Source organism: Notamacropus eugenii, chromosome X (genome assembly GCF_028372415.1).
Source record: "Notamacropus eugenii isolate mMacEug1 chromosome X, mMacEug1.pri_v2, whole genome shotgun sequence".
NCBI classification, from domain to species: Eukaryota; Metazoa; Chordata; class Mammalia; order Diprotodontia; family Macropodidae; genus Notamacropus; species Notamacropus eugenii.
In genome coordinates this window covers 25,989,998-26,134,176 of record NC_092879.1, presented here as the reverse complement: position 1 = coordinate 26,134,176, position 144,179 = coordinate 25,989,998, and the positions used below count along the sequence as shown (strand labels likewise).

At 46.5% G+C, this 144,179-nt stretch overlaps 1 protein-coding gene across 2 annotated transcripts; it reads right to left on the bottom strand.

Annotated features, from left to right (window-relative positions):
* Positions 1-40,368: 40,368 nt before the first annotated feature.
* MSN (moesin) lies at positions 40,369-139,952 on the bottom strand. Of its 2 annotated transcripts, XM_072626104.1 has the most exons (14): positions 139,534-139,952; positions 116,999-117,103; positions 68,225-68,308; positions 55,381-55,476; positions 54,138-54,412; positions 53,886-53,969; positions 52,933-53,079; positions 52,309-52,405; positions 49,653-49,816; positions 46,961-47,091; positions 46,458-46,618; positions 44,725-44,817; positions 43,779-43,991; positions 40,369-42,388 (listed from the first exon to the last, which is right to left on the bottom strand). In XM_072626104.1, the coding sequence occupies exons 2-14, from the start codon at positions 117,008-117,010 to the stop codon at positions 42,224-42,226; spliced, it is 1,722 nt and encodes a 573-aa protein (XP_072482205.1). In that variant the 5' UTR covers positions 117,011-117,103; positions 139,534-139,952; the 3' UTR covers positions 40,369-42,223. The 2 variants fall into 2 exon arrangements, with proteins under 2 accessions (XP_072482205.1, XP_072482204.1); XM_072626103.1 differs by lacking the exon at positions 139,534-139,952 and having other exon boundaries at positions 116,999-117,239.
* Between the last annotated feature and the right edge of the window lie 4,227 nt (positions 139,953-144,179).

Sequence of the window (144,179 nt, the reverse complement as noted above, 5' to 3'; positions counted from 1 at the left end):
TTCTTAGAAAGTTCATTCTTAGATATGACTTCAATTCCTCCTGCTTGACACAAAAATCCCATCTTCCCTTTTCTTTCCTCAGTGGAGATCTCAAATAGCTAGTCACTTGCCTCCATTAAAAAATAACCTTCTCCGAACTATGAATTCTTAGATTCTAGGAGTTAAGGTGGGGAGATGCCATGACCCTAGACCTCTGTGTTCAAACCACAGGGGTGCTTGAAACAGTCATGGTAGGAATCTACTGAACCTCAGTTTCCTCCCCTGTGAAATGAGGGGCTTCTGAGGTCCTTCCCAGCTCTGGACCTTGATGGGGAGTTACTTCTTCCACCTGGATTTCAGTTTCCTAATTTCTAAAATGAAGCCTAGATAGTATCTGAGGTCCCTTCCAATTTTGGATCAAGGGTCTTGTGTATCCTTACAGAATTGTGGAGGAAAAGGTATCCTTATGGAGTTCTAAGCCTGAAGGTCCCTAAAACATCAGCATGGAAGTGGAGGAGACCTCCGAGACCAACTCTGAACTGAAGCTTGAATATTGCTGACAACAACCCTGACATGCGGCTAATCCATCTTGAAACTTTCCAGTGATGGGAAAGTCATTATTTCTTGAGACAAACTGTTCCACTGTTGGACAGTTCTGATTGTCAATAATTCTTCCTTCCACTGAGCCATATGTTAGTATGTGGCTTTCTACAACTTTCCACTCTCTGCTCCTAGCTCTGCCCTCTGGGACCAAGCAGAACAAGGCTAATCCTTTTCCACATGAAGGCTCTTCATAGGTTAGATGCCAGTGAGCAGATTTCCCCTGAGTCTTCTCCTGGCTAAGTATCCCCAGTTTCTTCACCCAATCCTCATTGGATATAATTTCCAGTCTTGTCCTCCAGATGTCCTAGCACACACAGTGTCTTTCTACCCTTAGGTACCATTGGTCTTCTATGAGAACCAATGCCAAACAACAATAATCTGTCAATGTCAGGGTAGGAAAATAATTGAGAGAGGTATTCTTTCTGTGGTGGTGAAGACTCCTCCTTCCAAAGAGATCTGTATTTTTAAAATACGACTTACCCTAAGGAATAAAGGTTAAATGGTAAAAGTCATTGGTGAACATTTATTAAGCACCCACTGTGGGCTAAGCACTGCATAAGGATATTGAGATAAAAAAATTAAGACAGCCCCTGTTTCCATGGAGCTTGTGGGGGAGAACTTGTTCACAGATAAATGAATACAAGATAGACACATACAAATTCACAATGATGGGGTGGCTGGTGCTAATACAATTGGGGAAAGGTTTTTCAAGAGAAGTATTACTTGCTCTGAGTCCTGAAGGCTGGAGCTGGGAATCCCAAGAAAAGGAAAGAGAGTATTCTAGGTATGACATATATATATATATATGTATGTATGTATGCATGTATGTATATGAAGGCACAGAGGTGAGAGTTGGAAAGTGGAGCATGGGGAACAAGAAGAAAGCTGATTGTCCTAGTACCTAGATGCCAGGGGAGCAGTGGCTCATCAGTCTGGAAAGACAGACAGGAGCCAGATGCAAAGGGCTTTAAATGCCAAACCAGGGAGCTCATATTTTAAATTGTTGTTGTTTTCATCTCTCATTTTTGAAGAGGACAAATTTCAAATTCGAGGTGATAGGAAACCTCTGATAATTCTTGAGTGGAGGATTGCCATGGTCAGATCTAGGCTTTAGAAATATCGATTTGGTGATTGTGTGGAGGCTAGATGAGGGAGGGGAGAGACAGGATGTAAGGAGACCTTATTAGGAGTGTATTCCAATAGTCCCAGTGAGAGAGGATAAAGGCCATCTGTCTTTCAGCCATGCATATTCCCCACCCCCTTTCATCATCTGCCCTGTACACAGTAACCAAATCCATAGTGCCATTGTTTCTAGAATAGGACAATCAGCTGCCCTAGAGGTCAACAGGGCAAGAGAGACAGGGATGGACATGAAAGTTGTTTACAGGGTAGAATCGACCAGACCTGGCAACTGATTGGATTGGTGGGAGGGGGGAATGAGTGAATGGGAAGACTTCATTCTGAGCCTTGAGTGATTGGAAGGATGGAAGTCGCGTGGAATATTTTATCCAAATGAATTTGGACATGCTCTGAACTGAGTTAATGCTATTGGATGAATATTTGTTTTCATTTCGTTTGATGATCTCATTGTTTAAGTCTCGGTTTATGTTCCCAAGTTCTTGGCACTAGGTTTAGGAACATATTCTAAAGTTACATCACAATGGCTGAGAAAGGACTTTAACAGAATCCAGGTATCACTAGTCTGACTCTCATTAAGGATCTGAGGTCACTGGTTTGTTTGTTCGATAAAACAATGACCAGAGTTAGCATGAGTGGTTTGAGTGGCATTGTCCATGAAGGAACTACAGGGTTCTCCTGACCTCATCTGAGCTGAAACCTTTGAATCCAGAGACAAATTTGAAAAATGAAAAATAAAATCTGAAAAATAACAGTATGATGAGTCTAGATTGTGAACCAGAGCAAAGCAGGAGACGTGTTGGTCTTTGAGGAACCAAGTGAGCTGTGGGAACACTCATTCCTTGAGATAATATCGAGGGAAGCAATGTCTTTACAGTCAGAATACCTGGGTTCAAATGCTGTCCCTGCCACTAGCTGAGTGACCTTTGGAAGCTGGATTTCAGTTTTCTCTTCTATAAAATGAGGTGATTGGATTAGCTGGTCTCTGAGGTCCCTTCCAAATCTCGAACTAGGATCATATGAACACATTAGCTGAGGCATGGAGGGAGATTAAGATTTGTATCGATTGAAGGAGTATCCACATGAATGAAATCCACAACACATTGAGTACTGAAGAAAAGGGACACTGAAACTTTCCCAGCATCCCTTATTAACCAACATGGGTGAACCATTGGTCCACTTTCCCATAAAGTATGGCCTTCCATGTTGTTGAGATTTAAAAGTGTAGTGGAAATCATGCTGGATTTGGAGACTGGAAACCCGGGTTCAAATCCTACCTCATAGCAAGAGGGGAGCTGAGCAGCCAACTAGTCCAACCCTCTCATCTGACAGAGAAGGAAACTGAGACCCATGGAGGTGGAGTGACTTGTCCAAGGTCACACATGGAATCATAAGATCCTAAACCAGAAAACACCCCAGAGGCTGTCTAGTCTAACCCCTACATTTTACAGATGATGAAACTAGGGCCAGATTTGTCCAGGGTCACATATACAATCCTAGGTCTAGAGCTGAAGGCTCCACAGGTGCCCTCTAGTCCAACCCCTTTATTTTACAGAGCAGGAAACTGAGGCCCAGAGAGGGCAAGGAACTTACCCAAGGTCACACTTAATACCATAGACCTAGAACTAACTCCCCATTTTAGGGATGAAACTAAGGCACATGTTTGAGTGTGAATTCCTTAAGGACAGGGACTCTCTTTTACCTGCCTTTGTATCCTCAGAGTTTAGTACAGTGCACATGGTAGGCATGAGTGAATGTTTGACACTGACTGACTGCTCTGAATCATTTCTTAATTGCTAGAAACAATGTCTTTTCTGGGTCCTCATCCTTCTTAACTATCCAGCTTTTGATGTTGTTGGCCACCTTCTGCTCCTAGATACTATTTTCTCTCTCGAATTCCATGACACTTCCCTCTTTTTCCCCTCCTTTCCCATTTAACTACTTCTCAGTCTTCTTTGTAAAACCTTTCTCTTCTTCCTGCCCAATAAGTGTGAGCATTACCAATCTACACTTCTCTGTCTCTGTCTGTCTTTCTGTCTGTCTTTTCTCTTCCTCCCTCCCCTCCTTCTTCCCCTCTCTCCCTTCCCCACCTGTCTCTGTCTCTCTCTGTCTCTCTCTCTGTCTCTCTCTGTCTCTGTCTCTGTCTCTCTCTGTCTCTCTGTCTCTGTCTCTCTGTCTCTCTGTCTCTGTCTCTGTCTCTCTCTGTCTCTCTCTCTGTCTCTCTCTCTGTCTCTCTCTCTGTCTCTCTCTCTCTCTCTCTCTCTCTCTCTCTCTCTCTCTCTCTCTCTCTCTCTCTCTCTCTCTCTCTCTCTGTCTCATCATCTCCTATGAGTTCAATGGTCATCTTTAGGCAGATGGTTCCCAGATCTAGAGACAGAACTCTAGTCTCTCCTAAGCTTTGTGAGCTCCGCATCACTGCGCACTTGCTGTGCACTCCCATTGGCATCTAAAATTCACCATGTCCAACACAGAACTTATATTTCCCCCCAAACACAGCCCTCCTCCAGACTGTACCATTTCTTCTTTAAAATGAATTTTATTCATGGTGTTGGGGAATGGCTAACTAAATTATTTACATGAATGTAATGGAATATTATTTTGCCTATGACTAACCACAATTCCAAAGGACATGTGATGAACCATGCTTTGTTGTTGTTCAATCATGTCTGACTCTTTGTGAGCCCATGGCCCACAGCACACCAGGCCCATCTATCCTCCACTATCTTTTGAAGTCTGTCTGAGCTCATGTTCATTGCTTCCAGGACATTCTCTGTCCATCTCATCCTCTGCCGTCCCTTTTCTTTTTGCCTTTGATCTTTCCCAGCATCAGGAACTTTTCCAGTGAGTCCCACCTTCTCCTTGTGTGACCAGAGCATTTAAGCTTCAGTTTCAGTATTTGATGTTCCAGTGAATAGCCTGAACTAATATCTTTAAGTATTGACCGATTTGATCTCCTTGCTGTCCAAGAGACTCTCAAAAGTCTTCTCCAGCACCACATTTCAAAAGTGTCAATTCGGCAGCACCCAGCTTTCCTTAGTCTGATTCCCAGAGCCATACGTTGAACTATGCTATCTACCTCCAGCTAGAAAACTGATGGACTCAAGTATGCAGACAGAAGGATATTTTGTTTTCTTTCCTTTTCATTCCTTCGGACATGACTAATGCAGGAATTTGTTTGGCTTGACTATATATATTTGGTTTTGTCTTTCTTGCCTTCTCAATGAGTGGATGGGTGGGAGGAGAGAGGGCATGAATTTGGAACAGAAAATTTAATTTGATTTAATTTTTAAAAGGAGAACCCAGGGCCATCTCTATGCTACAGTGAGCCACTTAAGCAGGAATTTGCAAAAATGTAGAGAATGCATGTAGCCACTAGATTTTTTTTAATGTTTAAAAAAGTATCTATTATCCATTATTATAAAATGTAGGTCTTTTGTGGGGAAAAAAGAATATTATTGTTCTGCAAGACAGTGAAGTCAAACTCAAGCAAAAACAGGGGCCACTAAACCATACATAAGGATCCTTGCAGGTGCACATTGAAGAAAACCACATTTTAACATTATCTATATTTTCTTTTTATATTTTCATTTATTTTGTTAAATACTTTCCAATTTCATTTTAATCTAGTTTGGACTTCACTTGGGAATGTGGTGGTCAGTACAGATCTATCCTGAAGAAATAACAAACATGATGAATATAGAGAAACGTATATATAAGTTTTATGAACTGATGCAAAGTGAAGCAAACAGAACAAAGAAAAAACATATACTATCACTGGCCAAGTCAAGTCACCAGGTCTTTATTAAGTCTGTACTATGTGCCAAGCACTGTGCTAAGAGTGAGGGATAAAAAGAAAGTCAAACACATGGTTCCTGTCTTCAAGGAGTTTACATTCTATGACAATGTAAAGGGAAAGAATTCAAAGATTTGAAACTGAAAGTTGCAAAGTGAGAAAGACCAGCCTTGATCCCAAGAAGAGATGTGAGAAGACTCCTCCCTCTGCTGTTTTGCAGAAGTGGAGTCCATGGGCATGAAACTCTGCCTATAACATCAGATTTGTTCAATATGTTGTTTTTGCTGAATTATTTTTTCCTCTTCCTTTTTTTAAAAAAAATATTACTATTTTAAAAATAATTTCTTATAAGGGGAAAATGTAGGTGATATAACAAGAGAAGTTATCAGTAAAAAAATCTGTTTTTTAATAAGATAAACTTTAAGGATAATAAAATAATAAATATATTTAATAATAAATCTATAAAAATAAACTTTTCATCAAAGCCATCCCCTAGTTCTCCTCTAGACTGGTCTCTTCTTTGTGACTAAGGAAAACAACGAAGCTAAACATCTAATACAGAGATTTTATCTAATAATGCATACAATGTTCTGTCCTGGTAGTCAGCCACTTCTCTGCCATTAAGAAAAATGTATGCTTTCTTATGTGTTCTCTTGAAATTTTACTGTTTTTTTTCAATACTCCATATTCACTTTCCTTTTGGTGTCTGTTATAGTCATATGTGTTCATAGTCACCCAGCCCATGTCTGTGCATGCCTATGGTTGTGGCTATCTTTATAAATTGTTCTCCTGGGTCTGCTCATTTCACTCTGTATCAGTTCATACAAGTATTTCCAGGTTTCTCTGAAACCATCCCCTTCATCATTTCTTACAGTGTAATATTAATTCATTATATTCAAATGTCATTCCCCAATTGATAGCACTCATTTTCTTTCCAGGGCTTTGCTACCACAAGGTACACTGATACAAATATTTCTGATATGTCTCTGGTTTAAGACTTGTTACAATTCCAGAAGTATACGATCAATACAGCTATTATTTTTAGCGATTACAACTCTCGATTGTATACAGTTCAATGGGGAAGTGGAAGTAGCAAAGATGAGTGAAAGTGAAAGCAGATGTGGTGGACAGGAAACCTACTAGGCAGAGGGAGGATTTGGGGCAGGACTAGAATATCAGTGTCCAAGGGGTCAGCTGGTCCAACCCGGGTGAAGCACTGCACGGGGGAAGGTGGGCAGGGTTTGTGGACCCAGATGAGAACTAGTGGAGACAGTGATGGGAAGCTTATAAATTCTTTTCCCTGTCATAGCTAGATAGACTAGGGGTAACAGCAAAGGAGCCCCAGGGGTGGAGTGGACTCAGGAGGGCCCACCATTCTCTAGGCTTCTTCATTCTTTTTCTTAAGGCATGATCCATTCTCACAGCTGCCATATGGTATTGCTAAGACACAGATCTGACCATGTCACCCCCTACTAAAAAATCTTCAATATCTTCCCATTGTCTGTAGGATAAAACTGAGCCTTTTGGGTTGACATTTAAAGCTCTTCATGCATTCTCCATGATAGTCCAATGGACCTTCTAACTGGTCCTCACCCAAAGCTTCTGCTTCTTGCTGAGGCTGCTCCCCACGCCTCACTTCTGCCCTGTAGAATCCTTTCAAACAGTAGAATCCTTTCAAACACAGCTGAGGGGGCCTTTCTTGATCCCTTCAGTTATCAGTAATACAGTTCTTCCTTCTACATAGCAACTTTCCCCATCTTGGTTTTGCTATATCTCGAGTCAGCATAAGAAATTAAATGGGAATTTGGGGGGAGTTTTGTGGAAGTTACAGACAGCAGGCGAAGGCCATTAGTTAACACAGAAAAAGTTTGGAAACTCAGAAATGCACAAAATATATGTATAGTATGATATAATATCAACATATTTTACCTTTTAATGCCATAATAATTTAGGCTTCTTCTCTGATACAAAGAGAGAACCAAAACATTTTAGGCAGATTTTTCCAGATTGAGGAGGTGCTCCACCCCTACCTCCCTCAATGTGGAAGGGATAGCTGCAATTACTTCTTTGGATTATTTTGCATTACTTTGGAATTAACCCTAACCCTAATTTCATACTTATGCACAGTTTTGTCTGCACTCTCCCCAGAAGAAGTCTACATCCTTAAGGGAAAGAGTTATTTTGCTTTTGTCTTTGTAGCCCTAGGACCAAGTATGATACCTTGCATACAGCAGATGTTTAATAAATGTTTGTTGAACTGAATCACACCCACCTCTGGTTTTCAAGTGATTGCCACAAAGAGCTGACCCCAACTCTCAGTCAGCCTTGACAACCCTTTGGCCTCCTCTCAGGATGAGTTATAAAAGAATTATGTTACAATTATAAAATATAATTATATATTGTATTATATTAAATTGTATTGTATTACGTTATATCATTCATTACATACATTTAATATATAATATAATATATTATTATATAATTATATCATATTATATGTTATAAAAGAAAGACCACTGACCTAGAACTTGAAAGACCTATGAATTTGTCCTGACCACCCCTATGCCACAGTGCCCCTGTTGGCACACTGCTGCCTCTCTCTGGGTTACAATTTTCCCATCTGTCATTTGAATTAGATGATCTCAAAGGTCCCTCCCAACTCTGACATTCTGGGTTCTAAGGTGCTCCCTAGCTGAGTGTTCTGAATGTAAAGGTACCTCCAAACTCTGATATTCTCTGCTTTAAGGTCCCTCCTGGAGGTAGCTGAATGGCATAATAGATAGAGTGATGGTCAGGAAGGTGTGAGTTCAAGTCCTGCCTCAGACCTGAGTGTCCCTGGCCAAATCTTAACCTCAGTTTTCTCAACTGTAAAATGGAGATGATAATGGCACCTACCTAACAGGGATGTTGTAAGGATCAAATGAAATTATATTTGTAAAGTGCTTGGAAAAATTTAGAAATGTCTTCTAAATGTTAGCTGTCTTATCTAGATGTGGAATTCTGTGCTCTGAGAGCCCTTCTTTGACATTCTGAGTCCAATGTTCTCTCCTGGCTCCCTCCTTCCCTGGGAGCTGACATCTCCAAGGATATATCACTCTCTGATTCTCCGTTGTCAGTCAGGAAGCCAGGGATACCGGTTCTTCCAGGAATTCTATCCAACCTCCCAGAAGCCACAATGGAAAAAAAGACAGCTCTGTCTCCACTGCAGGCTCCAAGGGGGTAGGGGGGAGTCAACAACTGGCAACTTCCCCAGCCACAAGGTGGGCTCTGAGTTCTTTCCAGATGAAGTCGGCCTTGGCACCTCTAGCCCCATTCCCATTGCTGACACAACTGAGGGTAAGGATTCTGTGACTGAGGCTGGTCAAAAAATTCATACGTGCACACATATCCAAGCACATGCATGACCACACACATGCATGGGCAGCAGAAATGGGTCAAAGTATGGTTAGAAAATTCCACAGCCCCCTCTCCATGACCCACCCATCTCCAAGTATTTGAAAATGGGGCTCCTGGTATTTTACTGTCCCTGGAGGCTGTGAGCCTTCACTGGAACATGCCAAATTTGACTTGTTCCAAGAATAAATCCCTCCAGACCACATGAGCAGGATTTCCTGGCATTAAAACTAAAGGACTTTATAAAAGAGGCATTGTAAGGCTTGGGACTCCTTAATGAGTGGGCAGAGAGTGGTCTGTTACAAGTCACACCCTCTCTAAGCAAGGTCTAGGGCTGGCAGGGGCCTCAGAAAACATTGAATCCAATTCCCTCATTATATAAATAATTCATAAAGGAAGAGATTGGCCCAAAGTCTCACCTAAGATCCTATATCAAGAGCTGGAAGAGACCTCAGAGGCCAGTTAGACCAACATTCTAGTTTTACAAAGGGGGAAATTGAGGCCCAGGAAAGGGAAGGGATTCACCCAAGGTCATACCTAAGATCCTATATCAAGATCTGGAAGAGTCCTCAGATACTTGCCCAAGGTTACACAGCTAGTAAGCTTCAAGGGTGGAAGCCAAGCCTAGGTCTTCCTCACTCAAAGTCCTCTGTCCAATCCCTTCTAGCTGGCTGCTTCTCAGTGAAAGGGAAGGGAAGGAAGAAGTAGGAGAGAGGACCTGAGAATAAAATAACATTGAATTAAAAAAACCTTAGCTTTAAGTCACATTTTCCAACATGACTATAGTCCTTTCACAAGCTCTTCTTGACATTGTCGGCTAAGGCACATTAAACCTGCTTTGTTTGTCTTCCCAGGTCCTTAGGACCTCTATGAGTGAGGTGAGGTGAGGTGAGGATAAGCCTGCCAGGTAGAAGAAGGGAAGGCAAGGGTCATTAGGGAGGAAATGTTGGAGGTGGTTTCTGGGGTTATGGGTCTGGAGGAGTGTGAGAAACTGGGTGGAGCTCCCTCATTCTCACCCCCATCCTTTCCAACAAGAAGTGAAGATGGGTATGTAGCTGGGGAAGCAGGGAGGAATAGGGTTAGAAGAACCACAAAATCTCAGAGGTGGAAGGAATCATAGAAAGCAACAAGGCCAACCTAGAGCTACCTCTCTAATACCTTCAATGTGTGATCATTTAGCCCCCAAAAATCATGGACTAGATTTGAAGGCAAAGGTCCTGGGTTCAAATCCAGGCTCTGTTTGCTTACTATTTGTGTGATCTTAGACAAGTCAATGTAACCTCCATGAGCCTCTGGAGTCCCCTTTTCTCTACGTCTATAGTTATGCTATAATCAGACAGGATAAATACCAGAAATGCAATGCTGATTTTACATAAAGAAAACTACAAACAGAATAAACATAGTTTAATAAACAGATCATATTAATATTTTAAAAAAATCAAAATCGCATAATGATCTCAATAGATGCAGAAAAAGCTTTGGACAAAATACAATGCTCACTTCTGTTAAAAAGCATTCAAAATCATAAAAATAAATGGACCTTTCCACAATATGGGAAGGAGTGTCTTTCTAAAACTAAGATCCAGTATTATGGAAATACAGTGATGGAGATGAAAGAGAAGTTTTTCTAATATCATCAAGGATAAAGTAAGAAGGTCCATTATTACAATTTCTATTCAATATTGTACTATAAATGTATGAAGGAATAAGCATAGGCAACAAGGAAACAAAATGATTGCTTTTTACAGATGACATGGTGTTTTACTTAGAAAACCCTAGAGAGTTAACTCAAATGGGCAGAATATAAAAACTTGAATCCAAGGTGAAAAATCTTACCAAAGAAACAAAATACAGGACAACTGTTTGAGAATGAAAGTACACAGAGGTAAAGGACAATATAGAAGAGGAAAAGAAAAAAGCAATAATAACATCAAAAGAAAACATAGTCTCTATACAAACAAAATATATCAATCTCCAAGACAGGATGCACAGAGATAATGAAAAAAAGAGGGGTATAATTAAATAACTGGATGAAATCAAGAAAAAAAAAGGAACTAATAGGCAAAATTCCAAAACTATGGAAAAGGGTAACAGAGAGGAAGAGAGCTAGTGGGAATATGATTATTTTAAAATAGACTAAACTAAAAAAAAAACTGAAGAGACACAGAGGAAGAGGGAGAAAAATCTTAATGTAAAAAGTAGCATTTGAGACAAATAGAGGAAAATATAAACTTAACTCTCATAACTTTAAATGTGAATGGATTAAATAAACCAATAAAATGGAAATAAGTGCTAGATTTTTTTTTAAATCCACAATCTGTTGCTTACCAAAAACAAAAACAGAGACAAAATAAAAATAATGGGCTAAAAAAAGTTTACTCTACATCACATGAATCAAAAAAAGCAGGAACTGCAATTATGTTCAAAATAGAGACAAACATTCAAAACATAAACGGGAAAAACAAGAAAATTGCATTATTTTGAAAGAAAACATAGACAGCAAAATCAATGTCAATATTAAGGTAGAAGAATGTACCTGCTCTAGCTCTCCCTCCATAACCCATAAAATACCTGTAAAAAATAATTCTAAACAAATTCTAGAGCAGCAAAAGCCACAAAACGACAGAGGGAAAGAGATTTCCAGCGCCAGACAGATTGGAAGGCTGACAGCAAAGGTCTATTGCACCAGGCTTGGAGCAGGGCATAGCCCAGCATGGGCCACATGACACAGACAGGAGTGGATCAGGCTTCAGGGTGAAGAATCATTGGCAGCAGCTACAGTACCCAGATTCCTCAACCCACAAACACCAAAGACAGCTTCAAAGGTCAGTGAGAAAGCTGTTTCACCCGAGTGAGAAGGGAATGTAGTCTGGCCTCAGCCCCAGGTGGTGGTGTCCATTTTTTTTTTGAGCCCTTCGGCTAAAGACCATGGGGAATCAAGTTGCTGATCTGGATCTTAGTTCTGACTGGCGGTCCTGGGGTAGGGAGGAGCACTGCCTGGTGGAACTGGTAGAGGCTCTGCAGAGGGAATTCTACTTGCAGATCCTGGGCAAAAAAGCTTGTGGTTGCTCCCAGACAAGAAGAGAAGGAAGCTTGTCTCCTTTGATTGTACCACTTTGGAGGAACTGAGAACTTACAGGTCCCTAGAGTATACCCTCCACTTGACAAAGTACTCAAAAGTCAATTAACTAGCTGGTAAAATGCCCAAAAAGGAGGGGAAAATAAGACTATAGAAGGTTATTTTCTTGGTGAACAGATATTTTCTTCCATCCTTTCAGATGAGGAAGAACAATGCATACCAACAGAGGAAAACATAAAAGTCAAGTTTTTTGCATCCAAAGCCTCCAAAATAAATACACAATGGTCTCAGGCCATAGAAGAGCTCAAAAAGGATTTTGAAAATCAAGTAAGAGAGGTGCAAGAAAAATTGGGAAGAGAAATGAGAGCAATGCAAGAAAATCATGAAAAGCAAGTCAACAGCTTGCCAAAGGAGACCCCAAAAAATGCTGAAGAAAATAACACCTTTAAAAATAGACTCACCCAAATGCAAAAGAGGTCCAAAAAGCCAATGAGGAGAAGAATGCTTTAAAAAGCAGAATTAGCCATATTGAAAAGGAGGTTCAAAAGCTCACTGAAGAAAATAGTTCTTTAAAAATAAGAATGGAGCAGATGGAAGCTAATGACTTTATGAGAAATCAAGAAATTACAAAACAAAAACAAAAGAATGAAAGAATAGAAGACAATGTGAAATATCTCATTGGAAAAATAACTGACCTGGAAAATAGATACAGGAAAGACAATTTAAAAACTATGGGACTACCTAAAAGCCATATCAAAAAAGGAGCCTAGACATCATCTTTCATGAAATTATCAAGGAAAACTGCCCTGATATTCTAAAACCAGATGGTAAAATAAATATTGAAAGAATTCACCCTTCACCTCCTGAAAGAGATCCAAAAAGAAAAACTCCTAGGAATATTGTAGCCAAATTCCAGAGTTCCAAGGTCAAGGAGAAAATATTGCAAGCAGCTAGAAAGAAGCAATTCGAGCAGTGTGGAAATGCAATCAGGATAACACAAGATCTAGCAGCTTCTACATTAAGGGATCACAGAGCTTGGAATGTGATATTCCAGAAGTCAAAGGAACTAGAATTAAAACCAAAAATCACCTACCCAGCAAAACTGAGTAGGATACTTCAGGAGAAAAAATGGTCATTCAATGAAATACATGACTTTCAAGCATTCTTGATGAAAAAGCCAGTGCTGAATAGAAAATCTGGCTTTCAAACACTAGAATCAAGAGAAACATGAAAAGGTAAACAGAAAAGTAAACATATATATATATACATATATATATGTATATATGGAGGGGGGGCACAAAGAATTGAATAGGAAGGGATGATATCTAAAAAAATAAAATTAAGGGATGAGAGGGAAATATATTGGGAGGAGAAAGGGAGAAATGGAATGGGACAAATTATCTCTCGTAAAAGAAGCAAGAAAAAGCTTTTTCAATTGTAGGGGAAAAGGTGGGAGGTGAGAGGGAAAAAGTGAAGCTTACTCTCTTCACATTTGGCTTAAGGAGGAAATAACATGCACACTCAATTTGGTATGAAAATCGATCTTACACTACAAGAAAGTAGGAGAGAAGGTCATAAGTGGGGTGGGGGACGATAGAAGTGAGGGTAAATGGGAGGAGGGGTAATTAGAAGTAACCGTTTTTGGGGAAGAACAAGGTCAAAAGAGAGTATAAAATAAATGGGGGGCAGAATAGGATGGAGAGAAATATAATTAGTCTTACATAATATGACTATTATAGAAGTCTTTTGCAAAACCACACATATATAGCCTATGTTGAATTGTGTGCCTTCTCAATGGAGATGAGTGGGGAGGGAGGAAGGGAGATAAATTGGAACTCAAAATTTTAGGAACGAATGTTGAGAATTGTTTTTGCATGCAAATGGGTAATAAGAAATACACATAATGGGGTATAGAAATCTATCTTACCCTACAAGAAAAGAGAGAAAATGGGGATAAGTGAAGGGAGGGGTGTGATAGAAGGGAGGGCAGATTAGGGGAAGGGGTAATCAGAAAGCACAGTGTTTTGGGGTGGGCAGAGGCGAGAAATGGGGAGAAAATTTGGAACACATTGTGGAAATGAATGGTGAAAACTAAAAATAAATAAACATAAAAAAGAAGAAAAAATAGAATGGAGCAGATGGAAGCTAATGACTTTATGAGAAACCAAGAAATTACAAATCAAAACCAGAAGAATGAAAAATAGAAGACAATGTGAAATATCTCATTGGAAAATCAACTGACCTGGAAAATAGATCAAGGAGAGACAATTTAAAAATTATGGGACTACCTGAAAGCCATGATCATGAATGCTGAAAACTAAAAATAACTAACAAAATAAATAAACATTAAAAAAGAAAGCCTCATGACAATTTAGAATACAAGCCCTTACCAGGTATCTTCCTGAAACTGAGGCCTAGTGAGCTGAATGACCGTTGTGTGATGAGCCAGAAGGGTCCAAAGAATAAAAGGGATTTAGGCCTTGAAAGGCCTTAGTTTCCAATTATTTCATGGGACTTTGAAGGAACCCAAAGCTTGGAGAGCTGGATAGAAAACTGTAACATCACTAAGAATCACCAGCGATAAAAAGTATCAGGTCATTCAATCACATTAGAGCCAGATGCCACGCTGTGACCGTTGGTGGAGGGAGCATTTAAACTAGAGGCACTTCAATGGACTCTGTGTGTAACTGAGGTCTAGAGATTCCCATGACATTGTACATGCACTCACAAGTGTCCAAGGACAAAAAGTGACAAGTCCTTCAGAGGCCTTAGCATCCAATGAATAAACAGGACTAGTTCTTCAAAGGCCATTGATTCCAAGCACTTCATGTGACTCCAAAGGAAATTGAGGCCTAGAGAGCTAGATAGATAAGTGTAACATTTCTCACAATCACCTGGGATGAAAAATATGAAGGTATTCAATGACTTTAGAGTCAGACCCCTGCTGTGAATGGAAGTAGTGAAATGATGCCAAGAGAGTTTTGGGGACCCTTAAATGATATCCCATGAGTACCTAGGTTTCCAATAAATGCACATCATTAGAGGCTCCTGCATGGACTCTGCCTGAAACTCAGACCTGGAAAGATGAATGAACCCTGAATGTGCACTCACAAATGTCCAAGGACAAAAAGTGACAAGTAATTAGAGACCATAGAGTCCAAAACCTTTTTTGTGATTCCAAAGGAAATTGACTCCCAGTAAACTGGAGAGCCCAGTGTAAGATCACTAATATGATCCCAGGATTACAAATATTAAGGATTTTAAAAGCTTGTGAGGAAGACCCCCTACTGTGAGACTAGGAGAAACAGAGCTCTGGGGAGGTTTGGGGACCTGTATATGATCATGCATAATTTATTAGAGCTACAGGTCAGAAGGTCTTCAGTCCATTTACACTACAAGCCCCTCCCAAGTATCTTCCTGAAACTGAGGCCTAGTGAGCCAAATGCCGATTGTCTGATCTGCCAGGAGTTCATTGAATAAAAGAGATTTGACCTTCAGAGGCCATAGTTTTCAAGTATTTGATGTGACCTTCAAGGAAAATGAGGCTGGGAGAGCAGGATAGACTAGTGTAAGATCACTAACAATCTGCAAGGAAAAAAACTATCAGAATATTTAATGACTTTTGAAACAGAAGCCCTACTGTGAAGGCCTAGGAAGCTTCAGGGACTTGTATATGATCAAGCACAATTTCCTAGATTTACATGTAAGCCTTAAGATCCTTAAGTGGGGGAGGCGGGGTGGGGGGGCACATCAGGACAAGATAGCTTCAGGGACCTGTAGGCAATCACCCAAAGGTTCAAAGTTCTAGAGCTACCATGGACTGAAGAGCATTTACACAAGAGGCACTTCCATGGACTCTGTCTGAAACTGAGGTCTTCAGATTTCCATGACATTGTATATACTCCTACAAGTGCTCAAAGCCAAAAAGTGACAAGTCCTTCAGAGACCTTAGATTCCAAACTCTTTCTGTGATTTGAAAGGAAACTGAACCCTTGAGTGCCAGATGACTAATGGGATCCCACAATTAAAAATATCAAGAATTTCAAGAGCTTGTAAGCCAGAAGACCTACCATGAGGCTAGGAGAAACAGAGGCCTACGGAGCTTCACTCCCCTGTATGTGATCAAGTACAATTTCCAAGACATACAGGTAAGAAGGCCTTAAGACCATTTAAACTACAAGGCCCTCCCAGGAATCATCCTGAAACTGAGGCCAATTGAGCCAAATGACCATTGTATGATCAGCCAGAAGGGTTGAAGGAAAAAAGAGACTAGTCCTTCAGAGGTCTTAGTTTCCAAGTACTTGATGTGACTTAAAAGGAAACTGAGGTGTGGAGAGCTGGATAAAGAGGTGTAAGATTGTTAACAATCTCCTCGGATGAAAAATTTGAAAGTGTTCAATGGCTTTAGAGGGAGACCCCCTGTTGCAATGTGGGGGGAAGGGTGGGGAATGAGGACATGGGAGCTTCAGAGGCCTTTAAGTGATCTCCCACATGTTCCAAGGCCTAGAGTTCACAAGGTCTAAAGAGCATTTTCACTAGAGGTCTCTCCATGTACTCTCTCTGAAACTGAAGCCTGGAGGGTTGAATGAACGTTGTATGTGCACTTACAAGTGTTCAAGGTCAAAATGTGACAAGTCCTTCAGAGATCTTAGAGTTCAAATTTCTGTGATTCCAAATGAAATTGAGTGCTAGAAAGCTGGATAGCCCAGTGGAAGATCACTAAGATGATCCAGGACTAAAAATATTAAGGATTTTAAGAGCTTTTGAGCCAACCCCCTTATGTGAGGCTAGGAGAAACAGAGGCCAAGGGAACTTCAGGGACCTGTATGTGATCAAGCACAATTTCCAAGACCTACAAGTAAGGAAGCCTTAAGATCTTTTAGACTACACACCCCTCCCAAGTATCTTCCTGAAACTGATGCCTAGTGAGCCAAATAACCATTATGATTAGCCTGAAGGGTCCAGGAAATAAAAGAATCGATTCTCGATTCTTTCAGAGGCCTTAGTTTCCAAGCACTTGATATGACTTTAAAGGAAACGGAGACTTGCAGATCTGGATAGACAAGTGTAAGATCACTACCAAGCTCCAAGGATAAAAAATGTAAGGGGATTCAATGGCTTTAGGACCAGACCTCCTACTGTAACCATTGGTGGGTGTACGAGGAGGAAATGAGGACAAGGGGCCTGTAGGGGATGATGCATAGGTTCAAAGGCCTAGAGCTAACATGGCCTCAAGAACATTGACACTAGAGGTACTTCCATGGACTCTGTCTGAAACTGAGATGAAGAGATTTCCATGATAAGTGTATGTGCCTCACAAGAGTCCAAGGACAAAAAGTCACAAGTCATTCAGAAGCCTTAGAGTCCAAACCTTTTCTGTGAGTCCAAAGGAAACTGAGTTCTATAAATGTGGAATAGGCCACTAATAAAACCCCAGGATTAAAAATATCAAGGATTTCAAGATCATATGAGCCAGACCCCCTACTGTAAAGGTAACAGAGGTCTAGGGGGCTTTAGGCACAATTTCCAAAACCTACAGGTAAGGTGGCCTTAAGACCATTTAGACTACAAGCTAAGCCCAGGTGTCTTCCTGAAACTGAGGCCCAGTGGGCAGAATGTCTACTGCATGATCAGCCAGCAGGGCCCAAAGAATAAATAGGACTAGTCCTTCAGAGGCCTTGGACTCAAAAGGAAATTAATATCCAGTGAGCTGGTTGGACAAGTGTAAGATTGCTGACAAGCTCCTAGGATGAAAAGTATGAAGGTATTCAATGGCTTTAGAGTGATACCCCCTACTGTGATGGCAGGCGGGGGTGGGGGGCAGGCGGTGGAAATGGGGACAAGAGAGCTTCAGATGCTTGTAGGTGATCTCCCACAGGGTCCAAGGATTGTAGGAAATAGGGTTTTATGTGCATTTTCACTAGAGGTCCCTCTAGGGACTTTTCCTGAACCTAAGCACTGAAGAGTCTAATGAACATTGTATGTGCACTCACAAGTGTGCAAGGACCAAAAGATAAATCCTTCAGAGGTCTTAGAGTCCAAATGGTTTGTGTGATTTGAAAGAAAAACGGAGTCCTACAATCCTGGAGAGCCCAATGTTAGATCACTAAGGAGATCCTAGAATTAAAAATGTCAAGGTGAGCCAAACACCCTGTGTGACTGTAGGAGAAACCAATGCTTAGAGAGCTTCAGAGGCCTGTATGCGATCACCTTCAGGTTCCAAAGCCTAGAGGTAACAAGGCCTTAATTGCATTGACACTAGAGAGCCCTCATTGGATTCTGCCTGAATCTGGAGCCTGGAAGGTACCATTGATTGATCACCAACAAGGGTACAGGGACTAAAAACGAGGCCTTAGAGGCCAAGAACTTCATGTGACTGTGAAGGAAACTGAGTGCTCAAGAGATAGATTGACCAGCGTAAGATCCCTAAGAAGATCCTAGGAATAAAAATTTCAAGACCTTCAGAGACATTAAAGACAGAACTCCTACTGTGAAGCTAGGAGTCACAGAGGCCCAGGAAGCTTCAGGGATGTATATGTGATCATGCAAAATTTCCTACACATACAGGTAAGAAGGCCTTAAGACCATTTAGACTAAAAGCCCCTCCCTGGTATCTTCCTGAAACTGAGGCCTAGTGAGCCGAATTATTATTTTATGATCAGCCAGAAGGGTCTAAGGAATAAAATAGATAAGTCCTTCAGAGGCCTTGGTATCCAAGTACTTTATGTCACTTTAAAGGAAACTGAGACTTGGAGAGCTGGATAGACAAGTGTAAGACTGCAGACAAACTCCAAGGATAAAAAATATCGAGGCCATCAAAAGCTGTACGGCCATATCCCCTACTGTGAGGATGGGAAAACTAGAGGCCTATGGAGTTTTAGATATGTATATGTCATCACTGATAATTTCCTAAACCTACAGGTAAGAAGGCCTTAAGACCATTTAAACTACAAGTTCATCTCAGGTTTTTTTCCTGAAACTGAGGCCTAGTGAGCCAAATGACAGTTTTTTTGATCTGCCAAAATGGTCCATTTAATAAAAGAGACTAGTACTTCAGAGGCCTTTGTTTCCAAGTACTACATATGACTTTAAAGGAAACTGAGGCTTGGAAAGCTAGATAGACAAGTGTAAGATCACTAACAATCTCCAAGGACAAAAAATATCAGATCATTCAATGGCTTCAGAGCCAGACTGTCTACAGTGACCGTTGTTGGGAGAAGGAGGGGGAAATCAGGACAATGGAGCTTCAGGGGTCTGGTCTGTTGGCAATCACCCACTGGTTCGAAGGCCTAGAGCTAAAAGCATTGACACTAGAGGATGCTCATTGGCCTCTGCCTGAAGCTAGGCCTAGAAGACCTTGAGCACTATTGATTGACCACCCACAAGGTTCCAGGGACTAAAAATGACAAATCTTTGGAGGCCTTAGAGGCCAAGAACTTCATGTGACTGTGAAGGAAACTGAACCCTCAAGAGGTGTATTGACCGGTATAAGATACCTGAGATATTCTTAGGTTTAAAAATTTCAAGACCTTCAAAGGCTTTAAAGACAGACTACCAACTATGAAGGTAGGAGACACAGAGGCCAAGTGAGCTGTCTGACCATTGTCTGATCAGCCAGAAGGACTCCAATGAATAAAAGAGATTAGTCCTTCAGAGGACTTAGTTTCCAAGTATTTCACGTTATTTTTAAAAAACTGGGGCTTGGAGAACTGGATAGACAACTGTAATATTACTAAAAATCACTAAGGATAAAAAATATCAGGTCATTCAATTGCTTTAGAGAAAGACCCCTTATTGTGACATTTGGTGGGGTGAGGAGTGGAAAATCAGGACAAGGGAGCTCCAGGGGCCTATAGGCTATTATCCACAGATTCAAAGTCCTAGAGCTAACAAGGCCTTAAGAGCATCAACACCAGAGGCACTTCCATGGACTCTCTCTGAAACTGAGATGAGGAGATTCCCATGCCATTACATGTGCACCCACAAGTGTCCAAAGACAAAAAGTGACAAGTCCTTCGGAGGCCTTAGTTTCCAAGTACTTCATGTGACTCCAAAGGAAACTGAGACCTAGAGAGCTGTATAGATAAGTGTAAGATTGCTAACAATCTCTTAGGATGAAAATATGAAGATATTCAATGGCATTAGAGTAAAAGCCCCTGCTGTGATGTAAGGGGGAAAATGAGGACAAGGGAGTTTCTCTGACTTGTAGGTGAGTTCCCACAGGTTCCATAGCTAACAGGATCTTGTGTGCATGTTCACTAGGGCCATGGACTCTTCTAGAAACTGAGGCCTGCAGAGTCAAATGAACATTGTATGTGCACTTACAAGTGTCCAAGGTCAAAAGGTGACAAGTCCATCAGAGGCCTTAGATTTCAAAACCTTTCTGTGAATTCAAAGGAAATTGAGTCTGAGAAACCTGGAGAGGTCAGTGTAAGATCACTATTAACATTCGAGGGCTAAAAATATCAAGGATTTCAAGAGCTTGTGAGTCAGACCCCCTGCTGTGAACCTTGGAGAAAAAGAGACTTGGGGATCTTCACGCCCCTGTATGTGATTAAGCACAATTTCCTAGAGCTACAGGTAAGAAAGACTTAAGACCATTTAGACTACAAGGCCGTGCTATGTATCTTCCTGAAACTTAGGTCCAGTGAGTCAAGTGATCAATGTATGATCAGCTGGAAGGGACCAAGGAACAAACGGGACTAGTCTTTCAGAGGCCTTAGTTTTCATATACTGCATAGAACTTTAAAGGAAACTAAGACTTGGAGAGCTGGATACAGAAGTATAACATCATTAACACACTCCAAGGATAAAAATATCAAATTGAATGGCTTTAGAGTCAGACCTCTTACTGTGACCATTGGTGGGGGAAGGGGGGGAAATGAGGACAAGGGAGCTTCAAGGGGCTGTAGGTAGTCACACACAGCTTCAACAGCCTAGAGAGAACATGACCTAAAGATCCTTGACACTAGAGGCACTTCTAAGGTTTCTGTCTGAGAATGAGGCCTACAGATTCCCATGACATCACCCACAAGTATCCAAGGACAAAATCTGACAAGTTCTTCAGAGGTCTTAGACTATAAAACCTTTCTGTGATTTCAAAGGAAACTGAGTCCTGGAAATCTTCAGAGTCCAGGGTAAGAACACTAATAATATCCAAGGACTGAAAATGTCAAGGATTTCAAGAGCTTATAAACCAGATACCCTGTGTGACTGTTGGAGAAACAGAGACCTAGGGAGCTTCAGGGTTCTACATGTGATCACTTTCAGTTTCCAAGGCCAAGAGTTAACAAAGCCTTAAGAGCATTGACACTAGAGGGCTCTTGTTGGACTCTGCCTAGAGGGCTGTGAGCAACATGGACTGATCACAAAAAAGGATCCAGGGACTAAAAATGACAAGTCTTTAGAGGCCTTAGAGACAAAGCACTTCATGTGATGGTGAAGGAAACTGAGAGCTCGAGAGCTGGATTGACCAGTGTAAGATCCCTATGAATGTCCCAGGATTAATAGTGTCAAGGCCTTCAAAGGCGTTAAAGCCAGAACCCCTACTGTGAACACAGGACACAAAGAGCCCTAGGGAGCTTCAGGCAAATGCATGTGATTACCACAGTTTCCTAGACCTACAGGTAGGAAAGCCTTAAGACCATTTAGACTACAAGCCCCTCCCAGTATCTTCCTGAAACTGAGGCCAAAGTGAGGCAAATGACCATTGTATGATCAGCTACAAGGGTCCAAGGAATAAACAGGACTAGTCCTTCAGAGATCTTCAATTCCAAGCACTTCATGTAACTCAATAGGTAACTGAGGCTTAGAGAGCTGGATACAAAAGCAGAAGATTGTTAACAAGCTCCTTGGATGAAAAATACAAAGGAATTCAATGGCATTAGAGTGAGACTGACTGCTGTGGCTTGAGGGGGAAAATGAGTACAGGGGAACTTCAGGGGCTTTTAGGTACTCTCCCACAGGTTACAAGGCCTAGAACTAAGAGGGCCTTAAGAGAATTTTCACTAGATGCCACAAGAGTCCAAGGAGGAAACAAGACAGGAGTTTCAGAGGCCTTGGATTTCAAACCCTTTATGTGACTCTAAAGGAAACTGAGTCCAAGAAAGGTGGATAGACCAGTGCTAGATCATTAACAAGATCCAGGGAATAAAAATATCAATGCTTTCAAAGGCCCCTGCTGTGACCACAGGAGAAACTGAGGCCAAGGGAGTCTAGCCCTGGCAAGGCCTTCAGAGGTTTTAGGGTCTAAGTATTACTGGGGACTCTATGACAAACTATGGCCTAGGAAACTGAAAGAACTTATATGAGATCACCCACAGGATCCTAGGCTGAGTCCCTCCAACACCTTCAGACCTTTTCAGAGTACTCCTGTGACTGTAGGATAAAGTGAGGGCAAGGGATCTACAGGGACCTGTATGTGATCACCCACCAGTTCCTAGACCTATAGATAACAAGTCCTTAAGTGCAGGCAGACTCAAGGATCCTCCATACACTCTGCTGGAACCTCAGACCTTGACAACTGAAGGGACCATTGTGTGAGAACCTACAAGGGTCTAATGACTAAAAGTGGCAAGTCTTTGAAAGCCCTTATAACACAAGTGCCTTATGTGACTCTAAAGGAAACAGAGTCCTAGAAATCTGCATAGACCAGTATAAGCTCACTAACAAGAACCAAGGAACAGGAGCCAAGGTGGCAGACTAGAAAGACACACTTATGCAGGGTCCTCCCCACAGCCCATAAAATACCTGTAGAGAGGGACTCTCAACAAATTTTGGAGCAGCAGAAGTGGAGAACAACAGAGTGGAGGAGATTTGCAGCCCACAGTAACCTGAAAGGCCCACAGAAACGTTGGTTGCGCTGGACACGGAGCCGAGCGTGGAGTCCAGCCTGGCGAGCGGCGTGGTGGTGCAATGAGACTCTGGGAGGAGGACACCTCAGGGGCGGAATCTCCAGTCGCAGTAGTGGGTCCTCAGATCCCTCGGCCCACAGGCACCAAAGGTCAGAGATGGGGTTTAATCAGCAGGCTAGGAAGGGAGAAGGGTTTTCCCATAGCTCCAGCAGCAGGCAGCGACCACAGAGCCTGCACAGCAGCCAGTATGGGAAGCTCCATTGTTAGAGCGTAAAAACCCTTGGGGGCATTGAAGAGCTGAGTCTTACCTCAGCCCTAGGTGGAGGACCTGGGTGAGCGGGTCTTTGTCTCACACTGAATGGCAGCCCTGCCCATCCAGCTTATCTGAAAACCAGCCCCCAGTGCTGACTTAGCGGAACTGGAAGCCAAGTGGCTGTAGAGAGGCATCTGCTAAGATTCTGGGCACAAAAATCCCTCTCTGCATCCAGACCAGTACACGCTTGATTGTGCTACCTTGGAGGAACTGAGATCTCACAGATTCCCAGAGTATACCCTACTCTTGACAAAGGACCCAAAAGTCAAGTAACTTGTTGGGAAAATGCCCAAAAAAGGGGAAAAAAAGTAAGAACATAGAAGGTTACTTTCTTGGTGAACAGATATCTCCTCCCATCCTTTCAGATGAGGAAGAACAATGCTTACCATCAGGGAAAGACAATCAGGATAATACAAGATCTAGCAGCCTCTACATTAAGGGATTGAAGGGTGTGGAATATGATATTCCAGAAGTCAAAGGAACTAGGACTAAAACCAAGAATCACCTACCCAGCAAAACTGAGTAGGATACTTCAGGGGAAAAAATGGTCTTTCAATGAAATAAAGGACTTTCAAGCATTCTTGATGAAAAGACCAGAGCTGAAAAGAAAATTTGACCTTCAAACACAAGAATGAAGAGAAGCATGAAAAGGTAAACAGCAAAGAGAAGTCATAAGGGACTTACTAAAGTTGAACTGTTTACATTCCTACATGGAAAGACAATATTTATAACTCTTGAAACTTTTCAGTATCTGGGTAGTTGATGGGATTACACACACACACACACACACACACACACACACACACACAGAGCACAGAGTGAGATGAATAGGATGGGATCACATCTTAAAAAAATAAAATCAAGCAGTGAGAGAGAAATATATTGGGAGAAGAAAGGGAGAAATGGAATGGGGCAAATTATCTCTCATAAAAGAGGCAAGTAAAAGACTTTTCAGTGGAGGGGAAAAGAGGGGAGGTGAGAGAAAAATATGAAGCTTACTCTCATCACATTCGACTAAAGGAAGGAATAAAATGCACAATCATTTTGGTATGAAAACCTATCTTACAATACAGGAAAGTGGGGGAGAAGGGGATAGGAGGGGTGGGGGGGATGATGGAGGGGAGGGCAGTGGGAGGAGGGAGCAATTTGAGGTCAATGCTCTTGGGGAGGGACAGGATCCAAAGAGAGAACAGAAGCAATGGGGGGCAGGATAGGATGGAGGGAAATATAGTTAGTCTTACACAACATGACTATGGAAGTCATTTGCAAAACTACAGAGATATGGCCTATATTGAATTGCTTGTTTCCCAAAAGGAATGGGTAGGGAGGGAGGGATGAAGAGAACTTGGATGTCAAAGTTTTAGGAACAACTGTCGAGTATTGTTCTTATTACTAGGAAATAAGAAATACAGGTAATGGGGTACAGAAAGTTATCTGGCCCTGCAGGACAAAAGAGAAGATGGGAACAAGGGAAGGGAGGGATGTTAGAAGAGATGGCAGATTGGTGATAGGGACAATTAGAATCCTCAGCGTTTTGGGGAGGGGGGAGGAGAGAAATGGAGAGAAAATTTGGAACCCAAAATTTTGTGAAAATGAATGTTAAAAGTTAAATAAATAAATTTAAAAAAAAAAAGAACCAAGGAACAGAACTGTCAAGGCTTCCAAAGGCTTTTGAGGCAGATTCCCTGTGTGACTCTTGGAGACACAGAAGCCTAGGGAGTTTCAGGCACCTGTATGCCACCATCTACAGTTTGATAGGCCTATACAGCTAATGGGACCTTAACAGCAATTACACTAGAGGGCTCCGATTGGACTCTCCCTGAATCTGGGGCCTAGAGAGCTGTAGGGACCCTTGATTGATGAACCACAAGGGTAAAAGGACTTAAAATGACAAGTCTAACAGAGGCTTAAAATCTAAGCACTTCATGTGACTCTAAAGGAAACTGAGCGCTGGAAAGTTTGATGGATCAGTGCAAATTCACCCAGAAGGTCCTAGGATTACAAATGTCAAGGCCTTCAAAAGCTTTAAAGCCTGAACCCCTGTGGTGAATGTAGCAGAAACAGAGGCCTAGGGAGCTGAATGGACCTTTATGAGATCAGCCAATACCTTCAGAATTACACCTGGCAAATCCTTCAGAGATTTTAGAGTCTAAGTATTTCTGGGGACTCTATGGCAAACTGAGGCCAAGGGACTTGAAAGGACTGATGTGACGTCACCCACAGGATCCAAGGCAAAGTTCTACCAAGGACTTCAGACTCTTTCAGAGGGCAATCTTTTGCTGTAACTGTAGGGGAAAGTGAGGACAAGGGATCTACAGGGACCTGTATGTGATCACACTCATGTTCCTAGGTCTAGAGCTCCGAACCTTAAGAGCATTTACACTAGAGGCCCCTCCCTGGACTCTGCCTGAATCTGAGGCCTAGAGAGTAGAATGACCATTTTATGTTCACCCATAATGGTCCAAGGAGGAAAAGTGACAAGAGTTTCAGAGGCCTTAGAGTCCAAGCCTTTCATGTGACTGTAAAGGAAGCTGAGTCTTAGAGAACTAGATGTGTAAGATCACTCCCAAGCTCCTAGAACAAAAAACATCAAAGTATTCAATGGCTTTAAAGCTAGACCTTCTTCTGTGAATGTAGATAGAGGTGGGGGGAACATGACGACAAGGGAGTTTGAGGGATCTGAACGTGATCACCTCCAGCTTGCTAGGCCTAGAGCAAGAAGGACCTTAAGCACATTTGCTCTAGAGTCCCCTCCATGAACTCTGCCTGAAACTGTGGCCTAGGAAGCTGAATGACCACTGAGAATTAGTTAGATAATAAAAAAGCTAGGAGACAGACAGTGGCCTTGAGAAAGTCACAAAATTTTTGAATAACAGGACCAAATCAAAAACTAGCTTAAACTAGTCAAGGAAAATGTCCTAGAATTACCTGGTGAACACTTTTCTTTACTGTGCTTGCTTCATAAACTTCATACTTATATATAAACCGACACAACGCTCTTAAAATTATTCCTCCACTTTCTGATCATGGGCCCAACACTGAAGCATGTTTTCTAGAGGGGAATCATACCAAGGGTGATTATGTAGTGGGCATGTAGAGAAGGTAGTGACCTAATGAAGTATGTACCAATCTGTCTCCTGATGGAAGGATCTATCCTGAATTAACAATATAAAGCCAATTTGCTTCTGTATTGAATACTCCTTCCTCCTGAAAAGGTGGTTGGAGTTTGATTTTTCCCAAAGGTGTTCAATTCCTCTGAACTGTGCTGTAATAAATTTTCCTTGATATCTATCAGTGTCAAGCATGATTCTAAGAAAATTATTACCAATGAAGTGGTGGAACTGTGAAAGGCATTGCTTATCTGGGGTTGGTTAAGGGTCTCAACAATTCTGAATTTTGAAAATTTGCCATAGGCAGCCAAGGCCAGGGAGGGATCCTGTACCACGATGCCCCTCCCCCTCCTTTCCTGGGATGGGAATTACCCACTTGACCAGGTCTTAGATCATAAAGCCCCATTGTGACCCAGCTGGGTTGGCTGCTCTATAAAAGAGGCAGCGGCTGTGGGTACAGCAGCATTTTACCTTAACACTCCATGCTGTTAGGACAGTCAAGACCTCTTCTGTCTGAAAACATGGGGCATCCACAAAAACAACCCTTGAGACACCAAGGAAAAGCAACTACCTCCACATGCTCTAAAAGATCTAAGAAGTGTAGAAATACTCACCATCCTATTCGACTTCTAAGCCCGAGGGGAGGCTCCATCAGTTAAACCAACGCATCTACAAAGGAAGCAAGAAGACCTCCAGAAAAGGCACCCACAGGATGTGTAAAGGTAAAAGTCAATGAAGACAGAACCAACACCCAGAAGCATCAATTCGTTCCAACATTTCTTCCTTTTTGAGATTTCATTCTGAGCCAAAGGTGAGACCCCAGAATTGAAAGTCAAGCCTTGCCCAGAGGGATAAAAACTCACGGCCAAGAGAACATCTTCGGTCCTCCCTCAGGTCTTCTACAACAGTGCCAAGCTCCATGAACACCAAGACTGAGCGCGGTCTCTCCCAAGATTTCGGTGGCATAATGATCCATAATGTCCACACCATAAAGTTGTGGAAGAGAGAACCGTCTGGCTCAAAGAGATTATACTCTGTATTTTACACGTTAAAATGCAATTGCAGCTCATACTCTCTGAAGAACACAAGACCATCCTACATCTGAGGAGCCAAACAGGCCTGAGGGAGGAAAGAAGGTGCACTGGAAGGTCACCAAAGACCCAGGTGGTTGCTGATGTTGCTATATATCAATCATGAATAAAAAAAATGGTCTTAATCCAGTTATTCTCTTTGACTTGGAGTGTCCTGGGCAGCAAGTAGCAGGGACGGGGGAGAAGAGGACAAGGGGAGGGGGAGAGAGGTACAGAGAGCTGGGGGGATGGGGTGGAGAACATGTTTCTCAAATCCTTCTACCATCTTGGTTCCCCTTTCATTAAGTTGAGAAGAATATCTTGGGCCAGCTTGGAGCAAGGACATACCTGGGTGTGCTTGAGGAGGGCAGAAAGGGGCCAAGGAGAGGTTGGCTTTGTCCTGAGGTAGTAAGCTCCCTGTCACTGGAGGACACCTGGGCAGGGATGGTATAGAAGGGATTCCATTGGGTCTCCTGAGGAATCTTTAACCTTTTTGGTGACCCACATCCCTTTAACTTGGTCTTGGGAAGCAAGTAGACCCCTTCTGAGAATCATGTTTTTAAACCAATAAAAAAAATGCATAGAATTACAAGGGAAAATAATTATATTGAAATACAATGATCCAAATCAAACAATCCCAAGTTTCCAGATTCCAGCTTAAGAGCCCTTCGCAGCAGGCCTGGATGGTCTCAAGACTTCCAATGCCCAAATTCCAGAACTGTGGTAACATAACCAGCTTAGTGCCAAGTACAGAGCAGAATGAAGAAAGGGCCTCTGAATGCTGGCCAGGTGCTCTGCTGCTGTCCCCCCTCTGCAGCTCTAAAGCCCCAGACATGAAAGGTGCCCCCTCCCAAAAATCATAAGGAAGGCAGACTCTCTCACCTCCAGGCTCTCCCCAAATGACACAGGGAGGGCAGACTCTCATTCCCAGGCTTTCCTCTCCTCAGTCACGTCACAGAAACACCCTGTTTTCCTAGGTACTGTTTCCAAGTCAGAGGAACCAGGTGGCCACCTGTGCCAACTCTCCTGCTTTACAGATAAGTAAACTGAGGAGTCACACAAACCTTCTGGGCTCGAAGGCCTCCGAATTGCTCCTCACTTTTTGTCCCCGGATGCTGGCGGGTGCGCGTGCCCCGTTCATGCGCCCCTCCCAGGCCTGGCTCTCAGCAGAGCCCACGCGGGGGCCCGCGATGAGGGACGGACGTTGTAGGCCCTCTCGGCTGGAAGCCTGGGGACCCCTGTCATATCGCCTAAGGGCCCCCCCAAAGGTCTCTCGGCCTGCCTTTACCCACCTCCGTTCCCAGCAGGGGGTCTCCCTCTCGAGCCTCCAGCCTCGAGTTACCTGCCTGTTGGTCATCCCGGGAGATTCCACCCCGCCCCTCTCCTGTCGCAGCAGGGTGTCTGCCTCTAAAGCCCCTGGAATACCTTCCCTTGTCTCCTACCAGGAGCCTGCTAGCCACTTACCCTGGCCTGTCCGCCCGTCTCCTCGTCTCCTCCCCCCTTTCCTTCGCATTCACGGGAAGCGCTTGCCTTCAAAGACCTGGGATGGACCAGTCCCGTGGATCCCGCGGACCCTCGTGGCCGATGCCACCATCGATCGTCCTTCCCTGCACGGGGCCTCGGTGGCTTGAGCAGCACCGGGGAGGGGCTTCTGTTCTGAATGGCCTGAAGACCTTCTCACCTGGAGCTGGAGGCAGTTGAGCGTGTGGGCATACAGGTCCCCGAACCTCCCCGGCCCCCTGTGCCTCCTAGCCTCACAGCAGGGGGTCCGGCTCCCAAGCCCTGCAACTCCCTAATCCTTTGGATGCTGCACCCCATTAGGTCTCCCACACTGGGCTCTCCCACTTTCCAGGGCTCAGTTGCCTTCAGAATGCCAGACAGGCTGTGGACCCGAAGGCCTCGGAAGCGTTTGTCACTTTTCGGCCCGGGACGCTGGGGGGTGCCCGGGCAACGTCCCGGGAATCCCTGGGGCTCCCTTTCAGACGGAGCCCGTTGAAGTCCCCTTAGTGCCAATGCTCTTCAGGCCGCGGGAGCTACACGCCTCTCAAGGTGGGAGTGCCCACCTCGGGCCCCTGACGCGGCCTGGTCCTGATTTCCCGGCCCCTCCCCCAACCAACTGCCACTCAAGGGGGTTGGACTCTAAGGCCATTGAATGCCTGGACTTTTTCTGTCCTCAGAGTGGGGGGCGTGATCTGACCCTTCCCTTTGCAGCTCCGCGCACCTCGCTTTCCTTTCACTTGACCTCAAGTCCGTGGAAACGAAGGCCTCAGAAGGTGGAATCTCTTTCACGCCTGGCACCCCTTCTGCCTTCTCCAATCTTGCCACGTGGTCAAGGGTCTGCTCAGAGACCAGTGTGATAGACCTTTCTTTTCAGCCTTCCAGGCTGTCTTGGGCTGGAAATCTCTTTCACTCTGTTGTCTTGTGGCATCTGCTCCTCTAGAATTTGTTTAGAGTTATTTTTACAGATATTTTATGGGGTATGGGCATAGAGCTAGAGCAGCTCCATCCTTCTACTTTGCCATCTATGTCCAATTTTTTGTGAGCCCATTTCGGATGTTCTTGGTAAAGACATTGGAGTGGTTTGCCATTTCTTTTTCCAGCTCATTTTACAGGTGAAGAAACTGAGGCAAACAGGGTTGCGTGACTAGCCCAGGGTCACACAGCCAGTCAGTGTCTGAGGCCACATCTGAAGTCAGGAAGCTGAGTCTACCTGACTCTGCCCAGCACACTATCCACTGCAGCACTACCTAGCGGCCCATAGTAGTCACAGTAGTAACTTGTAGTCAAGAGATGGGCATAGGTCTTCATCTCCCCCTATAGAACATAAGCTCTTTGAGGGCAAGGACTGTTCCATTTATGTGTCCATGTCCCCAGTACCAAGCACAGTCCCTGGTTCATAAATTGGTTAATTGACTGAGGTTTGTGACCATCTGTCAAGTCACCTCAACTCTCTGGGCCTCAGTTTCTTCTTTTATAAAATGAGTCTATTCCAATCCCTTAATTTAAAGAGAAGAAAACTGAGGCTCAGGAAAGTGAAGTGATTTGTCCCAGGTCTCGTGGACATCTTAGAGTTCATCTCATCCATACCTCTCATTTTATAAATGAGAAAGCTGGGGCCTATGGAAGTGAAATAACCTGTCCAAGGTGACACATAGGGTCCTAGATCGAAAGGATTTCAGACAGGATTTCAGAAGCCAGCTAATTGAATTTCCTCATTTTATAGAAGGGGAAACTGAGAGAGAGGGAGGGGAAGCAACTTGCTGGGTTCCTCAAGTGACTTATTGCCAATGTGGCCTAAAGGATTTAGAGACAAAAGACCTGGGTTCAAATCCTCCCTCAGACACTGCCTATCTGGACCTCAGTTTCCTTCTCTGTAAAATGAAGAGGTTGGATTCTGAGGTCCCTTCCAGCTGTAGTGCTATGAACCTTGGGCAAGTCACTCCCCCTCCTTGGGCCTCAGTGTCCTCCTCAGTAAAATAGGTCTTCTAGAATCCTCTGCCACATTCATCCCAAGTTCATTCTGATCTCTAGGTCACTGCTTATGTTAATTTTCCTACTCTGGATGCCTTTCCCTTTTCTGAGTGGGGTCTCTAGGAAGCCTTCCCTCCCTGCTCCCATCCCAGAGTAATATTCTCTCCTCATCTGGCTTCCACTAAGCCCCCTTAGATGCAGGCATTTGGTCATCCCATGAGTGCCAAATGAAGGCTACAGGGCTTCCCGTGGCTCTGTCAGGGGAAGAAAGTGGGCTAGAAAGTCTTTGAGCCCAGTCCTGTGAAGGACACTGACATCTAAAAGCAGCCCAGTGTGGAGCATGTGATTGTTGGCCACCAGGTAGGGGTGTGTGTGTGGAGGGGTTGGGGATTTATCAACCATCGAAACTCTCGAAGATCGTTCACTAAGGTGCAGAGGAGATAGAGTGGCCCATCCCAGCCAATGCAGATAGACTTAGCTCCTCAAACTTTTATTAAAGGGATTTGCTCTGTAAAACTTGGACTTAGTCAAGGGACCACACCCAAGGACAAGGCTGCAGTTTCCCCACCCCTGATCTAGATGTTGTTCCACTAGGGCAGAGGGTAGTGGGCCCATTGCCAATCTGGATCTGTATGTTGTTGTTCAGTTGTTTCAGTTGTGTCTGACTCTTTGTGACTCCATCTGGGGTTTTCTTGGTGGAGATTCTAGAGTGGCTTGCCATTTCCTTCTCCAGCTCATTTTACAGATGAGGAAACTGAGGCAGACAATGTGAAATGACTTGCCCTGGATCAGATAGCTAGTCAGTGTGTGAGGCTGGATTTGAACTCAGGAAGAAGAGTCTTCCTGCCTCCAGGACTGGCATTCCATCCTCTGTGGTGCATAGCTGCTCCCTGGGTCTATGTATTAGGCTTCTAATTATGTGAATGCTGATTGAATGCTGGTAGGACCAGATCTGGAGAAGTTAAGGTTATATACAGATATGGGATGACTAAGGAATGTACAAAGGGCCACATGGAAATATTCTCCCCACCTCGGGTCTCTCTCTCTCATTGACTGGTCCTTCCCAGAAGTTCCATGTTAAGGAGGACACTCAAGTCAGCCATGACTTCTTTCCTTTCCAGGCTACACTCCTGACTCTCCAGGCTTTCTCTTTCATATTGCTGGGTCCCTTCCTTTCTTCCATTATCATGTAAGCTCTCTGATATCAGGGACTGTCTTTCTTGTTGCCCGGCATATAATAAGCTCTTAATAAATGTTTGTTGACCTGTGGTCTAGTGAAGCACTATGGTTCTGCTGATAACATCTCCTCATTTTACATGGGGTAACTGAGCCCTAAGAGAAGAAGTGTTTTGTTAGCTCTTGACACATGTGGGCCCTACCTTCACTGGGGTAAATTTCAACCCCTTGTAGAACACTACCCCAAGATATCGTGGTCAGTATCCACTCAGATTCCTAGCTCAGAATTAGGGTTAAGACCTCATAGAGAACATGGTAGTCCAAAGTAAATAAATAAATAAATGAATAAATGAATGAATGAATAAATAAATAAATAAATGAATGAATGAATAAATAAATAAATAAAAGAATAAGTAAGTAAGTAAATAAATGAATGAATGAATGAATGAATAAATAAACAAATGAATGAATGAATAAATAAATAAATGAATAAATAAATAAATGAATGAATAAATGAATGAATGAATAAATAAATAAATAAATGGATGGATGAATGAATAAATAAATAAAAGAATAAGTAAGTAAGTAAATGAATGAATGAATGAATGAATTAATAAATAAATAAATGAATGAATGAATGAATGAATAAATAAATATATAAATGAATGAATAAATGAATGAATGAATGAATAAATAAATGAATGAATGAATGAATGAATAAATAAAAGAATAAGTAAGTAAATAAATAAATAAATAAATGAATGAATGAATGAATAAATGAATGAATGAATGAATAAATGAATGAGTAAGTAAATAAATAAATGAATGAATGAATGAATTAGTGAATGAATAAAGAAATAAATGAATGAATGAATGAATAAATGAATAAATAAATAAATGAATGAATGAATGAATAAATAAATAAATGAATGAGTGAATGAATGAATAAATAAATAAATAAATAAAAGAATAAGTAAGTAAGTAAGTAAATGAATGAATGAATAAATAAATAAATGATGAATGAATGAATGAATAAATAAATAAAAGAATGAGTAAGTAAATAAATAAATGAATGAATGAATGAATGAATGAATAAATGAATAAATAAATGAATAAATGAATGAATGAATAAATAAATAAATAAATAAATAAAAGAATAAGTAAGTAAATAAATAAATAAATGAATGAATGAATGAATGAATAAGTGAATAAATGAATAAATAGATGAATAAATAGATAAATAAATAGATAAATGAATGAATGAATGAATGAATGAATGAATAAATAAATAAATAAATAAATGAACAATATAGTAGAATAAATAAGAAAGGGCCCCCAGACACATAGGGGTATAACTCTCACTATGAGTGAGGAAGGGACACACATGGGATATATGTAAAAGTGCACGCAGGAAAGGAAAACATGTGGCCAGGGCATGTGTGTGCCTGGGGCAAGTCCTGCTTCCACTGAGGTCTTCCCAGAGTGTCATCAAGCAAGCCGATTTCTTCCCCTAAAGTGAAATCATGTAGCCTATCACCCTCTACAGGCTCCATGAGTTGCTCTCTTCTGCCATCTGCTGGACCACTGTCACCATGCAGCCTCTCCCATGCAGACCGAGGATTTGGCTCTGGCCCCCTATGGTTTATACACCTAACCAGGCAGTTTGCTAAAGCCAACAGCACAGCATAACATAGCAAAAGCATAACAGCCTTAACTGTCTAAGGGTGCCTTTTGAACTATTTTGTCTCCTTCTGCCATCTGGAGTCCTCCCCCCCCATTCCATTTTACTCCTATCATATTTCTGGCACCCTTCAAGATGTTGGGGGATTCCACTTAGAAAAACCACAACGGATCTGGCCGGAGTGAGGCTGAGAAGATTCCCTCCAGACCTCATATGATGCCCCAGATTGCCATGCATATTAACGTAGGAGCAAACCCACAAAGGGCTAGGGGAAGTTAATGGATCTGGTGACCCGTTTTCTACCAGCAATTAACATCACTCAGATCCCTACATGTGCACACCATAGCTACATCATCCTTCAATACTGTCTCCCAAAATCTTTGGCTTCTGGGGACTCTAAGAAGGTAGCTGGATGGATAGAGCACTGGGTCTTGAGTCAGAAAGTGAGTTCAAATCTAGCCTCAGTTGCTTCTTAGCTGTGTGATCCTGGGCAAGTCCCTTCACCCTTCTCTGCCTCAGTTTCTTCATCTGTAAAATGGAGATCATAATAATACCTCTCGCTCAGGGTTGCTGTGAGGATCCAATGAGATAATATTTATAAAGCACATACTAGTTACTTAATGAGTATCTCTAAGTGGATGGGAAGAATGGAGAGAAAGAAGGGTACATACACCAGCCACCATGGGTGTCTGTGCCACCAGTGGGGGGAATTCAGAGGGCTTATGAGGTTAAGAATGAGATGCAAGAACCTTGAGAGATATTTATATCATTCATAGAATCACATTAAAAGTCATCAATCTCATCCAACCCCCTTATTTTAAAAAGGGAAAAAAAAAAGAAAAGCCAAGGAGATTGCAACTTAGAAGGCAATGTGGGCTAATGGTTTAAGAGCTAGATTTAAAGTCAGAAAAACCTGAGCTTAACTCCTGCTTCTGACTCTTCCTAGCTGTGTGACCCTGGACAACTCACTGAATGTCTCCATGCCTTATTTTTCTTATCTGTTCAATGAGGAGATGGCTTCAAAGATTCATTTTAGCTCTAGACTTAGGAATCGGGACTTGCCCAAGGTCACACAGCTAGGAAGTATGTGAGGTCAGATTTGAACTCTGATCTTCTTGAGTCCGGGCCCAGCGTTCTATGTGCTTTGCAACCTAACCTGCTTCTAGATCTAAGATCCTATGTCTGACTCAGTTTCCTCCTCTCTAAAATGAGGGCTTGAATTCAATGTCCTCTGCTTCCAGCTCTGTCCTCAGCTAGTGGGAGAAGGTGTCTGAGTGATATGAGCTGAGGAGGAGAGGAGGGATCTTCCAGCCAACAGTCTCTCTTTTTTTCAGTGAGATACAAGTCAAGGTTCTTTGCTGAGCAGAGGATGCACAGGAGGAGGAGGAAATGGATACCTCCCTGGAGGTTTTGAGGGGGATGATAGAAAAGTCTGGAAAATCCACTGTGGTAAGTGGGATAATGAGTCATTTGGGAGACTTGAAAGGATTGCCTTGCTGCAGTGGTGGGGTGGGGAAGAGGGCCATTGGAGAATATAGAACAGGAACTTGTGCCAGAACCAGTCAGCATGTTTTTGTGATTTTCTCCAGATGTGATCAATGAGCCAATACGGTGAAAAGGAGTAAAGATGGGGGGAATAATCCAAGGTTGATGCTTGGCAACAGGATAAGGGGGCAAGAGACTCCAGTATAGAGTCAAAGTGATTCACCAAGGGGTCAAGATTGGGGAGGGAGGAGAATGTAAACGATGCAGGAGTTATGGGGGAAAGAGGGTGGGGGGGGTTGGAGGTCATGGCATTGACAAAGAACAGGGTTAGGGGCTGCAAGGTGGAGGGAGGGGTAGAATGACAGCAGATTATGATCAGAGAAGAGAACTTCAGAGTTCTTAAATATGGAAGCAGAGAACTTGTGGGTGATGGCAAAATCAGGGGTATGACCATCTCCATGTATGTAGCTGAGGTAGAGTGGAGGAAGAGGTCATGGGAAATAGAAGGTTGGAGTGTTTGAGGGGGAGCAGAACGTTTGCTAAAGACCCCTACTATGACAGTAAGAAGTGAGAAGGAAAGGCCTCAAGCCAGGCACTGAACTTTTGGAGGGATGGAGAGAGAAGAGTTTCCCAGAGGTCTCTGGGCAACAGCTGCCAGAATTTTGATTGGATGAGAGATACAGACTGAGTGAATCTCAGAGCAGGCGAGATTACTGAGTGATGGACATGGAGGGAGAGGCCCAGCTCCCCTGCCTGGCCAGGGGAACGAGTGAGACCGCAGCCAGTGCTGAAAGAGGAGGCCGGGAGCCTGGGCCTGCAGGAGGGAGGGAGCCCGGGCTCAGCGACAGCCATAAGATGGAAGGAGTTGGGGGGGGGGGGGGAGATTTAAGATGAAGGCAAATTTGTTACTTATTGAGCAGATACCCCAAAGAGCTATTGAGGAGAGATTTGGGGAGATGGATTAAAGTAGCCCTCTTTGCCATGGGGAACAAACACTCAGGAGTTTAATGCGGATAATAGTTCTATTTTATATTTCTATTTAATGCTGACAGTATTTATATTTTTGATTTCTATTTAATGCTGAAAATATTTATAGTTATAGCGGGTCAGGGAGGAAGTCACAAATTTCTATGTGACAAAAACCCAGAACTGTAGAGCTAGAAGAGACTTCAGGTTGTATCTAGTACAAGCCCCCACTCTGCTTGTATATATCCAGTGATGAGGAACTCATTATCTAGCAAAGTCCCCCAGCCAATGTTGCTATTCAGTTGTTTCAGTCACGTCTAACTCTCCATGACCCCATTTGGGATTTTCTTGGCACAGATACTGGGGTGGTTTACCATTTCCTTGTCCAATTCGTTTTGCAGGTGAGGAAATTGAGGCAAACAGGGTTAAACGACTTGCCCAGGGTCATATAACTATTAAGTGTCTAAGGCTGGATTTGAACTCCAGGTCCACCACTCTATCCACTGCAACGCCACCTAGTGGCTCAGAGTCCATTTTCGGACAGCTGTAATTATGGGTTTTTTTCTCTACACTAAGCCTTTATCTGCCTCTGTACCTTCTATCCAGTGCTCCTGGTTCTTCTTTTCCAGGGCCAAATAGGACAAGTCTAATACCTCTTCCATGTGACAATCTTTCAAGTATCTGAAGGCTGCCATCTAAATCCCTCGAGTCATCTTTTCTCTAGGCTAAATACTCCCAGTCCCTCCACCCAACCCTCCTACAGCACGAACTTCAAGGCCCTTCCTTCACCCTTATGGTTGCCCTCATCTGGAACAAGATGTGGCTAAGATTCTCATGAGGAAAGCTTAGGTTTTTTGGCTTTTGGAGGAGTAGTGCTAGCTTCCAATTGCTGAAAAGTTGCTATGCTGTAATGGATACAACACTGGCCTTGGAGACAGGAGCTTTGGCTTGGAGACCTCTAAGAACTCCCCATGGTTATAGGTCTGAAGCCAGGCACAACAGAGAATCAGGGCAATTATCAAGGCATTGTTTAAATATCTGGAACTTTGAATGAGGAACATTAGAACCCAAACTAGATCCCATGTCCATGATAGGCACAGTTCAGATTGGAAATTCAGATGAAAGGAAAATAGAATCATAGATTTAGGGACATCAGAGGCTAGCTAGTCCAACCCCCTCATTTTACAAAGGAGGCTCAGGGAGGGGAAGGGACTTATCCAAGGTCACACAGCTAAGAAGCATCCACAGTAGGATTTTAATGCAGATCTCCAGGCATTTGGCTTATCCTGTTCCCAGTGACTATAATGCCCATAATGACTGTAAAATCTCCTTTCCCATCTTTTAAACCCTTCTGACTTCAAGATGAATGTCATCTCCACTACATCATACTACTGATTAAAGAGTAGAATTGCTCCTGAACTCAGGACACAGACTCAGATGTTTTGCTTCCAGGGTCTGGAAAACACTAACACCTGGATGGGCCCTGAGAATCCTGCCAGCTACCTTGCTAAGGAATTTTTCTGTTTAAGCACCAATCTAGACTGCCCACCAGGGGGCAGAAGAGGCCCACTTTTTCAGAGCCCACTTAGGCTGGGCAGAGATACCCACTTCTACGGGTTTAGCTGACACCTCCCAAGTTCTTCATCTGGGCTTGGAGTGGTTTGGTCCATCTCCTGGCTGGGGGTACTTTGAGGATGGGGTCAGCAGCTCCACTTGACCCAGTCCCCTTAGAGTTTACTTGAGTCCTAGGAGGGAAACTGAGGCCCAGAAAAGACTTATGCAAGATCACAGGGGAATAGAGGCAAAGGCAGGGTTCGAGACCAGCCTTCTTGAACTCTTAATTCAAGACCTTTTGTCTCTCCACCCATTGTGCTGGAGCAGATTCTTGGACAGGGGGTAATCACTATCTGGCTGTGTTGTGAGCAGGACCCAAATCCTGATTCCAAACTAGCTGCCTCTCACTGGTAATTGTGACTTCTTGATCCGTTCATTTGATGGGTACCTTGGGCACCCTGAGGAAAGGGACCAGGTCAGAACTTAGGGCCTCACCCAAGACAGGAGGGGCAGGGGAGGAGAGTGATGGAGAAGAAAAGCCCTGTTCCAAATTACAAGGGACACCAGTAAGATAAAGACGGAGAAAGATGGAATCTTTGGTAACTCATAGACGGTAACCAGAGAGGACTGTGGGAGTTGAGACACAGGAGGCCTCCCAAGCCACAGTTGTCCAGGGAGCAAGATCGATGGGGAATAGACCCAGGGAGAAGTCTGAGCTGGTCCAGGGAAACCCTTTAGGATTACCCAGGAAATCCCCAAGCCTTCTGCCACTCAGGTTGGTGCTCGTGAGGCAACCCACGATGGATGTTCCTACATGTGCCTGCTGCACACACAGCCGAATGACTATCTCCTGGAAAGTCTTCACCTTTCTCACCTCCCAGCATTTGGCTCACCCCACTCTCAATGCCAGTAATGCCCTCCCCTCTCCTTCCCCACCCTTCAAAGCCCAAACTTGGATGTCATTTGCTGCCAAATGCTCTTCCGCAGTCAGGGACCTTTCTCTGGGATTTCATTTAATTAGTTGTGAAAACGTCTGATGAGACCATCAATCTCCCGTACAGTAGCAGGGGACGATAAGGAGAGAATCCTCATCATTAACAGGAGCTAGCAATTAGATATGCCATTAAGGGTCCCAAGGTGCTTTGCAGATACTCATTTATTACTTACATGGTCAGACCAGGTCAGCATCTTGGTTTTTCTGAACCATTTTTCTGTCTTTAATTCTGGGGCTGAGAGACATGTATCCAGAAAAGGCCAATAATGCAAATGCAAGTCAAGATTTATAGAGGGTCAGTACATGCTAGACTAGAGGTGGGGAAGCTGCAGCCCCAAGCCATGTGTGGCCCCCAACTGCAGCCCACTTGGATTCAAAGGGTCACACTTGAGGACTTAGAGGGCTGCATATGGCCTTGAGGCCTCAGCTTTCCCACTCCTGTGCTAGACTCAAATTCCACCACAGCCAAGTCCCTGGGCAACTCTCAACAGCTTTTAAAATAACACCGACTTTTGGGGACACCCTGTATAATTTTTAGAGAAGGGGCCAAGCTGCATTAGAAGGAGTTTCCTTACCTTGGAGTTCCCTATACATCTAATTAAAGGACCAGGACAAGACCAGTCCCTATCTCTATCCTTTTCAATGGTACTAAGATTGGCCCTGAAAGTTGAGAAAATGTAGGATCCTCCATTCCTTGCAAAGGTAGTGGACTACTGGTATAGAACATGGCATATCTGGTGGGACCCAGCTGATGTGTTGGTTTTTCTGAACTATTCCCATCCTTTCCTTTTTCGTTTGTTATAAGGAAAAAGGAAGCACATCTAGAAATGAAGGCAATGATTTATAGGAGCACTTTTTATAGTGGCAAAAAATTGGAAACTGAGATAGGGCCCAACTGGGCTATGGTTGAATAAGTTATGGCATATGATGGTGGTGGACTACAACTACACTGTAAAAAATGAGGAAAATGGTTTCTGAGAAACCTAGGAAGACTTGTATGAACTGATGCAGAGGAAAGGAAGCAGAGCCATGAGAACAACTGAGACAATACCATGAAGACAAGTGACTGAAAGACTTAGCAACTCTGAACACTACAGTGAAACTAGTCACAATTCCAGAGGCTACCCAACTCTAGCTAGAGAGGGGGCAAAGGGTGCAGAATGAAGGGGGGGGGGGGGGGGGGGGGGTTGGGCTGGGGACATGGTTAATGGGAGAATTGGGTTTTTTTGACCATAAATGCCTGTAACAGGTTTTTATTTTCTTGCTTTCTCAATGGGAGAGGGAAGGAGAGGTGAGAGGGAAAGAATTAAGAATTGAAAGTAAAATGAATTGCACAAGAAAATTTGAAAAGAAAGCGACAAACAAAAAAGCTGGTAATACTTTTTTTAAAAAAAAATAAAGTACTCTGGCACAAAAGTATTGTTCAGTCATATCCCTAATGCCAATACTATCCATGGGGTTTTCTTGGCAAGAATACTGGAGTGGTTTCCCATTTCCTTCTCCAGAGAAAAACAGATGTTAAGTGACTTGCCCAAGGTCACCTAGCTAGTGAGTGAGGCCAGATTTGAACTCATCACAAAATTAACATAAGTGACATTCCAACCCCCACCCTTACCCCTGCTACCCCCTCCAAGCTTTTGGGCCAGTCAGGGCCCTTCCACACACAGTAGGCACCGTATGTTCCATGAGTAACTGAAACCAAGCCAAAGGGTGGGGGTAGTTTCAATTTTATTGGCACTGAAATTTAACATGTTGTGACTTTAGAATAAACCCCTCCAGACAAATAACAAAAAAAAAAATACACATAAGACGCATGTACAAAGTCTAGCCTTCTGCCCCAGCCTCCCATAACTACTGCCCCCAAATCTTGCTTTCAGGGACACAACATCAAGTTAACTGCTTGAGGCCTGGAACAGTGAAAGGGCTGTTACATTTTACAGCACAAAACATGAGACTTGAGAAGGAAGGCAGATGGCAGCTGTGGGCCACCCCGCCCCATCCCCATCGCACTGCCCACTGGGGAAGGGAAGAGGGAGAAGCCAGGCCTGTTGAACCCAGAGAAACCAGACAGAAACAGAAAAAAAAAAGCTGCAGAACAAATAATAACAAAACAATCTAGCGTGACCTAATGTGATGATGTCATCACTGATACAGAAAGCGTTTTACATTAATTTCCTGCAAAATATCTTCTTTACAATACAGTATACACTTTCAAGGTGTGGGAAGGATGGGAGGCTGAAATGCAGCCCTGCTCCGAGACGAGAACGAGATTCTACTTATGCATAAGAGGAAGGAGGGAATCCCCGTTTTATTAGATGGTAGGCAGGGGAAGGGTACATCATACAGGCATCATATTTGGAGGGTCCTGGTGCCCCCCAGCCAGTCTGGCAAGGACGGCTCAGCAGCGTGCTGGGCAGGGTGGGGTGGGTGTAGGAGGGGAGGGGCCAGGACATTGAAAAGTGACCCAGAGACAGCCTCCCCCCTAACACCACCCCAGAAGGGGGTGGTGGAAGAGAGGGGGCTGTTTGTAGGGAGATCACTGGTGGCAGGCACAGTCCTATCCCCTCCACACACATCATGGAGGTGTGTCTTAGGAGACTGGAGTATCTCTGGCATGAAGTGAATGGTAACATTCAATTAACCCCCTCCCAGACACACCATGGGCACTATCTCCCCCATAGAGGGAAGGAGGGACTGGTTGCTGGGAGCCCCTTGTCTACTCAGGCTTTGAGGATATGGTGGATGCCACAGACCCAGGAGAGAGCTGGGTGGGACAGGGAGCTGTGGGTTACTACCCTGGGTTTTCTGTTGTTCAAACTTGTTAGGGAAGGAGGGGAGGAGGGGCTGGCCCATGTAGGGGAGAAGAAGGGACAGCCCCCAAGGCACAGGTGGCCAATCAGAAGGCTTCCTCAACAGCCCCCATAAGGCACCCAAACAGCTCCTATAAGGCACTGTTTTGCTTGGGGGTGCTGGGCAGCCAAGACTTAAAATGTTTTTTGGTGTCTTGCTTGGATCTTCCTCCCTCTCTCGTCGCCAAACAAAACTAAGTGGGCCAGGGTCTGGGAAGGGAAATCGGGAATGGCCTGATTTCTCTCCCTGCCCAGGCCACTTTTCCCTCTCCTGGTGGCCTGAAAGGTTCCAGGTAGAGCAGGCTTGGGGAAGGTCTCTCTCTGGTCTCTGGAGTGAGCTTTCTATTATCTTCCCCTAATCCTCCTCCTGCTGCCCTGCACTGTGAACCACAGGAACTTGGAGAAGACCCACATGTGCCTAGACACCATGCCCTGTGGCTGGGGCTCTCTGGGAGGAAGGGGAAAGGGGCAAACCCAGCAGTGAACCATGGGGGACAAGGGTAGGAACAAAACCTCTGGAAAAGGTGAATCAGGGCCTGGACTAAGCTGGCAGCTGAGGGCAAGGGAGAGGAAAGGAAAAGGTTCTAATTTCTCTCCCTCCCCCTCTCCTGTGGAGGGAGTAGGGTGCTCTGAGGTCCCTGGAGGACCCAGTTCAGAAAGGGCAAAGGCAGGGGAGAGGTCAGAGATGGCTGGAAGGGGGGAACAGGGACAGGAGGATTACATGGACTCAAATTCATCAATTCGCTGCTTGGTATTGCCCTGGCGGATCTGACGCAGGGTCTTATACTTGTCACGCCCCAGACGCATGTTCTCTGCATGAATCATGTCGTTGGCTGTCTTCTTAGTCTCATCTCGGGCGTTGGCCAGCTCTGAGGTCAGGGCCTAGGTTTGGGGGGAGGGTGGGAAGGAGAGCAGAAGAGAAGCTGAAAAGGGCATTCCGAGTACACTGACATGAGAGAGCCCGTCTGAGCCCTGGTAATGATGATGATGGTCACTCACATGTACACAGCATGTATTGACTGACAAAGAACTTTCCCTCATGACAATCCCTGAACAGGTGACAGCACAACTATTAACCTGTACATTTCCCAGAGAGGAAACTGAGGCTCAGAAAAGTGGTGACTTGCCTAGGTCACTCAGATAGTAAGTGTCGAAGCCGGAACTCGAATCCAGGTCACTTAAAAGATGGGGCGCTGCTGCTCACCTCCAGGAGAGGACAGAAAGAACGGCCTCAGAGCCACAGGAGGGCTTTGGATTCGACCGAACTTCCTGATAGAAGGGGAGGGGATGGGACACTTCTCTCTCCTGGTCCTCCCCACCCCTGTTACCCACTGCCATCATCTCTATGCCTTTACCCATAGTTCATCACCCAGCATGCATCCTCCATTTCTGTCTTTGGGAATCAAATCTATCCTGCCTTCCCAGAAGCCATGATTCTTGCCCTGCCTCCAATTTCCCAGAGCCCTTTGCCCAGACGTCTGTTCTGCCCCTTGGCAAGGGTGCTACCCGTGTAATGTCGCACATTTAGCTAGCTAGGTTAGCACCTTCTCCCCCTACTAGAACAGACCTTGGCTCAATCTATGCTTGGCCTCCTCCAACACCCAGCATGATGTTCTCTAACGGCAACACTCACTAAAGCTTGCTGGAAATAACCTCCCTTTTCCTTGGAATAGTTCTTAAGGTGAACAAACTTCCCCTTCTCACCCCTCCCCCTGCCCAATTACATCCTTAGCTCTGTATGCCCAAGCACAGGGCCCTGGATGCAGCAGGAGCTTAAGAATTCTTTGGGTTCAAGTTCTCCAAACTCCATTCAAAGAAAGGAAATGGCAAGCAGGCTGCATACAGGAGATCTCAGGGCTCCTCTGGCCAAGGATTACAGATCTACAGTTGGAAGGGACCTTAGAGGTCACCAAGTCCAATCCCACCTCCCCCATTTTACAGATGAGGAAACTGAGGTCCAGAGAATTAAAATGACTTGGCCAGGGTCACATGGCTAAGAAGTGTCTGAGGAGGGATTCGAACCCAGATCTCTCTACCTCCAAGTTCAGCACTCTCTCTACTATATCACACTCACTACCAACTTGGTGACCCCCATCGCTTGCTTCTCCTGACCTCCCCACTTTCTACCCATGGACTTTCCCATCTTCTGCCCACATGCCTGACTCTTAGTCAGCTGGGTGCCCTGCACCCAGAGGGCATGCAGGTTGGCACTGTCGGGCAGGGAGGGTGAGCTCACTGAGCCCGTGGCCGCCCCCCTCTCTCCCCCAGCTACCTTCAGGTGTTTCTGGACCCGCTCATTCTTCTCGGCCTCAGTGGTCCGCTCTTCCTCACTGCGGTCCTTGGTGGAAGCCTCAGCCCGTAGCTCAGCACTGGCTTCAGCTGCATTCTCATCCTGCTCATCATCTTGCTCATTCTCATGAGGGGTGCTCATGGCATTCTTCAGCTCAGCCCGGGTCTTCTCCAGGTCCTCCTGGACCATCTGGGCCTGTATGGTAAGGTATGCCAATGTGAGCCAGGGAAAGGACCAGGAGGAAGACTGGACCTGGGATTTTGACTGCCAGGTGAACCAGAACTGGTTGGCACCTTCTCCACCCACAGTACTGGGATTTGCCCAGGGTCACACAACCAATAGGTGTCAGAGGCAAGATCTGAACCTCGGACTTGCTGGCTCCAAGGTAGCCTCTCTATCCACTACAGAATAGGTGTTAACTCCAGGCCAGCAAAACTCCCAAGCAAAATATTATTGGGAAATGTTTAACAAAAGATAGCAATACAACACAACATAGATAATGTTCATTTGTAGTTTTCTAAGTTGATATGTGGCCAGCAGGGATCTGACCACTGCATTAGAACCCAAAGGAAGACCACCAGGCAGAAGACCACAATGGAAATCACTTCCATTTATCTGAGGCCTTAGAGCTTTTTTGAGGGAGGGAGGGGCCTTCCAGTAATATCCCTCTTTTAAGAAGATATCACATGCCTAGCTCAGGGGCATGTGGCTAGGAAGGGGGTCAGAGCCAGGATATGTCCCTGCCATGGCCCCCACCCCCATTAGAGCTATGGAGAATGCCCCAAAGACAGCAAAGGAGGCAAGCCCCCAAAGTGAGTCTGTACCCTGGCCCATTTTATGGGGATTGGGTCTCCCCTGCCTGCCCATGCCAGTTGCTGCCCAGGGTACTATGGTCAAAGATTCCCCCACCCAGTGGCTCTGGCCTCACCTTCTGCTGCCACTCCACGGCCTCACTCTCCTTCTTCTGTCGGGCCATCTCCAACTGGCTGATCCGCGCTGTCAGCTCTGCCATCTCGGAGGCCTGTAGAAGGAGGCAGTCAGGGCCTGCTATGAGCATGAGGGCTCTGGCCTTCCCACACACTCCCAGCACAAAGATCTGGGGTTATCCTGCCTCAGCTTCCCCAGGACAGGTGCTGGACTCCTGTTCTTCCTTGTCTTTCCCAGAATCAATCATGTTTATTAAGCACCTACTATGTGCCAGGCACTGGATTAAACACTGGAAGATACCCAAGGAGAACAAGGATAGCCAAGCCACTTGAAAGGCTAGCCTCCCAGCTCAGTCTCCTCTTTGCCCCGATGTTTGCGTCTAACCTATACTCTTAGGTCTGCTCCCCTAGAGGCCAAGCTCAGGGGGACTGCAGAGGTATCTAGTCCAAGCTCCACTGCCCTCACAAGGTCTCTCTGCCACACCACAGTCCTGGCAAGTTGACCCTCTGGTCACAGAATCTCTGAGTCTCCTTCTTTGAATGGGGCCCAAAAGCGGGCAGTGCTTTTTGGCAGCTACATCACCCTGCTGACTTACTCAGCCCAAGTCTTCCACACAAACTGTGGTCTAAGCTTTCAGACTTTTGTGTCCTTGAGGCTAGGAGAGCCTTATATAGGCCTGGGCACTCCAGGGGGGGCTCCACGGGGATCTGGCCTTCGATGATCAAGCAAAAACCTCTTCCTTCTACCCTACAGACCCTGGATGTGGAGCAAGAAGCTACCTTACAGTCTACCCAAGCCAGGCCCCTCACCAAGCTTGGGCATGTTAAATAACTTGCAGAGGATCACACAGGCCTTAAACAGTAGAGATGAGATTCTGGCCAGATCTTCTGACTACAAAGGCAATGAGAGCTAGCTGCTAGGCTATGCTGTGGGTACCTCTAGTGGGAAGGGAAATGAGGAGTACCTGCCAGAGGAGCACCCATGGAAGCACCCTGGGCCACTCATCTAGGGAGCTCATTACTACTGTCTCATATACCTGCTGTGCCCTGCCCTGCCCCCTCAGATCTCCACCTCGAGATGATGGAGTCAGGCCCCACCACAGCTGCTGCCCACCTATGGCTGGGAGGTGCTGCAATCTGGCCCAGCTGGGGTGGAAAAGAGACTCCTACTCACACCCCACCTAACCCACAGGGATAAAGTCTTGCCCTTTGCTGTGGGGTATACCATCCCACAAGTGGGCACACACACACATACACGCTCATCCACACACACCCTTGTACACATATTTTTACAGAGACATACACACACACACACACACACACACCCCTTCACACACATACACTCATACACACACTCACGCATAGATGCTCTCATACACATACACACACAGAGACATACCCACACACACCCCCTCACATACATGGGGATCCACACATGCACAAACACACACACATGCTCACACACATATACTTATAGACCCCCCCCACCTATGGACACATACTCATTCACATATATGCTCACACACAAGCTCACATACATATGCTCACACACTCATACATGCATACATGTACTCACACATACAAGCTTACACACATACATGTACTCACACATACAAGCTTACACACAGACACCCACACATACTTATACTCATATACCTGCTCACACACATGCACACAGACATCCACATTCCCACTCACACAAAGCCTCATGAGCATACTGCTCCTGGGTCTTTACCAGCTGCTCCTGGGTCTTCTTTTGGTCCCGAGAGGCCCGGAGCAGGGCCTCTTTAGCCTCCTCAGCCTCCTGCCGCTCCTTGGCCAGCTTTTCAGCCTCATCCTGGGCCCGCTTCCGCTCCTCTTCCAGCTCCAGAGCTTTCCGAGTCTGCTCTTCCAGTTCTGGATGAAAGAAGGTAGAGGATGAGGTGAAGGCCATCCCTTTCCCACCCCCCGCCACCCCCACCATGCCTGCACCCGTTTCTGGAGCCCCAAATTCTCCAATCATACCGGATCAGCCAGTCTCTTCTCCAGGACCTCCTCCTTGATGGCAGTGGCGCGGAGCTCACTACCTGAGGAGGTAGCCCATTCTCCTTGCTGGGAGTTTTCTCAGCCTTTCCATACCACCACCCACTCTCTCCCCTTCAAGCCCTTGCCCATCACAGTGGGATAATGGACAAGGGGTCATGAGTCCCATGCCCACTGCCTCCGGGGCTCTCCTCATCTCAGAGGCCTCTTAGGTACCTAGCTGAGCCTTCTTCGTCTGTTCCTCAATCTGTCTCAGTTTCTCCATTAGCTCCTCCTTCTCCCTCTCGATCTTTTCCTTCTCCTTCTCAGCCAGCTCACGCTTCTTCTTTTCATTCTCCAGGAGGGCCCTGGAAGGGCAGAAGAGCAAAATGGGAAAGAGCAACATTTAGGCCGGCCAAGAGATTGCTGCAATTCCAGTTTACCCTGGGCCTCCACCCAGGGGGCTCCCAGCTGGGGAGTCCTTTCAATTTAGTTCAACAAACACCTATTAAACAGCAACTGTGCTTAGCTGGGGAGGGAGGGTCAAGGGGGAAGAGCCAAAGTTCACAAGGAATATCTTCTCCCAAATAAGTATATGGCAAGTATAGGGCAAATGCAGACAAAACACTTTCAGCTGGAACCACAGGCTCCTAGATTGAGGGCTGGAAAGAACCTCAGAGACCAGCTAGCCCCACTCCTTCATTTGACAGAAGAGGAAACTGAGGCCCAGGGAGGGGAAGTGACTTGTCCAAGGTCTCAACAGGCTCTTAAATCTAGGACTGGAAAGAACCTCAGAGGCCATCTAGTCTGACTGCCTCATTTTAGAGTTTGGTAAACTGAGACCCATATAAGTAAAATGATTCTCCCCATGGACATAAAGGTGATAGCAGAGGTAGGATCTGAACACAGAGCCTGTGAGTCCAGAAACTGAGCTCAGGGAAGCCTCCCCAGATCTGCTACCTAAGGTGAGCCCCAAAGGAGGGATTCGAACAGGCAGAGATGAGGCACAAGGGGCCATCCAGTCCTCCCCTGGCCAGCCTCCCATTCAATCTTGGAGCATAACTCAGGCTAAGGGTACTCAGCACCCCAGGCTCTTTGGTGAAACACACGCAGTGGAGCAGATGTCATGATGTGACCCTGGAGAAGTCATTTCTCCCTGGTTCTTGCTTTTCCCTTGTTCAATTCAATGAAGGACCTACTATGTGTTAGGCACTGGGGTTACAAAGAGAAGAATGAAAGTGCTCCTGATTGCAAAAAGATGTCTCTGGCAACATTAGGGAAGGCAGTCTCAGCTGAGTGGTGGCATTGGAAGCCAGATTCTAGGGCAGGGGTGGGGAACCTGCAACCTTAAGGCCACCTGTGGCACTCTAGGTCCTCAAGTGTGACCTTTGACTGAATCTCAACTTCAGAGAATAAATTCCCTCTAGGTCCTCAAGAGTGGCCCTCTGACTGAATCCCAACTTCAAAGAACAAACCCTCTTCATAAAAGGATTTGTTCTGTCAAACTTGGACTCAATAAAAAGGCCACACTTGAGGACCTAGAAGGCCACATGTGGCCTCAAGGCTGCAGGTTATCCACCCCTGTCTAGGAGGTCAAAAAAGGAGGAGGGGTGGGCTGTGGCCAATAGCCCCCAACAGCTTCTTTTAGGACGATGGCTTGATGATGGTGGGGTCAAGGGAAGGTTTAAGGATGAGGGGAACCTGGTGAGGCTTGCTGGCAGCAGAGAAGGGGCCAGTGTGGACAAAGAGAAGCTAAAGATTAGAAAAGAAGGGAGGATTCTCAAGGGATCGTTCCCACAGCAGGGCCTCAGAACATTGGACATCGGCCAGGCACTGAGGGGTGAGGGACTATGGGAGTGGAATGTTGTATACACTGCTGGGCAAACTGTCAGGGGACGGTGTCTGTCAGCTGGTTTGGTTTAACTCATCTCCTTTGAGGGCCTGGGAAATGGGCTAATGATGAGCAATCTATGTTCCTCAAATAGAGTTCAAAGCCTGCCTCTGCTATTTCCTGTGTATCTGGGCTTGGAGCTAGGAAGACCTTGGCTTGCCAGCTTCTCGATAACCATTCGTTAAGCACCTACTATGTGCTGGGAACTAGGTGGAACTGGAAGCCTCCCAAAGACTGACATTCCTCTAGCACTTTAAGGTCTGTTAAGCTCTTTGCCACCATTACCTTATTATCCCTCACAACCACCTGGGGAGATAGGTACCATTATTATCCCCATTGTATAGTTGGGGAAAACTGAGGCAGGCACACAGTGAGTGAAGTGACTTGCCCAGGGTCATGTAGCTAGTGTCTGAGGCCACATTTGAACTCAGGGCTTCCTGATTGCAAGTACTCTGTGCACTATGGTGCCCGCCTCTGCCCCAGTGCATTCTAACACCCCAAATTACATGTGGCTAACTGACCCCTTTCTATCCTCCTGTGGGAAGCCACACCTCCACCATGCTCGCCTCTCCTGAGAACTGTGCAGCTCCCTCTCCCCGCCTCCTTTCCCCCAACTCCCCAGACTGCTCTTCTCCCCCTCCTCCAAGTCCTTTCCAGGCCTTGCTCAGAGAACTGGGATCAGGCCTGTGCCACCAGTGAGCTGACTGTTCGGAGTCTTCCCGGACCCTCTCTTTTTACCCTGGCCTCTCTTCATTCCGAGGCATCTCCCCCATGAGAAGGTAAGCTTCTCCAGGGCAGGGACTGCATCCCCAGCATGGAGTAGGTACTTTAATCAATATTCTGTGCCCCTTCTTGTTCAAGAAGTGACTTCTTTCCTCTATGGGTCCCATTTTCCTGGGCATCCTGCACAGGAGGTCCATTCCTCATGTATGGGCACTGCCAGTGAAGTCACCCACCTGGGCAGGCTCCTCCCACCCAGGTCTTATTCTATGTCTGTTTCCCCCTGGTCCCACCCCACTCCCAAAGCCTGGCACCCACCTTTCCATCTGCTTCTGGTGTTTCTCCTCCCGAGCCTGGGCCTTCATCTGCTGCACCTCAATAGTGTCTGGCTTGCGGCGTCGCATGTACAGCTCGTGGTTCCCCATGCACAGTGCCAGGATGCGCTTGTTGATGCGGAGACGGGGGGCGTAGAAGACAAAGTCCTGGTGGTTGGCAGGCGAGGGAGGAGGTAAGAGAAGGAGAATGATCTCGAGGAGGCCAAGGTTGAGAACAGACATGATGTGACAAAACAACCCTGAACATGGATTGTAAAGACCTGGCCTTGAGGCCAGACTCTGACATTTGTGAGCCACATGCCCCTGGATAGGAGTCACTTGGCTTCCCCCCGACTCAGTTTCCCCATCTAGAATATGTGGCTTCCTTTACTGTCTATGGACCTCATTGGGCTGTTGTGAGAAAAGAGTCCAGTTAAGGATGGGGGAGGACTAGTCTTCTGCTGTCACTGGAAACTCCGTCCCCCAATACAGGTGAGCACCTGCTCTGTTGTCCAAGGTACCAGAAGGTTAGGTGACTTTCCCAGGGTCTTATAGCCCTTTAATTACGTGTCTGAGGCAGGACTTCCTGGCTCCAAGGCTGGCTCTCACAATGCTCACAATTGCTCAATTCGTGAGCCAAAGATTGTAAATGCATTGTAAACTGAAGAGCAGGGAAAAGCCATGAGCTCTAATCAGCCTTGGCATCACAGAGGTCTCTGTCTTTAAGGCCTGGCATTTACACCAAGGCAGTTGGCATGCTAATGCTTGGGGCTTAGCATTACAGGTGACACTCTGGAATCTGCTTTTACGAAAATGTGGATATACATGTTTCATTTCTTTAAAAACAGATAATGTGCTTATCACGTCGGGTCAGGTGACCTAAGATGAGGAGGGATAGCTAATGAACTGGATGAAGACTGGTTCCAAAACCCATGCTGATGAGCAAGTCCTGGGTTTGGGTTCTAAAACCAACCCATTTCAAGCACAGAAGAAACATGGTTAGATAGCAGTTGGTGAGGAAGAAGATCTAGGGGTCTTAATGGGCTGCAAGAACAGTGACTCAGCAGCATGACCTGTCACCCCCCCCCCCAAACCAAAATCTTCACAATCATTTTTCTTTTATCATAGCACAGAACTGGAAAACCAATGGGCATCCATCAGTTGAACAAAATGTGTCATTTGAATGAAATGAAATAGAATTCCACCGTAAGAAAGTGACAAATGCAAAGAATTTGGAGGAAGGGAAGACTCATTGGGATTAAAGTGAGCACATCCACCGCCTGTGATAAAGGCAGCTGAGCCCACAGCCCATTCTTGGTCATGGAGGACACAGAAGTAGTCATGCTTCCCAGGGTGGGGGGGAGTGAGAGGCAGGGTGCCAGGGGCATCGAGTGTTGTGTACCCTGCCCAATATAGTCAACCTGTTTGTTGGGTTGCCTTTTTTTGTTCCAAGAGGATGCTTTATAGAGCTGTGGGGATTATATTGGGAAATTACTTTTATAAATAGTATAAAACCAGAAAAAGCATCAAGTAAAGTTTTCAGTTCAAAAAACCCATGAAAATAATGCCTGGTGGATAAAGAGAAGCTGCTGGGCAGAGCGAGAGAAAAGCCCAAGCGTGGAGTCAGTGGGAGCTGGTGCCTCAGCTGGGACAAGCACCACCGCATAGTCCTAGGCAGCAGCATTCTAAGAACAGAAATGGCAGGAGGGTAGCCTATTGGCACACGTGCACTGGGAGAGGGAGCTGCTTAGACTGATGAAGACACCTCGGGCTGGGCCAAAAAGAGAAAAAAGCCAATGTCAAGGCAGGCCCAGCTAGAACAACAACAGGCCACGGTCCAAGGACTCAGGGCCCCCTCACTGGGGGCAGTGAGGGGAAGGCCAGATGGATCCTCACTGGGTGGGTGGCAAAAGGGACACCTTGGCATGGCTAGGGTCTCTGTCTAGCAACACTTCCAAATAGGCAAGTCTAAGATCCCGTCTCACTGAGAGACGGGATTTGACTGCTCTAGGATGGGAGAGAGGCCATCAAGAGGCTGAGCAGCCATACCCTCTTCTGCCTGCTGGCCCTATGGCCACCTCTGTGTTCAAGAGCCAAGCCTCTAAGAGCCAACTCTCCTAAATCTGGGCTGCTCATGGCTACAGATGTCTGACTGGCTGGTGAGGTGGCTAGGCTTAGAATTATAGGACATAACACAAAAGAGTTATAAGGAGAGGGATGGACCCCTTGGGCAGCTGGCTCAATGCCTTCACCTTTTACAGAGAAGGACGCTGAGGCCTATGGAGAGGAAGAGACTTACCCAAAGTCCCACACAAAGATGGAAGAAACCTCATTTTTAGAGGGAGAAATTGAGGTTCACAAAATCTAAGTGGCTTACTCAAGGTCCCCCAAGACCACGAAAGCCTGGAGTCAAACTCAGGGCTTCTGATTACGTATCAAATATTCTTTCTACTCTATCATCTTGCCTGCTGCCCTCCTCCTAGTCATACAAACTTTTTCATTTACCCTCCCCTTCCCCCACCCCAAATTCCCTCTCTGTTCTTTACTCCCTAAAGGGATAGTTTAAAAAAATCTAGTCATGCCACTGGTTTTTGTCACTGACTTGTCATCCTGGGGCCGAGCAGGCCTGGATCCTGGCTAGGGGGCCAAAGGTCACTCACCGGAGCTTTCTTGTCGATTGGCTTGATGACAAATTTCTTATCATTGAATGAGATGTTTCTGATTTCGCTCCAGGGGAAGCCAATCTTGGGAGTCAGCCTAGAGGAGGAAACAGAGAAGATCAGGACAGAGGGGTCCTCAGCCCTGGCTTAGCAAGTGCTCTCCACCCAAAAGCCTCAGGAGGAAGGCAGAGGTCTGCCAGGGCTCGAACTCAGATCTTCTGGTCCCAACCAAGCCCAGCAGGCCCTCTTCTTTGTCAGGGTGGAGCAAAATCCCCCCAACAGTTCCTGTGACAGAGCAAAGGTTAAAGGAACCACACTCCTTAGCCCCTACTTTTTATGGGTGTGGCAGGAAGGGCAGAGGGGAGGAGAGAAGAAACTCGAAAAAAGATCCAAATCTCCACAGGATTATTGTGGAAATCAGGGGAAGTGGAATAAATCTGGCCAATAATGCTTCCAGCTGATGACAGTTATATTGTCTCCTGGCCTGGACATCAAGTGGATGTTGGCCCAAGGTATACTCCTGCCTAGAGGCAGGGGGATGGACACAATGACATCCCTGCCTCCATAGAGGGCCCCACTGAGCAGCTGGAGGGGACAGGAGAAACAGGCCTGGGCCTCTCTCACCTGTCGTTCTGTTCATAGATGTTGAGTCCCAGGGCATCCACACCCAGCCACAGCTCAGAACCCTTCTTGTTCTTGATGCTGAAGTAATTCACTCCGTACATCTCCAGGTCCTGAGCTATCTTCAAATATTCCAGAACAGCATCTTCCCTGAAAGCCAAAAGGATGCACACGCATGCTGGGACCACCGAAGTCATTTAAGTGTCCTTTCCCCCTCTTCTCCCAGGCCACTCTCACCCATCATTCACACCGCATGTCAGAAGAAACCTCCTTCCCCATAGACCTGCATCTGTCACAGTATGGTACGCTCAGGTAGTCTCACAGGGCAAAAGTCAAACTCTTGTCTAGCATTCAGGGCCTTCTACTACCTGGTCACACCCTCCCCTTCTCACTCATATTACTTCCATTACACACAATCTGTACATCTGCCAAACATACATGGCCCCTCACTTTCCTCTAAACACCCACCTGCCTTTACCCACACGGCTCCCTACACATTTAGGAATCCAACTGGCACCTTTCAGCTCCAGATTTCCCACTGCTTCCCCCCTTTTCATTGAATCTCTAGCATCAGCCCTCAAAACCTTCCCCTGATCCTCTCTGTTGGCCATCACCCCTCCCCAGATTTCTTGGTGCACTTTCCCTGAATCTCCCTGAGGGACTTAGGATCTTGTCTTATTCTGGATCGCTGCTATTATTAGACTGGAAGGTCCCTGAAGGCAGGGACTCTCTTCTGCCTGGCACACAGGAGATGCTTAATTAATGTTTGAATGGCTAACTGAGCCATCTGCTTCTATCTTCTGCCCTTACTAGACTAGAGGTTCCCTGAAGACAAGGCCCTCCACCAGTGCCCAGCACAGTAAATTTCACACATAGGGTATTAAAACAAACATGACTGGGCCAAGCCGCTTGGGCCAGGCGTGAGGGTGGCCAGAGGGCAGGGCTGGCTGCCTCACCTCAGCATGCCTCGGTGCTCCTCATGCCACACCTGGATCCTCTCTTCCCACTGGTCCTTATTCAGCTTGTGCTGCTCCAAGACTCTACAAAGAAAGCCAAGAGTTACAACATTAAGGCCCAGATGGATGTCCATCTATAGCATGGAGGCGTTTCCCCGTGCCCGCTTGGGGAGATTTTCTCTCCATTTTACAGGGGGGTAAAGTGAGGCTTAAGCAAGTAACAGTGCCCCCTCCTGACCCTTCTGGTCATACCTCTGGGGCAGCAGCTTGTCCCCAGCCAAGTAGCCGGCCTTGTGCACCTCCTTGTTGAAATCACCATACTTGGACTGGACTGCGTAGGAGGCCAGCAAGACGGCAGTCTCTGGAGGGCAGTAGATGTCATCATTAAGGATGCCCTCCTTCACTTGCAGGAAGAAGAGGCGCTGGGTGATGTCCTGAATAAGTTCCTCGGACACGTCCTCAGGGTAAAACTTGGCCCGGAATTTGAAGAGCAGGGGGCTCTCCTTCCGCACATCCTGGGCCGTCACCTAAGATCGGGGAAACGAGCTTAGGAAAAAGGCCCTCTCTGGAGTCACCTTTGTCTTGGGATGCTGAAAGAGGCCTGAGCAGACTCATGCGAAGTGATGCAAAGCAAAGACAGAAGAACCAAGACAAGTCCATGTACCTACGTGACAGGCACTGATCAATTACACAAGACTGCTTCTACGGAAGCCAGGGTGAAATGCACATCCCTCTTAGCATAGAGGGGGGAACCATGGGTACAGAATGGTGCATACTCTGCCAGACACTGCTGCCTTTCAGGCAATTTTGCTTAAATGCACAAGGGAGTGGATGTTGAGAAATGATTGATGTAAAACTAAAACAAAAGGAATGAAAGAAAAGGTGATCAAAGGCCACTCAGTCATTTCAAAAAAGATGGTACCAGATAGGAATGAGGCAATGTCCCCTCCTGGGGGCATGTAATTCTGTGATCCAGACCCTTCCAATCAGAAAGTCCTTCCTGAGTCCCTTATCCACCGCACTTAAGAGCAGACCAGGATTTTCTCAGTCAAGAGCAGGCCCAGACTCAGGGTCTGGTGCCCCTGATCATCCTGCTTCCCAGCTCTGTAGGTGCTTTGGGTGGCTCAGCTTCAGATAGACGAGTCCTCAATCGCTCGGCCTGCCAGTTCTCCAAGCTGGGTGGCAGCGACTCTAGGTCCCAGCTGTGAATGCTTACCCCAGAGAAAGGAAGGCAGGCCCTTCGAGGGCTACATTCAGGGCCTCCCTCTTCATGCTCAGAGGGGAATGAAAAGGCAAGAAATGTGTCTCCTGGAGCCTCTCTTCAGCCATGCCAGGAAGCCATGACAGGTACAGAATATCCCAGTTGGGAGAGCTCATAGAGCAAGGAAAGTGAGAGCTGGAAAGGACTTCAGAAAGCATCAAATCTGCAAGCTCATACCTGAACACGCTCACACGCATTCTGGGACATAAATCCACCCTTGGTCTAAGCACTTACCTTTTTATTGAGTTTCAGCCATGTGGAGAAACCCTTTGTATCTTGGTACTGCAGGCCAAAGAACCAGACCTCTCTCAGGCCAATGGTCTTCACAACCTGGGGGGGAGCAGGGAAATACCATTATTTGTTCTTGTGTCGTTCCTACGACAGGAAATGGTGAGGAATCGAAGGGAGGCACTAAACCTGCTGCCCCAGATCCTTGAGGATTCCATAGCATGGGCATAGGAAGGAGGTGGATAGTGCACAGTGGAGCACACAACTTGGATAGTCAGGAAGATTGGGTTCAAATCCCCTTGCTGCCACGTATTAAGCTATGTGACCTTGGGCAAGTCATGAACTCTCTGAACAAGTTTCCTCTGCTAAAATGGGGATTAACCACATTTGCCCTCCCTCCCTCACACAGTGGGAAGGAATGTCACAAAAGGAAAACTGGAGATACAAAGGTTCTCTGGCCTGGTGGCTGATAACATAGATCACAATGTATATGTTTGCAGATGAGGAAACTGAGGCCCCAGAGGGTTAGAGAGCCAAAGTGGCCATCCCAAATCAAGCTAGCCAGGGATGCCCAAGCTAGTTCTTGCTACCTCCCATGGGAGGCCACAGGGTTAGTCTCAGATCCCATCAGCAACTAGAAGCAGAGATCTGAGGTCCAGGGATGGGAAGGGACTCATCCAAGGTCACAGAGAAGATCCTAGGTCTAGACCTGGAAGGAACCCCAGAGGCCAGCTAATTCTACCCTGTCATTTTACAGAGTGGGACACTGAGGCCCAGGGAAGGGAAATGACATGCTTAAGATCAGATAGCTAGTAAGTGCCAGAGACAGGATTTGAACCCAGATCCTAAAAGGCCAGGAATGGGCCAAACAGGGCAGAGCTCTGTTGGCTACTTATTACCTGCTAACAAACTTCCCATCTGTAAAATGGAGGTTCAATTTGCTTACATCCACAACAATGCAATGCTCCATAAATCTCAAAGAAAATGCTCCAGAAAGATGAGCTCACGAGGGAGCCTTTCCCTGCCTGGCTCCCTCCCCAGGGCCAGCTCCCACTCCAGTTGGGTGGTTGCTCAGAGCCTGGACCTTTCCATGAGCTGGGAAGGGGGTGTCAGAGCCAATGGAGCAGCCCTGGCAATGAAGCAGCCCCGGCAGAGACAAATGGGCTCTGTTCTCTCACCCTGGGCATCACCATGGCAATGGGGCCTGCTCTAGGTGACTTAGCCAGCTCTGGCTTCCCCAGCAGTGGCCCAGGGAGAGCTCATAAGCATCATAATGAAGGGATACAAGCACGAAGAATACGGGGGAGCAGGTAAGAAGCCTGGCCGCAAGGAGGAATCCGATGGCCTGCCCTGGCCAGGGCTTACGGGGCAGCTACACTAGAAGTGTGGCATGGGGCCTAACGGAAAGGGTGCTGGCCAGGGCATTATGTGTGACCCTGAGGAAGTCACTCAACCTTTCTGGGCCTCAGTTTCCTCATCTGCACCAGGAGGGGTCTGGGAAAACCACTGAACTCCAGTCAAGCGACCCAGGTTGAAGGGTCTGGTCCCTGAGACCTGATGCCCACAAGGGTCAAATCGTTTGCCACGCAGGTCATGAGTGGACAGAATTGCAATTCAGGCCCACAACTTCTGATTCCAAAGTCAGTCTTTTTCCCACTACATCATCTTTAAGTGTGCCCCTGTGGGATCAAGCAGAGCAAATCTAATCTCTTCTGCATGTGCTCAACACTTCACAAATATGATCTCCTGGGAAGTCAGTGCTATTATGATCCCCATTTTACAGAGGGGAAGACTGAGGCAGGCAGAGGTAAAGTGACTTGCCCAGGGTCACACAGCTAAGATATAAACTCAGGCCTTCCTGACTCCAGACCCTGTGGAGCCTCCCAGCTGCCTCATTCCACCCAGCGCCTCACAGGCTTATGGGTAGGCTTGATCCCAACTGCAGTGCCACAGACTTGGCCAGTTTTCCCCCCAAACCAGTTCTTAACCTTCATGGTGTCATGCCCACTCTCTTTTGGCAGGCAGAAGTATCCAGACCTCTTTTCAGAATGTTTTTAGAGGCACAAACAAAAATACGTTGGATTGTAAAGAAAACTGACTCTATCAAGTAAAGACATAATTTTTTTTCCCATCCAGGTTCTTACACGCTCTGAAATTGGGGGTGGGGGGGGGGTGGGGGGTGCGTGTGTCTGTGGGCCCCAGGCTGAACTCAGTCTCTAAACCTTTCTCTGCTTTAGGTCCCTGTCTCCACTTCCTCCTCCTAAAAACCCACCCCCTGGATACAGACTCCTGATTCCTCCCAGACACCAAGGAACAGTTCAGCAAAACAAACCAATAGAACGAGAATTCCTACTCCCAGACAACTCCAGCAAGAGGAGAGGGGCATCAACGCCTTCTTTTAATCATTAGATCAGGGACGGAAGGACAAGAGCTCTGGGGAAGTCGAGGGGACAAAATAGAACTGGGCCCATCCCTCCCCTCTCTCTTGCTGTCCTGGGACCCAGGAGCCAGGTCAGAAGGAGGGCCATTGATGGGGGAGGGGGGAAGAGAAAGGGAAGGGGGGGCATCCAAACTGCAATCCGGTCAGTCCTTGGGTCTAGAAGCCAAGTGCTTCCAGGGAATGTTTACAATGGAGCCTGATCCCTGACCCTCTATCGGGCACTGGAGGCAAGAGAGAGAGAGAGAGGGTGAGTGACTGTGTGTTTTCATCTATTAAGAGTGACCAAAAAAAAAAATTCCACACCCTAGCTTGGTGGTGGTGGTGGTGGCTCCCAAAAAGGAGCAGGGCAACTCTAATTACCAGACCTAATGGGTTCCCAAGGGCTTGAGAGGGAAGCTAGTGCCTGCAAACTAAGTCTAACTCAGAAAAAAAACCCAACGAAGGCTAGTCTTTTTTGGGGGGGAAGGGGGCAGAGGAACAGTCCCATGGGTGAAATCAGGAGATCTAGGATCTCAAGCCATAAGGAACCTGTGAGGTCAGCTAGTCTAACCCTTACAACAATTTACAAAGGCAGGGAAGTGAGGTAGAGAAAAGTCCTCCACTTCTGTTGCTCCAAAATTTGTTGAGAGTTCCTCTGTACAGGTATTTTATGGGCTGCGTGGGGAGAGCCTGCATATGTGGGTCTTACTACTCTGCCATCTTGGCTCCACCCCTTGAGGTAGAGAAAAGTCAAAGAACTTGTCCGAGTATAAAATCGGAACAATAGCACCTATGTGTCAAACGCCTAGTGCAGTTCCCTGCACATAGTAGGCACTTAAGAAATATTTGTTTCCTTCCTTTCTTTCTTTCCTTCCAAGGTCACAAACAGGAACCTAGATCCAGAAAGTACATGAGAGATCATCTAGGGCAACCCCTGCATCTTGGAGGAGAGGGAACTGAAGCCTGGGGAAGTGAAGGCACTTGAATGGAATGATGAGGCTTGTGGGTATCTCAGATAGGATCTGCTGCCTCTACCTGGCCTGCCATGTTGGAGAAAGCCCAGTTTTCTCTGAAAAAAAAAAAAGCCAAAAACCCTAATAATACAATTCAAGATCTGCTTGCCAACTCATTCGGATTCTCCCAACAATATTGGAAGGCAGGTGCTAACATTATGCACATTTTACAGATGAGGAAACTGCATTCACTGCCGTGCCCAGGGTCACACAATAGTAAGTGTCTGAGGTGGGATTTGAATTCAGGCCTTTTGGACTTCAAATCCAGTGTTCTAGCTATTGTGTCAAGAAGGCTGTCGGCCCCCACAGTCTAAGGGCAGTTGAGGTTTGCTGACAGCCCAGACTGCTGGAAATCAGGGCATGGGGGAGGGGGGAATTCTTTCCAGGAACCAGGCCCCAAAGGGGATAGAAATGGAGCAGTCACTGGTCCTGTGGTTTGAGGCCAGTCAGGTGCTCTTGGGAATTCCTCACTTAAGGAAAGGCCAGGGAGAACTTGGGAGGGTAAGGGGGCATTCGGTCCAGTGGGGCCATTTCTCAGCCAAATGTCCAGCTGCCTTGGTATTTGGGGAGAGAGGACATGAAGATTCCCCAAGAGAAGCAGAAAAAAGAGCAGCCCCTGTCTCCAAAGCTTGCCAAGTGTATTCTTCACAAATTCTAGGCCCAGGACGAGAAAATGGAAAAGATGTGGAATCTGGGCCTTAGCCATCATTCCCTCCCTTCCCACCTCCCAGCGACCCTCAGGCTTTGGCGGAAAACAAGCTAGGGACAAATACTGCTCCAAAGAGGGAACAAGGCTAATCTCATTTTCAGCTTTCCTAGAGAGATTAGCTTCTGGACCCTTGCTATGGCCATCTGGAAAGGGAAGCGGGGGCCTGCAGTGAAACGCAGTCCTGCTACTCACCCAAGTTATGATTCAGACAAGACTGTTCTCCTCAGTTGGACCAGAGTCAGAACCTGACACACAGTAGGTTCTTAAGAAAGGCACGCAGACTGACTGGGAGCCCAGCACACAGTAGGTGCTCAAGAAATGCTCGCAGACCAACTGACAACTGAGGGGTTGTACTAGACCAGGTTATACCTCCAAGTTGGTGATCTCCTCCTGAAACCAGCTGGTAGGGCTAGGCCAGGGGTGGGGAACATATAGCCTCAAGGCTACATGTGGCTTTCTAGGTCCTTGGGTGCAGCCTTTTGACTGAATCTACATTTTACAGAATAAATCCTTTTATTAAGGGGATTTGTTTGGTGAAGTTTGGATTCAGTCAAAGGACTGCCCTTTGACTGGGCTAGCCGCTCTTTACTCTGTTCCTGGCCACAAGGAACTGGAGCCTAGGGTCCTCTCTGGGCCTAGGAATGTCTCTAAGAATCAAGATGGGGTCTCCCTTTTGTTCCCTGGTTGCTGTTACCTCAGAGGGCAGGGGGGGTCCCACTGCTTGGGTTGTACAATGTAGACTTTCTAACAATTCCAGCCACCCAAAAAGGAGTGGCCTACCTCAGGAGAAGGGTTATCCTGGACTCCATCTCAGAGTCCATCTCATTTGTTAACTCTCACTTCTCTCTCCATCCAGTTAGTTGCCAAGTCTTGATGATTCCACCTACCCAGAATCTCTAGAATCCACCCAAACCACAACCACGCTGGTCTGGGCCCTCATCACCTCCCACCTCAACCATCTCAATAGCTTCCTATTTGGTCTCTCTGTTTCCAGTCTCTTCCCTTTCGAATTCATCTTCCACTTGGCTCAAGAGATTTGCCTTAAACTGGGGATCCCATGTCACCGTCCTGCTCAAGAAACTCTAGTGATCTTGGGTAAGTCACCATCTCCTCACTTTGACACTTAAAAGTCCTTCATGATCTGGCCTCTCTTTCTAGGCTTCCTGCATGCTATTCTCCCTCAAACACTCTATCTTCCAGCCTACGTGTCCTACTAGCTGGTTCCTATACATGACATTCCATTTCCTGCCTCCAGGACTTTGAACTGTGCCCCTCACCTGGGATGCTCCTTGTTTCTCACTTCTGCCTCACTCAACCTGAGTGTCATGACCTAATACTCCCAGTTGTGTGTACCCCACTGTATCATGATACTGATCTGGTTATAGACTGTATTTACTTATGTGAACATGCTACATTTTCTCCCTCAAGCAGACTCTCAACTTGAGGGCAGAAACTTTTCTGTTTGTAACCGCCATGCTTGGCACAGAGCAGATCCTTCAGAAATGGGTGCAGATTGATTCCCTCCTCCTTTGAAGATAACCTCTGGTCCAGCAGGACCTAGGAGGGATTCCTGGTCATACATGCATGGTCCAGCTGACCAAGTTTCTAGGACTGCCATTTTTGAAATAGATCTCCATTTTAGAGATAGGTAAACTGAGATCTTTGGGGGAGAAAACAAAGGGGAAGATGTCTTCGATAGCTAGACCACTCCCCTCATTATAAAACGACAGACACTGGTAACTAGTTAACTCTATACATACATACATGCTTCATGTAAGCAGCAAAAGTAAAACTCGAACCCAGGTCCCCTAATTCCAAATCTCATATTCTTTCTACTTCCTCACAGTGCTTGTTCACAGAAACAGGCCCTCTGGCCACACAGCCCCCTGGTTTCACCAGGATACCCATGAGGTGGCTGAGACAATCGCATGTCCAACCTCATGATCAGAAGAGCTCCATGGGGAAGGAATTCTCTTCCCAAGCAGCATGGGATCAGAGCATTGAAGACACAATCCTGACTATGTGACTTGGGATATCACTTTCCTCATCTATAAAACACCTGGGTTTGGGAAGCAGGATAGATCAGATGAACATGGAGGTCCCTTTCAGCTATGAGGATCCTAGTGGCCTGACCTACCCATCCCACTGGAAAAGGCCATTTCTATAAGCTTACTTGTCTGCACATATGTGGCAAAGGCCTTTGAGAGGATGAGAACACTGTCACCTGGCCAGGGAAGGAGCCCAATTGGACAGTCTGGGGTCAGGTGGGCAGGATACTCTATTTACATCAGATAACCACCATGTAAACTAGGCTGTGTTTTGGATTGGTTCATTGGACAACCTCAGGCTCACTCTCAGCTAATGAGTGCCCAGGTGTATCCCAAGGGGTTCCTGACTTGCTTGAAGCTTTGGCTGGCTGGTTGGTTTTAGAGGGCAGAAGTTCTGAGATAGAAAACTCAATTCTCTTTTGGGACCCTGAATGCTTTAGAGTTAGTGGGAACAGTTCCAAAGTCAATGATCGACAATTAGGGCTAAGGTGGTTTTCTTGGATTTGCCATATTAGGTAGAGAGAGCACCAGGCCTGGAGTCAGGAAGACTCTTCTTCCTGAGTTTAAATCTGGCCTCAGACACTTCCTAGATGTGTGACCCTGGGCAAGTTACTTCACCTTGTTTGCCTCCGTTTCCTTATCTGTAAAATGAGCTAGAGAAGGAAATGGTAAACCGCTCCAGTGTCTTTGCCAAGAAAGCCCCAAATGGGGTCATGATGACTCAGACACAACTGAAACACCTCAACAACAATTTTCAGGAGTAACTTTGCCTCTTACGCTGAAGTATAACTTCTGAGTTTGCGTATTCTCTTGTCACATATAAACAAACCCTAAAAAAGCACTCTTGTGGCTGGGAGAATGCTGAGCCTGGGACAGGGGGAGGTGGGGAGAGAACACAGGCCAGAGCAGGCCATCTAGAGAATTCTAGGCTTTAGATTTGGAAGGGACCTTAGATCATCGCCACCAATCCCTCATTTTACTGAGGACTTAGCCCAGCTGTGATGCCATCAGTAGAAAGGAAGATGATAATTAGGGATGAGGTATGGCATCTCTCTGAACCCCGAGAGCCAAAAAAGCTCTGGGAAGATCAAGAAAGAGGACCCAAGGCCTCGAATCGCTTGCTGAACCATCCACTAAGTCTGGATAATTCCTAAGGCCCCCTGCAGCCCTAAATCCTACTTAGGCCTAGTCCAATTCCCTGGAATTCCCTGGAAAGTGATGTGCCCAGGGTCACAAGTCTCCCAAGTACTAGCGCTAGGATTCTAAGCCAGGTCTTTGGTTCTTCCAAAAAGGAAAAAGCACAGAGCAATGCTCCAAGGAGCCCCGAGTAAGGGCCTGAGGTCCAGAGGGCCCAAGGCCCAGGGCCCAGGACTGGAGTGAAGCCCTTATCTGAAGTTGACATGAGCTAAGCCAGGGCTACCAGGAGGACAATGGATTCAACAAAGTGGGAAGGAAATGGGAGGCTGATGGCATCTACCCAAGCTCTTGATGCACAATCCCCGCCCTGCCCCAGGACAAGGTAGACAGTGCCACCCAGAAGAACTGGATCTTCTTCCCCATTGTACATCCCCAGCCCAGACTTGGGGTTCAGGGTTCTCTCTGGGTGGTACACAAGGGCTGCTGCTAGAAGGAAGATGATTTCCAACCAGAAAAAGGAGGCTTAGATCAAAGGCCTTGATTTATGTTGCTAAGACTCAAGTCCCCTTCACTCCAGCAACTCCAGAGAACGCCCTTGGTTACCAGGGATAGCCCCCCACCCCCAAGGCCTTCCCTTTCTCTCCAGCTATTTCATAATCTCCACAATTCCTGACCTACAGTGAGGCTGGTGGCAGGTTCCCACTGCAGGCCCAACTAAGAGACTTTAGCTGAGCATAAAGAGATTGGGAGAGGTTGAGACCTTAAAGGCTTTGGAGAGGGGTGGACCATGCCAAGAGGCCCTCCTAATATAAGAGCTGTCCCGCTAGGGGAGCAGGGGGCTGTAGGCACATATCTAAGTGACCCATGCAAGGAAGTTTCTGTCTGGTCTCCAGCTAGGGCACTCCTAAGGCCAACAGCACGAAGGCCCTTGTCCCCTAGGCCCACAGTCTGGCCTGGCCTTCCACTGCTGCTGTTATTTAAACTGCTAGTGCCAAGCAGGGCCCTTCCTCTGTTCTGTTTCCTGTTCTGGTCATTGTCCAGACAGTTGCTGGGATCCAGGAAGGACCCACTGCCTGTCAACACCTCCACACAGCAGCTGGCTGGGCAGCCCTTTCCATTCCAGGTCCCAAGCTCGCCAGGGGCTTGACAGATGGAAGATGTCTTATTTCCCACTTCATCATATGAGCACAAGATTTAGAGCTCGAACAGACCTTTGAGGTCTGGTCCAATCCCCTCATTTTAAAGATTAAGGAAACTGAGACCAGGGAAGGGAAGCAACACAAATAACAGGTCCTCCCCCTCTCCCCAAAGGCTCCATGTTCTTCTTGATGAAATAAGGAGGAAAGGCCAAATGAACTAAGGCCCCACCTGGTTCAAAATCCCATGAACCCCCACAGATGTCGAAGCCAGGACTCCAACCCGGGATTGTTTCCACTCTACCACCAACTCACTGACTATGGGTGAATGCGATGCTCTTGCAGCGCCATCGAGGCACAAAGTACTTTGTAAAGTCTGAAGCCCAGGGAGAAGGGAGCCATTAGACCCGAAAGGGCTGCCCATAGTGGTAGGAGGGGCATCGCCAGGCCAGCCTCTAGTCAGTTTACAAAATGCTCCCAGACACACAGGGAGAGGTGCCAATTGGGACTGGGAGGGGGAGGGAGGGGGAAGGAGGGAGAAGGGGAGAGGGAAGGGATGCCAAGAAGTCAATGTCAGACCAACTTGGAAGGGGTCACAGAACAAATTCATTTTTTGTTTGTCTGTTTGCTCTTGCAGTTCATTTAAATAAGATTGTGTTGCTTGATTGCTTTTGTCAATTAAAAAAATAATTTTTAATGACTGATTTCAAATACCTTCATATCTGTTAACTTATCAGGCCCTCAAAGGGAGGAGCATGCCAGCACAGTGGGTCTTGGAAGAGCCCAGCTAGCTGCATGGTCCTGGGTCCTTCCCTTCCCCTTCCTGGGCCTCTGGGGTGCCTGCCAGGTCTGTACCATGGGAGTCTGGAAGACCCAGGAAGCGGGTATTTGTCTCCTAACTCTGGCTGTCTCTGGAGTGGTCCTACTGCCCTGTGAGAGCACCAGGCCCCAGCAGAGCCAGCTCCATTTGGAAGGATGAATGGAGAGATAAGGCTAACATCTGGGGTGTCTGGGGAGTTGAGGCTGGGCAGTCGCTAACCTCTGGGCTTTCCACTAAGCCACACCCTTCTCAGAAACAAAGCCCACTTGGGACTCCAGGGCCCTAGTAGCATCATAGTAGAGGGAGGGTGGAGAGAGGAGGAAGAGAGAAGGCTCCAAGTTAAGACCCTTCATTGTTTCTGGACTAATTCTGCCCTGGGCCCCCGTCCACGTCTTCCTCACTCTCCCTGCCAGTGTCTGATGACAAAGCACCCACTGTCACAGGCAAGGAATTGTCATCACTTGGACAAGGGCTAGCCTCCAGCCCCCGCACGGACTGGGGATCCTAGCTGAGAACAGGCTGACACCTCCCCTTCTCCTGCCCACTGGAATGTAGTCTGAGGCCATGAGCCCTTTCTTGAGCTGGCCACCAGAGGCCTGCTGCTTCCATTGGGCCTGAGGATAGGCCCAGAAAAGGCATCCTGTTGAGAGATCTTACCCAGTCCTACGTCTAGGCCCCTGATGCCAGGCTTACTGTGGACTGGGCAGACTCACCTGGGTCAGCCATCTTCCTTGTCCCCTACCAGAGGAGAACAGGTCCCTGAGTAGTGAATTAAGTAGTGAAGGCTGCTGGGAGACCTCCAAGACACAGTTCTGCTTTATAAGAGCTAGTAGAAATATTCAAATGACCTCAAAGTCAAAGGGCCTGGATTTAAAACTCAGTTCTACTGAATCTGCCCATGTGGGCAATTCTGAACACTCCCTTCTCTGGGCCTCAGTTTCCTCCTCTGTAAAATTTGAGTCAAACCAGGTTATATCTAAGGTCTCTTCCAGCTCTACATCCTCAAATCCTCTGATCCTCCAGGTCTGAGTTAGGGATAGTCCAAATTAGAAATGGGGCAGGGGAAACAGAACCCAAAGAGCTGAAAAGTTAGGATACTTATTTTTTTAAAGGCTGAACAAAAAAAATAGATAAATTAGAAAAATAAACAAAAAGTTATGATACTTTATGCCTTCAAATTAAATGGAAAAGTAGCTTGGGTAAGTAGCTAAAAGATTAGCCTCAGAGTCAAGGAGAGAGAGCTGGGTTCAAAACCTGCCATTCTGGCTGTGTGACCCTGGCCAAGTCACTTGATTTCTCAGTAGTCCAGGCAGTTCCCTAGCAGGTACAGATCTACTTTGGTAGAGTTCCCTAGTTGGGCATTCCTTCTTCCAATGAAACTGCAGGTCTGCCCCCAATAAATTAATAAACAAAGTTCAGTTGGTTGGGGCGATGTTCAGTATAAGATTTATTAATAAATAAATATTATTTCATTAAAAAATAAAATCCAAGTCTCCTCTACTAAACTTTCGCTAAGAAAATAAGTATGCCGGTGTGGGTGCCCTGAGGCAGGGTGCCTGGGATACCTTCATCTTCAGCCTTCTCACACTTCAACAGCTGGGGATTGTTAGAAACTCCTGACACTGGGCCAAAATCGACCTCTGTGATTTCCAGGCATTTCTCTGCTTCTGCCTTGTGAGGCCAAAGAGAACCAGACCACTCTTCTTCTTAGGTCAGGGCTCTTCCAAGGCACCCTGCCCATCCCCCCTAGAGGCTCCTCTTCTAAACATCTTCAGTTCCTTCTGCCAGGTCTCCAGTTCCCTCTGCCAGTCTTCAAATGGAGTCTCCCCCACCCTCGGGCTATTCTTTCTCCAGGCAGAGAGAGGATGGAGTCCAGAACACAACCCTCCCCTAGTTGACTAAAGATTGCCTCCCTATTTCTGGAGGCTATGTCTCTCAATATAGTCCAAGACTGAATGAACTCTCAGGACTGCCACCTTCTACCACTGACTCCCACTGAGCTTGCAGACCACTGTAATCCCCTGATCTTTTTCAGACAATCTGTTGCATGCCTTCTCTGTTCCTGTTGATTTCTTGAACCCAAGTGTAAGACTTTCCATTAACCTCTAGTGAGTTTCACCTTATCAGACTGGGCTCATGCCTTTCTGCTGGCCATCCCTCCCAAACTGACATCATCTGCAAAGCAGAGGAGGATGCCGCCTGGGTCTTTCCCCAATGTTCAGTCCCACAGGGCACAGCCAACTTCCCTTGGGCACTTTGCTGGGGACCTTCTTCCGAGCTGATTCTGGACTGTTAATGAGCACACTGACTCAGGTCATTTGACCAGTTCCAAAGTCATTGAAAGGGAACTCTTTTGTAGTTTGACCTCGCTTGACTTTTCCATAACTGTATGAGAGATTTTATGACAAGCTTCCCTTAAATTGAGGCAATCTTCATCTCTAGCAGTCCCTCAGCTTTACTGTTCCAGGAAATGAGGTCAGTTGGGTATGGCAAGAGGGTTTGTCAAAAGGTTTAGCCAGCCTTCCTGCTTCCAGGGGCTCACTCACCCAAATGGTGCAAGTTTACAGAATCTAAAATGGGAAGGTTTTCTTGGGAAAGGAGTTTGCCATTTCCTTCTCCAGCTCATTTTACAAAGAAGGAAACTGAGGCAGAAAGAAGGGAAGTGACTTGCCCAGGTTCACACAGCTAGTAAGTGTCTGAGGCGAGACTGGATCTCAGGAAGTGGAGTCTTCCTGACTCGAGGCCTGGCACTCTATCTACTACTACACCACCTAGCTACCCATAGAGGAATAAACCAAGACCCAAAGAGAAGTGACTTACCAAAGGTCACATTTGTAGTTAGTAGTACAGTGGACTGTCTGTCATAGATCCTAGCTCTAGAACTGGAAGGAAACTCAAGGATCAGATAGTCTAATCCTTTCATTTTACAGAAAGAGAAACTGAAGCCCAGGGAGGCAAAATGACTTAAGTCAAGCTGGCTCTTTGTAATCACTGCTCCCTTTTCCAGACATTCACTAATAACCCATTCTAGAATTCTGCCAGGACTCAGTTTTGCTAAATTTTGTTTCTCTTTGTTATAAGGGAGGATGCCATAGGTTAAAGTGGGTTGGTTATGGTTAGTGGGAAGTATGGGGGGGTGGGGGGAGGGGAAGCATCAATAAAACATTTTAAAGCTTATACAAAAACATACACAACAAAATCCACAAGCAAATCAAATGCTCAGATCCCATCTTCTAGCAGGGAGAATGGGCCCCAAGTGTTCAGGAAGGGTCCCTCCATTTTGCCCAGGGCTAGCTCTGCTACATGCTATTTTTCAAATTGCCTTGAGTATAAAATGAGGGGGGGAGGGGGGGGCTGGACAAGATTTCTCAGGCCCTCTCTGGCTCTTTATCCTCAAAGCCCAGGCTCTGGCTAATTTCAGGCAAGGTGGCAGTGGGGAATATGGAACCAAAGAGGAGAGAACATTGCTGGTTCATACCCACACCAGATGGCCCAAAGCTACACCATCCCAGGGTCCACTCAAGAGGAAGGGTTTGAAACCTTAGAAGGACAGGGACAAACTGCTCACCTGGTCGAAGAGTTGCTTTCCAGTGGTGTTCGGTTGGATGGCAAACTCCAACTCGGCATCCATGGTGGTCACCCGAACGCTGATCTGCAACAAGACACACGCACAGAGTGGGTGGTTAGTCTGGCTGCGGGAAAGGGTCTGCCTTTGTATGACGTGGGCAGAGCACAGAACCCCAAGAGCAAAATACATAATGATTCTAATTATGGAAATAAAGATGACATTAAACAGTAACAAAACTTCTCTGCATTGGCTCCTGACCCAAGTCCTCTGAGGCCCAACAGAGCAAGTGTAATCCCTCTCCTATGTCAGAAACCTTTGAACATCCCCCACTCTCAAGGCACCTCTCCTCCAGACAGCCCAACCCAAACTCCTTTAACTAATCCATCCCTGTGAGCATGAAATGAAGACCTTTCCCATCCCAAATGCCCTCTGCTGGATACTCTCCAGCTTATCCATGGCTGCAAGAAGTCCTGATGTCACCAGATGCCATGCCTCTGCTGCCACCTCCCAAGAGCTTCTGTATCACATTGCAGCTCCACCCTCCTCCCCAGATCTCATTCAGAAAAACTGTCATCGAGCTGTGCCTCCATTATCCAGAAAATCAAAATCACCAAGACAACTGGAATTTTCCAAGCAAAGGCTAGATGACTAAACTGGGCTACATCATGGAGGGGATTCAAGTATGGGTCTGACCTTCTGGCCACCCAAGCCTGTTCCAACTCTGAAGATACTGAGATACCTAGGCCCAAAGCCCAGGTCTGCTACCCATCCTAGGGACAAACGGCTTCTTCTCTCTAGATCTCAGTATCCCCATTCGTAAAATGAAAAAGTTGGACTCCCTTCTCTAATTCCTATGCTTGGTGGCTGAAAAAAATCTTGATTTAAATGTTGGTCAGGAATCTTTTCTTTGGGTACTATTTCCTCCTCTATATAGATCAAAGAATTGTAGTTTTAGAAATGAGATCACTGAGTCCAAAGCCCTTATTTTTACAGATGAAGAACTGGGCTCAGAAAAGCTAAATGACCTGCCCAAGGTCACATAGCTAGCATCGGAGGCAGAATTCGAATCTGGGTTCTCCCGATTCCACACCCAGGGAGTGTCTATCAGGGAATTTATGGGGAGGGGGAATTCTACCGCATGGATTTAGGGGGCCTATCTTGAGCTTCTACCAATTGGGTTTCCCATCTTCCCTCTCCAAGCTGTTTTCCCCCACACTGGGGTTCTGGGCCCTTTTTTTGTGTCATGGCCCCCTTGGGCAGACTGGTGAAGTTGACAGACCCCTTCTTGGAATCAGGTTTCTAAATATTTGAAGGAAATGCCAAGTTTCAGTTGGAGGTAAGTGAAAAAAAAACACATGCTATCTCTCTCTCTGCCTAAGTTCACCAAGTCCCTGAAATCTATCCCTAGGCTCCTTAGGAGTCCATGGGCCCTGAGGTAGGAATTCCTACCCTAGAATCTTCTGGACCTCTGAGACAAGTTCTGGGTAGCTTAATCTAACAGCACAACCCACTCTTAAAAGAAGGGGGAAGGTGCAACACTCCCAGCTGAATTTTGACCTCTAGGGCTGAGGCCTGGGAGCAACCCCGTTGCTATCCCAGTAGGATAAGACAGAAACTGGTGGGGCTGACTTAAGGTTTTTAAAGGGTATGCTGTTTGGCCTGGGGTTCATCTCTTCATTGGAGGTAAAGATTGAATCTTGAAGGTAAGAGTTAACTTTGATTAACATGAGGGTTCTTATGGGGAGGTATTAGGGTCCACGGCATAAGGGGCTCAGTTGTAAAGAACCAGGAGGGAGGGGTGATCAGCCTTGAGAAGAGAAGTCTTAACATAGGAGAGAAACCCATAGAGGTCCACAACCTTGCTCTTCCTGGTTCCAGAGGGTAACCCCAGGAACAACCCGTAGAGGTAATGGACAGGCTTTCAGCTTCATATAAGGAGCTGCTAGTGGCCTTCCTGTTACTGGAGGGAGGAAGCGGAAGGAGGATGGCCACTTGTGAAAGGCATTAAGGGATTCCTGCCTGTGGGCGCCCAGCTAGACCAAGTGACAAACCCAGGGCCTTTAGGTCAGGGGTCACATGAGGCCCACAACACTCCCATTTGGGGCCCCAACCACATTCAAATGGATTCCTACTGGATTTTAGGTCCAGGTCTATTAAAAGCAAAAGAAAGCCAGTTGATTGGCAGCCTTCAGGGATACTTCAGTTTAGTGGTGCCTGTTTCTATCTGACACAGAATCTAAAGCTGAAAGGGATCTTACAAAGGGGCAAATCAAGGCCTAAAGAGAAGCGACTTCCCCAGGTCTTATGTGGCAAAGTGGGTCTTCATGCCTAGGTAACACCTAGGAGCCTAGATTAAGAGTAGAAGGGACTTCAGAGGGGCCATCAAGTCAGCCCCTTCAGTTACATTTGAGAACAAGAGGAATCCAATGACCTGCCCAAGGCTACAGAAAGGATCATAGGGCCAACAGGATCAATGGATCATCTCAGAGGTCATCTCCACCAGTCAATACTGCATCCTCATCTGATAGGAGGAAACCGAGGCCACAGGAGAACATTTACTGAAGCACTACGTACCAGACATCACAACCCTTGAAGAGAGCATTTTAATGAGGAACTCACCTTGCACAGGACTGCAGAACTGGAAGGAACCTGAACAGACACAGAATTTAAGTCCCTCATTTTACAGTTAGAGAAACTGAGGCTCAAAAGCACCAGAGTTGGGCTTTGCACCCAAGTCCCCCAAACTCCAGAGCCAGGGCTCTTTTCACTGCATCATGCAGTTTTCTCTAAGGCACCTTCCAAGAGGCCTCCTAATGGCAAACATTGATAGAAGGCTTGAAGGTTGGCTCTATTTTATTATGTGCCTATTCTATACCAGGCTCCCTGGGTCTCTGCTGGAGAGCTTGCCCATCTGGCTTGCATTTGGAGTAGCCGGCAACATCTGTACCCTCAACTCAGGGTCAAGCAGCCAGCACCTCTGTCTCTTTCCCCCAGAACTCTACAGTAAGGGCACCAGGGCAGAAGCTGGGAGAGAGACAGAGACAGACAGAGACAAAGAGACAGAGAAAGAGCATCCAGAACCAGCGAGCCAGGCCAGGTGATGTAATGGAGGAGAACCCTGGGCTTCCTGGGGTCTAGAGGCTAACTGGCCAGGGTGAGCTAGACTGTCTCCTCGAATCCACACTGGCCCCAAGTCACCAACGCCTGAGATTCTAACAGGGATTAAAGGTGAAGGTGCTATAGTGATTATTAACAAGAAAGCTGGAACACAATGCCAGTGCTCAAAGGGATGGGAGAAACCACTGATCCAAGGTCCTCATCTTTCCCAGAAGGAAACTGAATCCAATGATACCATGAACTATTTCTTTGACCCTGGAAGGTTGTTTCATCATTGTATAACCCTGCCCCTGGGCCCCTCACCCCCCACATCCCCGTGGCCTCAGGACACTGATGTCTGAAGAGTCTACCAGAGACCTGCCACCTTTTCTTTGCCTTAAAGGCTCTGCCCAGTTTTTTTAAAACCAACTGACCAACCAGCCAAAGTGAAGGTGGGGAACACCCGCCTGCTTCATGGGTCATTCACACCTTAATGGGCACTGATTTCTCAGATGCCTTCCTTAACAGGCTCTTTCCTTCACAATGTTTTGGGCCAGTCCTGAAAAGCAACTTTGTCCTAAAAGGAAATCTATTTGGGGATTGACAATAGGACTGAAAAGTCCGGAAAAGAGGAACAAGAGAAGGCAGCAGAGGGCAGGAAGAGACAGCCTAGAACAAACATTAGCATTCCCCAAACTCACATTGACATTACAATGACTCCAAATCTGGAGACATCCGCCAAGCCAGCCAACCCCTAACCTGGGCGTTGTCCCCTAGCATCCTGCTCCTCAGGCACCATTCCAAACTGGCCAACGAAAAGGGTCATTAGGTACCCTTCCAGTAGCACTTCCTTATATGGAAATGAAATCCTGTCGACTACCACTACTTACTTCTCTTAGAGTCTGGGGAGGCTGAGATGGGGAGAGGCAAAGGGGAACGAGTCACCCCTTACCAGCAAGACAGGCTAGCTAGAGTCTGGGGAGGGATGAGACCTGAGAGGAAGGGGAACAGAGGAAAGGGTGCGACTCCCAGAAAGAAACAAAAATTCCACAAGCCAAGTTTTCTCACTAAGTCTTGTTATCAGGAAGAATCTTGGGGGGAAGGAGGAGAAAGACAGTGACTCAGGTCCTTTCAGAAGGCTCCCGTCTAAGCTAAGAGGGAGAAACGGCTGTCCCCAGCTCTAAATGACAATCAAAGGATGTGAAGCTAAGAGAGTATCTGGCCCTACCATGTCATGTGACAGAGGAGGAAACTGAGGCCCAGGGAGAGAAAGAAAGAAAGGGATTTGCCCAAGGTGATGCAGTTAGGCAAGAGGCCTGGCTTCCTGCTCCTGACTACCATCCAACTCAAGCTCCTCATTCTTCACATGAGGAAACCGAGGCCCAAAGAAAAAATCCTGGAGAAAAACTATGCTGAAGCCCTTCCAAGGCCTCGGATTTAAAAAACCGTTAATGTTGGAGGTCACCATTTCTGTCTCCTTGCCCAATTCAGGAGGTAATGTCAAGAGTCTGAAGAGGAAGCTAAGGAATCTTGGTGGGCGCTTCAATGCAGAAGAGGGTCTTAATACCAGAAGCTTCCAGTGCTTCCTCCAAGGACTAACAATCACCATTTCTAGAATACTTTAAGGGGTAGAAGAGCCTTGAGAAGTAGCATTACTATTCTCTTCCTTTTACAGATGAAGAAACAAAGGCTCAGGTTTGACTCCAGGTCTGACTTTTCAAGATACCAACTGAAACCACACGCCTGGGCTAGTCTTAACTCATAACTTGGGACTCTGAACAAACACCTCAGAGGCTAATACTGTGGCCTAGCTCTTCTCCCCAACTAGGTACCCTGATCTCCAGGCTTAAGCCAGTGGCCATCAGCCTCCGCCAACAGGCAGAAAGTTGGGCCTCCTCTTCCAGCCTCCACTGGAGGAATGAACACTTGCTAAGAATAGCTCCTGGCTCCCATTTAGTGTAAGAGGCCCGTGAAGCACATGATATCCCCAAACCAAAAATAGAAACTCTAGAGTCAGCAGAAAATCTTCCCAAGCAACCTCCCAGTTGTGCCCCAAGTGAAAGGGGTGGGGGGAAATAAAGTTGCATGAGGAAGCCCCCTGTGGAGAGCTGTTTATACAGTTCCATTCCAGCCCCAAGAATTCGGGAAAAAATTCTGGGTCTAAGCCAAGACCTCTGGAGAATATTAGACATTTGAGGAACAGAGAGCCCTGAGATTGGGGGAGGGGGGGATGGACAGGATCCCCCCTTGCGCCACCACACCAGCCTCTCCATTGGTGTCTTTCCTTTCTCTCCAAAACCACCCAGAGGGTCAGGAACGGCCAATTGTTAATTGGACACAGAAATTTCCCACACTAAAGCCTTCTCTGGGGACTAGAAGCCCCCAGTCTGGAGTACAGACACATGGTCCACCCTCGGTATCCTGCAGAAGACCATGGTTTTCCCCACCTCCTTATTTTCCAGTGGTTTATCCAAGAGAAGGATGACACTCAAGAAGACCGCGGAGGACTTTGTTGGAGTTGTTCCCATGTCTAGGCTCAACCAGCTTCCCCCCTCCATCGTCATAGGATCCCAGATTGAGCCAGAAAAGACTCAGAGGCTACTGTGGCCAACTTTGTCATTTTACAGGTGAGAAAACAGGCCCAGGAAGGAGAAGTCACAGATATAGTAAGAAGGAAGGCCAAGATTTGAACCCAAGACTTCGGACTCCAAATCTAGCATGTTTTCACTCACTATTCTGAGATGAATGGCACCATCTTCTTATAGTGAGGCCAAGAGAGGCAGCTGCTCACTATGCACATAGCATTATGAAAAGTCATCCACACAGCCCTGGCCTAGCCCAGGCTTCCAGCATTGGCCCAGGGCCCCATATTCTCTAAGGAAGAGGGGGTGGAGAGGGCTCCTGAGAACATCTGCCTAGTCACTGATTTAGGGCTTAATGAGGCCTTAGAAATCATACTGTCCAAGCGGTCCTTTAGAGGGCTTCTCTCTGGGCCTCAGTTTCCATGTGACTTGCCCAAGGTTATAGTTAGCAAACAGCAAAGCCATGTGCTCTGACTCCAAATCCAGGGCTCTTTCCACTATCATATTATATCACAGAGGGAAACTGAGGCTGAGGGACAGGACGTAACTTGGCCAAGTTCACAGAGCTAGGTAGGATGTGACCTCCCCTCTGAGGGCCTCTGAGTCCAAATCCAGCATCCTCACCATACTAGACTACCCTGAGACTCTGGCCTCAGGCAGCTGTCACCACAGTCTCATCTAGGCCTCCCCTACTCCCTACACCCAGTCCTCAATGCTCATTTCCTGCCACCTGCCCAGTATAAGGCAGGACAAGACAGGACCAGCTTTCCTCCGAAATGAGGGCATTGCTTGAAACAGCTGTTTTCCACAGAGGGAGAAACAAGGGCGGCTTTAGTCCTCAGCTCTCCTCCACCTGCCCTACTGACTCATTCCTTCCCTTCGTACTTCCGTTCTTTCCCAGCCTGGATCCAGTACCTGGTACAGTTAGCCAGCCAAGTCCTTCCTCCCGGGTCCCTAGGCTTTTCAGCATCCATTAGCTGGCCACCCTTAGTTTCTTCTACCCCATGGCCTCTTCCAACAAAATTCAAAGTCCTTCCCATGAACTGACTCTATTAGTTCTACTGCTGAATGATGCCCTCAAACGGGCCATGGAGAATTCAAACCTTTGCCTTTACAGATGAGGAAACTGCGGTTCATCACTAAGGAACAGTGACTGGATCTGTGTTTGCAATGGGAAAGGGAAGTCCTGAGTGAGGAAATGCCACGTACCAACACAAGCTGGCATCTTCTCAGCCATTCAGAGTCTTCCTGGCTTTGAGGCCTAGTCTATCCACCACCCCATGTTGTCTCCCTCAGGATCAGACCAATTAAATGAAATGCCTCAAGTCACAGAGCTAATGCAGAGTAGAGCCAGGATCCATGTCTAAGTCTTCTGACCCCAAACTACTACGACTGAGATGGGGAGGAAGGGCGGGGGTTGGGGTGACAAACCTGGAAGCACCATCCACATATTTGACGGTGGTATGATTTATAGGCAGAATGCCAATGTCTTGGGGGCTGTCTCCTCAGTTCTCTGTCTCTGCATCAGCCTCTGAACACAGGGTTCTGTACTGTTACTCCTCAGAGTGAGATGGGGGATGGAACATAAAGAGAGACCTGGCTCTGGGGGCTGTAAAGCCTAGATATTAGTAAGGCCAAGAAGAATAAGGTGGAGACAGAAGACCTTGGTTCTGGGCCTGACCCTGGATTAACCCTATGAGCTTGGGAAAACCAAGTCATTTCAAAAACCGTTATTAAGTCCCTCAGAGGGACAGACTATTGGACTCAGCAATGGAGGATTCATAAAAGGTTCTCTAGGACAAGTTAGAGAATCAGAGAACGCCAGATCTAAAATTGTAAGGGACCTCAGAAGGCAGCTAGGCCAAGGAGCCAAATGAGGCCTGAGGAAGGTAACGTAAGGTTGAACTTGATGGCCTTCAGAATGCCTCAAGTCCAGGGAGGCCAGCCCAAAAGCTGCTTCCTCCTGGCTGGTCTTAGGAATTACTGTCCCAACAGAACAGGGCTTTCTAACCTGGGCTCTGTGAACTGCTTTTCCAAAATATTTGACAAGTGCATTTCAAGATCATTGGTAATGCTGTGTATCTGATTGTACACATTTAAAAATATGATTCTAAGAAGAAGGCCACAGACTTCAGCAGACAGAGAGCCGCCACACAGAAGAGGTGAAAGACCCTTGGACTAGCCAGTCTCCAAGGTTCCTTGTAGCACCAAACACTTGGGTTCCTGCCTTGCTGGGCTCCTTGGCCTCCTCTTGACACCATTCCATCTGGTCAAACAGGGTACCCATCTGAAGCCTGGGTCTTTGCCCCATGGCTGCCTTGGGTCTGAAACAGACGACCAGCCTACCCTCTCCTCATGTGTGTTTATTGGAATACCTCTCTTCCTTTGAGGCTGAACTCATTTCTTTAAAAGCTTCCCCATCTCTTACACCCACACCCACACCCACACCATGCACGCACATGCATGTACATGGTCCAAGCCCTGTCACTTCTGGGTCTTTCCATCTGGCCTGCAGTTGGGCCTTCCCATGTGCTCTCCCCCGCCCCCCCCTTTCAGGGCCTTGCTGCTTTGTTCTCTGTTAACTAGCATTTAGCACAGTGCTTTGCACATAACAAGAATCTGATCAATCTTCTCACTCACTGATAAGCTGAGATTTACATGACACTTTACAAAGCATTTTACCCACATGATCTCATGAGGAAGTGCTATTATTATGCCCGATTTTACCAGTGAGGAAGCTGAGGCCAACAGAAGTGATTTGCCTAAGGTAATCGTGGTCCAGCTGGTGTCCCTGACTCTGACGCTAGTCTCGTTTGGGGGCATGTTAGCTTGGTCTTCCATAAAACTATGGGTCGGGATAAGATCACTGTCATGGTCCCACCCCATGACTTGAACAATCTCTTCCATTTTAAGACTCGATGCTCCAATGACCCTTCCCTGGCAGTTCTGATACTTAGTGAATGGCATTATGGGAACACACACAAAGGAACCACAGGAAGTGGGCCCAGATCCAAGGGGCCTGGTAAGCTCCCCTAAAAGTGACTTAACTACTCCTAGACAAATATCAAAACACAGGATAGGGTCCTAGTCACTGGAAGGGATGGTAAAAGATGGTGCTGCTGACTGGCTACCACCAGAGGGCTGACTCAAGGCTATGGCTTGAGTGGAAGTGGAAGGCCTAAGGAAAACAGAAGATAGGTGGGATATTCTTGAGCAAATCCCAATTTCTAAAATGAGGAATTTTCTCCTCCCTATCCACAGCATACCTCTGGGTCAAAGGAATAGCAATGACTCTGGGAGTCGTTGTCCCTGACCTCAACAGCCCACATCTGGAATGCTCTAAGGATCATAAGGTCATGGCTAAGGTGGAGCATGTCTAGGAAGACGTTTATGCCCACACAACGATCAACTGAAGGGGAGGTGTGCAGGACATGTTAGAGGTCTTTGAGGGGCCATTACATGGAATAGATTAGAACTGGGGAGAACTGGAAAGAACTGGGGAGGAGTAGAAGTCACGTGGATGCAAAGATGACCTTTCTAAGAGTCAGCAATAGCTCAAAATGGGCTGGGTGGGCTGAACTACAAGGCCTGGCATGGAGTACAGGGTGTGGATAGCTGACCTGTCACTAGAGGTCTCTCTAAGTGAAAGTTGGAAAGCCACTCATGGCTGATATTAGACATGTTGATTCCTGTTTAAGCATGGGGTGGGGCTCAGGCCCTCCTAGGCCCTCACCAATCTTCATTTCCATCGTCTGAGCTAAATCAAACACTAGTCTTGGGGTTGGAAAAGGAGGCCACAAACCCCAGACGAGAGGGGAAGCTTTTGTCCCATACCTACCACTTCCTAGGAATACCCTCAAGTTCCCTTTATCCAGCTAACGTTCTCACCCATGAGTCAACGGCCTCCCTAAAGGAGCTAAAGGCTCCTGGGCTGCCTGCCAACCGATTTCATCAGCAGACACAACAAGATGGGCTATGACCAAGACTCCCTCAAGCTAGTCTCCCCATCCAAGCTCTCTGAGCTGGAAGGGAGCTCAGAACTCAGTTTTCTAATACCCTCATTTTCCAGATGGGAAAAACTGCGTTCCAGTGAGGGGTATGAGGGTGGCACGTGAGACCTGGAAACCAGGCCCTCCTAAGCTCCAGAAAAGCCTTCGATCCTTATCTCCTAGGCTCTCATTCATATGCCCATCTTTCCTTGGAATGCTCTCAGGCCCTGAATAGGCTCAGCTCCTTCCTGAAGCTGTCTGAGACTGGGAGATGGGAGGTGGGATGAGCAGACTCTAAGGCCCACTAGGCCTGCCTCCAAGTTAGAATTTTTTCTATCTAGCCAAAACCTCAATGATCTGGGTCAATTCACTTTAAACAAAAACGTTTATTATTTGACCTTTATAGCTCAAATCTTTCACTTTGCAGAAGCTAAGAGGACTAGGGAGGGGAAATGACTTGCCTGAGTGCTTACAATTAGGAAAGTCATGGTTCCTATTTGGGATCCCAGCAGCACCCCCTCCCCCCAACATATAGAATGTCTTGCCCTAAAAAGAGGGCTAACCTTGGGGGCTTGGTCGGCCACCGACAGGTCAGGGTTAGGAGAGAAGGCCTTGTGTACACCCAAATGCTCCCAGCAGCACTTTACATAGTGACCCAAAACAGGAAACAGTGAGTGACCATGCACTGTGCAAGAGAGAGACAAGAGAGACATGAATGCCATAGAGCAATGTGACATAAGAAATGATAAATGAGGAATTCGGAGAAGTGTGGGAAGACCTATAGTAACCGAAACAGAATGAAGAAAGCAGAACCAGGCAGAAGGTCCATGATGCCCACAGTGACAGAAAGCAGCCAAACTCCTAAAGATGATGTCTGCATCTGTCCAAAGGACTCAATGGAACTATTCACCAGTTTTGCTTAATTGGTATCCTTTCAGATACCAGACAGAGATAAAACAGGATATTTTTGAAAAGCCAACAAAAAGGAGCTGTTAAAACTTTTTTAAGAAGAGAATTTTAAATCTTTTTTTAAAAAGAGAGACAAAATAATGCCAAGGGAAGGCCAGACCTTTTGAGGACAAAGCACAATGGATGATAATAGGCCGCCTGATTTACTTTACCCAGAGTCACTTGTGGCTGTGGCAAGGGAGCAATGAAGGGAGGAGTTGGCCCGGAAACCACAACACATTTAAAAAGTCCTTCTGACAAACTTTGAGTGATCATGTGCTACAGATGGAAGGCCCTTAGATGTTCTAGACTTTTCTGTAACTAGCATCTCCCTCCTCTTCTCCCTTCCCCCTCAAACTAGTGCCATCTAAAATTTAAAGGCCCCTGCACCTCCAATAGAGTAGACTCAAAATCTGGCTTTGGTTGCCCACTGCTTAACTCTGAGACTCAGTTTTCCCATCTGTAAAATGGGGAGTGAGGGTTGGAAGGGATGATCTCCAAGGTCTCAAGCAGCTCTAGGATTCTCCCTCATCATCCCTCCATCACCTAAAACATATTCCTCCAAGGCCCCTTACTCTTTCTCCAGCTCTTGGTCCCACAAGGCTACCCACCAACAAGTTGCCTCAAGCGCTTTCTATTTATTTCAGTTCGAAGCTCACACTTCTTTGAGACATTCCCATGGATCTGTAGGATGCCAGGAAGCATCACTTCTTCCTTCGCCTGACTCAGGAGCCCATATGGACTGTATAAATAATACCATTCTCTTCTCCCACATTGGACCTGAAATTCCATCATCCACAGGGCCTGCAAAAGTTCAGCAGAGGTTACAATCTGCAGTCCCTAGTGTGTCCTTTGACCAAATACAAAGCAGTTAGAAATAGAAGGACCTTTCGAGGCCATCCAGTCCAATGCTCTCATTTTATAGGGAGAGGAAACCCAAACTCAAGGCAGGAAAATGACAAGAGTGGATCATATTCCTCTTTTGGTCAAGAATCTTCAATGGTTCCCAATTGCCTCTAGGATAAATACAAACTTTTCATCTTGGCACATTTGAAAACCCTTCTTGGCCTGGCACCAGCCCACATTCCGAGGTGTTATGTACATTATCCTCCCTTCACATACTCAACATTTCAACCAAACTGGCCTTCTTGCCCATTCCTGACGTACCATGTTCTATCTCCCACTTTCATACTTGCCTAGATCGTGCCCTCCCCCACCCCTTACCTGGAATGCCTTCCCTCTTCCCCTTGGCCTCTTAGAATCCTTAGCTTCCTTCAAGGCTCGGCTCATGGACCACCTCTATAGGAAGCCCATGCTGTCTCCTTCCTCAAACGACTGTGCATATATACTTATCTGCTCATATGGTACATGCCCTAGGAAGCCCATGCTGTCTCCTTCCTCAAACAACTGTGCATATATACTTATCTGCTCATATGGTACATGCCCTAGGAAAATGCTGTGAGAAAGAACTGTTTGGCTGCTAGCCCTATAATAGGGCAGGTATTATCTTCCTGATAGGACAGTGTGGGAAACTGAGGCCTAGCAATGGGAAGAAATCTAAGTAAGGTTAAATGGCTAAGAAGTAATAGGGCTCGATTCCGGGTGCCTTTCACTCTATCCAGCTGTCATAAACCCACTCATCAGGCCCAAAGTCCCAGGTTCTACCCAGGGGGCCAATTCATAGTGGGAAGGGACCTTCCACAGGGCAGGAAGCACAAGGCCAACTGACTCTGAAGACTCTAAGCTAGTTAGGGCCAATGGAGGGCCTGCAAGTACTAGGAGTTAAGCTCAGGAGAGCTAATGAAGAGAACGCAACGAGGACATTGGCTGGTAAGAGGCCATGAACAGAATAAATTTCATTCGAAGGCATTTACTACCTAGGGTATAAAGGGAAAGACCTGGTGATCGTGACTGCTGAGGTCTGGTCAGGGATCTCTGAGGGAACGGAGAGCAGAAGGGGAAATGGAAACGTAAGAGCCGGAGGGGGGAGGCAAGGCAACGGACAGACTACAAGGAGGTGAGCCTGGACTTCCATCTCTGGCAAAAAACTAGAGGAAATTATTGAAAGGCTGGTCAAATCCTAACCCCAGAGAAGGGGCAAGGGCAAAGGCTGGGGGGCCGGGGGGAGGAGGGGGGGATTCAGTTAGAGTGGGTACTTTGCTCAGCTGGCTTTACCACCCCCCAAATTGTTTTTCTTCTTTTTTGATTATTTGTTCCAAGTGATGGTTGGTGAGGCGGGGGAAGGGAGAGGGACGGGACACACTGGGGAATTAGGAAAACAAGATAGCAACAAAAATTCAATAAAAAGAGAATCGCAAGGCCCAGATGCTGAGCGCTGCTCCATTCCCAGGTGTTCACAGTTAGCCTGCCTCCACAGAGAACAGGCCAAGCCAGACTAAGCTCATTTCCTCTCAGGACATGCTTCCTAGACTGGAAGATCAGGGGGCTGATAGGACATTTACACAGTTTATCAAGACTTTTTTTTTTACTATCACAGAGAGGATTCTTGCTCAGGCGGAGAATGGACTAGAATGCATTTCTCCCCCTTCCTCCCTCTCTCCCTCCTCCCCCTCTCCTCCCCCTCTCCCTTCCCCCCTTCTCACTCCCTTATCTCCCTCTCCTCCCCCGCCCTTTCTCCACCTGCCCCCCTCCCAGAGTTCTGAATCCCAATATCTGAGCTGGAAGAGCCCTCGGAGGATTGGAAGTTTCCATACCGTCAGGGCACTCAGACTAAAGAGAAGAAGATACTGACATTTATTTCTGAGTGAGAAAGGTAAGGGGGGAAATCAGGAAAGGTTTCCTGAAAGAAGTAACATGTGATAACCAGTCACGTACATAAGAAGGGGCCTCAGTGGACTGAAGAGAGAAAAAAGGCAAAATGGGCCCAAGAGACAGGAATTGTCAGCTGGGGGAGTTGAGGCAAGCCCCTGGATCTCTCTAAGCCTCTGTTCCTTTCTTTCTGGAGCTGACCATGCAGCTGTTATGAGGAAATCACTTGGAAAAGCTGGAAGGCCTGGCACAGGGAACTGGGAAAGTCACAGGACTAAAGGCCTTCGGGGATCAATTAACCACCTCATTTTCTAGGAGGAAACCAAGGCCCAGTGGGGAAGTCATATGTCCCAGGCCAGAGAGGCAGGAAATGGCAAATAGGAAGGGTTCCTTTGGAACTGGTACTAGGTTTTGAGTCAGAGGTCCCAGATTCAAATCTTCCAACTCTCTGGGCCTCAGTTTCCTCCCCAGGAAAATGAGGGGATTGGACTAGATGATCACCAAGGTCCCTCCCATGTTGACTTGGAGCCAGGAGAGACCTAGGCTTTGGCCACCTGCCCTCTCTAAGACTCAATTTTCTCATCTGTAAAATGAGAATAATCTCTCTATCTCCCCCCAACACCTCAAATTATTTTGTTTGAGTCTGCATCTACTTCTGTGAGTACATGTTGTCTCTCCTCCACGTGAGTGCCCTTGCTCATCTTTGTTTTGTGCCTGGCACACAGTAGGAGCTTAACAACAGTTTGGTGATACTGCAGAAATAAGAGCAATGGTTGTTATTTGGAGCAGAAGGGGAGGGGTTTGAGGGTGCAGGGGCAGAAGTGATGAGGGAGGCGCTCCTGCTATCCAGGGCCAGCAGAGGGTCAGACCACTTCAGGAAGGCCTGAATGAGAATGGCAAGCCTCAGACCCCACCCTCCCCTGTTGGGGAAATAAGCTACATCCTCCTTTCTCCCCACCCCAGTTCAGCTCTCAAGGCCATGAAAGGGCCCAAATCAACGGAGGGGAAATGAAGACTGGAGGAAGGTAGAATCCAAGTCACTTGTGTCCCCACTATGGAACCGAGGACTACCGAAAGGCAGGCTTGAGAGAAGAGGGAAAGGGGGTATCATCTCTCCTGGCAGACCTTGCCTGAGGCAAAGCATCCCAGAGTTGGAGAAAGGCCCCTCAGAGAGTGTGTAGGCCAGCTGGTCACCAAGGATGCCTGCATCCTCTCCACTATACACTTAGCCACCTCCTTCCATGGCGGCTCATCCTATTCCATACTCAGACTAAAGCCTTGCTCCCACAATCATCATAGCAGCCGGGGCAGGAGTATCTCTGGAGCATGACACTGGCTTTAAGGAATCAACAAACAACCTTAGGAGTTTATCACTTTCTTTCAGTGGACTTAGGAAAGGATTTCCTCATCTGGGGTTTGTGGACTTCTTATTCCACTGTGACAACTGGTTTCCTTTGAATCCTCTGAGTTTTTTATTTTCAGGCATTTAAATGAACTTACCTAAGGAGTCAGGGGATGCTCAACTGGTGTTAAGCAATCTCACAGTTGGCACCCTGGCCTAATAAGCCCTGACACTTGAATCCCAAGAAGATCAAGAGGGGCCACATTTCTTTGCAGATGAGGAAACTTGGAAGACCAGTGGGTCAGTCAACAAACATTTATGAAATACCTACTATGTACCAGGAACTGTGCTAAGCACTGAGAATATGGAGAAAGTAAGAGACAGATCCTGTCCTCAAGGGGCTTTTCATCTCTGAGGAGTTCACATTGGAACAGAAGGCAGATTTTTGCCCCCGTTCTTGCTCGGGGCAAAGCAAAGCACCAGGGGTTAAGCAGCCCATAACTTAGTTAGATGGGTGGAGGAAAGCCCTCTTGAGCCAAGGCAGGACAGGACTCTTTCCCAGGGCTCAAGGTCTCCCAGATGGATCTGAGCAACAGACCACCCCACTAGACCAGAGGGTGTTCTCCTACCAGCCGGTACCATACAAGATGCAGTGTTACCCACATCCTGTTCTCAAAGGGCAGGGGCAGTGGAGGGGAGAGGAGAGACAGGCTCATTAGCACACTTCCCCTCCCCACAACAGGCTCTGACACATGGGGGTGGGGGAAGTACTCCCCAGCTATCTTGCCTCCTTTTCCCCCACCCAAACTCAACCTGGGAGATTAGAGTGGAGATAGTTAAAATACATAGTGTGAGGCCCCTAACGTAACATAAACTCCCGGAAGGTAGGAGCAGTTTTGCTTTTCTTTGGCCGTACTTACAAAATGCTCGGTACTGATTGACCGACTAGGTCAAGTTGGGGAAAATGTAGGTTGTCCATCAGCCCAGCTCCCTCACCAGCTGGTCACAAGCAGACCGCCCCTCCTGCCAGGGTAGACAAAGAGCTACACCTTCTCCTCCCCTCTCAGTGCTTCTAGGGGGCCTGAAGAGCCTCCTGGGTCACTGTTACCATTTGCTACCAGCCCACCTCAGCCCACTCCCTGTCCTTCTCAAGTAGTCAAGGCTGGTCTACAGGCAGTGAGGGATCATGGGAGCAGAGCTCTCAAGAGGCCATCCAGTACAACCTCCTCACGTTCTAGATGAGCAAATGGCAACCTAGAAGATAAGTTCACTTATTGATAAGGGTCTGAGGTATGATTTAAACCCAGGTCTCCCTGCCTTTGAGTCCAGTGCCCTACCCACCAAGCTATACGGCCTCTTGGATCTTAGATTATGTGACTAAGAAAGTGACAGAAAGCCTTAAGAAATAAAGCTGGGAGGGGAAAGGGGAGGCAGGGGCCCAGAGAAGGGTGTTTTTCTAGAATGCTCTGAAGTGTGGAACCTCAGGACTGACACAGAATTAGTTTCTTTTACAGAGAGAAGTAGGAGCTTTTCTTTGATGCTGCCACCCCACAATCCCCTTCCCAATAAAATCAAGTCACACATTCTATTAGGAGAACTAGACCAAGTCAGTGCCTTTAAGGTGCCTTCTTCCCCTCAGCCTCATTCTCTTCATTAGGATAAGGGATCATGGATCTAGAAGCTGGAAGGAACCTTGGAGACCATCTCATCTATACCCTGTCCCCCAGTACATTTTATAGATGAGGAGACTGACACCTAGGGGGTGAAGTGATTTGCCCAAGTTCACATATAGCTGACAAGCTTGAGATCTGAAAGAGACCCTGGAGGTCACCTAAGGCCTTATTTTCCAGAAGAAACTGAGGTCCAGAAGTAAAGTGACTTTCCCAGGGTCATACCACTATTAAGTGTCTGCTGGGGGATTTAAACTCAGGTCTTCCTATCTAGCTCCATCGTGTAAAGCAGATGAGACTTGGCAGCTCAGATTTGGGAGGCAAACTGGCACCACTGGTACTGCTCCCTGCCCCAGGCCCCCACTGAACCAACAGGCAGACCCACTGAGTGGAGACAGTCTCAGTGCCTCAGGATCCCTGGGGAGGGAGAGGGGGAGGGGAGGAGGGCAGAACCGGAAGCATCCGCGCCTCCCTGTCAGCATCTGGCAGGAAGCCCTTGCCCTCCTCCAGCTGCTCCATTTCAGAACCAAGCCCTCCTCCACCCCCACCCCCCACCAGGGAGTAAGGATCACAGTCACCCTAAGGCAAGCAGCAGCTCCCTCCTGGCCCACCCCCACCCAAATCAGGAGGGTAAGGAAAAGACCAGTAGGCAGACAATCCAAAGCACTAGGTTTGTCCAGAGCCCTGGCCTGCCCTCAACGGCCTCCAGGCCCAGGCTGGATGAAAAGGAAGCTAAACTGGCCTTTTGGTATCAAATTCCAACTGACTAGAGACCTGACTACTCCTAAGTCAGGAGGGCCACATTTCTGGAAACAGGGTCAGTCCAGATGACCCCAGGTGATGTGGGAAGAGTAGGGGCTCAGAAACAGGAAATGCTGGGTAATTCACTTCCTTTCTCAGAGCCTCAGTTTCCTCACCTTTTAAATGGACTTTGGAATGTAACTATTGAGCTGTTTAAGCAAGTCAAATAAATATTTATTCATCATCTACTAAGTTGCAGGCACTGTGCTATGCAATCCCTGCCCTCAAGAAGCTTATTTTCTATCTGAGAAACAACCTATTCTTAAGTATGTACAAAAACCATATAGTCTAGTCCAGGGATTAACCTGGGGACCATCAACTTGTTTTTTTTTTTTCCAAAAAATATTTTGACAATTATATTTCAATAAAATGGACCCTACATATTTTATTTTATGTATTTATAGGCATTAATTAAGTGGTGCAGTGGATAGAGGGCCTCGAGTTAAGAAGACTCCTCTTTGTGAGTTCAAATCTGGCCTCAGACATTTACTAGATGTGTAACCCTGGGCAAGTCACTTAACTCTGCCTCAGTTTCCTCATCTGTCAAATGAGCTGAAGAAGGAAATGGTAAACTACTCCAATATCTCTGCCAAGAAAACTCCAAACAGGGTAACAGAAAGTCAGACACAACTGAAAACAACTGAACAACCAGACCACAAAAATGGCTAAGAACCCCTGGTCTAGTGCCCGGGTACCCAGTCTTGGATTCCCTGTCACCATCACCACCACTCAGCTGATAGGGTTTGGAGAAGGAACATGGGATCCATACATTATCCTCCATCATATCAGGCCCTAGAAGGTTTGGTCTCAACCTATGGCTAGCAAATCTGTACCTCCTACCCCAGGTTCCCCACCCCTAATCCATGTTGCCCAAGACCCCCTGCCCACTGCCATCTTCAGAACTGGAAAGGACTTGGGAGTCCAGGGCCCATCTCACCCCCCCAAACCATAAGAGCTGTTTGAAGAGCTCTAATAAGAATTAGAAGCCCTTTTGTACTCCTGGTTCTCAAATCCCCAGGAAGTTTTTAAGAAATGAAAGGGAGCTCAGGTCATCTGGCCTAACCCTCCTTTCCTCATTGTTCTTAGCCTGGTCCTCTGGGGCCTAACCAGATAAATCCAATTTCCCTTCCACCTGACATCCCTTTGAATACATATCTATCACCACTCCTAGGATCCTTGAATCCTAAGTCTTATCTAATCTTAACTGAACCCATTGAAAGAAACAGTCCTTCTACCAGGCACTATCCCAGGTAAAGCCTTCAGTGTAGCCCCCAGTGGGGTCAAGGAAACATTTTAGCCCCCTAAAAATGCCTGCTGGCTTTTCTCCTCAACACACGCCTCCATTCAGTAAAGCACAATCTGCTGCCTGGTTCAGAGAATTTAGCGTTCCCTCTGGAAGTCGGGCCTGGAACAAACTCAAAAATCTTGTTCTATCTTTGGCCATGCTACTGGTTAGGGAACTGTTCAAGGCATAAGTTCTTCAGCCAAGGCCATGAAGATAAGGTCCATGAGGATGGGTCCAAAGTCAGTCAGGAGAAGATGAGAAACATCAAAGATCTTTAGGGGCCCTCGGGGGATATATGGAGATGTAAAATAGAAGTATCCCTGCCATTAAGAAGCTTATATTCTATGGGGGGAGAAATATGTAATTAAACCAAGGTGATAGAGGGGAGTCACACACTAGTGGGTGACCTTTAAGGGATCTCATTTCAGCCTCAAAACAAGCCAGGGAGATGGGTCTAGAGCTGGACTCAAGTTGAGGTCATCTAGACCAATCCCCTCATTTTCTAGATGAGGAAAAAAGAGACTCAGAGAGTTACTGGGCCAGTTCCAAAGGAATCCCTTTGTCTGCTCATGGGGATTTTAGACAAGTCCCATCACTCGGCTAGGTGTCTGCAAAAGAAGGGGGGACTGCATGCCCTGGAAGGCCCCTTCCAGCCTCTGTTTCACACAGACATTCCTCTGGGCAGCCCACTGCTACTACTCTCCATCTACCAAGTGACTGCCTCTAAAGAGCCCTGGGAGGTCAGTAGCAGTAGTCCTATTATTGTTTTATAGGCAAAGAAACAGGCCCAGACTGCTTCATGACTTGCCTAGACTCCTTCATGCAGATAATATCCAGAGTGAGCTCTCTCAAGCCAGCCTCACATCATCAACTGACTATGACGCAAAATTTCCTGGATGTCCCACAGGCATCTCACAACGCTCCATATCCCAAACTGGGCCTTGTCCTCTCCCTCCACCCCCAAACGCATCACCTTCTCTCAACCTTCCCACTTCCTGCTGAGGGCACCACGGATCCTCCTGGGCACCTCAGACCACAAACTAATAGGCATTCTGGGCTCTTCCTTCCCCCTTACTCCAATGCTCATCCTCATCACTCTGAGCTCTACAATGGTTCCCATCTGCCCCCTTTTCTCCCATTTGAGCCACCCCCTCATCTCTAATTCTCAGAATCTCCCTTTGCTTTCAAGGCTCATCTCAGGTTCTAGTTCTTGCATGAAGTATCCCCTGATCTCCCAGTGTCTAGTCCCCTAAACTCCTCCAACTGCTACTGTAATACACATACTCAGGGGTAGGGAACCTGTGGCCTGGAGGCCACATATAGTCCTCTAGGTATTCAAGTGCGGTCCTTTAATCAAACCCAAACTTCACAGAACAAATCTCCCCTCTAGGTCTTCAAGAGTGGTCCTTTGACCAAATCCAAACTTCACAGAACAAATCCTCTCCAGGTCCTCAAAGGTGACCCTTTGACTGAATCCAAACTTCACAGAACAAATTCTTTTATTAAGTTTATGAAGTGTGGATTTGGTCCTGAGGACATAGAGGGCCACATGTGGCCCCGAGGCCCCAGGTTCCCCACCCTTGCACACTCATGGAAATGGGATTCTTTTAGGATCCAGAGTATGTTTTTCTATCTCCATGTCATGGAAGTGGGATTCTTTTAGGGTCTAGAGTGTATCTTTCTATCTCCATGTCCAGCATGATGCTTTTTGCACACAGTAGATATCTTAAGGGAGTTAGACTATCAGCGGTTCTTAGTCTAGAGGACTGTAAACATTTTTTTTTCAATATTTTGATAATTGCATTTTGATCTAATTGATTTCCTTTGTAATCCTCTGTATTTTATTTTATGCATTTAAAAATGTAGTTCTGAGAAAAGATTAGCCACCCTGGCTCCAAACGCATCCTCAGGCTTACAAAAATAACTACTCTTCTACCTCCCCTGCTCCATCCTGAGTTAAGATGTTATTGACGTAGGGTACTCCCAGTGAACAAATTCCTTCTACCCACTACTCTTGAACCCTATGTCCCAGCAACTCCCGGGATCCTTTTCAGATTCAATACTTTGAGAACGAAGGGAGAATAACAATACTAGTTGGGGGAGGGGGGGGGGACGGGCCGCTGGAGGACAGTCAAATCTTCTCCGGAAGAGATCTACCGCAAGGAATAATGCCAATCTCATTAAGCTTAGCCCCACTCAAACTACCCAGGGAGGGCCAGGCTCAAACCATGACTTTGGAGACTCTTTGCTCTTTGAGTACAAATGAGGAGATTGGCCTGAATGGTCTCTAAGGACCCACTCAACATTCCACGCTCTGAGGTCCTGGGGCCTTTCTGGAACTCTGGCCCACGTGTGGAAACCAGGCTTCTGGCAGGCCTGAGGACTGAATAAACAGATGCCCCCTGCTAGTGGCACCCCAAGAAAAGGGAACTGAAAGTTTCAAGCTCCCAGCAGGCCAAGGGGTGGAGTCCCAGCCCGCCTGAAAGCTGAGGAGCTTCTGCAAAGAGGCGTGGCCACAGCTATTTCACAAACAGCCCTCTTGGGTAAGGGTTCCTCTGTTCATTTCCTCTTCAGCACCCCATCTACTCTGCTTCCCCCCCACCCTAGGGACTTTCAAGCCTCAGACAGAGACAGCCACACCCCAGAGGAAGTACAGAATGCAGGGTTCATTCATCTTCTTCCTCAGTTCAAGCTGGCAGGTCACTTGAGGGGGCTGCTTGGGACCTGATTTATTTGCAAGCCTTCCCTCTAGACCCATCCTGCCATGAAATACCCAGAAAGCACACTGGCCCAGAAGGCCTTAGAGGTCTAGGTTCTCCTCACAGAGCTATGCCTTCTGAGCAAAGTGTAAAATGGGAATCATGACCCCCCAACCCACCTCCCTCACAGATGGAAATTGCACTGCCTTTGTAGTCCAAGGACCCAAGTTCAAATCCTGCTCCTCTCACTACCTGCATGACATTTCCCCATCTGTAAAGGGAGGAGGCTAGACTAGATGGCCCATAAGGTCCCTTCAAAATTGAAATCTAGGGTTTGTGACCCAAGACAAGAAAATGTGGGAGTTTCATAATCAAAGCATTACACACCAGCAATTGTTACAAAAAAAAATAGAGATGGATATGAAAGTACTTTGCAAAAAACCTTACGGTCAGTTTTAATAGGGAACTCCTCGCCAATAAGTGGCTGAGGAATGGGGGAGAAAGTGAGTAAGTATCCACACTGGGGAGGACTGAAGAATGCTCAATCACACCTCCTGGGAGTAGCATCAGAACTGAGCCAGGAGGTGAACTCACCCTACATTCCTTCCCCACTCCGTGTTGGCAGGGAAGGTTGTAGATCAGTCTCTAAAGGGCAAGGAGGTAGAGGATAGACTATGAAATCTGGGCAGCCTAGGGGACAGCCTGGTACAGGAGGAACATCACAGGGATGGAAGACTGAAGTGGCCAGCTCGGTCCTTCGCCTTGCTGTGTGGTCTTGGGAAAGTCAAATCCTGCCCTCTGTTTTAATTCCTCCCCCTATCCCATGATGGGGATGAATTAAAGGGTCGCAAAAAACTCTTTTCCAACTGGAAATCCTATGGTTATTTCAGTGTATGTAGGGGCTGGAGGGCCATAATACACCAGGGCTCCTTGGTCCTGGCAAGCATGTACATGTAAGGAAGCACAAGGGAGGACCCGCCATAAGATTGGTGCTACCAGGTCTGAGTCCTTCTCAGGGAGGGCTTAGCCATTACAACAGGGCTCGACCTGACTGCCTCACCTGTATGTGAGATGAGCCAAGGTGACATGCTGGGCCAACCCTTTCCTTTCATAGTCACTTCTTCATGCGTGAAATGGGTATGATAATAAAAGTACTCATATCTCAGGGCTGCTGGAAGGATGAAATGAGATAACATTTATAAAGTACTTTGCAAACCTAAAAGTACTACTGAAATGTGCTAGCTTTTATTAATATTAGCAAACAGAGGCCCAAAGCAGAGAAATGACTTGCCCAGGGTAACGCAGGTAGCAAATGACAGAGGCGAGATTTAGACTCAAGTCCTGACTCCAAATCCAGTGGTCTTTCTACTGGACCGTACTGCCCCCAATAATAACCGTGACTTTTTGTTACCGTCTGGGCCTGTGGTTTCACTGACATGAGAAACTCCAACTTCAAGTCTTCACTGAAACACTGAGAGATTTGACTTATTCAGGGTCATCTGGACACATAATCTATGTTGGAAGTAGGATCTGAGCCCAGGTCCTTCTGACTCCAAAGCTGGCCCTCTGGTCACTGCTTCTAGTAAGTTTATAATGTTTCACGGAGGGTCTGTTAAATTGAAGGAGCTGAGGCCCAGGCCTGTCTTTCACCCCCAGCTCTGGCATCTCCCGGGCCCAGCTCCTGCTGCCTAAAGGACCAGGCAATCCCCACTGTCCATAATAGCTGTTTGGGGATCTGGTGGGGTGGGGATAGGTGCTGGGCTAGTGGAAAAGAGGGGAACCCTTGTTTACCATGGCCGGGACTAGCAAGAAGGGATCAGACATTTATTGGTGGGCAACATTATGTGGCAGGATTTGGGGGGGAAGGATAGGGACAGCACACAAAATATGGAAAATCATGAGACATCAGAGCTGGAAGGGACTTGGAGAGACTGTCTCCTTTACTTTGCAGGTGAGTAACCTTAAGTCCAAAGGAGAAGTGACTTGCCCAAGGTTATTCATCCTAAAAGCCTAGTAAGTACCCAAGAAGAGAACAAAGTGGGGGGGAGGGGAGAGACAGAGAGGGAGGGAGGGAAGGACAGAGAGAGACAGAGAGACAGAAAAAGAGGGAGAGAGAAGGAGACAGAGAGAGGGAGAGGGAGAGAGAGGAAGAGAGAGGAAGGGAGGGAGAAACAGAGGGACACAGAGAGAGAGAAGAGATGAACAGAAAGGAAGGGAAGAGGGACAGGAGGAAGGGGAGAAGGCCTAAGCATTCTGAGTGGTCTGAGTTAGGGAGAGCCAAGGCTCATGGTGGCTCCACTGAATCTATCAGAGCATCCCCTCCTCCCAAGGGCTACTTCCCACAGGGGATGGATGGGAAAGCCAGTTTCCCATTTGGGCCCAGACCAAGGATTGCCTCATCCTGGTATGAAGCAGTCCTACCCAGCAGCTTCCCTCTGTTCACTCCTCCCCTCTTGAACAAGACACTGGAAAAAGCCTAGCAGACTAATCATCCGGAGTTACCACCTATTTCCCAGAGTGCTCCTCATACCAGGCAGAGCTAAACCTTGGCACATCCACCCCAGCCTGGTCTTCAGGATTCAGAGACCTGCTGCCGCCGCCCCCACTCCAAGTACTGAAATTCAGAAGGCAGAGGAGAAAAAGCAATGGGGATCCCTCCCAGCAATGGGGGTCCAGATGGGGAATTCCACCCCACAAACCAACGCTCATAGCATAAAGGGAAAGGCACTGAATTTCAAACCAGAAGAACCGGATTCAAGCTCTAGTTCTGCCCCTCACTAGCCATGTGACCTTGGGTAAGTCACATCCCTTGCCCTGGTCAAGTCCTTCTCTGTAAAAAGAAAAGGTTGGATTAGATGACCAGCCTCAAGGCTTTTGGGGTTACAATGAGTGCTGGCCTAACATTCCCTCACTAGCCCATTCACTAGTTAGTGTTCCCTTCTTCCAGAGTGGGGCATGCTGGTCTCAAACTCCCCCTTTTCTACCTGGCAACACAAAGTCACAGACCCCCCTTCTCTAGCGCCAAAGTCAGTGGGGAACTGGCTTCTAACCCTGACCACGTGCCAAGTCCAAAAGGCATTGTAGCCACGGGACTTTCACCAGTAATGGCTAGATGCAGAACGCTGAAGCTCAGAGTGCCTGGAGTTCCTCTAGTCCAAACATTGTCACCTGACAATGAAAAGAAAGGCCTTCTAGCTGGTAGCAAAGCTGGGGTTGGAACTCAGACCTCCCAACTCTCAGTTCAATTCATTCCCCCTACCCCCTTGCTAAATATCGACCCTCCAAGGTCTCAAGCACCCCACACATTTTCCCAAGTAGTTGGGGAGAGCCTGGCACTTATCCTAGTACACAAGCAGTTGGCACACCCTAGGATCCCAACATTCTCATTCCAATCTCCACTCTGCCCCTGAGTCCCTGCCACGCCCGGCTCCACTCCTCTCCTTGGCTAAGATGAAGTACTTGCAACTAGCAGCACATACCTCTAATGCCAAGTACACCTTGCTCAGCCAGTAGGCCTGCCAAGGGCTAAACCAAAGGCCTCATTTTGGCCAGCAACCCTTAGTTTCATCCCCTCCCTCTGGGAGACAGAGTGCTGAGGGCATGGTGAAATTCCTGGAGGGAGAAATCAAAAGGTTGAACCATCCACCCAGGACCACCTTAGACCAATCATTTCCTTTCCCTGGGCCTCAGTTTCCTCATCCAGAAAAAAACAGATGATGATCTAGGTGCTATCTATTGGTTCCTCTAGTTGTGATGTTCTATGAAGGCAGTTTTAACAAAGCGCTGGATAATCTAGAATAGGCTGCACCCTTCCCTCCTTGACCCAAAATAACAAACCAAAGCAAACACTGCTCAAGTGCTTTATAAGGTCATTTTCCTATAATAACCCTAAGAGGTGGTATTAGCATCCCCATTGTGTAGATGAGGGAAAGTAACTGGCCAAAGGCCACAGAGCCAGCATGTATTCTAAGAGTCAGGATTCAAACCCAGGTCTCTAAATTCAAGGCCAGTGTGATCTCCACAGTCACTCAGAATCCCAAGAGTTGGAAGGCCTTGAACACCCATCTAGTCCAACTGATACTTAGAAAAGAATCCCTACTACAACGTCCCCAATAAAAGGGTATCCAGCCTCTCTCTGTCCGAAGGCCTCCACCCAGCAGAAGCCCTCCCCACTACCCCAAGGTAATCCACTGCACTTATTATCAGACAGTAAAGGAGGAGGCCAACACTGGCCTCTCTGCAACCCCTACCCCTGCATTCCAGGACCCAAAACCACCAGACTGATCTTTCTTTCAAATGTCAGTCCTTCAAATACTTGAAGACAGCTATGCCAATCTTCTCTTCTCTAGGCCAAACACCCTTGGTTCTTCCAGCTGATCTCTTTCTGGGGGGCCCAGGATCCCAATAATGTTTTTAAGCTAGCTATCATCTCACACTATTAATTCATACTGTGACTGTGTTCCACTCAACCCACTCCAGATCTTCTTCAGATAAACCGCAGTACAGTAGGGTGGAAGGAACCCTTTATATGGCCACAATGTATCTCTTCACTAAAGTGGAGTAGACCAGACTACGATGCTGTTAATAATGTAACAATCTCACCACAGCTCAATGACTCAGTCCTGGTCATGGGACCTCTTCCGGGTGCTCACATATCCAGAGAGTGAGAGCAGGCTTTCTAAAGATAACTTGGGGTCATCGAATACATCAGAGGTCATCCAGTCAAGTGGTTCAGAACCCTTTTCATATGTCCTGGGCAGTGTGAGGAAGCTGATGGACCTCTTCTCAGAATCATGCTTGTAAACAATTGATGGAAATGCTAAATTTCAGTTTTTTTTTGTCAGTGAAAATAAAGCTATCATTGTTTATCTCACCCAAATTCATGGACCCCCTGAAATCTAACCCCAAGGCGTCTACAGACTCCAGGTTAAAAACCTCTGATCTAGCTCAAAGCCATCATCTGACAAAGAAAGAGGCAGAGTTCTTAGAAGTGGGGAAATGACTTGTCCAAGGTCACACAGGCAGCTAATAGTGATTTGTACCAAGATGTTCTGACTCATCTAGTCCTCTTCCCCACACCACAATCCAAGGGCACATGACTTAAAGTCCAACAGAAGCCCGGGTTCCAGCTCTCCCTTCCCTGACCAGTGGTTCTCAGGCCAAGCAGGTCTGGCCAAATTGTCGCATCTCTTTTGAAGCAGGCCATCTGTGCCAAGGTCTACTGATCTTCCCAGTAGAAGGTGATACTGTTATCACTTCCTGTCTCTAAGCCCTTTTGGCTGTTACAGTGACAAATGCCCAGCAGCTGGGCAGGCACCCTGGGCTGGGGTCATTGCCTCCATCCAAGCCCTCACCCAGGCTGGGCCTCGGCTAACTCGGCCTGCCCTGCCCTCTCTTCTTAGATAAATTCCACCGACCTGGTTGTCTCCAGAGCAGTTAAAAGTTCTCTGAATGCTTACTTTATGTATGCCGTTCCTCTCCTAGGCTAAGATGAAGTACTCGTAACTAGCAGAGCATACTTCTAATGCCAAGTACACCTCGCTCAGCCAGCAGGCCTGCCAAGGGCGAAAGCAAAGGCCTCATTTGCTCTACGATGAGCAGTGAGTGACACCTTACAGATAAGGTAATGGAGGTTCAAAGCTGGGTTAAGTGACAAACCCAAGGCCACGCAGCCAATAAGCCTATGGCTGGGCCTTGAACCCTGCTGTCTGATTCCAAGTGCTCTACTTTTTTTTTCCTTCCCTTAAAAACTTGGTTATTGTCTTTGCCTCTGTGTCACATCCCTTTTCCGATATAGCTTTCCCCCTCCTTCAACCAGAAGGGAATGAACATACAAAAAGCAGTTCAGCCAAATTAAACAATATGCTGACCCAGTCCAACAATGTATGTAGCGTCCCAGACCCACAGTCCTCCACTTCCGCAAAGAAGAGAGGGGGATATTCTCAGTGTCAGGCAAACATGGCTTCTCCCCGAGGTTGGACAAGTTCTGTCCATGAGTGAGGGTGGGTGGGTAGAGAGAAGGATGAGGTCCCCTTCTGTCCTCACAAGATGCTTGGGTCTGGGAGCCCCAAATGGTACCCCCTAGACTAGTTAATCTCCAAGGTCCCTTCCAGCTCTGATTACCCAATATTCCCCACACTCCCTGGGTGTGGATGTATGATCTCTGATTTGAAGCCCCCAGAACTAGTTAATCTCCTAGGTCTCTTCCAGCTCTGGCATTCTGAGGTTGAGTTGTAGCCACAGCACATTCATATTGGCACTGTTCAGCTACGTCACTGGAAAGAGAGATGATGTTCCTTTGTGAATGTCCACCCTGTGTCAAGCAAACACCCATCTACTCTTCTTCTAATCCTGATGTCTCAGAGTCACCTGCTACCACTGTCTGCTCTTCCAGCTCTGCCCACTTCCATCATACCCTCTAGAAGTCTGGTTCTAGCATTAACAAGCTGCCCTTCACCTTGAACCTCTTCTCAACTTTTACCTTTGTGCGTTCATGGAACCCTGCACTGCACTCCCACTCCCTTCCAGGAGACATCGAAGATCTGGTCACCCTCTCCAGGACTGGGCAAAGCTCTCTTCATCCCTCCTGACCCACCAGGCCAGAAGGAGAGGCTGGCAAGCTCCTACCTCTTCGCTGCTCCTCCCAGACTCCTTCAGGACCATCACCCAGCAACTATTCACTCCCTCTCTCCAGCTATCACCCATAGGAAGGTCTTTATAATGACCTCACTGTCTGATCTGGGAAGTGAAACATTTACAAGCATTTGCTATGGACTTAGCTATGATCAGTGCTGGGAAATTAAAGATGGAAAAAGCACAGTTCATGACTGCAGACCCTTTCTCCTATCACCCACCCACTCCAGCACTTTGGGATTTCAACCCACAGGCTGACATTCCCTCAGGTCCCATCCATGCCTTACCCCTTCACTGGCTATCACCTGCATATCAGGATGGCCTCTCCAATCCAAGCCACCTCCCTTATCCAGAGGTCTACAATTCCCTGACTCCAACCTTCTCTCCTTTCCTCTCTCCCCATGCTCATGCCTCCCCAAACCTAGTCTTCCTCAAAGCAGTCCAGTCCCTTAACCCCTGCACTTTGACCTCACTAGGGTCACCCTGGCTTGCCTCCCACGTGTTGGCAGCTCCCCCTCAATTCCATTTGCTGCATCTTTATCCAGGCTAATTCAGAGTGGTTCACTCCCAACAGCTGGCCCTACTCCCTTTTCCTCCTATACCATTTCCACTTGATGTCAGTCCCCATAGATTCAATGAACTCTATGCAGGTAGTTTATCCATTTATCCAGCCCTAACCTCTCTTTTTGACCTCCTGTCTCCCATCTCCCAACTGGAAATGTTACACTCAGTATGTCCAAACCTCAGCTTATTAGTTTTTTGTCTTCCAAAACCTTCCTTTCTTCCTAACTTCTCGACTGCTGTTGAGGGCAACACCATCCTTCCTGTCACCCTGGCTTGAAACCTAGATGTCATCATGTCACCGCCCCCCCCATATCCGATCTACTGTCAAGTCCTGTCACTTCTACCTGGGTGGCTCCCTTCTCTTCTGTGACCCTGCTCCATTCCCATTCATGTCTTAACCCTGGTTTACCTGCACCATACATTTTCTGTGATTCTACTCCCATGTTACTTACTGAATGCCCCTGGAAACAGTCATGCAACTCTCCTAATTGAGTCCTCAGTGAATTAAGCTTATCCAAACTCAACTGGGCCCTAGTCACTGAATGGCAATCCTGATCCCACTCCATAGTGGCTTTTCCAAACCTTCTCTTCTCAAGCCTCCTACGGCACCTTCTCCTCCTTCCTTCTTGGTGAATGCCTAAGTTTCTGAAGGAGCAGTTCTTTATCCCCTATTCTGTACCTCCACTCCTCTCTATCATGCTGTTTTCTCCTCCTTTGTTCTAGTATGTAAAGAAGTCAAAGCCAACTCCCTCACTGATGCTCTTGATCCCAGACTCATTCCACAATAATCCCTGAACTGCAGCCAAACTGGTCTACTTGCTGCCTCCTGAATTCTGTATCCCATCCATCTCCCTCCTCCATACCTTTGTATTGGCTGTCCCCTATGCCTGAAGGCCCTCCTTCCTCAACTCTATCTTGGAGAATCCTGAGTTTCCTTCAAAACTCACCTCCTCTAGAGAATTGATTTAATTGCAATTAAATCAGTATTTATCAAGTGCCTATCATGCATGTACTAGGCCTCATGCTAAAAAGACACTGAAAATAGACAATGAAAAATGTCTATCCTCAAGAAGTTTATACTTTACTAAAGGGGAAAACATGGCCACGTATAAAACAGATTTCCAATTGACACAGCCCCATACTTGTTTACGTACCTCCTGGACAACGAGGCCTGTTCTGTGTCCTATCTTTGCATGCCCAGCATCTGACCTTGGGGTGGCAGGTGATAAATGAAGGGTGAATTGGAGCACCCTGCTCAACTCCCCACTGCTCCCAGTGGTTCCCTGACCTGGACATTCACAAAGGAGCGTCATCTCTTTCCAGTGACTTAGCTCAACAGTACCAGTATGAATGTGCTATAGCTACAACTCAACCTCAGAATGCCAGAGCTGGAAGAGACCTAGGAGATTAACTAGTTCTGGGGACTTCAAATCAGAGATCATACATCCACACCCAGGGAGTGTGGGGAATATTGGGTAATCAGATTATCCTACTGAGAGGCATGGTGCTGTAGTGGATGGACAGTTGGCCCCAAAGCCAGGATGACCTGAGTTCCAATCAGTCCTCTGACACACACTGGCTGGGTGACCTTGGGCAAGCCACAGTGCCTTATGAGTAAGTCTCTAAGATACAGCTTCTTAACCTGGACTCTGGGTTCTGTGGACAGATTGTAGGGAGTCTGGGAACTTGGGTGGGAAAAAAAATTTACATCTTTATTTTCACTAATTGAACCCCAAAACATTGAGATATGCCTAAAGACTAAGCTGTGGAGATGGTGCCAACCTGCATGAGTAGGTGTTTCCTCACCTGGGAATTTTCTATGTCAGTCCCTAGTACTCATCTGTCGAAACATCCCCAAACTCTGAACTGATTTCCACATCAGAGGAGAAGCCCTGGGAGAAGTCAAATTAGTGTCTTTATTTGATCTCTTCCGTGAATATATGCATGATAAAATGGAGAATTTCTTTCCTTTCATACAGAGTAAGGATCTAGCCTCAGGCACTTACTAGCTCTGTGACCCTAGGCAAGTCACTTAACCCCAATTGCCTCAAAAAAAAAAAAAAAAGGAAAAAACCAACCCCCAAATTACTGAATACGGCATTAGACAAAGAGGTCTGAGGCCCCCTGACCTAGCTGAGCCCTCTCCTCGTGCAAATGGGCCCAGGGAAGGGAAGAGACTTACTCAAGATTATACAGCATGTAAGCAGACCAGGGAGTTCCTTCTGGGCACTGCCTCCCACTCTGCTACAGACTTGCTCTTTCCTGAGGGAAGCAGCCAAACCATCGTAACAGGAGTTGAACCACAGTGGAGTCTCGAGCAAGAATTAATGAATAATGAACTCATTTGCCAGGAATTCAATCTGGGGCCTGCAGACCCATTTGGGCGCTCCACACTGATCAGATTAACTAGGTAATGGTCAAGTCTACACTTCATAGAGCTAAACACAAGTGTCCTAAGGAACTGACTTGGCTGGCTACAGTAGCATGAGACAAAGAACCAAGGCGAACCCCTACAATTCACCCATACTCTTTTTACAGACCTACAAACCATATCTTTGGTTGGATGTACTATAGAGCTGGACTGTTTGCATGTACCAGGTAGGCTAGTGTTCCTGGAGGGATGAGGGGAGAGGGAGGAGAGCAAGAGAGAGGCTGAAGATTTCTTAAAACTGCTATCTAGCAACAGAGAACACGGGGTGGAACATGGAGCTCGAGGGGTAACACCAGAGGCAGAGAGAGAGGAAGGAAGGAGTTATACTGGAAGCCAGCCTTCTCCTCTCAACCTCCCCCTGTCCCATAGCCTCAGCCATGGCTGGAAGCCTGTGGCCTGGAGGCCCATCAGACAAAAATGCTAAGGCTATGGAAGACAAATAGCCAATCTCTTTGCTACCAGAGCTGCTGTAGAGTCTTAAGACTTTCCATTTGCCTCTTGGTCCTGAAGAAATGGAAAACAAGGCTGTGGAGGGGGAAGGGAGAGTGGCAGTCAGGAGAAGCCAAGAAATTTACCCCTAGAGTGTGGTACCTCCCACCTAAACAATGCTAGACTTGGAAATCAGAACGGCTTCCAATACTCACTGGAGAAGACCAGGCACTAAGTCCCTTAGAGTCTCAGTTTCCTCATCTATCAAAGGGGTGATGACTCTTGTACTAACTACACTGCTATAATGCAAAGAATGCAATCAACGGGTCTGGGTTTGAAGACAAGTTCTACTCCTTACTAGCTGAGTGACGTTGGGTTTCACCTTCATAGTCTATAAAAGAAAGGTGTTGGATTAGCTCCCAAGTCTCAAACTCACAGGAAGGAACCAGATGAAAAAGTAATTGGGAAATGCCAACTGAAATCAATCCAAATCGAATAAAACCCAGACAATGTCAATTAGCGGTTATCTAAGTCAATATGACTTAGGGGATCAATTTCTAGTTAAACTTGACCCAACAGGATGAGATGATTGCTAAAGCCCCTGCCAGCTCTAATCTCCAAATCCTGGGGCCTGTCATAAAGAGAGCACCTTGGAAGGCTTAAAGCACTATATAAAGCCTGTGGCCATGCTTGGCCCCCTTTGAGGCCAGGCCCCAAAATGCTACCTCCTCCTTGAAGCCTCTGCTGAGTTCCTCCAGGTGAGGCTGATATCTTCCTCCTCCACTCTCACAGCATTTAATACTGTGAATTTAATAATTCCTTCATCTATATGTGTTATTAGAAACTGTCTTTGATTTTTGTACGATCTTCTCTCCACCCACAACTGGATCAAAAGACCAGCCCTTGTTAAATCTGAGTATAAAACACTATACTTTGTGTATGTGTTGGTGGAGAGGGAGGTGTTGCGGACCTGGAATTAACTGGGATAAAAAACTTTGCCAGTCCTGGAAGTTAGCTGCTTTATAACTTTACAAAGAGATTTACCTGAGGGCACCAGGAGGTTATAGGACTTGCCCATGGTTCCATAGCCAGCATGTGGCAGAGGCAGGAATTTAACCCAGATCTTTAGCTACTCTGCTACTCTACCTCACACTGCATGTGGTTGTGTTCTAGAAGCATTCTGAATGATAGGGGAAGCTGTAATCTTTGATTTCCCTGAGATCCAAGTCATAAAGTGGGCTCTTTTTTTTTTCAGGTTAAAGTCAGTCCTAGAAGCCAGAGATGAGAAATCTAGTCCTGACTCTGACATTGGTCAAAAGCAAGTCACTTCGTCTCTCTGGGCCTCAGTTTCCCCCTCTGTAAAATGAGGGGGGGAGGGTTGGACTTGATGGCCTCAGAGGTTCCTTATAGTTCTAGGTAAAGTAAGGCAAATCACTGTCCCTCTCTGGGCCTCAGTTTCCTCAAGTCAATAAAAAGTGTAAAGTGATAACCCCTGGGATCTCCCATGGGTAAGTCCATGATCTCCACAGCCTTTGTAATTCCTAGAAGTGTTCAGATCCAAGGTAGGCCTAGTCATCAGCAAGGGCTCCCAGCGCCTATCAGGAGAGGCCAGCCTGTTTGGCTGAAGGAGAGACAAACCGTAGCCAGGGCCCAGCCCACCCACATAAGGTGACCCTCACAGTTGTCCACTGGGGAGTTCATCAAATACCCAGCAATTCAGCTTCTCTGCATCTGCCAACATATGCACTATTTACTATGTGGGAAGGCCTCCAATTAGGGTCCTTAAAGGCCAGAGACCCTGCTTGGCCCAGGGTTCAAAGCTTGCCTCTCGCTAGCCCCAAGGGGTCTAAGTTCTCCTAGGGAGGGTGTCTACAGTATGCCCTCCCCTGGGAACTTTTCTCCCCTAGGGCTAGAGCTCTCAGGGTGAACTCATCTACTCTAACACAAAGCCAGATCAAAGAGAGAAGCCATAGAGCTAGCTGGCAAAGACCACAGATCTCGTCTGCTCCAACAGTCTTATTTCACAGATGAGGAAACAAAGGCCCAGAAGACAGAAAGGTAGTCCAAGGTCACTGAAGCAGGGAGTGACAGAGCCAGGAATCAAACCCAAGGCCTCCGGCTCCAGGAACCTGCTGGCCAACAGACCCTAGTATAGCCACAGCACCACACCAACCCCTACCCACCCCCTCAAAAAAAAATTTCATCCAATCTAAGCTCCCCTGCTTGAGGACTGATAAGATGAAGCTGCCAATTCTTGGTCAAGCTGCTGGAGTCTCTGAAGGGATAGACAGGCCTCTTCCTGCCCTTCAAAGTTACAAAACAGGCCCCTTCTAACAAGAAGGCATTCTGATAGGTTGCCAAGAGAAGATATGGGAAGGATGAGCATGGAAAAGAGATTGGTGGGGTGGAGGAGGGAGGACCAGGTCCTGTCTTGGTCTGCTTGACCCCAAAGGGCAGAACTAGGAACAAGGGCTAGAGGACTAGATGACCTTGCAGCTTGAAAAACATCTTCCTTGGAGGTTCCCACAAGTGCCAGGGGCTGCCTCTGGCCTTCAGACAAAGGCTGAAAGCCTACTTGTGGGGGTTATTAGAGAGAGGATGCTTGTTCCAGTTGTGGCTGGAAGGACACCAGGGCTCACTCCACTCAGATCACACAGCCTCTAGAGGATGGGGTTCCCCATTGACATTAGGCATACATACATGCATGCACGCACACACGCACACACGCGCACGCACACAGCACTGGTCCTAACTGTAGCCCCAGGGTTGGCCTCTAACTTGGTATATGACCTCAGTCCCTCTCCAGACCTATTTTGTCCTCTGTGAAAAACCCTTGGCTGCCTCCCTCCCAGGGAGGCCACAGGGAGCCAAAAAGACAGATCTGAAAGAGGCCCTAACCAGAAAGTGTTATAGAGGACATCAACTTGCCATCAGTTTCCTCTCTCCCTCAAAGAATCACAGTGAACCCAGAAGGGAAAGCACCCTCCCCAGTATGTGCCATAGGTAATAGAAGCAGGGGGCCAGGCAGAGGTCCTTGCAAGAGAGGTTTTCCCCTAACTTCCAGAAAGTTTTTCTTACAACAGGCCTGGGGAGATAACAATGGGGCAGATGTGTGCTCCCACCAGTATAAGGGTTTCCCTCCACCAACACAGGTCAGTACCTTCTCATTCCTGAGACATGAAGGGTGCTGACCACAGGCTCACCCAGTGAGGATACATCAAGGGCAGCACATGAACCCAGGGCTTCCACGGTCGGCTCCTAGCCATCCTAGCACACAAATACTCTCCTCAATAAAGAATATTCCCATTTTACAGTCTGGGAGACAGGTTCAGAAGTTAGGGGCCTGGCCCAGGGTTATACAAGCTTCAAGAGCCAAGGCTGAAACCCAGATCTCCTGCCCTCTGGTCCAACTCTTACTATTGGGCCTGTTACCTTAGGCCCTTCATAGCCCACTTAAAGTTCCCTCCTTAAACCACCCCTAGCACTATTTAGGGGGGTTGGGGGTAGAATAGATAAAAAGGACAGAGAACCTGTCCCCAACTATTCTCTGAGGAGAGGACCAGGGGAAAGGGCAAGCTGAAGGTCATGTCCTTCTTCAGGCCTCTGAGAACACTCCCTTGGAAGGTTGGGCACTTCTGAGTTCCATAGCTCTTACCCTCTAGGGCTTATAGGATCAGAGACTAGGCCAGTACTTCTCACAATGTGGTCTGGGAGTCCCTGGGGGTCCCTGAGACCTTTTCAGGTGGTCAAAGAGATCAAAACTATTTTTATAATAATACTGAGACATTTCCATTTCTAACATGGTAAAAACTGAGAGATCTACCCCACAGAAACAAAAGCTCTTGGGGGAGGGTCCTCATTAACTTTTAAGAGTGAAAAGGAGATCTTGAGACCACGAAGTTTGAACACTGGTAAGCTAGCCAATTCCCTCTGACAGAGAGGGATACTGAGGCACAAGGTCCTAGGCCAGGACTACACTACATCCAGCTACTTCTCAGGGACCTTCATTCCCATTCATGTATGTTGGGGGTGAGTGGGATGAATGGGTGATTTCATAAGCTTTCCCCCTGCAACTTATGATCTTAAGAGTTGCCTGAGGGCATTAAGAGATAAAATGACTTGCCCAGGGTCTCCCAACTAGGCTGTGTCAGAGGCAAAACTGGAACCCAGGTCTTTCTGCCTCTGAGGCTGGCTCTCTAACCACCAGTCCACATGACCTCAATGATACCACAGTCAACGATGGGATCTAACTACTACTAAGCAAGGGGTGTTTAAGTACCCACCTAAACTCCCCCAAACCACCTCCCACCTCCAACATTCTTTAATCTGACTCCCATTTTTATAGATGAGGAAATTGAGGCTCTGAAAGGTCTTGCCTAAAGTCAGATGGTCTCCACATGGAGAGAACTAGACTATTAGAGGTTGGTGATGCTAATTCCTTCAGTTTAAAGAAAGGGAAATGGGGGCTCAGAGAGATAGGTCCCACAGCTAAGAATTTTGCTGTAGGGCTGCCGGGACTCAAACCCAGGGCCTTCTGACTCAGAAATGAGTGTCCCGGGCCTGGCTAAGGAGGAAGAGGAAGGGTGGGAAGGGGTGAGTCACCATCACAGCCTCAGAACCCATCCCCCACTCCCTAGGGAGCCACTTGGAGTGACTAGCAGTCACAGGAAGTCCAGAAGCCGGCCTCATTACCTCAGCACAGCTTCAGCCCCAAAGAAAGGCTCAAAAGCACCAAATTAGTCCAAGGCCAAAGTAGAGCCTTGGAGAAACTCCCAGGGGAGTCTTGTGAGGATGCGAAGGCCCTCCCTTTCTCTCTAGCCAGCCCCATCCTACCTAGCTCTCTCCAGCCAAGGGCAACACAGACAGAAGTGACTCAGCCAGAGGCACAGGGCATTAGGAAGGGAAGGGCAGAGATTTCAGGCCTAGCTAAAAGGAGCTTTAGGAGGAAGGCCTGTGGCCTGTGTTGGGGTTTGGGGGACCGGGAAGGGATGGTATGGGGTGTAGAAAGGAAGTCAGCTGCTTCTCTAGGCCTCAAGTCTGCCTTCTTTGGCTAGGTCCCCTTTCTTTTTTCCAGGCTCCCCTGTAGCATAGAGACTCTCAGGGGTTAGAGCCGGAAAGACCATTGAGAGCTAATCAAATACCTTTTACAGAAGGGGACACTGAGGTCCAGGAAAAAGAAATGACTTGCCCATGGTCTTACAAAGCTGGGATTCAAACCCAGGTCTTTGGACTCCAAATTTGGAGCTCTTCCCATGATACCATATGAACAGAAGTTCCAGCAGGAAAGGGGAATGACTGAGGAACAGTGAATTAATATTCAGAATGAAGCAGGAGACCCAGAGGTTGACCCAAAATAGCCAGCAATAGTAGTCTGCAGGCTGGAATGCCCTGGCTAAACCCCACCCCAGATTGTCAAGCCAAAGAGCTGGACCTCCCCATCACTTCCCCAAATGGCTTCTTTTCCTCCCCCACCCCTGCCCTGTGACTTTGGGAGTCATTGCCAGTCTCTGGGCCCCAGGTTCACCATCCAAGCTTCCTTCTATGCTTTTAGTTCCAAGGATTCTCATGGGATAGTAGGATATGGCAGCTCCAAAGCAGACCTTGTTTAAGCAAAGGTGGATAGCTAGTGAGTTTCCAAGGGGGCTGGGTCCACAGCCACTGGGAAAGTTGTCAAGAACATTGGTTCTGAAGACAGATGACTTGGGTTCAAACCCCACTTGTGTGATCTTGGGCAAGTCATTTCCCTTCCTAGGGCCTCAGTTTACTCCTCTGTAAAATGAGAGGATTGAACTCAATGATCTCTGAAGGCGCTTTCAGATCTAAGGCTGGGATCTTCTGCGTGACCTTAGGTGAGTCTCTTCTCCTTAGACCTCAGTTTCCTCCTCTATAAGATAAGGGGGTTGGTCTCTGAGAGCCTTTCCAACTCTAAAGCTAGCAATCCTGTGAAGGGGTTGGGAGGAGACAGACAAAAAACTTGCCAGTGGCCATCTAGGGGGAAGAATGAATGCCAATTTTCCTAACAGGAAAATGCCACTCCTACTTTTGTGGTAGGAAAATCCTCAAGTCTAAGTCCAAAAACCTGGGTTGGAGTCTGTATCTCCCTGTCTCCCACCACATCAACTACTTACTAGCTGTGAGTCATGTCTCTGGGGCTTGGATTCCTTGTCTCTAAAATGGCCCTACTATCTGCTCTACCTGGGTCAGAAGTAGAAGGATCAAATGTAATTCTGTGGGGAAAAAGGCTTTCTAAGCCCAATACAAATGTGAGGGATTTCTGCTATTTCCCAGAATCCCTTGCCAGCTCTAAGCCTATGATCTCGTGAAGCCCTGAGAGCAGTTCCTCAAAACCTTATCAGAGCTGGCATCACAAGGAAAGCCACAGCATCCTGGGGAAAAAAATGTAAAAGGGAGAAGGTCCTGGCCTCTCAGAGCCAGCCCCAGCTTGAGGTAGCCGGTGCTCCATCAGTTTCAGGTGGCTTGGGAGGACTTAGGCTGGAGGCCTTGAATGCGGAAAGGCACAGGATGGCAGATGTCACAATGAACAAGGGGTCCTAACCTGGGTTAGGTGGGAGAGATTCCAGAGGCCCTGTGAATTTGGATGAGAAAGGGAAAAAAAGGACATCTTTATTTTTCACTAACTTCTAACTAGAATCTAGCATTTCCTTCAATCATATTTTTAAAAACACCATTCTGTGAAGAGGGTCATTGGTTTTACCACCAAACTGAGGTTCCCCTCCTCCACCAAAAATGGTTAAGAATCCCAGATTCTTTGGTTGCTCTTTGCCTCATCTTCCCTCTCCCCACAAAGCCATACCCCTGCCCACTTGTGACCTGGCAGGATTAGCTCTGAGACCAATTAAAGTGTGCAGAACATGTTGACAGTGATGAGCTAGCAGGATGAGCACAAAGAGAAAGAGAGATAGTGAAGAAAAGCCCAGGGGGAGGGCTGAAGTAACTGAAACTGAACCCTGTTCTTCCTTCCCACTGCAGATTGGGCAAACAAACCTAGGGGAGAAAAAACAAACTAAAGATGAGAGAATGGGGAAAAGCACTCGATTTCCAGGCCACACACATGGCTGAGTAGGAGACCTTGGACAAGTCATTCCTTTTTCTGCCAAAGGTGTTTGCCTGGCTCTCCCTGGTCCCTCCAGCTCTAACCCCTAAGGGTCTCTATGCAGGAGAAGGGAATGGGAATCTAGTCAAATAAGGCAGATTGAAGGGTTAGAGAGCCAGGAAAAGGCCTAGGACTGAACAGAGCCTGGAGGAAGCCTTCAGTCACTGGTTTCCTCTGGCAGCTGGCCCAGGGCCAAGAGGCAAGCTCCCAACCCGCCTACCCAACAATGCCAGCAAACATCTGTGCTGCAGTGGAGAGGCGGGAATTAACTCAGCCAGGGCCCTCCCTGCTGAGACAACTGTGCCTCTGGCATCCCAGGACCCAAATTCGAATCCTATTTCAAGTATTCAATCAGGTTTAATTAATTCAACTATTTATCTAAATAAATGATATAATAAAGTAATTAATTAAATTAAAATTTTGCTTTTTTCTCCTCACCCCTCGAGACACAGGGCCCTACCATGGCATTTGTTAATTGCCTGACTGATCTAAGGACCCTTGCAGCCTCCAAATCTCCCACATTTCTGATATACAAGTGATTCAGAAGTATGACCTCTCTGAATACCAAACCAGACCCTAACATCTACAGATCACAATTACCAGACACCTCTGAGAGGGGCCCCGGAAAATTGGGCTTCCTTTCCATGACCAATCCATGTGTGTTCATCATCCCCATATTCCTGATGAGGAAACAGTAAGTGAATAAGGAAATGTCTCTCTGGGCTCTCCTCAGGTTAACTGCCATATGATTTATGAACTCTAAAGGGGACCAGGGTTGGCTAAAAGCCAGGAGATTGGTAGATACCCTGCATTCCCTTTGTAGGACACATTACTTACTAATAAACCCTCCAACCATTTCACTTGGCTGTCGTGGTCATAATCAACATTTATTAAGCACCTACTAAGTGTTGGGATACAAAGGAGGCAAAAGACAGTCCCTACCCTCCAAGAAGCTTATAAGCTCTACTGTGGTTGGACCAGTCAAGGCCCAGGGTTCTGGTCCCAGCTCCACTGTGTATCCTCAAGTAAACCATTTCCCTTTTCTGAGACAGAGGCTGGCTGAGTTCCTTCGGACTCTGCCCTGCGCTACAATTCTAGGTCCTTTCCTCCAGGTCTGACATTCAGTAAATTCTCCCAATCCACACTCTTGCCTCACCTACAAATCAGTCCCTTCAAGGATCTTTCTGAAAGGCTTAATGTGAGGGGGAAAAACCAAGGAAGGCTTATCTCAATTATCCTCAGGGAAGGTAGCCAGGCTCAGGGAACACCTAGGTATTTGCGGTAGAAGATGGAAAATCAGGAAGGAAATGTTGACACAGGCCTTCCTCCTTTCTAACCCCTCCCTCCCAAGCCACTGAAATTAGAACAGGTCAGAGCTACAGGAGCCTTCCGACCTTTTGTCTAGACTTCATGTTGACAGATGAGAGAACAGAGCCTAGCTGGTCAGTGGTTTTCCCAGGATTACAAACAGCCATGGCGACTCCCATTCATTCCTGTCCTTTCCCCTTCCTCCTTTCCATGAGGGTCCGTGGTTCCCTTTGCACCCAGCTGCGTACAGGTCTGACCCCAGGGTCTAGGGCCTGAACACCTGGGAACACATGAGCTTATCTGGAAGTGATGGCAACCAATGCATGACTGGGAATTCTGTCCAAGCCCCCAAATCACAGAAGCTGCTGGAGAAAATGCCTCAGCCACTGAGGAACAGAGCAGTGCCCTCTGGGGATAAGACAGATCCCACCACAACTGGTCTAAGGAAGAGCCATGTGCAGATCTGGCTTTAAGGAACACCCAGTCTCTTCTCCCATTTCCAGGCTGGACACCCATCAGGGCCCACTGTGGGCCCCTGCTGAGAAAGTCACGCCAGCCTGGATGTACAAACACACAGACACATACCCCTCACCTGGAAGACGAGGAATCGGCTCCCCATACCACAAGGAGAGTGGCACATTGGAGCCCAGGGGCTCACTTCTGGGGGGTCACAGATGCAGCCCCTGGCTAGCGTATTTCAGAATCAGCTGTGGAAGCTGAGGCAGGAGGGCTCCTGGCTGCTGACTCCACGGCAGGGTCTAGAAAGAACCAGCCAGGCACCTTCCTTTTCATTTCTGAGCTGCTCCGTGGTCTCCCTCGCCATTTGGAAAGCTCAGGCTTTTACTTACCGCCATTTAATTCACCTGGAAGAGACTGCACTTACCTGACAGTCAGCTGAGCCACTTTCTGATCTTCTTCCCTACCAGGTGTCCAATGCCTAGCCAAATCCTGTCCTCCCCTTCCCCCCAGTGACCACCCTTTCCTCTGAGCCATGTCACTTAGAGTGAGGCAGGGCGCCACAAGATTATTGTTCAAAATCAAACACTATAAAATCTGGGCCCCCTTTTCACCATTCTCTGCGTAATTATCTCCATTTTACAGATAAGAAAACTGAGGATCAGAAAAGGGAAGAAACTTACCTAGAGGCACACAGAAGGTGGCAGAACAGGGATAGTTTCCCATATCTTACAACTTAAGACCAACTGCTTCAAGTGTTGGATCCCCCAGCCTCCAGGTTAGCTTGCTGAAGAGGCAGGGACCATGTTTTCAACCTTGGTTTCCCCAATTCTAATTATTATAGGACCACAGAGGCCATGGGGTCCAACCTTCTCATTTTACAGGTGAGGAAATGAAGGATCTCAGATATATTCCTGACTCCAATTCCAGCATTCTCTGCACCAGGCCACACTGCCTGTGGCCTGGCCTTCAGCAGGAGCTCCACAAATGTTGGCTGGCATGCCCTGCTCCCATCTTCCCTGGCCCCCACAGCACAGCAGGGCAGCCTGGCCCACAGTAATAACTATATGACCAGGTTCCCACCATTGCTGTGGGGATCTTCACCTTCAGCCTCCCTCTTGCTGTCTGCCCGGCCCAGATGGGCGCAGTGAACGACCAAGCGAGTTCAAGAGCTCAGCACAGTCTCACAAAATGGGGCCGAAAGAGCTCGCCCTGCCTTCCCAAACCCGCTGACACCCCAAGCAGTCAGGCCTGAGCAACAGGACAAGGGGAGACTGGATGAGGACTTGTTGGGGAGGCTTTGGGGGGGTGTGTTCAGGAGAGGGCCGGCTTAGATGACCGTTAAGGACCCTTTCCAACTCTGATGATATGAATACATATTTATAGCTCAGCGCTCAAAAGTCCAACTGGGAGGGAGAAGTGTGTGTGTAAAAAGGGGGAGGGGGGTGGGGAGGAAGAAGGGCGGGAAGTCATTACAAGTCTTCAGAAGAACTGAGTCATCCGCCAAGGCCTAAAACCCCTAGGCTGACTTCCCACTGCCATGTGGCTGGGGCCATCTTATCTTATTGGCAGGGCAGGAAAGGAAAATCTACCAGGATATCAATCTGAGGCCTGGGGGGGGTGGGGGGAGAAGAGTCTAAGGGTTGACTACGTCATGAAGACAGTGAAGAGTGACCGTGGCAATCAGGATACCTGGGGGTCAAATCTCAACCTCCCCAATACCACTGTTCCAGAGAGAGAGAGAGAGAGAGAGAGAGAGAGAGAGAGAGAGAGAGAGAGAGAGAGAGAGAGAGAGAGACAGAGACAGAGACAGAGACAGAGACAGAGAGAGAGACAGAGAGCGCGTGCGCATGTGTTAGCTGATTTTTTTTCCTTTCCTTTTCATTTTGTGTTCTTTCCTTTTCATTTTTTGGCTCACTGAAGACCGGAGGGGAGAGGGGTATTTTTGGAATTGAAGGTGATAGAAAAACAAAAGCTAGCAATAATCTTAATTTTTTCTTTTTGCACTCAGCAAAAGGGTGGATAAGTGATTTCTAGTCCACCTTCTTCCACCCTGTAATCCCCACCCATACCCCTTAATCAATCAGAAGCCACTTACCTCCTTTAAGGTACCATATCAGGAGGGAGTGGGGGGTGGAGGGGGAGACTTGGACCCCAGCTCCATGTGGGACAGAAACTGAAGCTAATATTACTTACCCACAAGGCTACTCTCCTCAGAACGACTCTGTAGATTATGTATGCGATAAACCCCATCCATGCTCCTGTCCAGTCCCACCCCCCCCAAAAAAAGAAGGAAAAAAAATAGAGAACTTAGGTCTATGGCTCTCAAAAACCTTGGAGTCCAAAGGAAAAGGGCAGAGGCCAGTGTGATGTGGTCTTCAAATGAGTTTTCTGTTACTAAGACCCCATGACCCCAGAGACTTTACTTAGCCATTCCACCTCCCTCCCCACCCCCAGCTCTCAGCTACACTCTCCCAAGGCCCCGAAATCACTTCATTTGGTGTCTGACCCTGGCAGGAAGCTTTTCCCTATTGCCAGCCTGGAGCTGGCAATATTACCATCTCCCCTGTCCCCTGTCTCTTCCTGTTTAGGCCTAACTGAAAATGGAGAACACTCAGTCCTTAATTCTCCCTAGACTTCAAAGGCTTGAAGACTCTGAGGCGTGGGGCTCTTGATACCCCTAGCCAGATGGCTGATTTTTTGGTGTTCCCTCAATGCCTGTGATTTCATGGGTATAGAGTCCTAGGTGAGGAATTCTGTTTACTGCTGCAGGTCTTTGCCTTCAGGGCAGATTTCTCATCCTAGAGTTGCCTGGGCCTGGATGAAAAAGATGAAGTGACTGGTCCAGGGTCTCACTGTCAGTATGGGTCAGGGACAGAATCTGAAATCTGGTGTCCCTATTGACTCTACCAGGATACCTCATCAAGACCTCAACAGTGATTGTGTCTAATCTACTCATTTCCTAGCAAAGAAAAAAAAAGTGTATTTAGGCACTTACTGCCCCCCCAAAAAATAGATAAACCAAATCAGGACTCCAGACTATGAAGGAAACCAAGGCAACACCCCCCAACAAAAACTAGCCAGGACTACGTATCTGGCCCTTACCAAATCTAAGTCTCAAAGGTCCAGGCGATGGGCCGGGAGAAGGAAAAGCTCCAGGAGGAGGGAAATTCCCTTCCTTTCCCTCTCTGCATCCTCTTCCTACTCCCCCCATCCCAAGTCCTGACCTGACCCTCCGTCCTAGGCCTGCTCCTTTACCACAAATTAGAACTTGAAATCAAAAGCCAGGTTTTTTGGCTCCATCGAGCATGAAATGGGCAGAGATAAGCAGGGAACTGAAGCAGCAAAGGACAAAACCAGCCCCTCACTGGGACTGCCCACGTAGTCGGCACAGGGAGACTCGGAACCCCTGGCTTTGGAAGGAGATGGGAGGAGGAGGAGGGGAGGTACTTTTTACAGCTCCACTTATCTGTACAAAGCCAGATGGACCACTGAGGCCATTTCCAAATGAAAGAGCAGCCAACCTGAAAAGAACACAAAATCCTAGGGCCAGAAAGGGCCTCCAAGATCAGCAGATCCAACCCACACACCTTGGGGTGGGAAACCAAGGCCTCATCACCCAGGGAGTCAGGTGGGACAGGGAGTGAGGCCCTGCTAAATCCAGGGTTCTACCCCGTGCCCTCCAGACACAGCCCACGCAGCTCCAGTGCCCTTCCAGAGTACCAGCAGGGCTAGACCAAGGGTTAAGAAAAGGCTTCTGGGATTTGGCCTTTTGGCTTCAGTAGGACTAAGGCTGGTCAGGTGATCCCCTTATTTCTCTGCCTACCCCCCCTTAATTGTGCCTTACATTTGTTCACAAAAAGGGTCCCACGGACCTTGGCGCTTAAGAAGATAAAAGGATACCCAGAAGAAAAGAGGATCATGGAATTTTCAAGAAGGAATGATGCTCAGAGATCATCCGTGCCACAGATGAGGGAGTTATGGCCCCCAAAGAGGAACTCACATAGCTAGGAATGGCAGTTAGTTCCAGACTATCTGCATCCTTTGCTCTCTCAGAAGCGCCCCCAAGGATGGGGAGCGGGGGAACAATTACTGTTAACAGCTCCCAAGGTCTACAAAGGATCTTCAGGGCTCTTATCTCAGAGTTGTGGGTGGTAGGTCTGGTTGGCATTATTAGCCCCACTTTTCAGATGAGGGAACTGAGGCACAGAGAGCTGATGTGACTCTTGAAACCTTAAGACCCCTAGTCCTGGAGTCTTTCCATATGCCTCTGGCATTCTGTTATTATCACTTCCCTCCACAAACTGGTTCATTTTTATCTTTGGGCCTGCTGGTCTGCAAGTCTTTAAAGGGCTTTGCAAAAACAAACAAACAAAAAAAAACGCCCCAAAACCAAAACCCAATGATCCTAACTAAAAGGGCAGAATTTGGGGTGCCTGTTTCTAAGGGCCAGAGTATTATAACAATTAAAAACAAGGCCTTTCCAAGTGGCCCCTGTATAGAATCTTAAGGCCTTCCCATCAGGAAAGGATGGGGGGTGGGAGGGAGAAAAGGGAAGGAGCAGAGGGAGGGGGAAAGGAGAGGAAAGAGAAGAAAGAGAGGGGAGATGAGGAGGGGGAGAAGGGGGGAGGAGAGGGACAGTAGGAGGGGAGGAGAGGGAGAGGGAGGGGGAGGAGACAGGAAGAATGAGGGAGAAGGGGATGAGGAAGGGAAATGGGGGAAAGGAAAGGAGAGGTAGAAAGGGGGAACAAAGGATGAAATTTTTGACTACCTTCCTCAAGATTCTTTGGCTTTTAAATACAAGAATACAAGGGAAACTGTTGGATTTTTTGGGGGGAAGGGGGTGGCTTTTGTTTTTTAAATAGTTGCCAAATCAACCAGGAAGTATGGAAGGTGACAGATCGAGGGTAACCTCCAGGCAGAGGCAGACCTGAAAACAGAAGGCCAGATGGGACAGTTCCAAGGCCCTAGGTTGGAGTCAACCAACCCACAAGCCTGTCTTGGGGGTCTCCAGAGCAGCTTCTCTCCAAATACCCAGATCAAATGCCACCTTTTCTACCAGAAACCTTTCTGGATTCTCCCACTTGTTAATGCTGCCCTAACCCCTGTTTACCTTAATAAATAAATAAACAAATATAAAATTTTATATTTCCTTATTCAACTGCCACATTACTTCTCCTGGTAGAATGTAAACTTGAAGGCAGAAAGCAGTATGTCATTTTTTTTTTTTTTATCTCCAAAACCAGCTATAGTGTCTGGCATACAGAAGGCACTTAATAAACACTTGGGGAATTAAACTGAAAGACAGTGATTTCCCCTTCCCCATCATTATCAGCACCACCAGCCTCCTCCCTCCTCTGCTCAGAAATATTCTAGAAATAGCCAGAAGCTCCTCTATCTTTGAGATGTTCATAGCTAGAGAGTAAGAAGTGGCCTTGGGCGTGCCTCTGGATTCCCAGCACTAGAGCAGAGAGGACTTGACAGGAAGCACCTTGTTCTGCAGTGAGTGACATCTGCAGACAGCTCACACTCCCATCATTCACCATTCTGCCCTGGGAATCTCCCCGCCCCCCAACTCTGCTCAGAGAGAGAAAATGGGCTTTTTCTTTGGGGGGAGGAGGGAGGGAAAGGAGGGAGGAAGGCATCACCAGAGAGCATGCTGGCCATTCTGATGTGATTTAAGGATGTTACTAAAGCCAGCAGTAAGCAGCCCCACCTTAGCCTTTGCCACTGCAGCCAGCCCTTGATGGAAGTGACAGAATGATCAATTTCACCAAGCCAGTAAGACTCTGAGCTACCCCTAGAACCAATGGGCATTCATTTGCTGAGATGCCCGAGGGCCAACCAAATTGAGCCTCAAGAGATGCGCCCTCCTGTTCCACCCAAACTGAAACCCCACCCACTGCACAGCCCCCACTTAACCATCCCTTGCCCCTAAGCTGTTCTGGCCTAGCTGGAAAATACAGAATGTCAGAGCAGAGAGATTTTAGAAGCAGCCAGTCCTATCTACTCATTTTATGGATGCAGATGAAGGGACTTATCTAAGGTCCCAAAGAAAGTGAGCATCAAAGAGAGGATTTGAAAGCCAGAGCTAGTATTTTCTCCACTGAGCCAAATTACTATGTTATCTCCTTTGTTTTCCCCTTATGAGGGAAGTGGAGGTAGCAGGACATAGCAGAAAAGTTTGATCTCAGAGGACCTAGCTAAATCTTGGCTTTGTCAGCCAAGTGACCTTGGGCACGTCATTTCCCACCCCTAAGTCTGTTTCCTCCTCACTCAGAGGAAATCAAGCTTTCCCTGTCTCCCAGGGCTGCTGTGAGGCTAAAAGATGTAGCCCGTAGTCCCTTTGACCATCTGTTGTAGAAAGGGGTAACAATTACCTACCACCTACCAATTTCCTATCCATGTGGCAACTCAGATTTTTTTTTTTAAATGTTCACAATTGAGACTAACAAAGGCCATTGAGAGAGATAACCTAGAGTCATCTCTCCATCCTTCGGAGTTCCCCCAACTATGTCAGGAAAAACCCCACCTTAAAAGCCTACGGGCTCTTGGAACCAAGATAGAGGACTGAGAGTGTGTGTGTGTGTGTGTGTGTGTGTGTGTGTGTGTGTGTGTGTGAGAGAGAGAGAGAGAGAGAGTGTGTGTGTGTGTGTGTTTTAAATTCTGTTCTCAAAGCTACTGTCTACTCAATGTAAGGAGAGGAAGAGGGTATGAAAATGTCCTTGCTTGAAATCAGAATCCAAACAATAATGAACGCAGAATTCCTTAAAGTATCAGCCTGAGGAAAGCTATGGTGTTTTCTTACCACTGAGGTTCGGGGAAGCAAAGAAATGCTAAGGCTGGGTGAGGCCGGAAGTCAGCCACCAAAAGCCTATTCGAATTTCACACCCCCACCCACCCACATGCTCTCCACGCTCCAGGTCTCAGATCGTCAGCAATCACCCAAGTGTTTGGTGTGCAGGGCACAACACTGGATGGATGAAAGACCACAGACCCCACTAACATGGCATTGGGGGTGGGAGAAACCAAACCAGTGCAGCTATGAGCATAATAAAAAAAAAAATGATAGTAAAGGGGGGGGGGGGCAGGAAGCAGAGATAGGTAGCACTGAAGTTGGGTTTTAAAGGATGGGTGTGAGGTCAACAGGTGAATAGGAGGAGGGAAAGTATTTAAAGCATGAAAAATATTAAGAGCAAGAGCCCAAGGAGGAAAGGCAAGGGCTGGGTTGGGGAAGACCCAGTAAACCATCTTGGCTGTGCTTTAGTAGTAATCAGCCCTAGACTGTGGGGCTGGAAACAGCACAGCCTGGGTCTGGTACTTGGGTTAGGACTGTACCTTGGGAGGTGCCCTGCTCCACCCTGCCCCCCAAGCAGGGGAATCATCCAGACAGGTGGGGAAGAGGTGACTTGCATAATGTATGTAGGGCTTACTCACACATACCCCAGGCATGCAGCCATAGTTCCCCCCCCTCCCCTCCTTCTCCCCCAGGCCCCACTCCTTAGAAGACTCATCTCACAACTGCATGGTCAGGGTGAGATCAGATGCTAGAGCCTCTCCAAAAAAGGTGGGGCTCCTTTGAGACGAGCCAGCCCCCAGAACTACAGCCACCTACTCCCCAGAGGTTCTCCCCTACCCAATCAAAGTGGGGCTTTAAAGATGGGGCTGGGAGGGGGTGTTTATTAATACTAATGTTTATTTTTTTGTTTTTCGAAGTAAGGGTGAGAAAAGAGGAGAGAGTCATTTCAAGGAGGGTGGCAGGGCAGTACGCAAGCTAGGGGACTCGTGGAGTCCTAGAAAGAGCTCTGGACTTGGGAATCAGGAGACCTGGGTTCAGATTTTGTATGACCTTGGGCAATTCATTTCTTTTTCTGCGTACCTCCGTTTTCTCATCTCTCAAATGAAGAGAGCACCTCGTGAACGTTAGAAATCGAGAAAGAGGCAGCGTGGTACAGTAGACAGAGGGATCAATTTGGGGGTTGAGACCCCAAATGGAAACCTGGCTATTTCACAAGTGACTCAGTCCCTCTGGGCCTCATTTTCCTCAGTTTCCCCCCTCCCACAAAATAAGGAGGTGCCCTGAACCACGCTTTCGCCCGGGCTCCCAGGCTGAGGTGCCCTCCCGCCATCCCTCCCCCAAACTTCGGAAGCCCACGCCCCCGACCGCGGGCGGGCACCAAGCGGACGCCTGTTGAATGCCGAACGCCTCCCGCGATCGCGAGGAGCGGGCCGAGGGAGCTGGGACCGTGGGAAGCGGTACTAGAGCGCCGAGGATGCCGGCTGCGCAGGGCGGGGCATCCCCCTCCCCGCCTCGGCCCGGCCTCGACCACGGGCGGGGAGTGGGGGGGGGGGGGGGGGGGGGCGGCGGCCGGAACTCCGAGCCTGGCCCGCCCCCAGCCACACTCCCTCGAGGGCCACACTACTCGAGGGCCCCCCCCCCCCCCCGCTCCCGCCAGCCCCGGCCCGCATGCTCCGGCCCCAGGGCGTCGGGGACACGGAGCCCCACCCCGGGGGGCGACCGCCCAGGAGCCCTGAGACCCCCGGCGCCCCCCGCCTCGGGCTCCACGATGGTACGCCCCCAGCTCCCCCTCCCCTCGGGCCGCTGTGACGGGCACGCGCCCCAGCGGCCACGCGCCCGCGGCTCGTTCCCGCACTCACCGTCTTGGGCATGGTGGCGGGCGAGTTGGCGAAGTTTCGCGGCAGGCGGTGAAGACAGGCGGCGGCCGCGGCTCAAGCTCGTGGGGTCCGGGGCTGGCTGCGTCCCTAGAGGCAGAGAGGCTGCTGCTCAGCTTCCTGCTAACGGATCTGACTCTGCAAACCCCACCCAGGAAAGAGCCGCCCCGGGCGCGCCGGCCGCTCCTTTATGTGGCTCGGACTCCCCCCGCCCCTCCAAAGCCCCACCCCTCCCCGGCCACGCCCCCGCGGGCCCCCCGCCCCCGCCCGCCCTCGGGCTTCTCCCCGACGAGGGCCCCGCCCTTCCTCCCTCCAACCCCCAGCGCATCCCCTGGGCTGCCGCCGCCGCCCGCCCTGGCAACCTGTGGCCCCCATTCCCTTCTCCCTTCCTCCTCCTCCTTGGCCCGGAGCCCCAGAGCCTCCGTCTAGCGTCCTGCTCTTCTTTCTTCCCCTGATCAGCCGCCCTCGGGCTCTGCCACCCCACCCCACCCCACCCCAGTCTGGCTGCTCTCCCGTGTTGGAAGATGCTCCATCTGCCATCCCCGTACCTTTGCACAGGCCATCCCCCGTGCCTCTAATCCAATGCACTCTACCCCCCCTCCCACCCCAACCCCCCCCAAGGCTAGCGGGACCAGAGCACCGGAGCTGGATGTGGGATCGGGCCCAAATCTCATCCCGGCCACTTAGCACCAGGGAGACATTTAGCAAGGCGGCCTTCCTCCTCAGTTTCCCCATCTGTAAAAAGAGGGCCTCCCAGAGGGCAGAGAATAAGCATCCATTTATGTGTGTACAAATATTATCTCATGTGAACCTCACAAGAACCCCGGGAGGGAGATGCCGTTCTGATATCCATTTTACAAGGGCCCCTCCCAACTCCCAACTTTAGATTTCGGGTTGCATGATGCCTCACAGAATCCCAAGTTTTCTTCAAAGTACAGCTGATCCTTATTTTCAGTTGCTAATCCCCCCCATTACCTCATTTATATTTTGTATAAACATATATATATATATATATATACATACACACGATGTTTCACTGATAAATGTAAGCACCTTGGGGGAGGGGGTATAGACTGACTCTTGTCATATGATAGGTGCTTAAGATATGCCTGTTGATTGACATTTCCAGTTCTCCACAATCTGTCTCCTTCCTCTTTCCAGTCTTCTTACACTTTACCCCTCCTCCAAACGCTCAGTAATTCAACTACACTTGTGATTTCTCTTCCCTGACAGCCCCCCCCCCCCCATCTCTGTGACTTGCACTGTCTGTCCCCCATGTCTGGAATGTGTCCCTCCTAACCTCCCCTTCTCAGTTTCCCTGGCTTCCTTCATGACGCAGCTGAAAGCCTAGCTTCCTTCTGTTTGGGAAGCTTTTCCAGGTCCCCACCACCACCACCAACACCAAGTGCCTTCCTTTGAGATTACTTTTCATTTTGATTGTGCACATCTTGAAGGTATTGGGGTTTGTTTTTTTGCCTTTCTTTGCATACCCAGCACTGCCTGGCACATAGTAAATAGTTAATAAATGGTTGTTGACCCACTGACTGATTCTGAGCATATCATTCAACCACTCCAAGCCTCAGTTTCCTCATCTGTAAAATGAAAATGGTAACAACACACACTTCAAGCCACAAAGGGTTATTATTGGAAGGAAAATGCTTTGTAAACCTTGAAGTGCCCTTGAAATGTGAGATTAGACAATCATCTACCTATCAGAAGAATGGCATACTGTATTAGGCGGAATGAAACAATCCCACTTCTGACACACCTCTTTGTGACCCTTTTCAAGTCACTTAATGTCTCAGTGCCCCTGGTTGCAGAGAAGCTGCTGATCTTCATCAGTAGAAGGGATTTCCTCACCAGGGAGGTCCTTAGGTTGATGAAAATCCAGGTGTGGATCAAAAAGACAAAACCAATCTTAGAGACGGGAGGGGTAAACTGAGCTTCAGAATGGGGAAGGGACTTGGTAATAATGAAAAAAGTGGAAGGAGCACTGGACCCCAAATTGGGACTGGTATACACTAATTCCAGCTCTGCTAATTCCTGTGGGACCACAGGCTACTCACCAATCTCTCACTCAGATTCCCCCCACTATACAATGAAGTGGTTGGACTAAATTGTCCTGAAGGTCTATTCCAGTTCTGACATTTTCTGTTGGTTAGGAAGATCCTACTCTACCTTCGGTGGAGGACCTTCATTTTCAGTGGGGGAGGGGGAAACCTCTTGAATCATTTATTAACAAGCATTTTGTGTTAAGTATTAGGGATACAAAAAAAAATAGGTAAAGGTAAAAGACAGTCCCTGCTCTCAAGAAGCTCTCAGTGGAGGAGACAATATGCAAACAACTATGTACAAACAAAATCAATGAGAAGGCACTAGCTGACTTCATGGAGAAGGTGGGATTGTAGCTAAGAACTGAAAGAACCCAGGGAACTAGGAGTCAGAGATGAGGAGAGAGAGAGGATTCATGGAAGGGGAGACAGTCAGGGAAAATGTGCAGAATCAGAGATGGTAGACCTTGTATGAGCAACAGCAAGGAGACCAGTGGCCCTGGATCATGGGAGTGGGGGTGGGAGTAAGGTATAAGAAGAATGGGGGAGGCGCATAACAGGGTATGAAATGAAAAGCTTTGAATGCCAGAGTATTTTATATATGATCCTGGAGGTGGTAAGGAGCCACTGGAGTTTATTGAGTAGAGAGGTGACAGTCAGACGTGGACTTTAGGAAGGTCAATTTGACAGCTGAGTGGAGGATCCAAGGAAGTGGGGAGAGCCTTGCAGCAGGCAACCCTACCAGCAGCTACTGCCATGGTGGGGAGAGCCTTGCAGTAGGCAGCCTTACCAACAGCTACTTCAATAGTCCAGGTGGGAGATGATGAGGGTCTACAACAGGGTAGTGGCAGCTCAGAGGAGTGAAGGGGGCATATAAAAGAAATATTATGAAAATAGAAACAAGATTTAACACTGATTGGATGTGGGGGTGTGAGAGTGAGGAGGGGAGGATGACAGATTCTGAGCCTGGGAACTTTGAGGATGCTGAATTCTCCCCATCTTAATGGGCACAACTGAAAGAGTTGAGAAAGTGGACTCTATGCCAAGAAAGTGGTCTTAAACATACAGTCAAGACTCTCTATTCTTTCTCCAAATGAAGTCATTTACTTCCTGGCCTTACTTTCCCCACATGTAAAATGGGGTCCAAACTTTTTGGAAAAAAGAAAAAAAAAACAACTGGACAGAAATTATATACCCTTGATTGTAGAACAGCTGAACGTGTGTTGATGACATGTGAATGTGCTGGAATATTAATGCACCATAAGAAAGGTTGATCATGAGGAATTCCCAGATGCCTGGGAATGCTTGTACAAAGAAAGCAGATGGAGACAACAGTATACATACACAATCACTATAGTGATGTAAATGAAAACAACACTAAAAGTCAGCTGAACTCTAATGAAAAGAAACAGCCGATACAGCAGGATACAATGGACAACAGAGAACTGAACTTGGAAATCCTGGGAGTGAGTGGGAATCCCTGATCTTTGGACATATCATTTCCCCTCTGGCCTTCAGTATCCCTATCTGTAAAATAGACTAAATGATTCGGAAGGTCCACTCTGGCGATCTGTCCACCACCTTGTGAAACACACCCTTTGGGAACGTTGGCTGCTGAACATTGTAGAAACGTTTAGATAATGCTACTGTATAATTTACCTTTGCTTGCCTTTTTCTTTGTGAGAAAAACCCAAAGGGTTAGAAGGGAGTGATATTGGGAAATCTCTATGTTAAAAAAAAAAATTAGATTGAAGGGCAGCATTTGCAACCTGATTCCCTAATTCATAATATGTTGCCTTTGAAAAAAGAGACTTAATACAAAGTATCCTCAAGCTATATAGTACGAAATAATGATGGAACTACATCGAAAATTAACAGTAGCATCCACTCCCAACCCCACTCATGGATACTGTTCTTTCTTCCCAGAGGTTCAAGAGATGGCTGGAGTTAAGCTTCATGGCTGGGCTCAGGCTATGGTTAAATTCTGTCCCACTGGGACAGGGTGTGTGTTGGGGGGGGGGGGTGGCAAACATACCTTGGCTTTCCCCAAATCATTAGTCACAGAACAGTAGACACCTGGGAAAGTGTAGAGCCCTGAGCCCCTCTATAGCAAATCTCTTTCCCCACCCTCCAATGGATTTGGATTCAGAGAATCTGGGTTTGAATCCACTTTCTGCTACATACTAGCTCTGTGACCTTGGGCAGGACAGTCACCCTCCCTGGGTCTCAGTTTCTTCCTCTGTTAAATGAGGGAGTTGGACCAGATGGTCTCTAAGGGTTCTGTGAGTTGTAGAACTAGGAATCAGAACTGGATCACAGTTCCTGAATCACAGAAGGCCAAGGTCACTGAAATCCAGGCCCCGAGTTTGAAGAATGATCATTCTTACTTACATAGAGCATTAAGCTTTAAGGAAAGTACTGTTCTGGAGACGATCCTGTGAGGTACGTAGGGAGTGCAAGGTTTACTTTCCCCAATTTGCAGATTGGGAAACTGAGGCTCAGAAAGGTCAGGTAAGATGCTTATGGAAGATAGAGTACTGGACTTGGACTCAGACCTGATTTCAAATCCTGCCTCGTGTACTCATTACCTGTGTGAGCTCTCGCAGCCTCAGTTTCCTCATCTGTAAAATATAATACTAGCACCTATTTCACAGGGTTTTTGTGAGGATCAAATGAGATAATATCTACAAAATGCTTGGTAAACCTTAGATCTATGAAGCAGACATTAGCCTGCATCATTATTTGTGAGCATCAGAGATGAGATGTGATCTTCTAGTACATCTTTCTTTAGATTCTCTGAAGTCCCTGTAAAGGAGGACACCATGTTTCCCCATGTTCCTTCTTCCCTCCTCAGTCTCTGCCTCTTCTCTCCAGCCCGCCGATCAGCATGCCCATCTCCATGAACCCTCCAGCCCTGCCCATTTTCCCTTTTGGTCAGAACAGGCCCTCAGGCCAATCTCTGCTTAATGGGCCAGAGACGAAATTCCTCTCTTCCCTCCGTGTGTGTGTGTGTGTGTGTGTGTGTGTGTGTGTGTGTGTGTGTGAGAGAGAGAGAGAGAGAGAGAGAGAGAGAGAGAGAGAGAGAGAGAGAGAGAGAGAGAGAGAAAGGGTTAGTAGTGGGGGAGATTCTGGAGGGAGAATGCCAGAAGGACAGTGGGAGGAGACGAGCCAACAAAGGAGGAGACCCTACTATGGGGAAGGCAGCTAGAGGGGGCCTGAGCAAGTGGAACAGGGTTGAGGGGAGCCCCTCCCCACACGCCGGCTAGAGAGCTTTGCCAATAACTGGAACAATCTCTGAAGCTCTTTGCCTCCCTTCCCAATTCAGCCCCAGGCCCAGCCCTTTTGTCAAAACACAGTGGGATGGGCTACCTAAGGGATACAGCCTCTTTCCTGAGTGAGTGCATAGGACTTCCCTCTCCCTAGTTCTCTCCTTCCCTAGTCAGTCTAGGTCAGCAGATCCACTTTTCACAGAGCCTTTCATCCCTATTCATTGTTAACCAGAGCATACCAGGCCCTTTAGGCTGCAGTCTGCTCAATGGGCCAGTGACTGAAGCTCTCTCTACCTTCCTCATGAACTTTTCTAGGAATTAATAGCCCATGCCACCTGTACCCTGGGACATGCAGTTTCCATGCACCCAATCTCTGATTTTCCTCAAGAGTCAAACCATCTTTGAGCACAACTATCTAAGAATTGGGATAAGACAGGGATCCCATCCATTCTTAAAGTTCCCCAAGGAAATAGTCCTTTGTAACTATTCTGTAACCTACTGGGGTGTCCCACTGGCAAATAACTCAATTCCCAACACTCCAACATCATATATAAATGGAAAATAGCCCCAACTTACTAGGAGCAGAATATTCAAAGTGTAATTAAGTTTAGATGTGTTGATTTTTTGAGTTAATGTTTATATAGGAATATTGCCCTCCTCTGGGCCTCTTTCAATGAAGAGGTAGTTGGAGTTCCTTATACATCCTGCAAATTGACAAAGATGACAAAAGACGTTAAATGGCCAATGTTGTGGGTGTAGGAAGATGTAGGGTGTGTACTGCTGCATTGTAGTTGGTGCTGTGAATGTACAAGCATTTTGGAATGATGCAAATGAAGTGACTAAAATGTGGATACCCTTTGACCCAGAGACTCTACTTCTAGGCTTACACCTTCCCCCATCCCCCAACCCCAGAAAGTGAGGCTGGTGACCTTGTAAAGCCCTTCCTCGATTAAATCCAATTCACTTGCAAATCATGGTATCACCCTCTTGAAGTTCAGGTTCCCTTTGAGAATGAAGAAGGAATAACAACAGCAATATTTTTGTGATAGCAAAGAATTGACAACAAAGGAGATGCCCATGGATTGGAGAATAGTTATTGTGCTACATGAATGTACTAGAATATCACTGTGATTTTGGAAATGACTAATGTGATGAAGACAGAAAAGCATAGAAAGATCTACATGAACCAATGTAGAGGGAAGTCAATAGAGCCATGAAAATGACATACACAGCGATTACAACAATGAACAAAGAGCAACCATAAAACAATCACAAGTGAATGTTCCAAAATTATAAAGAACAAGTGTGTCCCCAAAGAAGGGATATGAGAAGATACTCCTACACCATTCCCTTGAAGAGGGGGGGAGTTCACAAGTGTTGTACATTGCACACATTTTCCGACTTTTTCAACATGTTGATTGGTTATGGGAACTTTTTCCCTCCCCCTCCCCTCTCCTTCTCTCTTTCCTCTATCCCCCATCTTTTTCTCCTCTCTGTCTTAAAAAAAACAAACCTGTTTTTATATGGAATGGTTCTTGGGAGAGGTGAGGAGGAGAATACTGGGGGAAATGTTGGATGTAAAAAAAAGATATCAAAGAACATCCAGACAAACTTATTTTTAGAATAAATAAAACAAATCGAAGAGGTCAGACTAAATGATTTCTAAGGTCCCTTTCCAGTGCTTACACTATATGCTCTAAGTTACATCCAAACTCTGACATCCAGTGTTCCAAGATCCCTCCTAGTTATAAATAGGGAAAAAAACTTTGTTAAGTAGGAAAGATTTTGGTTTTTGGAGATGCTAGATTCAGAAATCATGAAAAGAGAATGAATAGGGGAGGGTAGAGGAACCCTGGCTTGTGTGGCCTGAAAGGAAGAGACTAGTTCAAGGAAATTCACTGGACAGAATCCCTGGCAGCCACCAAACCAGTCTTTGAACATCTTTAAGCACAATAGCTTTAGTCTGAAACATAGACATGGACCAAGGGCCTTGAAATAAATAATTTTTTTTTAAATTTAAGACTTAACTTTCTCAATGTTCTTAGTGATCATGGACATTTGACCAAGGCTGGGGAAGCATAGGGGTGGGGGGTGGGGGAGAAAGAAGGATGAACTATGAAGCTCTAGACTTGCCTCATCCTTCTGGCATTCTATCCTGCTCTTTTCTCGAAGTACCCATGCCTCAATTAAGGCCTTAGTAGCCAATCCCAAACACCTCCTTTGTGATAGAACAGATGGTAAGCTTAACTGACCATAAGTTCTGGCTGAGAACTCACCCTCTCCTTCTAAAAGCCAAGGACCCTGCCTGTGCCATCTAGTCACCCTCATTTTAGGATTAAAATACCATGGATAGAGCTGGAAGGGACCCCAGAGGCTTGGCAGTAGGTTCAGCCCCTCCATTTATGTTAGAAGAAAATGAGGTCAATAAGGTGAAGTAACTTGCCCAGGGTCACACAGATCTCAACCACCAGAGCTAGGTTCTCTGAGCGTAGAACCCAAGTTTCCTACCTGTAGAACCCAAGTTCCTTGAATATAGAACCCAAGTTTCCTGCCTGTAAAATCTAAGTTCCCTGCTTGCAGAACCCAAGTTCCCTTAGTGTAGGACCCATGCTCCCTGAGTGCAGAAGCCAAGCTCCCTGCCTGTCCACTGTGAGGCTGTAGACCATGGCTCCAGAATATGGGTGTCTCCTTAAACTTTCCTTTGTTCGAGTGAAAAGGGGCTTTGGCAACAAAGGCCCAGAACTTGGAGCATTTACTAGTGTTTCTAACTCTTCTATGAAATATCCTTTATGTCTTGAAATTACTGCAGTAGGTTGAGCTGGGACTGCAAAGTCTGATTTATGAGGCACTGTGTGCCAAATCCAAGAGCACAGCGAGAGTGGACTTGTAGTACTAATCATATTTCTTCTGGAAGGACATGGGCAGGCATGCGTGGGCTATGATCTACGTCTTTGGAAGGAATATCCAAATCGATGAGATCACAGAGCCATTGGCGTATGCTTCAAGGACTTGTGATGTCTTTGATGCAGATCTTTCTCCCCATGTAGAATTCAACCTTTCTCCAACTCAGTCTTTGATGGTCTTTAAACGACCATTTCCTGTGGCCCCCAAATTCACTACTCTATAGCCAAGCCCAGGGTGCCAAGCACCTCTCACTTTACCTCTGCTGGTCCTCAGACATCAGCCCCCCAGCCCATTGCAAGGCCGCTGCTCAAATGTTTTCAAGTTCAGGAGGGTCTGGTAGAACTTGGGGCATCATTGACAAGGTTTTGGAGAACCTTAGGGTCACCTCCAAACCACGGGGAGGCATCAGAGGACTTGAGCCTTTAATCACAATGATGGTAGATGGGATAGGGACTGGACTCATGCTTTCACATAGTGATATCTCACTGAGAACACACCCTCTACTGTGCAGGTGGGCAGGTGCAATGAGCATTGGGTAGTCATGGTACTTGCCAAGATCATACAGCCAGTATGTGTCAGAGATGGCACTTGAACACAGGTCTTTGTGACTTTAAGGCTGGATCTCTATATACTATGCTGCTTCTGCTGGTGATGCTGCTGCTTCTCCCAACTGGGCCGTGCCTGCTTGGGGCTGTCAGGGAATCAGGAGCTTTCCAGGCATTCACTGTCCTGTCCGCTGAACAAACACATCTAGCTGGTTCCTGTCACTACACTTTGGCCATCAGTGACCCTGTTGCCATAAGTATCAAAACCTGGTGCCATATTAGGACACATTCACTTCCAGCCTCATGTCTGAGGACCCAGGGAGGAAGGATGAAGACACACTGTTGTCCCTTAAGCTGGGGCTTAGGGTTGACTGAATTTGTGCCCTTAATTTCATTAATTCTATTAGCTTGAACTAGTAGTTAAGCAAAGGCAGGAGAGGAGGGGCTGTACTTAAGATGCTTATCATTGCAGTGCCTAGGTAATCAGACTAAGTGGTTGGAGATACCAAAAGGATAATAAGAAAGAATTATGATGGGGCATCGTGCCAACAGTGTGCATGAATATTTATTTTTAATTATAATTATAAGCTACATCTTGAGATGGATGAAAGTTTCTCTCTGGTGGCTCTAGTCAAATTGGAAGCTTCCTTCCAAGGGTCAATTTGGGGTCCTTATCCTTCAGGGATGTCAAGCTTGCCTTCCTGAGAGGGTCTCCAAATCTCCTGGCCCACTCACAGTGGGACCTGCCCCTAGGACTCCTCTTACCAACCAGTGTACATACATTTGGTGATAGAATGTATGGGAATTCTGGAGAAGAACAGGCTGGGCTAGCTCTAACTGCCTGGTATATATGCATTCATTCATTCATTTGTTCAATGCACCAACTATGTGTAGCACCAGGTATTGGAGTCTTGGAGACATTCAAATTGTGTTATAATACACAATGTTATATGATAAGGACATTAGAGTAGTACACTCCAGTAATCAATCAACAAGCATTTATTAAAACACTTACTATGTGTCAGTTACTGTTCTAGGGAGTGGAAATAGAAGGAAAAAAGGAAGCTAGAACCTGCCCTCCAAGAGACTCTCCCATTCTAATGGGAGAGACAATGTGCATACACAGATATATACAAAAGACATCCCAGGTAACGAGGTAACTTTAGAGTGGACAGTGCTAATGAGGGGCACTGAATGGGCTTCCTACAGAAGGTGCTTGAGCTAAGTCTTGAAGGAAGTCAGGGAGCTGAGGTGGAGGTGCAAACCTGGCAATCAATTAGGGCAAAAGCCTGGAGATGGAAGAATGGATGGATGGAAGGATGGATAGATAGATGGATGGATGGATGGATGGAAGGATAGAAGGATGGAGAGATGGATGAACGGATGGAAGGATGGATGGATGGATGAATGAATGGATGGAAGGGTAGAAGGATGGATGGATGGAAGGATGAATGGATGGAATATACTCAAGTGCTATGAGAGTTTATTTCTAGTTTGTTCTGTCTAGATCTTGTTTGAGGACAGTTGTTTGCATGTTATCTCTCTCATTAGACTTTGAGCTCTTTGAAGGCAGGAGCTGCTGTTTTTGTCTTTGTTTCCCTAGTGCTTAGCACGTTGTAGGTATTCAATAAATGCTTACTGACTAGCTGAGGTCTAAGGAATAAGGTCATTCCTAGAGAAGGGATGAGAGGAGTCTTCCTGAAATAGGTGGCATTTAAGTTGGGGTTGAAAGAAAAGTTAGGAAATCAGCAGGGAAGAATGGAGATGGAGGGCATTCCAAGCAAAGGCAAAGATGTGGGAAAAACTGAGTAGGAGGAGGGGAGGACAGAGAGTCCAGTTTAATAGGAAGATAAAGTGCATGCAGAGAAATACTATGCAACTCAAATCACTTGTTACGTATAAGGCACAAAGCTAAATACTGGGGATACAATAACAAAACCCCTTAAGTACTCCCTGTCACCAATGCTGGATAGGTTGGTTCCAGAAAGTAGGGGGTCTTCAAGGTTAACCAAAAGAGGTGGAAGTTTTGGCTTGGGAGGCACCGATAATAACACCTTCCATTTTTAGAGAAGCTTTAAAGCTTGCAAAGTATTTTAGGTATATTACCCTCTCTGCTCTTCACAATGCCTAGGAGGTGGGTGTTTTTATTATTTCCATTTTACAGATGATGAAACAGAAGCCAGCAGTGCTTAAGGGACTTGCCCAGGATTACACAGCTAATGGTTGGGACAGAATTTGAACTCAGAGGTCTTCCTGATTCCTAGACTACCCAGCTGTCCATCATTCTATCTCTCGTCCCTTTGTCTTTTCCCAGGCACTAGGGAGTCATTGAAGACTCCAGAGCAGAGGAGTGACATGACATCTCTACTTGACTGTCCCACTGATATCTCAAACTCAACAAATCCCAAACCAAATACATAATCTTTCATTTCTCTCCCAAGTTGTATTCTCTTGTCAACTTTGCCAATCATCAACAAGCATTTACTAAGTGCCTTCTATGTCCCAGGCACTGTACTAAATACTGAGGATGTGAAGAAAGGGAAAACCAGCCCATTTCCTCAAGGAACTCACATTCTAATAAGAGAAACAAACCACTATGTATATACAATGGACATCATTGTATGTTTGTATGCATAATTTGTATATACAATTTTTTATATGTGTTATTCACACACATTTGTATAGATGTATGGCCAATATAAATGCGGACAGGTGGTAATCTCCAGCAAAGAAGTAGCTGGGAGGACCGGGAAAGGCTTTGTGCAAGAAAGTGAGATTTCAGTTGATTCTTGAAGCAAGCCAGGAAAATGAGAAGATGGAGATGAGGAAGGACAGAGTTTCTGGTATTTGAAACAGCCAGTGAAGGTGAAGGGAGGCAGGAGATGGACTGTCTCTCATTTGTGGACCAGCAAGAGGCTAGCAAGAAAGAAGTGAGTATGTGAGAAGATGGGCAAGCCGGGAAGGGCTCAGGTTATGGAGGGCTTTAAAAGCCAAATGGAAGATTTTCTATTGGATCATAGTGGTAAGAGGGACCCACTGGAGCTTAGTGAGTCAGGGAATGACATGGTCAGACCTGCAGTTTAAAAAGATCACTTTGATCATGACCACTTTGGAGGATGGACTGGAGTGGAGAGAGACTTGAGACAGAGAGACCACATGGCAAGCTACTGCAATGTTGCTGGTGTGACATGTCTAGGTGGGCCTGTGTGAGTGGAGAAAAGAAAGGGGTCTTGTGAAAATAGAAAAGAGAAAATTGGGCAGCAGATTGGATATGTGTGTCTGAGAACAAGAAGTCAAGAATGACACTGAGGTTGTGAGCTAGGGTGACTGGGAGAATTGTGGTCTTCTCCATGGTTAGGGGGAAGGTAGGAAGAGGTTGAAGGGGACAGATAATAAGATCAGTTTCAAACATGTCAAGTTCAATGTGTTTAATAGGTAGTTGGAGATGTTAGACTGAAGGTCCGGAGATTAGGGCTGGACAAGTCTTGAGTTATTTCAACAGAAATGATCACTGAATCCATAGAAGCTGATAAAATCACCAAATAGTGTAGAGGGAGGAGAGGGCAAAGGACACACCCTTGAGTGACAACGACCATTAGTAGGCATGACCAGAGTGAAGGCCTGGCATAGGAGGCAGAAGAGGGCAGGAGAGACAGGTAGGAGGAGAACCAGGAGACAGGTCATGAAAACCTAGAGGACAAAAAGTATCCAAAAGAAGAGGGGGATCTACTGCCACAAAGGCTGGAGAGAGGTCAAGGAGGACAAGTATTGAAAAATTGTTTGAAATTTGGATTTGAAATTTGAAATTGGATTTCTCAGTGAAGAGACCATTGGGAACTTGAGGGAGGGCAGTTTCAGGTGAATGATGAGACTGGAAGCCAAGCTAAAGATTTAAGAAGAGAATGAGAAGAAAGGAAGTGAAGGTACCTATGGTAGATGGCCTTTTCAGTCACAAAAAGATGAGGACACATAGAATAACAAGCAGGGTAGATAGATGGATCAAGCAAAGGATGTTTGAGGGGGACATTTGTAGGCGGCAGGGAAGGAGTTAGTGGACATGGAGAGATTGGAGATTAACAAGAGAGTGGAAATGGTATCAGAGACAATCCACTGGAGAAGACAGGATGGGATGTATCAAGGGTGACGATCCACTGGAGAAGATGGGATAGGATGTATCAAGGGTACATGTAGAAGGGTTAGACTTGGCAAGGAGAAGGGCCACCTCTTTATGTGAGCCAGGAGGGAAGGAGGAGATGACAGGAGAAGGCATCAGAGTGACTGAGGAGAAGGGGAGAAGGGGGAGCTCTCATTGAATGGTCTCCATTTTTTCAGCAAAGTATAAGTTAAGGTTTTCCATTGAGGGGTGTGGGAGAAGCTTGAGAAGAAGAGAAAAGGGTTTGGAAAAGTAGTGGTGGTGAGGGGGACAGAGAATCACTCAAGGAGCTATAAAAGCTCATACAAGTTTACAGCCAGGGCCTATTTGTGATTGCATAATATAAATATGTAGTAGACCCTGGCAGCAGAGCTTTGTCTGTTTTTCTAGCTCTGTTCAGCTGCACATGAATAGGAATTAGAGCAGCAGATGGCAGGAGCAGTAATCCCTGGCTGGGCCTGGCAAGATATGATTGGGGATCGAGGGACAACGGGCTTGAGAGAAGAGAACAGTATGGAGTTCTGCTGGTTCATTAAGGGGTCAACATGGGGAAGGAAGAGAGTGTAGACAGTGTAGGTGTGATGGCTTAGGAAAGAACTGAAGGGTGGAGGGATTGAGCGTCACAATGAGGATGGAGAAGACTCTTAGGGGTCATATGGCAGGAAGAAAGATAGAATGAGAAAAAGCTCCTGAAGTCTCCTTTCTCCCTCATTTAATCATAGGATTATAGATGAGCACTGGAAGGAACCATAGACAGATGTAGAGGGAGGGTTGGATTAGCTACTCAGAGCAACCTCAGCTAAAGCCACCAAGCTCCAATTCCTTCCTCCATCTAACCCTTGGAAGCCTGGGAGCCCATCTCAGTCTCTCTGCACACTCCCAGATGGACCGAAGGTGGGTTCCTGCACCTTCTACCTTTTCCTTTTAGCGTTAAAACCCTGATCTCTGCCTAGTCTGTTGTTCAGTCATTTCAGTTGTGTTTGACTCTTTCTTACCGCATTTGGGGTTTTCATGACAAAGACACTGGAGTGGTTTGCCATTTCCTTCTCCAGCTCATTTTACAGATGGAGAAATGGAGGCGAACAGGGTGAAGTGACTTGCCAAGGGTCACACAGCTAGAAAGTGTCTGAGGCCAGATGGGAGTTCAGGAAGATGAGTCTTTCTAACCTCAGACCTGGCACTCTATCCACTCTGCCACCCGGCAGACCCTTCCTAGTCTAGGGAGTATGAATATGTTCTTCACAATAATTATAATTTATTTGGCAGGTATTTAACCCCATTCCTCTAAGATTCTGATCCCCTTCTCAACTTTGAATGAAGGTCTGATCATGTCATCTCTCTAGTCAATAAACTTGGGTGGTCTCCTCTTGCTTCAAGGATCAATCATAAACTCTGACTGACATTTGAAAATCTTTCCAATGTAGTCTCTTCTGGTTTTTCTGAGTATTTAACAAGTTATTCCTCTCCTCTAACTCTGCCTTCCAGCTATACTGGCCTACTGTTCTGCATATTGATCCGTCTCTAGTCTGGCCCCAGAGTGTCTAGAGCACCCCACCCCAAACTATCTTGCATGCATTTTATATGTATTCTCTATATATTCATATGCATGCATGTTTTCTCCCCTATTCAAATGTAAGCTGCTTGAAGGCAGGCACCAGTTCACTTCTTTCTTTGAATCCCCAACACTTTGCATTGAACAGGGCACTTAGTAGGTGCTTACTAAATGTTTATTGACAGATTGATTATTCATACAAGTACAGGTTAAGTAACATTTAAATGAACAAAATACTGGCAAGTGAGGTTAACTGTCTGAAGACTTCCTGAGTAGACTCTGAAACTGGAATTCTCTGATACTCACTCTTCATTAAGATGGAGCTGAAATGAATAATGTCAGCTCTCACAATGCCGTAAAGCAAAGCCCCTTTCCTCCTAGTAAGGTCTGAAGTCTCCATTTCCCCCAATTCATCATCTTCAATGTCTTCCTCATGCTCAAATGTTTCTTTAGAGAACCACTTCCTGGTCTCCCACTTTATTTCATTGGGTTTTTAAAAAATATGACCCATATGAACAGAGCCATACTCTGCTTGGATGGAGTGAATCCCTTTCCTGGGAGAGGCCTAAAAGGTAAAAGGAAAAGCAGGAGAGAGCAGTCTTCAGGAAAACCTAGAGAAGAGAGTATCCAAGAGAAGAGGGTGATCAACTGCTTCTGGGAGAGTCATGATGGCCTATAACGGAGGTACCTTAGAGACATCATGGAGCATTGGACACATTCTATTACTGTTTCTGATCTGCTGACCACAGGGTTAGGAGGAGTCTTTTTAATTGTATTAAGAACAGAGAACATCTTCAAAAAGGCCCCACTTGGCCTTGACCATTCTTTTGGCTGCTCATAGTTCAAATCCTTCACTGACAGAGTCCAGTGAGAGACAAACAATAAGGGGAGAGGACTTAGGTCCATTCGTCTGAGGCCAACATGTCACTCCATAAAAAATGGGCCTTGATCCTTGACCTCTGAATTTGTTCATTTCTATCATAGGCGAGCCTCAGATCTTAAAGAGAGCTAGCATCTGGGCATTCCATCATCCAAGCATCTAAGTTTGCAGCTATCTTGGCATCAGTGTCCAGAAGAGTAAGGACTGACCTTTAGGTGTGACAAGGATCCATCTGATACATTCAGGACTTGTGATATATATCTGGACTAGAACCTGGTGGGATCAATGTTATATAGAAGCTATGTTAAGAGTGACTCCACTCTCCTCAGTGACTGAAGTGGAATAGGGGAGGATATATTTCCAAGGTGTTTAAGGAAAATATTTGTACTTTTGTTATCACTACATATTTGACATAAATATCCCTTTATAAAAGCTAATTGATGTTAAATGCCTACACAGAATCAGTTACTGGTTTAATAGTGAGGAAAACACAGTCACTAAGAGCTTGAGCAGATGTCAGTACAGAAGAGATGTCCAAAGCCCTTTGGGGTGTCCCTAGATCCCTGAGGGGGAAGGAATAGCAGATCTCAATCTGGGAGAGCAAGGATAGAGGTCACTTAGATCTGAGAATCATCTGCATAGATATTATAGTTAAATCCATGGGAGCTGATGAAATCACCACATGAATTAACATAGAGGGAGAGAGAAGGAAAGAGCCTTGGTGGACACTCATGCTGAGTGGGCACAATTCTAATGAAAATTTAGCAAAGGAGACTGAGAAGAAATATTTGGATGGGTAAAAGGAGAAGCAGGAGAGAGTGGTCTTCAGGAAAACCTAGAGAAGAGAGCATCCAAGAGAATAGGATGTTCAACAGCAGGGTCAAATGTTACAGAGAGGTCAAGGAGGATGAAGATTGAAAAAAGGCCATTGGGGGGTGGAGCCAAGATGGCACAGTAGAAGGATGGACCTACTCTGCTTTCCTCCCTAGCCCTTAAAATACCTGTAAAAATGACTCTGAATAAATTCTAGAGCAGCAGAAGCCACAAAATGACAGAGTGAAACAAATTTACAGCCCAAGACAGCCCAGAAGGCTGACAGGAAGGGTCTATCACACCAGCTCGGAAGGGAGTGCAGCCCAGCCCAGAGTGGGCCATGCAGCAGGACAGGACTGGAGCAGGCTTCAGGGTATGGAATCACAGGCAGCTGCTGCAGGTTTCCAGATTTCTCAAACCACAAACAGCTTCAAAAGTCAGTAAGAAAGCTCTTTCACCTGGGTGAGAGGGGAGCTTGATTTGGCCCTAGCCCCAGTCCCAGCCACAATAACCACTGTGGCAGCAGCTTCCACTTTTGGAGCCCTCAACCTAAAGACCCTGGGGGAACTGAGCAGCTGATCTGGATCTCAATCCTGAGTGGTGGTCCTGGGGTGAGGAGGAGTGCCAGCATGGCAGAGCTGGTGGTGACTGTGGAAAGGGAATCCTCCTCACAGTTCCAGGGCAGAAAGGAGTGTTTTTGGTTGCTCACAGATCAGAGCACAGGACAGAAGAGGATAAAACTCCTCTCCATTAATTGTGCTACTTTGGAGGAACTGAGAACTTACAGAAATATCAGCAAACAGCTGTACAAAACCTCTGAAGCCTAGGATGGTATACCCTCCACTTGACAAAGGACTCAAAAGTCAAGTAACTGGCTGGGGAAATGCCCCAAAAGGGGAAAAAATAAGACTATAAAAGGTTACTTTCTTGGTGAAAAGGTATTTTCTTCCATTCTTTTGGATGAGGAAGAGCAAAGCATACAATCAGAGTAAGACAGCAGGGTCAAGACTTCCAAAAAAATATGCAATTGTCTCAGGACATGGAAGAGCTCAAAAAGGATTCTGAAAATCAAGTAAGAAAGGTGGAGGAAAAATGGGAAGAAAAATGAGAGCAATGCAAGAAAATCATGAAAAGCAGGAGACCCAAAAAAATTAAAAATAGACTAACCCAAATGGCAAAAAGGGGTCCAAAAAACCAATGATGAGAAGAATGCTTTAAAAAGCAGAATTGGCCAAATGGAAAAGAAGGTTTGAAAGCTCACTGAAGAAAATAGTTCTTTAAAAATTAGAATGGAGCAGGTGGAAGCTAATGACTTTATGAGAAATCAAGAAATTATAAAACAAAACCAAAAGAATGGAAAAAATAGAGAAAATACCATTAGATTTCTTCATTAAAAGATTATTAGTAACTCTGGAGAGAGTACTTTAAATTGAACAATGATATCAGAAGGCAGATTGGGGAGAGTAAAGAAGAGAGTAAGATGAAAGGCAGTGTAGCCACTTTCTCAAGGAGTTTAGCCACAAGATGGAGAGAGGATGATAACTAGCAGGAATAGAGGGATGAAATGAGGGGTTTTTGAGACTGGGGAAGACATAGGCATGTTTCAAGGCAACAGGGAAGCAGTCAGTAGACGGGGAGATAGTGAAGATGAGTGACAGAGTGGAGAAGATAGAAAGATAGAATGGGATCATTGGTGCATGTGGAGGGGTCTGCCTTGATATAGAGAAAGACTACCTCTTTGTGCGAGTTTGAAGTGAAGGAAAAGACAGCAGTGGCAGAAGGCATCCTGATGTAGAATGGGATAGGCGATGGAGAGGACAAGAGAGAGCTCAAGGTGAATGGCTCTCATTTTGTAGGTGAGGTTCTCATCTAAGAGTAGGGGGGAGGGGTGCCATGGGAGGTTTGAGGAGGGATGGAAAGGTTTGGAAGAGCCTCTATTGATAGTGGAATCACAAATTGATGATAATTTCACAACATTCAGTTTTGATGGATTTGTTAAACTTCTTTCTATTGGCACTGTTGCACTCATCAGGTATATATTCTTTATTTGGTCTTGCTGATTTCACTCTGCATCAAATCTTGGTCTTCATTATTACATTTCTTACAGTTTAGTGATATGCCATCACACTCATGTACTGCAATTTGTATTGTCTCTCATTTTGTTTCCAATTCTTTACTACCACATAATATACTGATAGGAACATTCTGGTGTATAGTCTTTTTCTCATTGATGACCTTGGGGTATATCCCCAGCCATTGAATCTTTGGGTCCAAAGGGTATGGGAATTTTAGTCACTTTCTTAGGATAAATTCAAATTGCTTTCCAGAATGCTTGGATCAATCCAGTATCATCATTATTAGCATGCCCCCTCCAACACTGGCTATTCTCATTTTTCATCATTTTTGCTAATTTGCTGGGGGTTAATTGCTCAGATTTGCATTTCTCTTTTTGTTAGCAATTTGAAGCACTCTTTTATAAGACTGTTATAGTTTGCAGTTCTTTTGAGAACCCTTCCAGTGAGGGATGTGCTGGAACCAGATCAAACCAGGTCACAAGAGTCAATCATTAAATTTTCAGTGGGAGTAATTACACCTTGGAAATTGACAAATGCTACAAACCAGGGTTTGATTTATCATTTTGTCAATTGTGTAGAACTAAGAAAGTAATGGAGAAAATGTTAATACTGCAGATAAAACTGAAAAGTGTGTCCTACGTGTGTGTATTTGGAGAGCCAGTTGTTAAACATTTTCCACCACATCTCTGATTCCAGGACTCCACTTTCAAAGTCTCATAAAAAAAGAGGAAATCATTCCAGTTCTTGTCCTGCTCTGGGCCAACAAGCCAGGCAAAAGCTCTCCAATTTGATGCTTCAGCAGTCTGGCAACTGAAATTTGGCACCAAGAGATGACTAGAATATGCAGGGGAAAGAAAAATCCAGCCAAATAGAGCTTAGAGTAGCAATAAAAAGAACTGAAATTGAAATAGTACTTTAAGGTTTCCAAAGCATTTTATGTCCATTAGGTCATTTGAGCCTCATTGAGCAACCCTGTGAGTCAGGTACAATGGGTATTATTAACCTCAACTGAAAGAAAAGAGAGGTTGTGACAAAGGCTGGATTTGAACCCAGGCCTGTCTGACTCCAGGTCCAATACTCTAAGCATCACAACATACTGTGGAGTCTAGTCCAGAGGAGGCTTCACAATGCTCCCATAGTGCTGGGCACTGCAGAGCAGCTGGGGACTGGACATGAGGTCTCAGGGAAGGGCTGAGGATTGAGCACAGTGCTTCCCACAGAATGTATGTTTGTTGAATTATGTTAGTCCCAGTATGGAGCAAGGCCTTAGTACGTATACAGGCCTAGAAAGCTCTAAGAACCCAATATAGGATGTAACACAGCCAAGAATACTTTCAAAGCAGCTCCCCTCAATTAGTTAAGCTTGAACAAATTCAAATCCTCTTCAAGATCACACTCTCAGAACTGCTAAGCAGATGCAACCTCCATCCCCCAGCCAAACACAGTGTTTTGCACATAGTAAGCATTTAAGCATCTCTAGTTGTCTGTTTAGGGTAGCTAGGTGGCTCAGTGGATAGAGTACGGGGCTTGGAATCAGGAAGATGCTGAGTTCAAATCCAACCTCAGATACCTCATAGCTATTTGATTCAAGGTAAGTCACTTCACCCTGTTTCCCTCAGTTTCCTCATCTGTAAAATGAACTGGAGAAGGAAATGGCAAACCACTGCAGTGTATTTGCCAAGAAAATCTGAAATGGGGTCATGGAAAGTTGGACACAACTGAAATGACTGAACAACAAGTGTCTGTTTAATGAAATGTCTTCAGTACCCTACTTCATTTTTCACAGCTCAACACTGCCTAAGGGGTGGCCAAATGGGCAAGGATGTGCCAAGGGCCTGAGCAATATCCAAAGTGCTTAGCACAGTTCTTGGCACATGATGTCGTTCAGTTGGTTCCAACTCTTTGTGACCCCATTTTGAGGTTTTCTTGGTAAGAAAACTGAAGTGGTTTGCCATTTCCTCCTCCAGTCCATTTTACAGATGAGGAAACTGAGGCAAATGAAGTGAAGTGACTTGCCCAGGGTCACATAGCTGGGAAGTGACTGAGGCCAGATTTGAACTTATGAAGATGACTCTTCCTGATTCCAAGTCCAGTGCTCTATCCACTGTACCGCCTAGCTGTCGCACTCGACACATAGTAAGCACTTAATAAATGCTTTGAAAAAATTGGAAGGGACCTCAATGTCCATAGAACATCATCATCAACTGCTACTACTACTACTTTATATACCCCCACCACCACTACTACTACTACTTTATATACCCCCCCCCACCACTACTACTACTACTTTATATACCCCCACCACCACTACTACTACTACTTTATATACCCCCACCACCACTACTACTACTACTTTATATACCCCCACCACCACTACTACTACTACTTCACATAGTGCTTAAGGTTTGCTAAGCACCTTACAAATATGATCTCTTTTGATCCTCACAGCAACCCTGGGAGGTAGCTGCTAATATTGTCCTCATTTTATAGATAAGAAACAGAGGCAGACAGGTGAAGTGACACAAACAAATACAAATCCGTTCTGTGAAGTTTGGATTTCGCCAAAGGGCCACCATTGAGGACCTAGACAGTCACATGTGGCCTCAGGCCGAAGGTTCCCCACTTAGCTCTGTGGGGGCAAACAGAACAAGCCTAATCCTTTCTCGAATTTCATATCCCTTCAGATACCTGAACATGGTATCATGTGCTTACTCCCTCTCCCCTACATTATTCTATCTTCCAAGTTCAAAATCCTTAGTTCCTTTAATATGGCTTTTTTTCCCTAAATTCCATTTCATTTTTACTTTGAGCTGAAAACTTTCTCTCTCCTATCTCCCTAAGCACCCCCCTCCCAGGAAGAAAGCAAGAAAAACAAACTCCTTTATATAGTCAAGCAAAACAAATCCTTCCCTGACCACGTCTAAGAATATGTCTCAGTTCGAATCTGGAATCCATTACCTAGGTGTCAGAAGGCGAGCAACATTTTTCTTCATAAATTTGCTGAAATTGTGCCTAAAACCCTTCTTTATATAGTTGGACTCAAGGTCCTTCTGAATCCTGGTTGCCCTCCTTTGGACTCTCTAGCTTGTTGTCCTTCCAAAAAGGTGACTCCCAGAAGTGACCACAATACTTCTGATGTGGTTCACCCAGAGCAACAGAGAGTGAAACAATCACCTCCTTAATCCTGGAAGCTTTGCCTCTCTTAATGATGATTTCTTGGCAGCCACCTTGACTGTTGACTCATATGGAGCTTGCGGTCCAACCCCCAGATCTTTTTCAGCTGAACTGTTGTCTAGCCCCACCCCCACCCCCATCTGGTACTTGCAAAGTTGGCTTTGGGGTTGGGTTTGTGGGGGGGGTGGGGGGGGAACCAAGAGGAAGGTTTTATGTTTATCCATGTTAGATTTATTCAGTTCAGCCCAGAGTTTAATTGGATTCCGATTCAGAGTCTACAGATGTGCAAATTAAAAGACAAGAGGAATTCCATTATTTGACCAAGATCTGCAGAGAGTAAGTGGCAAAGCAGGCTTCAATACAATTCAATTCAATCTGACAAGTTTTAATTAAGCCACCTATGTGTCAGGTACCGTGGTAGGTTCTGGAAATACAAAGCTAAAAACAGAACAGTGTCTGCACTCAAGAAGCTTGGAGAGAGGGGGCATGAAACAAAATATACATGGAAAATGAAATATGAAACATAGGCAAAGTAGTTTCTGGGAGCTCTAGATCTTAAACTCCGGTTCTGATCTAGGAAGATCTTTGCAAATCTCAACTTTGTCATTCAATGTGTTAGCTGTCCCTCCCAGGTTTGTATTTCCATCTTTATCCAAGTCATCGATCAAATGTGAAAAAGTACAGGGCCAGCCTAAAACAGATCCCAGACACACCCTACCTTCAAAAGTTGACAATTTTAGGTTTGAATATGCACTAGTTTGAAATCCACCTAACTGTGCTGGCATCAACTCCACACCTTTCAAATGTTTTATTACGATTTATGTAGCCCATACTGGCTATTGCAGGCATTCCCCTGATGGAATCTAAAATAACAAAGTCTACCTTGGTCCTAACTGCCTGAAGGCCCGGTAGGTTACACCGCACCCCTCCTTCAGGGTTCTCCAATACTCTTAGGCAGTTAGGGAATTATCTACTCTCTACCATGGGCTGAAACCCCTATAAAGTGTGTTTCACAATTTTTAGGGGATTACCTTTTAGAGAGGAATATTGACTTCAAAGATATAACAAAAACCAACATACAAACATTATCTCTGAAACACCTACCTTGGAAGATATAACCCTCTCCGTCTCTGGGAAATGGAAGGGAATGGGAATCCATTAGGTTCACAGCTTAGATCAGTTCCTATGTAGCACCAGTTCCACCAAATTCGGAGTCTGAAGCCCCCTTAGGCTTCAGTCCCTGGCTTCTAATGGCTTCCTGCTTGGGTGGTGGCAACATCCGGCAAAATTCTGGAAGCCTGGCTCCGAAGTCTCCATGACTCAACCTCCTAGGTCCTGGAACTTCGCCGCTTTCTGCACCCAGAACTGAAAAGAACAGATAACCAAAGCCCTGTGCACTTTTCCCGATGCCACAGGGTACCAGGGGAAGGAGAAGGTGACCCTTCCCCTATCCAGCTTAGTACATAGTGCCCATGCTGCGCAAACAAGATCTTCACTCCTGGGCAACACCGGAAAGAAAGAGCGAGAAACGGTCTTTGTCTGGTAGTTTTAAAGACGCAACTATATCCGGCTACACGACCAATGGAAAGAGACTACTCCCACTCACGTGGTAGGAGAACAGCAGAATCCCTTCTCAGAGAAGCAAGCCCGTTGTGTTTCCCATGTGGACACCTCCATCTTGGGTGATGTGGCCCTGTGCCAAGCTCAGTAATACTACTTGAAAAAGGGTAGTCAGGCGGTACCCGTTTTAAAGGAAACTATGCTGGTTCTTTTCCACCACCACTGATTTTTGAGATCTTCAGGAACTGCCCCTTCCATGAACATAATCCAGGTTCTTGCCAGGTGTCAAAATTCAAATTCAGTACACTAGCTTAATGTCCGTAGGATATGAGTTCGCCTTTTTTTTTGTTTTGGGGGTTTATTTTTGGAAAATTGAGGACATTTGCCCTTCTCCAATCCTGCAGCATGTCTCCCATTCTCCACTATCTTTTAGCTATCAACTGGCAAGGGCTAAACCAAAAGAACCTACCCATGTCCTTCATCTTGGACAGGTGACTTGAAATCGTTGAGGGCTGCTAAGTACTTTCTTATTATCCCTTCACTTTTCTTGCATATCAACTCCCTATTTCTCATTTCTATTCTGTCCTTTCCAATCCAAAGATTATTTTCCTTGGCAGAAGCAAAATAATGATTGAGTAGCTCTAAGTTTATTGCCCCATTTATCCTGACCAGGGGGTCCTATAGCTTCTTTGATTCTCCTCTTTTTCACAGTATACCTAAAATCCCTTTTGTTCTCATTCACCTTGACCAATTCTGAGTTTTCACACTCCTGACACTCTTTTTACAGAAGCATGCCCTGATTTTGTATTTATTCTGTTACTTACTCTTGGTTGTATCTGTTGCATGTGTCTTTTAGAAATGTAAGCAGGTTGGTGAGGTCCCTGTGCATCCACATCGATTTTAGTAAACAACTCCATCTATTCTTCTCACTGGAATTTTTTCTCATTGTGTCTTCAGAAATTCATTCTTGAGTTTCCCATCTCTCCCAGAATGAATGATTAGCCCAGTAGAATTATAGTTCATGAGTTCCTTCCTATTCTTTCTCTGAACCTTTTAAAATCTACTTTCTCAGAATCTAGAACCCAAATTTGACCATTCCCAACTTTTCTCTCTTCTCTCACAAATTCTAAGATGTAGTAAACACTGTTCTCCAAGATTCCTGACATTTCATCTCACCAATGAATTCCTCCATTTTGGCAAAATAGACCTAGAATAAAATCTTCCTTCCTCCCTTCTTCTACCTTTTAAATGATCCTGTAAGTCAAATCAAAAGAGTACTAACTGCTCTGTTCCTGAGCAAACTCTTCAGTAGGAGACTGGATAACTGAAATTCCCTGTTACTACTACATTATTCTTTCATAGCTCCATGGTGATCTCTTTGTTGAACTCAGCAATCAATCCATCTAGCATTAAGTGCCCATTCTCTCCCAAGTGCTGTTCTAGGTGCTAGGGACACAAAGAATGAAATCATCCCTAATCTCAATAAGCTATTCTATCAAGGGAGACAAGTCATGCCTTGCTAAGGATGACTCCACTCTGAGGCTGACTGGTGAGTCCCTGACTGGATCAGCTATAGTCCTCCCAATATGCAAACTTTTCAGCTCCCCTTTATAGATTTCCTCCCCTCCCCCATTAGAATGTAAACTTTTTGAGAGTAGGAAGTGGCTCATTTTTTTATTTTTATAACTCCAGCATTTCCCTTCCCTCTTTCCTTTTTCCCTTCCTCCCTCTTTCCCTTCCTTCCTTCCTTCCTTGCTTTCAATAGCTCATGTGAGAATTTGTTTTGCACAACCATACATATTTGTAACAGATTTTGTTTTTATTGTCTTCTTAGTGGGTGGAGGAAGGAGAGGAGGAAGGGAGAGAATGAATAACTGAAAATAAAATTTAAAAAATGAAAAATCATTCACAACACCTTACGTAATAAACAATTGTCCAATTATATTACAAATGTATTTTTCCTCTGAGACAGCAAGCACATGCATGTTTGAAGCATTATAAAAGTTTGTTTCTGCAGTGACTGACAACCATCATAATCATGTGCACAACAATTTTGGTGTTTCCACAGCAATTACATCAACATCAAACTCTGACTACTTTTTTTAATTAGTTAATTTATTTTTAGTTTTCAACATTGACTTCCATAAGTTTTAAATTTTCTCCGCCTCCCTCCCCAACATGGTGTGCAATCTGATATAGGCTCTATAATACATTCCTATTAAGCATTTTTTCACATTAGTCATGTTGCATAGAAGAATTGGAACTAAAGGGAGGAACCGTGAGAAAGAAAAAAATGAAACAAAACGAAACAAAAAAAGAGAGCGAATGGTTTGCTTCGATCTGCATTCAGACTCCATATTTCTTTCTGTGGATGTGGATGGCATTTTCCATCATGAGTCTTTTGGAGTTGTTTTAGTTCCTTGAATTGCTGAGAAGAGCAAAGTCTATCAAAGTCATTGCACAACGTGGCTGTTACTCTGACTGCTTCTAAGTGCAAAGCATTCTTTCCGTTTTTCAACCTGTCATCGAATTGTTTCCAAACCAACATAAGGATTCAAAATTTAAGCCCAAACCAGTTCTCAATGGATGGTCAAACTCCGGTACATATAGCCTCATTTGTGTCCTGTGCACTGCGCCAGAGTGGCTACTTCGTTCCTCTCTGTTACCCTGTAATCACATCTCATCAGCTGGTAATCATACGATCAAGATGTTACAAACCTTTGCTTTTTTGCAGAGCAAATATCAGGCTATTTAAATACCATGATCAATGAATATTCAAATTAAAAGCCATCTTGAAACCATCATGGACCATCACAAATGTTCTGCAAAAACAAACCTTTGATTACCTCTCATTGCAGTATTAAGGCTGTTTTCTGACAAACTTGTCATCCACTTATGTTACGATTCTTCTCTCTGGTGTATTTTCAAATGAACTGTTTGGCAACACTGGTCAGTCGTTTAGTAGAGTTTTGTGAGAATGTAGCTAGTGTGCCAGTGGTAGAAGAGAAGGTCACATCTGAAAAGATTCTTTCTTTTCAAAGGTTAGCTTATATTATTTTGTTTCAAATGTATTTTTTTCTTTGTGACAACAAGCATATGCATGTTTGAAGCATTATAGGTTTGTTTCTGCAGTGACTGATAACCATCATAATCATGTGCACAACAATTTTGGTGTTTGTTCAACAATTCCGACAAACTTCGACTGCTTTTAAGTGCAGTTCTTTCAATTTCTCAACCCGTCATCGAATTGTTTCCAAACGAACACAACGGTTCAACCTGTGAGCACAAATCAATTCCTAGAAGGGAAAATATATATATTGTCAAAAATGAAGCAATATATGCAATTAAACTTTAGGTACATTTATCATTTAGTACAGCGCTTGTCATTAGCCAGTAGGAAAGTGAATGTTTTATTTCATAACGAGTTACTCATTTTCGTTGAGTGATTACCTAGCTAAAATTTTTCGAAAAGAGTTTCTATCTCAGCAAGAGAGCTTATAAAACTCTCCTACCATTTGCTATCAAATATTTGTGTGAGTGAACATTTTCATATCATACTCATTTTAAATCGAAATACAGAAAAATCTTCACTTTAGAACAAAATTTAAGACTATGTTTGATGTTAAGGCAAATGTCGCAAATCTAATTCAAATTAAAAAGTCCATCATCAAATTTAGGTTTATCCATTTATATCATGGAATAGTAAACATCTTCCAAATTGTAACTTATTTAATTAAAAATGTTCATTATACTTAACAAAATTTGCAAATTTTGTTGAACACAACATTAGTTAAACAAAATTTAGTATGAAGTCTCAAAGATAATAAACATTTGAGGTCTTGGGGGATCATGTCTTCTAATTATTATAGAATGTTCCACATAAAATATTTGTAATCATTTTATAATTAGGTTTATAATTTTATATTTGATCTTCATAATTGTACATAGAATAACATTTTATATTTTACAATTATACAAATTTTAATTGAGAGGTTTTGGGGACTAAAAGTTCTTGTAGTTATTGTAAGGACTAAATGAATAAATCTAAAAGAATATTATCACAAGGGTATTCAGCTACCCTATGGATTCATGACAATTTTTTTTCAGAAAGGAGTTCACAGAACAAAAAAGGTAGGAACCATTGTCTTAGAGAGTCACCTGGAACACTAGGTTAAGTGGATTGCCCAGGG

Excerpts from the sequence above, each read along its gene's own strand:
- MSN (XM_072626104.1), bottom strand. Across the intron at positions 52,406-52,932 it reads ATCTATGAACAGAACGACAG|GCTGACTCCCAAGATTGGCT; the intron begins GTGAGAGAGGCC and ends TTCCTCCTCTAG. Across the intron at positions 46,619-46,960 it reads GACGAAGAAGGCTCAGCTAG|AACTGGAAGAGCAGACTCGG; the intron begins GTACCTAAGAGG and ends TCTTTCATCCAG.